The 144179-nt window shown below is 42.6% G+C and overlaps 2 protein-coding genes and 1 long non-coding RNA gene across 4 annotated transcripts in view; 2 read left to right on the top strand and 1 right to left on the bottom strand.

The window, feature by feature from the left end:
- The window catches only part of CLDN11 (claudin 11), a 14926-nt gene extending 10283 nt beyond the window's left edge, over positions 1 to 4643 (top strand). Inside the window, exons 3-4 of one of the 2 annotated variants that reach the window (XM_024975621.2) lie at positions 13 to 114; positions 3357 to 4643. In XM_024975621.2, coding sequence (XP_024831389.1) covers positions 13 to 114; positions 3357 to 3589 — 335 coding nt within the window. In that variant the 3' untranslated portion in view covers positions 3590 to 4643. 2 annotated transcript variants of the gene reach the window in all.
- A 25215-nt stretch (positions 4644 to 29858) lies between these two features.
- Positions 29859 to 139534, bottom strand: SLC7A14 (solute carrier family 7 member 14). Its single transcript, NM_001077992.2, has 8 exons — positions 139381 to 139534; positions 80981 to 81435; positions 60654 to 60890; positions 58888 to 59105; positions 48481 to 48627; positions 46305 to 46513; positions 43641 to 44518; positions 29859 to 30906 (listed from the first exon to the last, which is right to left on the bottom strand). Exons 2-8 carry the CDS (start codon positions 81282 to 81284, stop codon positions 30584 to 30586), a joined length of 2316 nt encoding a protein of 771 aa, NP_001071460.1. The 5' UTR covers positions 81285 to 81435; positions 139381 to 139534; the 3' UTR covers positions 29859 to 30583.
- Positions 30586 to 42520, top strand: LOC132345716 (uncharacterized). Its single transcript, XR_009495202.1, has 3 exons — positions 30586 to 30820; positions 39562 to 39663; positions 40257 to 42520. It is a non-coding gene; the product is annotated as an uncharacterized lncRNA (long non-coding RNA).
- Positions 139535 to 144179: the final 4645 nt, after the last annotated feature.

The following is a 144179-nucleotide window of genomic DNA, read 5'->3' as shown; positions in this document are numbered from 1 at the left end:
TTATAATTTTAGAAGTCAATTTTGGTGTGAATGAAGTGGAGAACAGACTAGAAATGGGTCTACCTCTCATCTATCCATTTGTCCGTCCATCCACCCGCTCACTCATCCAGTCCTGTAAGTCCATATTTAAATCTTTAGACATTTTTCTGATTTTTCCCTTTCCTAGTGAAGTCTTTAGGAATAAAGTCTAACAAAATCTAACACTCAAAATCAAGACTGATGGTTACTTTTGGTATGTTGAGCCTGATTATTTCCCTATATGAAAATGACCTAGTTTTATTACTTTGCTTAGTAAAAGAGGAAGAATTCAGTGAAATTAGAGGCAATATTTAAATCTTACTCTGTAAAATCTAAACCAAACCTGGAAGTTAAGTGAGATTAAAATGAAATGTGAAGAATGCCCGTGTGTGTATGTGTGTGTGAGTGTGTATGTGTGATGTGTGTAAATAATTGGAAAAATATAAAACTTTACTTGAACCATAACCTGTTTTGAATCCAGTTAATTGTTTATAGGAAAGATCAATTGGATTGAGCCACATCAACTGGGAATCAAATCTGTTTTTTTTCCTATGGAGTTCAGCTTTTCCCTCTAATCAAGCATGGGTGTTTGGAAGCCCTTGCTAGATTGCTGTTTTTGCCCATCTCAGAACAAATGCCCCCTTTTGGTATTTAAGTGTGTGTAGCTGGATCATATTTTGATGTGGAGAATCTAGAGCAATTCCTTCTGGCTCAGACACTCCAGATTATAACGATGACAATAGCCAAGCAGTTCTCCAAGAGTGCCAGATTTGGAATCTGTGGCCAGAGAAAGATAAAAAAAATGCATCATAGATCTTTAAAGCCCTGTGCTGGAAAGGGAAGGTTTGGTCAATCAGATCAGCTGGTCTATTTGAGTATACTCTATTCACGGAAGGAAAATACATCTTCTCAATCTCATATAAAAATATTACATGATGGGGCTTTGCTCTTTAAGTAAGGTGAAGTTATTAACATATGGGTAGATTTTAGCATCTTAGGTAATCTACATAAACTCCTTAAATATGTGAGTAGTTCACAACTAATAGAGTGAATTTAGGCTGTTAGAAAGCCAGTTGGAGCAATTCAGAGCCTCCAAATTCACTTCTTTACTCTGACTTCCACTTAGGATCTATACATTTTTAGGACTTGAATCACGTCTGTGTATGTATATCTATACACACCTTGTGGGGATGGACTTAGTGTGTTGTCAGCAAAACCTTATTGTGCAAGCTACACAAATGCAATGAAATAGTCTAAGAGGTCTTTCAAATGGGTAAGACTTAAAAATCTTTTCTTTAGATCTAATGTACAAGGCTGTAAGATTTGAGTGCTATTAAAGAAAAATTACATTTTTTCTCTGTGGGCATAGAGGTCAGTTAGAAAATTACTCAGTATGAGCAGAAATCGGAAAAAGTGTGCTAAGCTGAAGTGACAAGAGTTCCCTGGGTAGCAAACAGTGCAACGACTGCCTTGAATTTATCAAAGTGTTTATGACTAACAATTAGAAACATTTTTATTTTGGTCTGTTAACTTTAATGTGACATCCCAACTTAAAGTTTAAAAAAAATTTATTTTAATATTTGTTTTAAAAAATGTTTATGTATTTGGCTGCCTCGGGTCTTAGTTGCAGCGGGCAGGTGGGCTTCTCTCTAATTGTGCCGGGCAGGCCTTAGTTCCCCCGCAACATGTGAGATCTTAGTTCCCCAACCAGGGATGGAACTTGAGTTCTTTGCCTTGAGGGGTGGATTCTTAACCACTGGACCACCAGGGAAGTCCCCCAACTCAAAGCTTTACCTAAAATTTCTGTCTACTTGTAGTCGTGAGAAATCAGATGATATCAAAGTAAGAATAAAGTTACTTTCTAGAGCTTTGTTGCTTAGTACATTAGCCGCTAGCTATGTGTTCACTTAAATTTAATGAAAACTCAGAATTTGGTTTTCATAAGACGGAGAAGGCAATGGCACCCCACTCCAGTACGCTTGCCTGGAAAATCCCACTGACGGAGGAGCCTGGTAGGTTGCCGTCCATGGGGTCGCTAGGAGTCAGACATGACTGAGCACTTCACTTTCACTTTTCACTTTCATGCACTGGAGAAGGAAATGGCAACCCACTCCAGTGTTCTTGCCTGAAGAATCCTAGGGACGGGGAGCCTGGTGGGCTGCTGTTTATGGGGTCGCACAGAGTTGGACACGACTGAAGTGACTCAGCATAGCCTCATAAGAAATGTTCAATAGCCCATGTAGCTTGTTAGCTACCCTATTTGACAGTGCTCGTGTAGAGGTTTAAAACCTTCTAAAAAATCTTTTTAGGCTCCTGCCTGTTCTGTTTTGTTACTTTGCTTAGGAGGAGGGGAAAAGCTAACTGATGCAGAGGCTATTTCTTATGATGATGACATTTGTCGTGATGGGTCACAGTCCTTGAATGGGTAATTTCTTTTACTCTGGGAACTGTTCATGTGTGTGTGTTTGTGGAGGTTTTGTGACTGTGAGCAGCACAATACAAACTCAGACTCCTAGCTGATACTCCACTGATGTCTGGCAGTATTCTCTACAGCAAGAGAATTTGTATAGCTTCTTCAGGTCTTTGTACTGTGAATTGACCAAATAGAAAACAAGAGTGGACATTGAAGTGGCACCATCTTGTCTCTCATTTCTGAATGGCTCAGGTCATCCAGTCATTCACCTGGTATACATTGAGCACACACTCTGTACTCTGTGCTGAGCTAAACACTGACTTTATAAACATAAGACATGGGCCCTGCCTTCAAGGATCTCAGAACTTGGCATGGGAAATAGAGTTGTAAAGAGATAATTACAATACATTTAAGTAAGTGTAAGAATAGAAATGTAAGTATATAAAGTCAAGATATATAAATAAATACAGATGCATATTTTTTGGGCTTAAATGATTTATTTCTAAGTTTTTACATTGGACTTTTTTTTTTGTTTCTGGGGAAGATCCTCTGGAGAAGGGCATGGAAACCCACTCCAGTATTCTTACCTGGAGGACTCCATGGACAGGAGCCTGGCAGGCTACAGTCCACAGGGTCTCACAGAGTTGAACACAAATGAAGCGACTTAGCCTGAGCAGCCCTCTTTTGTTTCTGCCACCTGTTGAAAAAATAAGGACCTAGCAGTTTGGCACGTGATTTTGATCTGTTTATTCAATAGATGTCAACTGTTAGGTTCAGACTGGGACGTAAAGGGAGCAGAGCTGAGTGTACTGAGTTTTGGAGTTGGTTGGAAGCCAGAGGGGTGCGTGTGTGGACTGAAGGGGAGCCTGGTCTTGTTGGTGTGTGATGGGGCTCCTCAGTCACAGCCCTCTCCTTGTCTCCCCAGCTCTCTGTGCCATGGTCGCCACCATCTGGTTCCCTGTGTGCGCCCACCGTGAGACCACCATCGTGAGCTTTGGCTACTCCCTGTACGCGGGCTGGATTGGTGCCGTGCTGTGCCTCGTGGGGGGCTGTGTCATCGTCTGCTGCGCTGGAGATGCCCAGGCGTTCGGGGAAAATCGTTTCTACTACTCTTCAGGCTCCAGTTCCCCTACTCATGCCAAGAGTGCCCATGTATAAGAGAGCTGCCAGCCTGCCCACGGAGGTGCTGTAGATGCCGGGCCCATGGCCCTAGGTTCGCTTGCCACTGTGAGGGGCTGGGAAGCCCACTCCTCTGCCAGGCTCCAAAGCCAAAGTTCTAGAAGAGCATCCTGTCTGGCACTCTGTAGTCTTAACATCTCCTTCTCCTTCTGTTGCCTTAAAAGAAATGTTTAGCTCAGATAATGCCGCACATTTTTTCCCATGGTTTTGCCCACTACTAGCTCTTTTCTGGGGCGTTCTTTTGTCATACATATATATATGTATATATACACATACACACACATATATATGAAAAAAATTTTCCTCTCTCTTTAAATTTCAAATACCTTGCAAACATTGCCGCGTTGGGTGTGGGGAAAGAAAGAAAAGACACTTTCAAGCTGTTACAGATGACAATGGGAGCCTCATAGAGATGCCTCTCTGTTCCCTCTCTCCTCTCAGCTCCAAGGTCACTTAGTTATAACCAATAGAAAAAGATAGAATAGGGAATGTGGGGTGGGGTAGGGAAGGGCATTGTGGACCTTGCCCTCCAAGGGGAAGTTTCCCTCTTGTAAGGTGAGGGAAAGGGGTGGGGATATTTTTTAGTTTGTGATTTTACATTTATCTGTACATACTTTTTAAGGTTGCTCATTTTTATAACCACGGTTTTCCTGAAATTCTCAATGCATCAGTATGAAGGAAATGAACCAAACAGACTTTAATGTTACCGTAAATAACAGTACAAGTGAGTATAACTAACTGACATGCCACAAAACATTCTTGATTTCCAGGTTTGTAGGATATAGTTTTTAATCCTACACTTTCATATGCTTCAATATAACATATTTTAAAAACTTTCTCCCTTTTCTATTTTCATTCTGTGAGCTGTCTTGAAGTGATACTGTTTAACATAAATTGTACTGTTGAATTTGGCTTTACGGGTGCAAACACTGATGGTGTACTGGTATCCAAGACCCTAAACTCTCCAAACTTGATGGTGCATTTTGTTCTTTAAGTGAAATCTGTGCAATAAAATAACAGACTGTCTGCAAAACTGGCCTGTAATATTCTGTTGTATCCAGAGGTATCATCCATCAATTTAAACTTTTTCGTTGATCTCTACTAGTAATCTACAGGGAATCTGGTCAGGGATTCAAGAGTAAGTCTTTCTGCCCTATGCTGAAAAATTGAAAAGATATTTTATTCACTGTATCGTGATGGTTACATGTGGTCATAAGGGGAACTTAGATGCTCTCTAGGTCTCTTAAGGAGGGACATTATGGCTTCTTTAAGTCATATAAATAGGCAACCATCAGATACCAACTGCCAAGTATCACACAAACTCCTTTATCTATTCTAGGCATAGTAAAGGAATTGGCTCAGTATAAGGGGAACTATAAAGCAATCTCATTTTTATTGGATCTTCAGGTAATAATATCTAAGTGCATTTTGTTTGAACATATGTATGTAGATGTTTAGAAATTTTGAACAAAATTGGATATAGCAAATTGATTTTTGTTTGTTTTCTATTCCAGAAAGTCTGTCAAGTTATGAGTCTGCTGTTAGAAAAAAACAGATTGCAATCTACTTTGGTAGTATTTTTCCAAAAATACTAATTTCATTAGCTGATAGCATAATGGTTGGCAAACATTTCCTCTTTGGAAATATCCACTTGGACTAATCATTTTTGTAGAGATGTGTGTACATTAGGAGATTATAACCTAGTGGAAAGTATTTCCAAATTAACTTGTGGAGAAAAGATAATCTTCATGTTGACCAAAATATTTGCTCAGTTATGACAGCTTTGTAAGAATGCAAGTTTTGTGATTATATTGCCGGACCCTCTCTACCTCATGAAAACTTGCCAGAGTGTAATGACTGTGAACATGAATGGAGCAAGAGGGCCTCAGGGGGTGTGGACACAGAAGACTGTAGGTCTCACACCCCTTGTCTCCTCATAGAATCAAAAGTGTCCTCTTATGGCTGTGCTCACTCACACACCTCTTTCCCTGCTTTCCCTGCTTTCCCTGCTTCCCAAGGCTGCTCCGTGCTTTCTCACATGAGGGGCTGTGCTGCAGGAGCCCCACTTTCCCCTGCAGCAGGAGAAGAGACACCCTCAATGTCTCCTGGATGATCATTGCCTCATTAGGGAATCCCATTTTGTAGGTCATAACTCCAGTGTTGGGTTATATTATCAGTGTGAAGGAGGAGGGGAGGGGTCACTGTTGCCCCTGAACAGCACTGTCCAGTAGAAATATAACCTGAGCCACACATATAATTTAAAATGTCCTAGGAGCCACATTAAAAAGCTAAATGTAAACAAGTGAAATCAATTTTTAATATATTCTATTTTATTCCAGTGCATTCAAAGCATTATCGTTTCAATATGTAATCAATTACATTTTTATGCTCTTCCTTTTGTGCTAAGTCTTTGCACTCCAGTGTGGATTCTACACTTACAGCATCTCTCCATTAGTCCTGGCCACACTGTAAGTGTTCAGTGGCCACATATGGCTGATGGCTCTTGGACTGGAGAGCACAGCTATAGAATAACAGGTTCCACCTTAGTGACAAAACTAAGGGATGTTTAAAGGGATGACTCTTGATCTTAGCTGCCCTCATTAGAGCTCCACGAGAACCTGGCACCTACAGGGGAAGACAACGGCCCCCCAGTCACAGGTGAAATGGCAGACTCAAAGTGCTCTGCCTGAGTAATAGGGAAAAGGGAAGACCTGCTCTTGAGACCTGTTTGTTCCAAGAACTTTGTACACTTAATCCTTCTCACAGTCCCTGTTGTATAGATAAGGAAAAGAAGGTGTAGAGAGTTTAGGTTATTTGTCAAGGTCAGATTGCCCTTATACAGGACTAAAATAGGATTCAAGTCTAACTCTAAAGCCTTTGTTCTCCAAGATAACAGTCAATATAGGAAGTCAGGTAAATTTCAGATTCACTTTGGACACCAACTCAGTGGATGTGGGTTGGTACCCAAGAACCTGCACTTCTATTGTGCACCCCAGTGATTCTGAAGAGGTGATCCCCATGCCACACTTTGATAGAGTGAAGGCAAGAGCCCCTTTCTCATGTCTTTTGGTAGTGCAGCTGATCCCCTCCCTCATCCCTCTTAGATGGTCCTCAGAGACAAGATGACTTTGTTTTACCCAGCTTCCCTCCAACTCCTTGGTCCATTCTGAAGGGACCACATGCAGAGGGTCTTTAGTTTGAAATGAACCAGTTCTGCTCACACTTTCCAAGAATTTGATAGAAACCAAATTAGAGAATGAATGTTTCAAGAAATCTCTGCATCTACAGATGCTAGTTACAACAGCATCTGTAGATTTGAAATTAAAAAAAAAAAAGAGAGAGAGAAGATCGTGTACTTTAACAATACAAGTTACATATTTGTGCTGAACTGGTGGTTAGAGATAACAATAGAACAAAGTTTGGTTGTATCTTGTCCTGTGGTTCTCTCTCTCTCTTTTTTTTTTTAATTTCAAATCTGCATGTCAGTGTTTCTCTATACAATGTACACAATGTGAACTGCAACATCTTAAATGTTTGGCAGGACATTCATGCTCATGACATCACATGCTGGGAAGACAGGGAGGCCACTGTAGGGCTGGCCTCGGGCAGAGGCAGCATCAGTGCGGCCATTGAGATGTCCCCACAAAAGAGTGTGTGACAGCCAGCTGTGCAGCCTAAAGGAGACTGAACCAGAATTGTGGGTGGAACTTTGGCACATGCTGCTTATGGCTTGAATAGCAGCTCTTGAGGAATCTATATTATTCTACCTCACGCAGAATCTCAGCTCAGGCTTTGTGGCTCCGGGACAGCAGGAGGGAGTGGAGATGGAGGAACTTGTCACTGCTCCATGCCCCATTGTTGAAATGAAAAATGTGGACACCATAAGATTGTAGGGTTGTAGAAGGTAAGAACTGCTTATGCTTTACAACAAAATGACCTTCTAAATGGCAAAGAGCACCTAGTTGTCACAGTCTGGTACTTTCTTTAATTAAAATGTTATATTGAGTTATATTCAACTTTGTTTTACAACTTTGTGTGTAAGAGGCACATGGATCATGTGGGGGTCTTGTTAAAATGCAGTCTCTGATCCAGCAGGTCTAGGGTGGGGCCTGGGACCCTGTCATCTAACCAGCTCTCAGGGAATGCTGATTCTGTTGGTCTAGACTCAAACCCGGAGTCACAGACACTCATTAAAAAAAATCTGAACACTGTAGAAAAAGGCAGTTCACAAACTCTTAGAACTTGGGTTATCTTAAAATGGATTTTAAAAGCAACTGCTAAAATTTATTTCTTTATTCATTCGTTGATTCATTTGTTAACTAATTAAACAAGCATTTGATGAGCCCTAGTTATGTGCCAGCCATGCATTAGCCACCAGATATAAAAAAGAATCACAAAGTCAATCCCAGTCCTCAATTAACTTGTAGCCTAGTGATGTAGTTAGGAGCACCATGAATAATGATGCTGTTATCTTCTTATCATTGTCATCTTTAATTGACTTTGGAAACGTACACCCTGACTGAGAGGGGAAAATAAAATGCTGACAGAAGCATATTAGTGCACAGATGGAAGATGAGAGTTTACAGAATATTTGATATATAAAGGCATGTTGACCAGATCTTCTCCCAACTTGATACATTTTTAAAATGGGTGTTGAAAGTCAGCCAACTCCCAAACTCCTTGAAGGCTATTGACTTGATTATATGCAGAAGAATGAGGAATGGGCAGAGAAGGCCTTGTCCAGGCTTCTGCCAAGTCTTGCTGAAACCTTCCACAGAGAAGCTTGCTATTTTTTAGGGCTGGAATTTAGTTGAAGGTGTCAATCTTCTCTAGTTTGAATATTTTACAAACTTCCTCTCCAAGGACTTCCCTGGCAGTCCAGTGGTTAACATTCAATGTTTCCAGTGCAAGGTGTATGGGTTCAATTCCTGGTCTAGGAACTAGGATCCCACATGCTGTGCAGTGCGACCAAATTAAAAAAAAATAGTGAAAAGAAACAAAAACTTCCTGTCCTGGTGACAGAGCTCAGTTTTTATTGTGATAAGTACAACAGGGCAGCAGAATCTGCTGGCACTGATTCGTACTTAAAAGGCTCAATCAGGTACAGTGAGCAAAGTGGAGACCTGAAGCAGAGATCCCCAAGCTGGGCCTTGTAGGTGGTCAGAAGGTGCTGAACTGTTCCCAAGAAAAATATGAAGAATAATATATCTTTTCCTAGTTGACTAAAATCAAACAAAAATAAAAATCTAGCCATTTGTTGAGTGACTAATATAGACATATACTATCACACGAATCATTTCATGAAATCCATTCCACACACTGTAAAAGTTTAGCAAGCCAAGACTGTGGAGTCTTGGCTAACTAGGTGCTTCTTTACAAAGCCCTCAGGGATCCTGGATCCTTCCAACTCACTGCTTCACCAAACCCAGGGGTCCAAGATGGTAGCATCTACATTTCAGGTGGAGAAAGGATCAAAGGAAAAGGGCAAAGGTTCATGCCCACCATCTCCGAAGATAGTTTCCTGAAGCTGCTGCAGGAATCTGCTTGCAATAAGTTACATGGCCACATGTTGCTGCAAGAGACACTGGGAAGTTGTTTTTTTTTTTTTAATCAAGATTGGCTATGTAATTTGTAGAGCCCAGTATAAAATGAAAACAGCTCCTTTTTCAAAAAACCAGGGAAAAAGTGTTGTTACTTAAAACAGATAGTTTTTCCTTTTTTTGTGGTCTCTCTCTTGACTGTCATGGTGGTTTTTTTTTTTTTTTTCCCCTATTTAATGTCCTAAGTGAAAAAAAAATGAAATTTTTCTAAGTAAATTTTCTAAGAAAAACTAAATTACAAGCATGAATTTTACCATTTTTTAAATTGTGCAATCTGTTTTAAGTGCAAATAAAAGACAGTTTCACTTTTTCCTGTGGAAACACCAAAATCCCACAATTTGTATTTGGTAGCATGTACACATTTCAGTATTACTCATTAGAATAGTGGAAACATTGCACAAAACTAATTCACTTATTTTTTTTTTTTACTTCTTGATATGCACCCATTCTGCCAACACACTGCCTTCAGCTTACTGAAGAGTAAGAAGGAATGAAATGAATGGGACCAAAATGAATGGGACCTATCTTTCCCTTTCTATCTATGTCATCATTTTCAGCGTAAAATGGTTGGTGAATACAGGGAATTATTAATACAAGGTTAAGGTCATTCATGTTTCTTAGAACCCACTGCCTTCTTTCTACATTTGAAGAGAGCTGTGGTTTGAATGGTAAGTTTGTCCTCCGGGGACTTTCAGTGCACTTCTTTACTCAGTTTTAGTCTGTTCAGGCTGCTACAACAAAATACCACAGGTTGGGGGCTTATAAACGACAGAAATTTATTTCTCACAGTTCTAGGAAGTCCAAGACCAAGAGACCAACATGGTCGCTTTCTGATGAGGACCTTCTTCCTGGTTCAGAGCTGGTGTCTTTCCCTGCGTCCTCATGTGGCAGAAGGAGTGAGGTGGTTCCGTGGGGCCACCTTTATAAAAGCCCTAATGCTGTTATAAGGGCTTCACCCTCATGAGCTAAACACCTCCCAAAGGCCCCACCTCCTAATACCATCGCTTGTGGTATCATCAGCCACAGGCATAACACACACTCACCTCTGAACTTCTGAGTCCTGCTGAACTTTCACACATGTGGGTCCATGGGAAATCTGTGCTCATGGGGTATCATGGGCACTATGTGCGGATATAGTGGTAAGAAGTGATGGACACATATACTGCATGTATTTTCTCTCCTCACACACATGCTCCATGGTCTCCTTAGACTTCACTTACAAAACACAAGTTCAATGAAAAAGTTATTGAGAATGCCAACAGCACAGAATTAAACCAGGGTTTAATAATCCTTCTGCTTGTGGGGCCTGTGAGGCTATGCAGCTGACCCTGGCCTTTCTTCCATCTGGCCATGTACCTGGTTAAATTTTTTGAGTAAGTCTCCAAAAAGAAAAAGAGTAGATTTTGAGGGAAACTTGTAGCCTGTGTTATACCTTCTGACACTCTTAGGAAGGCATCTGTCTTAGTCAGTTGGGACTGCTACAACAAAATACTATAGACTGTTCTGGAGGCAGGAAAACCCAAGATCAAGGTGTTGGCAGATCTGGTGTCTGCGGAGGACTCTCTTCCTGGCTTGTAGACAGCTGCCTTCTTGCTGTGTCATCGCTTGGTGGGGAGAGAGGAAGGGGGAAGAGAGAGATAGAGAGAGAGGTTCTAGTCTTTTTTCTTCTTACAAAGACCCAAATTCTATCATGGGGACTCCATCCTCCTGACCTCATCTAAACTTATTACTTCCTAAGGGACCCACCTCCAAATATCATACCAGGGATTAGGGCTTCAGCACATGAATTTTGCAGAGCACACATTCAGTCCATTCAGCAATCAGTATCATCCCTCTTATCTACATGATGAAACTGGAGGTTAAGGAGGTGAAGTAATGAGTCCAGGCTACAGAGCTAGTAAGTATCAAGATCAGGATTGAACCCATGTCTTCCAATGCTAAGGCCAGTTCTCATACTGCTACAACATATTTGGAATTTACAAAATGAAACTAAATTATGTTTAATGAAATACAGTAGAATGAAAATGTCAAGAGTATGGGTCTTTCTCATAAGATATTAAAAACAAGCATACCTTTTAGTTAAAATAGTAACTAAGTGCACCATACGTATATTGTTCATTCAATTCTTATAACAATTTCATGAATTGAGGGCTATCATATACCTATTTTATAGATGAGAAAGCAGAGACACAGAGAGGTTAAGTAGATTGCCTAAGGTTCTACAGCCTTGCAAGCCTGATTCTAAAGCCCCAAGTACTGACCACTGCTCCAGCTTCACGTGGAATTTGTTCCTTAAGGGAATGAATTACTATAGAAAGCCGTTTAATGAAAGGACAGATTCAAAATTAGCTTAAGATTCTTTTTTTCTTTTGGCCATGCTGCTCAGCTTGTAGTATCTTAAATCCCTGACCAGGGATCAAACCCTGGGCCCCCTATAATGAAAACAGAGTCCTAACCACTGGATGTCCAGGAAATTCCCTTAAGATTCATTAACATAAATATTCTCCCAATTGAGAATGTTAGTTTAGGAGTAAGGTTAAATTCTGGACCTGTTAGTCTTCAAAACAAATGTTCTTAGAAATGGTTCCTTTAATCTGTGGTAACTGGAAAATTGAGGGAATTCAAGCTTCTCTATAGGGAAGCCCCACACACTCAAGCTTCTCTATAGTATAAGGGCTAGTCAATATTCGTATCTTTGGAAAGAGGAAATGTGGACTCAAATTCTCCACAAACAGATTTTCAGGAAATAAGGGGAATTAGCTACTAAAGGGAGTATACTCTCTTGTAGCCTTTGAAGTTATAATGAATGACAGAGATGATAATCTGTGCATAAAAAGCAAAGTCACAGGGGAGCACATTTTGCTAGCAACAGACCACTGTGTTCTCTGTGTGTTAGCAATTCCAGTGTCAAGGGCGAGGGGTGAGGTGGGGGATGATAAACAGAGTTCAAACCATGGGTTTAGTTTGCAAACAAATGCCAAGATGAGTGAGTACACTTTTTTTTTTTTTTTAGCAAAGAAATCACTGGGCTGGAAAACCCTCAAAATATCAATCACTCCATAAGGTCTCCTTAGGAAAACAATGCTGTGATTTTTGTACAGAGACCTTTGAAGTCAACCAGTTTTGGCTTAGAATTTGAAAATAAAATTAAAAAAAGACCACTATAGGTCAAGAGGTCTTTCTGAACTACTTTCAATTCCAAAAGGCCCCTCAAAGGGAAGTAGGGCCTTGATTTTGTTAAAAAAGTATATTTAGCTTCAGAATGGGAAAGAAAGAGCCAGGATTCTGATTTCTTAGTCACGTACTTTCCTCCCTAGCCCAGGGAGGGTTGGCGGGGCCAAGGCTTGCTGTTCAGTCTCTTGGTTGTGTCCATCTCTTTGCGACCCCTGGACTGCAGCACGCCAGGCTTCCCTGTCCATCACCAGTTCCCAGAGCTTGCTCAAACTCATGTCCCTCAAGACAGTGATGCCATCCAACCATCTCATTCCCTGTCGTCCCCTTCTCCCCTGTCTTCAGTCTTTCCCAGCATCAGGGTCTTTTCCAATGAGTCAGTTCTTCGCATCAGTATTGGCCCAAGTATTGGGGTTTCAGCTTCAGCATCAGTCCTTACAATGAATATTCAGGACTGATTTCCTTTACAATTGACTGGTGTGATATCCTTGCAGTCTAAAGGACTCTCGAATCTTTTACAACACCACAGTTCAAAAGCATCAATTCTTCAGTGCTCAGCCTTCTTTATGGTCCAACTATCACATTCATATATGATTATTGGAAAAGCCATAGCTTTGACTAGACAGACCTTTGTTGACAAAGCAATGCCTCTGCTTTTTAATATGCTGTCTAGGTTGGTCATAGCTTTTCTTCCAAGGAGCAAGTGTCTTTTAATTTCATGGCTGCAGTCACCATCTGCAGTGATTTTGGAGCCCAAGAAAGTAAAGTCTGTCACTGTTTCCATTGTTGCCCCATCTATTTCCCATAAAATGATGGGACCGGATGCCATGATCTTTGTTTTTTGAATGCTGAGTTTTAAGGCAGCTTTTTCGCTCTCCTCTTTCACCTTCATCAAGAGGCTCTTTAGTTCCTCTGCTTTCTGTCATAAGGGTGGTGTCATCTGCATATCTGAGGTTATTGATATTTCTCCCAGCAATCTTGATTCCAGCTTGTGCTTCATCCAGCCCTGCATTTCTCATGTTGTACTCTAAGTTAAATAAGAAGGGTGACAGTATACCGCCTTGATGATATACAGCCAAGACCTGGGAGGCTATCAAAGATGCCGTCTGTGTAATAGGATCTGAAATTTATTTCTGATGTCATGGTAAGAACAAAATAACTTTGCTCTGTGTCAGGCTGGAGTGGCTGCAGTGCTTTTAATGGCTAGAAGAGTGGGATTCAGGTTCTCCTTGAGGGCCATTTCCAGGGCATGGAGTTTTCCCCAACACACCTAACTTCCATTTAATAACCCTTTAGAGAGTTTTTCTCTCTGAATATATCTGAACCTTCCATGAACCCATTTATGCTTCAGTTAGCACCGTCACTCGGATTTAACAAGTTCCATATGTTTGCCACCCATAGTGAAAGTAGTTTTGCCTTTTATTTGTCCTCAGATTGTCTCTGGTGAGCTGGTTGCTTTTGTCTCAATAAGAGTTCATTTGGTTGTCACTTAGGTCCTTTCCTAGGTCAGTAAGCTGATCTCAGCAACTGAGCAGCTTTTCCCCCCCCCCCGCTTTCTCAAGATACTTTATTTATTGGAAAATAGTCATGTCAATGATTACCCTGGATTTTTAAAAATTGGACTATAATTGTTTTACAATGTTGTGTTAATTTCTGCTGTACAACAAAGTGAATCAGCTGTATGTATACATATATCCCCTCCCTTTTGAGCCTCCTTCCCAGCTCCCCGCCTCAATTACCGCGCCCCCTCCCGCCCCACCCCCAGGTTGCCCCAGGGCACCCAACCCAGTCCCTGAGCAGCGTTTGGGATGCAAGTGTGGGGAGGAAGATTGGGTAAATATTCTGTAGCAGTTGAAGATCTGGGCATAGTAACAAGTGAACCAGCTTCAAATGCATCCACCTTCTAACTTGTTAAATGGAAACAATAGCTCCACAGAATTTAAGAGAAGAAAACACAAAACATGTTTGAATCCCGTTTTCAAAGCACTGTATTGCTTTATAATGATAAGTGATAAAAACGCCTCATTTCCCTCTGAACATTTTCTGGAAACAGAATTTCATTATATTCATGAATTCAAATCAGGGTCCTCTTAGGAAAGATACTAGAACGTGCCTTCGTTTGGTCAAGTGAATTTATTTAATGATGAGATCTTGAGACTTTGTCAGGAAATGCCAATAAATTTCAATATTTAATTCCTCTCTGAGAGCTGAATGCGTGGTTTCACTTTTTTATCTTGCACAGTGCTATAATTTACATTCTGATCTTCTATTCAGTGCTATAGTTTAAATCCTAGGACACCAAAACTTTTAGAGAGAGTTTCTCTCCTCTTAATTACTACAGAATGAGCAAACAATAGTGTACCTAAAAGTATTCCCCACCTCCAAGTTTTAAATTTTTTCACATTCTGTGCAGAGGATCCACGGAGGAAATATTTTTATATTTCTGCTATTAAATTTTGTAAGAAGATTTTCATTCTGCAATCTTTTATTATCTCTTCTGTCTCTAGATAAACCTATGTATGTTTATTTTCTTATCTCTATAGATGAACAACTGTATTAACGTATTATGTACTGTACAAAATGTACAGAAAGTTGGGAGAATGGGCAAAAATGGCATAATATTTTAATTTTATTTCATACTATTTATATTAATGACACAAGCTATTTTTCTTTTTACTAGTAATAATATTTTAATGAGAGCAATGCTCTTGAACCTACTTCATTATTTAATACTGAGATAAAAACGTTCAGAAGTCTGATTCTTAGTTCAGTTAATTTTACTGCTTGGTTTTAATAGCTGCTTTAACTGAAAAAAGATACTTCGTGTGTATACACAGAACCAGACAGAAGAAGTACATCATTGACCATATTCCTTAATCGTTATACTCTTGTGTCAACCTCCTCCACCAATTTTGCAAAGATTTGTATTAAAATTTGGCAGTTCTCCATATTCCTTAATGCCTTTCAATTGTTTTTTCAAACGAATCAGGTAAGTTGCATGTTTTTATTTCTAAATAAATTATTTGAAAGCCTATAGATACTCTGTAAAATTTCTTAATCAGGCTATAAAATTTTCTACACGTACAGAACTGTTTTCATAGTTGATACATATTATTTTCAGTAAGAAAATCACATACATGTCCAAACATCTTTTTACATAATGATCTCTCCTTTGCACTAATTTCAAAATGCAACTGCTGTCTCATGAATTGTATAAGATCATTGATTAACAAGGTTTATTTTGTTTTAAATTCTTGTCAGACAGCAAACTTTTGTACTTGTAGCTTCACTGTGCTTGCTGCTATAAATGGGCTATTTTATGGTTTCTTTGCAGGAATCTTTTTAACTGACTAGCTCTTTTTGTGAGGTTAGTTTGGTAAAAAGAGATAATACAATCTATGTACCTGTGTGCTAAGTCACTTCAGTCATGTCCGATTCTCTGTGACCCCCTGGACTGTAGCCTTCCAGGCTCCTCTGCCCATGGGATTCTCCAGGCAAGAATACTGAGGGGGTTACCATTTCCTTCTCCAGGGGATCTTCCTGGTCCGGGGATCAAACCCAAGTATCTTAAGTCTCCTGCACTGGCAGGTCGGTTCTCAACCACTAGTGCCACCTGGGAATGCAATCTATAAATCTACTTAAATGGATATGTGTATTATACAAAACAGCATAACTTGAATGAGATAGTGAAGGTGGTGAGGGTGGTGCTGTATACCCCTCCTCACTGAAGATGAACCTCTGGCATCAGGAGCTTTTCAAGACCCAGATGACCATTAGACCCTCACAGGGATAGTCTGATGAATATGTGCCTCAATAGGATCCACAATAATAATAATACAATACAAATCAAATTATGCCTTATATTTAACACTGAATATATTATTTAACAATATGTTAATATATGTTATAATCAACATATTATATTGTTACTTTAATATATATTGTAATCAATACACTGTAATGTATTGCTATTATTATACTAATTTAAGGCTTAATTTTATTCTTAATTTTTAGATGAAAATTATTTTAGAAAAACAGTTCTAATTTTTTTCATATTTTTTGGAGGCTTATGATCTATAGCAGAAGAGAGACATATAAACAAATAACTGTATTCAACATGTAAAATGCTTTATACATGGAAAAAAAATGCTATGGAATCATGTAATCAGGGAAGGACAAGGTAGGACAGAGGTTAAATTCCAGAAATTCAGAGAGAAGATATATTTGAGAGGAACTTGAAGGATGAATGGGAGATTGCTGAGTGGATAAGGGGGTGAAGGACATTCAAGGAGACACAAGAACACAGGAGAGTATGCCCAGAAAACCTTGAGTGGTCTGCTGGGATCAGAATATAGGATGCCTGGGGGAAGAGTTAGACTTGAGACTGGAGAGATGGATGGGATTCAGGCAGTGAAGGGTTTCATTCTATTGGTAAGTGGGAACTACTGGAGATTTTAAATAAAGGAATGACCTTAGTAAAGGATGTATTTCATTTATAAATCATGAACAAAATGCAGCTTTTGAAAATAATTAAATTTTTGGCAGGTGTGAGTGAAATTCTGTTCAATCTAATTTAACTAATATTATTGACCATATTCTGTGTGACAGGCAATATCCCCAAGGCAACACAAAGGTATATTGGAGCATATTTTACTTGGTAGAAGAATTAAGCTAAGCATTTACAACTGAATACGCACATATCTGCATTTATTCTTTACCATGGTGATGTCTTTTTGATAACCTCAACATCTGGAACAAATTAACACTGGTATTTAATACTTAACAATACACATGTGATCCAAGTATCCAAGCTGATGAACTCCACTTGAGTTTGGATTTCTTCTCCTGAAGGAATATGAGCCTCCTACAAGTGCCAGTATATAGAGAGAAATCTGCCTATGATATGGCTTTGAAAGGATAGCTTCTGTTGTTTGTGTCATTGCTTGGGGGGAGGCACCAAGGTGACTTATTGGTTTGCCATTTAGCACAACAAATACTTGTAAAAGGCCCTTGTGTTACAGGGAATAAACATTAATTACATTGTATCTTTGAAAATGAAAGTGAAATATGCTTTGAAGAAAGTTTGGGAAAAACAGAAAATCATGAAGAAGAAAATGCAAATCCACCCCAAATCAGACTTCTCAGAGGTAACAATGGTCTCCCTCATTGAAGGCAGATTCTTTACCAGCTGAGCCACAGGGAAGCCCACAATGGTTGCTGCTGCTGCTAAGTCGCTTCAGTCGTGTCCAACTCTGTGGGACCCCGTGGACTGCAGCCCACCGGGCTCCTCCGCCCGTGGGATTGTCCAGGCAAGAGTTCTGGAGTGGGGTGCCATTGCCTTCTCTGCCACATTTGTGTGGGCTGCAGTCCATGGGGTCGCCAAGAGTCGGACACGACTGAGCGACTTCACTTTTATTTTCACTTTCATGCATTGGAGAAGGAAATGGCAACCCACTCCAGTGTTCTTGCCTGGAGAATCCCAGGGACGGGGGAGCCTGGTGGGCTGCTGTCCATGGGGTCCCACAGAGTTGGACACGACTGAAGTGAATTAGCAACAAATGTTTTTTATGTGCATATGTAAAATACATGTATTTTCAAAACTAAAAACATTATATATAATCTTTTCATCTTATTACCTTAAAAATATAGTTAGTGAATATTTTTATGTCATGGGATGTTCATTGAAGATATTTTTGTATGACTGTGCCGTATTGAGTTCTAAAATTACACTATAATTTATTTAAACAACTTTCAGTTTGGGACATTAGATTGATTACAATTTTTTCCCTGTACTTATAGAGATATTCTTTGGCATAAACCGTTGATCACATCTCCGAATATTTAATTTTTTAGGATCAATTTCTAAAAGTGCTCAAAGGATCTGGAATTTGTAGGAGAGGTGATCTGTCGAATATTTAAAGAGAGTGATTGAAATTGTTCTCCACTTTGGCAAAAGCATATGGAGGGCCTTTGTATGATAAGAGAATACTTAACTTTGATTCATCCAGCCCTTCAACAAATATTCTCTGAATGCCTCCTCATCCCAGGCTCTGTTCCTGGGTGCTAAGGTGCAGCAGGAAGCAAGAGAGATGTGTTCACCTCCATCATGGCAGTAATCCAGAAAGTTAGAAATCATGGGTCAACTTCCTGTTACAGAAAATAGGGCAAGCAGCTTGTCCGGTTTTACACAGCCATCCACGGAGAGCCAGGAACACAGGTTTCTCTCCTGCAGTTGAAGCCCCTCTGCCCCCAACCAGCCATCTCTTCCCTCAGTGAGATCTTGAGGGCAACAGTTCAGGGCTGGCTTTTGGTGTCTTCTGTACTTAGATCTAACTCTCAGCAAAGTTGTGAAGTGAATGGGGCCAAGCCTGTTGTTGGGGCTCGGGCCTCTCCCTTTTGTGCCATTTCGCCTCCTGGAGTCCCCTAATCCTCTCTCTCAGGCACCCCACGAACTCGTAATCTTTTCTCGTGACTTGTGAAAACTCCCCTTTCTGGGAAGGAACTGATATCAGTCACTTGTATCTCAATGTGAATGAATTAAGACAGTGTTTCTTCTTCCAAGGGGAGTTAACTGTGAAGGCATTTGAAGATCTCTTTCTTATTGAAGAATGCCAGACTTTGTTTCCAATGGAGGCATTTTGGGCATCAGGGAGTAGGTAGGGCAGGGATGCCCTTCTTTCACAGCACATCTTCCCACACCATTTCTACCATAGTTGGTTAGCCCAATCTCCCCCTTAAATACAAGGTTGACAAGGCTGGGTGGGGAAGTTGAGGACATTGTATCCATATCCTGAGTTTATTTCCAGTATATTAAAGGGGCTGCTTTAGTTTGGGGAAGAGTGGATACCTGTATATGTAAGGCTGAGTCCCTTCACTGTTAACGTGAAGCTATCACAACATTGTTCATTGGTTATATTGCAACACCAATTAAAACGTTAAAAAAAAAGAGGCTGCTTTGAACCTAGAGCTTCAGAGAACAGGGAACCCCATTGCTAGGAAACCCCCTGCCCCCTTCCCACCTGCCCTGTGAGGAGTGTCTCCGCTAGGAAGGAAATTCAATTACAGTCTTCCAGTCACCAGAATTGAATTTGGATGGACTATTTCCTCTTTGGATTCTATTCCAAATTGTATTCCTGTTGCTGTGTTTGAAGTTAATTAGAGTCACAAATCATTCATATTTCCCTTCTCTGAAGGCAAGTCTGCCACAGTACTTATCTCATCCAGTTAATTGACTTTCAGAGGGCTCATCCCTTCCTGAAAACACTCTAAATGGCTCTGTAAGCATCAGACTTACACATATATGTAATAAGCAGTTGGAGAATTCAAATTTTAGGTCATAAAAATGGGTGGGGGCACGGTGAGGCTTTTCTCTCTGAGCCTCACAGCTTAGAGTTTTTCTTGATTTGATTGAGGCCAATAGGAGAATGGAAAGAACTTCTCATGGGGTAGAAGCATGTGGGCTGAGGAGAGGAAGGGAACTCGACACAGAAAGGACTCATTGCCAGTCAGTGAGCTCCTAACAGTTGGAAATAACATGTGGGAAAGCTGTCCACTGAATGTTTGAGATATGTGAATCCTTTACATTTCTAATGAGTATTTAATTTTTAAAAATGGTTTTGAGCTACAGACTAAGGAGAAGATGCCTCTAAAACACCTTCAATACTCTGAATAAACCTTTTAATCTTTTTTCCCCAATTTTTAGAATTATGGTAAAATATATATAACATAAAACATACCATAGTAGCCATTTTTAAGAGTACAGTTCAGTGGTATTAAGTACCTTCATATTGTCGTGCAAATGTCAACACCACCCTCTCCCAGTGAGAAGCTCTATATCCACAGTAACTCTGCACTCTTCCCTCCCCCAGCCCCTGGCAACCTCTATTCTTTTTACTGTCTCTATGATTTTGACTACTCTTGGTACCTCAAATTAGTTAATATTTGTCTCTTTGCAATTGGCTTATTTAACTTAGCATAATGTCCTCCATGCTGTAGCATATGTCATAACTGTATTCATTTTTAAGGCTGAATAATTTTCTATCCTATGTATAGACCACATTTTCTTTATTCATTTATTCATTGATGGACATTTGGTTCCCTTCATGTGTTAGCCATGGTGAATAATGCTGCTATGAACAAATACCTTCGAGACTCTACTTTCCTTATTTTTGGATATATGCCTAGAAGTGGAATTGTTGGCTCATATGGTAGTTCTATCTTTAATGCTTTGGGGAATTGCCAAGCTGTTTTCACAGCAGCTGCATCATTTTACATTTTCACTAACAGTGCACAAGGGTTCCATTTTCTCCAAATAGTCATCAGTATTTGTTATTAAATAACCTTTCAACTTTAAGACCCATGTAATCAGGTTGTATTTTGGAATATCAATCCAATTATTTTTGATCCTGATAATCCCTAGTTCCAGGTTGCACTATGACTCTTCTTGTATACTGTTTGTAAACGTGCAAATGGGCATCCTCCCACCAGTAAGACTAAATTATCAGGCTTATTGCCACCTACCCCCTGCCCCGGAAGAAGGATAATATGTAGGGAAGTCCTTTTCAGACTGAAAGAAGAGGGCTAGTCCAGCCCCTACTGGTCCTGCTAGATGATGGGGAGAGGAAGAGAAATGGAGGTAAGACAGAGAGGGAAAAATACATGTCCAGGCTTTCCCCACTCTGTGGGCAGGATGTGATAGGAGTGAGAATGCCTGAAAACATCCAAAGGGTTATCCCCACTCTGTGGGCAGGATGTGATAGGAGTGAGAATGCCTGAAAACATCCAAAGGGTTATGGTACAGTGAGCTGGAAAGATATAAGCTGTGGTGTGCTTGTTGTTGTTGTTCAGTCACTAAGTTGTGTCTGACCCTCCGTGACCCTATGAATGCAGCACACCATCCTTCACAATCTCCTGTGTTTGCTCAGATTCATTCCATTGAGTCAGTGATGTTATCTAACCATCTCATCCTCTGCTGTCCTCTTCTCCTTTTGCCTTCAGTCTTTCCCAGCATCAGGGTCTTTCCCAATGAGTCGGTTCTTCCCATCAGATGGCCAAAGAATTGTAGCTTTAGCTTCAGCATCAGCCTTTCCAATGAATATTCAGGATTCATTTCCTTTAGGATTGACTGGTTTGATCTCCTTGCAGTCCAAGGGACTCTCAGGAATCTTATCCAGAACCACAATTTGAAGGCATCAATTCTTTGGCACTGAGCCTTCTTTATGGCCTAACTCTCACATCCATACATGACTACTGAAAAAACCATAGCTTTGATGATACTGACCTTTGTCAGCAAAGTCTTTGTTTTTTAATACACTGTTTTGGTTTGTGGTGTGCTTATAAAACAGAGAAGGCAATGGCACCCCACTCCAGTACTTTTGCCTAGAAAATCCCATGGATGGAGGAGCCTGGTAGGCTGCAGTCCATGCGGTCACGAAGAGTTGGACACGACTGAGCGACTTCACTTTCACTTTTCCCTTTCATGCATTGGAGAAGGAAATGGCAACCCACTCCAGTGTTCTTGCCTGGAGAATCCCAGGGATGGGGAAGCCTGGTGGGCTGCTGTCTATGGGGTCGCACAGAGTCAGACACGACTGAAGTGACTTAGCAGTGCTTATAAAGATTTAACAGACAGCTCTCTGGGAAAGGAAAAAAAAAAACCCAACCCTGATCTTGCAGCTTGTGCCAATTTGCATGGCGTAAATAACGCTCACCGTGGCTGAGCTGTGTGAATTCACTGAACACAGAGCTGGGAAGAAATGTGTAATAGCTCATCATTACATAGTATTTCCTCCATACAGACGTAACAGTTGTAAATAACCTCAAGAGCATAGATCACAGTTACATGTAATAAAACAGTTTTGAGTATTTATCACCTTTACTTTCAATATAACTAATTGTAAGTTTGTAGAAGTTAAGTGTTAATAATGATTGTTTCTGCAACTGAGTCACCAAAGTCATGGAAAGTTAATCATTCTCATGAGCAGGCTGTCGCACACCATTGGCTATATGCCTCTGTAAGCAGAGGCCAGAAACGATAGTGTATTGTTAGTGACAGGCGTGGCTGCTACTCGAGCCCCAGCTGGTGCCCCAGCTCCTGGTTCTCAGGCCCATCCCGTGGTGGGATGCAGTGAATTCTAATCCAGAAGTGCTGAGGCCTCAGCAGACCAGCAAAGGTCTGGAGTCCAGCTGAAGAGGCGTCAATGTTCAGGAACTTTTCCAGAGTTAACTGCCAGGCCTATGAACTTTGGAAGTGAGTGTCATCATGAGACCCACACGGCCCTTTGTTCTTCAGTGGTCATCTGTCCAGGGAGCTACCCAGGGAGTCACTCTGCAGGAGCATCCATTAGTGATTCAGAGCACCCTAGTCCTCATCTACACCTGAACTCCCCTCTCTTATGAGATCTCATCAGCTCTGTTCCCAGATGCCATTTTGGACAGAAGCAAGGGAGAAGGGAGGAAATCCAGAAGATGGAGAATTTATTACAAAGAGACTAGATCATCTAAAAAGAGACCAAACTGGAAGGCAAATGTGATTCCATAAATTAATATATTTAAAGTTTGTTTTTCTCTTCCCTGCTACCCAGTGGGGTAGATCTTTGCAAGGGAGATTAAGGAGTTGTAGGTAATAAAGACAAGGCAGGTTCTTCACATCTCATGTGGTGTGGACAATATGTGACCCTGATGCTCCTCTCTATCTTTTCTGCAGATGTCACTATCTATGCCATCAAAAAGTAAAATAAATGAATGCTATCATCATTAATTGGGTTTGAGACTCTCAGCAGGTAATGTTCTTGCAATTAGGCCATAAAATGAACGTGGGCAATAACTCTAATGTTCTAAGGGTGGAGGGATGTGTGGCTGTGCCTGGAAATTGGAGCTGGGAAAGCGGTAACTCACAAGGCAGCCTAGTGAGCAGGGTCCTGGGTAAAGCCCTGTATCTTGTTGGAGGAAAATGGTGAGAGGGAGATGGAGTCACTTCATGTTCTCCCAAGTCTGCTAAAGTGGAACTTTCAGTTTCTTTACTGAAGTAAAGTGAATTTTAAAAGGTAGGATGGCACTGACTTTCTTCAAATTTAAATTTTAATAGTCGATTACCTGTAATTTTTAAAAGTTTTTTTATTCTGAAAATGAATTTTCCACAATAATGCAATTAGTTTCAAAAAATGAGCTCATTTATCTCACTTTTCTACAAAGGACAATTGAAACATTTAAGGCAAGATTCACTTATTCATCTCCATTTTAATATGGAAAGAAAGTAGCAGACTTCAGATATTGGTTGAGGTTAACAAAATATGGGAAAGCTCCTTTTCTTTTTTTTCTTTTGGTCGCTTCCTGTATAAGAGCTTTACATTACTATGGATATTTTATAGTAAGACACTTTTGTTTCTGACTTTCTTTATAAGCCCATTTTAAAATTTAAAGGCACACAATAAAGCTTTATCCATTTATTAAAATATACACATTTTGGTAAATTTAGAATTTTTCCCTTAGTATCTTGATAAATCAATATATTGTCAACATCACAGTCATTTGAAAATAAAACACACTTCATAACATATCTGGATATTATTTCTTTCTTCATAACACTACACACCCCATTGTACAGTGCACCAATGGGAATTAGAAACCACAAAACGAACAAACTTTAACAAACACAGAAGTTCATACCAGGAAAAAAAAAAAAGCAGAGAACACCACCAGAAGTTACCATCTGCAGAAAGCAAGTTGTACTTCTTAAGGATCAAACAAAAATGAAACATGTTAGTAAAATTTACAAGCTGTATTTATAACTTTGGATATGAATTAAACAGTAACATTTCTTTTCCACAGTGAGAAAAGCTAGAATGTGAGTCCTGGATAGATGGTGTGCCAACATGGAATGAGGACTGTAGCTGCTCTTTAAAAGACCTGCAGCCCCTTCTATTAGCCCAGACAGATGAGGTATTTATACACCATCATAGCATTAACCGTGCTTTTGCTTTGGAAAGTAGAGGTTTATGATTTCCAGGGTAGATTCTAGCTTTTGTGAGCATGAGTGAGTGAAGCAAAGTATCTGCAACTGCAAAGACCAATCAGTAGGAGATGTACAAGGAACAGCGTCCTCATCCCAGTACCAGAATGAACTCAGTCCTTCATAGTCTGCACTTTCTGGGGGACTCACATGACCCACAGTTCCCTTTAGCCAATGTCACCAATGCCAATGTCAGAAAAATGGGGGGAAAATCACAGAGTCTATATGAAAAAATCCACAGGCTGCCCCTGTTTCCTAGTTCTAATACCAAGCCATTTTCTTTCCTTATTGTATCAAAATGCACTACATGTTCTTATAGAATATGGAATTATAGTTGCCTGGTTTCAGAAGATTTCAAGCCCAAAGCTGTTGTGCATTTTATTAACTCCATTCAGGTAGTATACTGTTTAATGACGTCTAACACTATTTTAGTTGATACTACAGAACATATGTTCACTTTCGATGGCCTTCAAAATGTCCACTAATCCTTTTTGGGCTTTAAGTTCTAAAAAAAGAAGAGAAGGTTTTCCTAGAGAAGGAGTTTTGGCAAAAGGCAAGTGCCTAGGTATTTCAAAAGGATGCGTGAGTTACTCAAACCAAGCAAAAATAGGAAAGCTTTTTAGGAACGAACTTGCTCCTGAGCGGGAAGAAAGTTACAACAGTCTCTCCTCTAAAATCTTTGAGACAATGAAAGTAGATACAGGACTATCGTACACGATAGGGGTTTCTTGCTATCCATCATCATTCCAGCTGAGAAATAAAAATGCCTTGGGAAAACAGCATCCGGATTTCCGGTCGCGGCTGAGGCCTGCTGGCTGGGACGCTGTCCTGCGCGCGCGTTGTTCATTTACACATTTCTGGCTCTTTCACTGCGGCAGCATTGCTGCGTACAGGTTGGCGCCCATCTTTCCGAGGGACTCTAGAGGCCTCTGTAGACAAAGGGGTCCTTAGAGTCTGGGAGGTGCATGCATATGGGAGAAACCGAGGCTCCGTCAAATTTGGGATAGAAAAACGCTCCTGAACAAGTTATATTCTGAAACAGCGAGAAAATGGAGTGCAAATTCCACGTGGCGCATTTGGAGGGTGTGTTTCCTTTGCTCCGTTCTCTCCACTAGCATAAGATACTAAGGCCAGCTTCGGAGTGCTGACTAACCCGAGGGTTTTAGTCCAAGAGTGGACTGCTGATTGCCTCCTGGACTCGGTGAGTTGACCCCCAGCTGTGGCTTCAGACACGTCTTCCGATTTCTGACATCTCCACCCAACAAGGCAGTCTAATCGGAGACGCAAAATCAGTAAACCTGTGGCTGACCCTCGGTTGGCTTTCACTGACATCTCAGCCCTGCTAAAACCTGGTGAAAAAGTGGACAGCAATTTCCTCTAGTCTTTTAGGCTGATTCTCAGACTCTTGTAGTTTCTCTTTATGTTGCCGTGAAGAGTTCTAGTCCCTTGTAAAGTTGATTTCCAACAAGTGGGGTGTAAAGGAGTTCAGGTTCATCAACTCTTTTCAGAATGGGAGAAGACATTTCTTTGAAGGAGTTTGTGTTTTATTTAACCAGTATTACTAGGTTTATATCCTGAACAACCCATAGGTTTTAGAGAAAGAAAGATCATTAAATTCAGTAGTTTTCTCCCCCTGTTTATTAAACAGGCTCATCATAACCATTATGTTGATATTTGATTGCTGTTAGTTTGTTACTAAGAAGTAGAACTGGATTCTTGACCTAATTCTGTCATTCTTTTCCTTTCACTAGTTCAAAGTGGCTTTGTACTCAGGTTTGAGTAAAATCGTGAGCTGCAGTTTTAACGTTTAGGTTAGATAGATATAAAATGTTGTTAGCTTTGTTGTTTAAACGTATTACTGAAAATTTTAATGTGGCTGGAAATAACTGTGTTGTCTGTCTACATGTTAAATGAACAAACTTCTCAGCTAATGATGAAATCAGACAGGATTTCAAAGGAAGTATCATATGTTGTTTTAAGAATGGATATTTTTCTCCTTTAATATGTGAAATCAACTTGGAGTGTGTATGTGATTTATTAGCTCCTTGCCTGGGCAGAGGAAGCCACTGCTCCAGTTTCTTAAAGTCCAGCCTTCACTGATTCATACTTTCATCATTTTCTCAGTGCCTCCCCACCCAAGGAGAGCTGCCGAGCTCAGTTCAACATTCATGTCTCTCTGTGCATGAGCCCTGACCTGCCTTCTCAGCATTATTTCCTACAGTTCAAAATATAAATCATGTCTTCTTGTTAAACTAGCTTCTTGCTTTCCCTTGAAGGAGACACAGTACAAGTTATTAGTCAAGAGATAGTTATCAGCCACAATCTATACCTTACTCATGCTGATCCTGCACTTGGCAGGCATCGCTTTCGTTTCTACCTGGCAAAATTTTGCCCATCCCACAAGGCTCAACACAAGGGCTGCGTTCTCTTTGATCTTTCCATTGGAGGAAGGTCTTTTCCATATTTGAATCTCTACGGCACATAATATGCTCTCCACAAATATTGTTGAATAAGTATTTCATTTTCCTTTCATTCATCTACCCATCCATCAGATTATCAGGTATTTATTGAACATCCACTATAAGCCAGGCACATGTAGTTGGTAAAATCTAGCCCTGAAGCTTTTCTGTGGGTGTCAGTGGTCTCTGCTGTTACAATTCTTCGCCCTCCTGAGGAAAGATTTAGTCTTATCATGCTGAAATACTTCTTGCTGTCATTATCAACAATTTCATCATTTCTTAAGTTGCTCCCTCATTGGCAAATTTAGCAATGCATATCAAGTTTCTCCATTTGTGCACTAAATACACTTCTAGCTTTGTCTTATCCTTTCTTTTCTATTTTTATTTGCCTCACATTCCTCATTTCTTTTTTTTTTTTTTGGTATTATATGTATTTTAATAACCACTTGAAATCCTCTTGAAGTGAAGGAGAGTACTAATAAGTAGCATACATTTAAAAAGCCAAATAATTAGCTCCAAGCCATAAATCCATATTATGAGATCTCACCGAAAGAGCTCTTGCTACAGAGGATTCAGTAACATATAGGTCTTCCTAGGATGTTGTTCAAGGGGCTAAGTGTCTGAGGTAATTATAGGGTGATCTTACTTTTAGTGTGGTCCTACAAATATAGTCTTAAGAAAATGAATTAGGAGATGCTAATATCATTCTAGTGATTAATGATATTTGAAAACTGCACTGTGAAATCTGAGTCTATTTCACAGAGGCTGGGAACCATGAGAGAAAAACATGTCTATTTATCTTGAAAAACTTTCTATTATATTGACTAATTTTTAAAAAAAACCAAGGTCACTGGTGAAATGACTAACCAATTTAGAGCAATAAAGAGAGCAAAGCTTAAAAAAAATATAGAGATACTATTTGAGAGAAATGACTCCTGGAATGAGGGTGATTTTGAGAGGGTCTTTATGAAATCAGTACCAACAGGGTTTACCAAGCACGAGTCCTCTCTTCTCATGCTACAGAAACTCCACACATCTACCAGAAGACAGTTGTTACAATAATACTTACACCTTATTAGTAAAAGGAAGCTCTTTCAGGCATGTTAAGATTTTGTTATTTGCATTCATATTTCTCATATTTCTCTTTGAACACTTTTAATAAATACAGTTCCACCCCATCTGTCTGGATATGTCTCAAGTCTAATAGATTATATTTAAACTAGGCAGATTTGTTCAGTCCTAAGACCAGTTCCCGGAGAAGGCAATGGCACCCCACTCCAGTACTTTTGCCTGGAAAATCCCATGGACGGAGGAGCCTGGCGGGCTGCAGTTCATGGGGTCGCTAGAGTCGGACACGACTGAGCGACTTCACTTTCACTTTTCCCTTTCATGCATTGGAGAAGGAAATGGCAACCCACTCCAGTGTTCTTGCCTGGAGAATCCCCGGGATGGGAAGCCTGGTGGGCTGTCTATGGGGTCGCACAGAGTCGGACACGACTGAAGCGACGCAGCAGCAGCAGCAGCAGCAGCAAGACCAGTTCCAAAGTTTGTTTTCACAAGAAGTACTAATTTAATCTCCAAAGATATATTTCACACACCAGCCACTGTATCTTTATGGTTAATCTTAGGGGAGAGAGAAATGGAATTGCCAAGCATTACATTAAGATGAAAAAATGACCTCAGGAAAACCAGAGTGCTGAATAATTACTATAGAGGAGTGAAAAAAAAAAGATCTGGAGAATAGTAATTATTTGAATTTAAATGGCATACATTGGCTTCGGGTGGGATATCCAATTTATTAAAGAAAAACTAGTTTCAGTTGGCCTTTTTATAAATATTATTATTTTTAAAGCCCAGTTCATCAACCAAGAGGACTTGCCATGTTTGGTTGTTTTATCTACATTTATCAGGTTCCGGTGCTGCCCTTTCCCTGGGCTGTGAACCTCCAAGGGCAGATGTTACATTTCTTTTTATTCCTATTGTTTAGGATTTGGTGCATTTTTGATCATTGTTAGTTTCACATAAAAATGTGCTTTTGTATCCTGTCTATAATCCTGAACCATGCCAAGATGGCACAAATCTCAACCTTTAAGAAAGAACAGACTTAAACATTAGTTGATGTTCTGGAAAACTTTTGGCATAACTCGAGATCCAGGAGACAGAGAGAGCAAAGAATTTACTATTTTGCCCTGCTTTCAGGAAATCCTCACAGATTTTAGCTTGATCCAAATTGTGCCTTCACATACATGTGTACACATCTCAAGGTACTGTATGAATCCCTATAGCCCAAGACTAGAATGCACAGACCATGTGTTTTTTTCTTGTTGCAAATGTCCTCTTCTAGTTTGTTTCTGAGAAAATAATCTTTAAGAGTCCCTCTTAAGTTGCTTCAGTAATGTCTGACTCTTTGTGACCCCATGGACTGTAGCCACTAGCCTTCCCTATTCATGAGGATTCTCCAGGCAAGAATACTGGAGTGGGTTGCCTTGCCCTTCGCCAGGGTTTAGACCTTATCAGGTAGATTTTTTCCTCTGGGTTTTAGTGAAACTACTTTGGGAAATAACAGGAAAAATCCATGTCTGAAAGTGAGCTACTCCAGAGGAGTAGGGTTCAGAATGAAATGTGATCTCATGGAATGTGATTACCTAAGTAGCTATGCTTCAGTATTTTTTGTTTTCAGATTAGCACCCACCAATCAAGTGGCTGCATATCTCAAAAAACTTCAGAATTTATAATTTTAGAAATCTGAAATAGAGTTTGCAATGTGATCTCAGTGGCTGGGTCACTTCTCCTTGTAAAGCTTTTTTATCTGATCATAAAACAAATAGCCTACTTCTTCAAGGCATATTAGTGCCATGAAATCATGCTCCACTTTGCCCTCTTTCATCATGTCAGCAGGAGCTTAGAGTCTGGTATAAAAGAAGGCATGACATGACAGAGAGTTAATTTTTGCCAGTGCCCTTCTGGCTTTCACTGCAAGAGATGGTTATTTAGGTTTTTTTTTTTTCCTCCTGGGCATTTAAGTAGAGTTTTGATGGTGCTTCTTACCTTATTATTGGGTCTGACTGTCTTACAGTGAGTCTGAGATCTTTGGGATCATGGTTTCAGAGTTCCTGACCTTTGCTGCATCCTAAAGTTCTAGTTTGGAGACTGTGAGAACCTTGGCGAAGGAAAAAGAAGTATGCATCACCATGAATTTGTTTTTGTGAGATTTCAGAACAAAATGTTGCTTTCTGAGAAAGTGCCAAGTGCCACGTGGCCTCGAGGAGTGGCTCTCAGCCTAGTGTTCTAACAGGGCTTTGCCCTTGAGATCTCAGGTGGTTGAAATGCTGCCTTCTGCCCAACCCCACCTGCTTTGGCACATTTCCAGGGGTTTCACTCCCTGCATCTTGGGGCCTTGGTAAGAAGCAAAAAGATTCAACCAGCAAAGCAAAGGCCTGGGAGACACTGCCATCAGCTCTGATGGTTGCACCTGATAGAATTTCTCATAGCTTTTAGTTTAGTTTTTTGTTTGTTTTTGCAAGGGGACTAGTTATGGGACCCGGGTGAAGCCCTTCCACAGAACGGTCATGAAGAGCAGAGGTGGCCAATGACAGGCTATGACTGGGGACTGACTTTGGGGAAGGCTGGAGTTTTGAAATGAGAGCCAAAGAAGTTTCCACCTTCTAGCCCACGGGTGAAGTTACTGAAAAGAAATCACCACCACGTCTGCACATTTCTGGTGTGTGTGCTCCTACTCTGGAGAGTAATCTAACTCATCGTTTGCAATCAGGGCCTCTGAGTTCTGTTTGTGTTTGCTTTTGCTCTTCGCCTTGCTACTCGTCCGGGTGTTGGGCTGCGTATCTGACATCTGCTGGTAATAGAAGCCTTTGTCCTCGGCCGGCCCGCCCCAGTTCTCCTGGCTCTCGCCCTCAGTGGCATAGGAGAAGCCCTCCTCCACTGAGAAGGGGTCGTCCACGTCGTAGCGCTGGTAGGTGCTCTGGTGCAGGGCTTCTTCTCGGGCGCTGATTTCCAGGGTGCTATTCCAGATGCCGTACCCAAAATAAATGAGCATACCTGCACGGGGGTGGGGTGAGTGGGAGGAAGCACAGGTGAATAAGCTGTTGTTTGGGGATCCACGCGTCAAGCAGGGGGCTTACTCTCAATGATGAGAGCAGACCTGGTGGTGGATGTGTTTTCTTTGGTCTGCACAGTGTTTTGAAAAGATTTGACTTAGATGCCATTTAAAAATGGTAAATCTTTAAACAACCAGTACTTAGAACTGAAGGACTGACAATGCTGTACCCACATTCCTACATGGAAACTTCTGGCTGGAGGTGAGAACTGGCCATCTCTTTGGTTAGGATATGGCGCACTTGAGGTCCCCTCAGTCCCCACTCCCCTGTTGGACATCTAGCTCACTATACTCGTGTAGGTGCCAGCCAGGAATTTGCCTTTTCTTGTTTAAATAGTTACGGATCTCCCACAGTGTACTCCCAGCCTTCTCATAGCATTTTACTATCCCAGATTTCCACTTATGGGCTCATTCTTTTATTTCACCACATGTGTGGGTACTAAGTTGGTTTGGTTGTGTCTGACTCTTTGCAACTCTTTGGACTATATAGCCCACCAGGTCCCTCTGTCCATGGGATTCTCCAGGCAAGAATACTGGGATAGATTGCCATTTCCTTCTCTGGGTGATCTCCTCAGCCTGGGATTGAACCCACGTCTCTTCTGTCTCCTACGTTGGCGAACGGGTTCTTTACTGCTAGTGCCACCTGGGAAGCCCCATTTTACCATGTAGCAACATGCATGTATGAGCCTATGATTTACTTTGCCCCTTTTCACTCACCAGAGTCATAATACTTTCCTGTCACTCAGCTGTCCACTTTCGTTTGTGGACTCAGTGCCTGTGGACTCTCATGCCACTGTTAGGACCTTAGGATATCTGTTGTGTGATTATCTGTACAGGGGGGCTCTAGTTTATAGACTGTAGAAAACTGCCACGTAATGTTTGTTGAAGGGATGAATGAGAACTCCCAATGAGCATGAAATGTTCGGTGCAACCTCCTTGTTTTGATGTCATTCCAAGCAAAGGAAAGAAGCCTGCCTTCCTAGTTAACCTGTAGCATTATATGGGCTAATGTCTCATTTCTGTAAGAATTTTTAGGAAAAAAATATATGAAAATAGTTTGAGAAAAGCCCATGGAGGCTCAGGGCCTGGAATGCTGAGAAGCATAGCATTGGAGGCCAAGGAGCATGATGGTTAAGAAGGTGAGGTCTGAGTACAAATCCTGCCTCCATTACTGTGTAACCCTGGACCAGTTACTGGGCCTCATTGTGCCTCAGCTTTCTCTTGTATGAAATCTCGAGAGTACTGTACCAATACAGGGAGCTGCTATGAGGAGGGAACGACGTAAGCGGTGATTCTCAACCCTGGCTGCACCCAGCGGGTCACCTGGGGAGTTCCTGCACAATCCTGATACCTCATCCCTTGGCAATTCTGATTTAATTGGTCTTCATCATGACTCAGGTGTAGGTGTTTTTAGAGCTTCACAGGTGATTCCAGTGGTCAGCCAAAGCTGAGAACCCCTGAGATAAGGAACCTTAAAGCTCCTGAGGCAGGAATTCCCTTGCAGTCCAATAGTCAGGATTTACCATTTCATCGCCCTGGGCCCAGTTCAATCCCTGGTTGGGGAACTAAGATCCCGCCAGCTGCACAGCTTGGCGAAAAAAACAATGTTGGGGGTTGGGGCTTCAGCATGAATTTGGGAGGGACACAATTCAGTCTGTAATATTAATATAGACTAACAAAGGAGATAAAATGGACTCATAAAATACCACTGCAAGCCTTGTGATGTGGCAAAAAAAACCCCCAAAAACCTCCTGATGCGTGTGCTCCACTGCCAACTTCGGCCGTTTGGTGACCTGGCTACTGCCGTCCCCTCGGTTTTGCAACTCCTTCCAGGTACCAACACACTCTTCTGGGTGGCACTAGTCTCTCTGACTTTGCTAACCCTGCGGGCATCTGCTGGGCTGTTTGCTTAGAACCACAAGGTGAAGCCTGCTTTCCGCTCTGGTCCCCGAGGTATTCTGCTTCCTTTTGAATTTGAAGTGTGTCTTTTTAAGCTTGGATTTCTCCCTCCTTGTCTCAAATGACTCTCCCTGCCACCACCACTCCTCCCTGCCATTTTCCTGTGAAATCAACTTTCCAGGAGCCAAAGTAAGCAGAGATTTATCGTCCTAATTGGTAATAAATCCTGGAGTTAATCATTGGCAGATGTGGCTGTTCTCAAATAGCAATTTCATTTTTTCTGAGCATGGATCTTACTCTTTCTTGGCTGGGGCTGGGGGTGGGGTGGGCATGGGGGATAGTTCTTATCGTTGTGGAGAACAAGGCACCAAATCGAGGCCTCTTTTAAAAGGGCTAGCAGTTTGCTGCTTGGAGAATACCTCTGTTGGAAGCACATTTGAAATGAGAGTAAATTTCAGGAGACTGAGTTTATTGTCAGGCACACACCTCCTTTTGCCCAGTTTTTCTTTCTTGCTATCTTTTCTCCTAGGCATCCAAGTAGGTGGCAAAGCTTGCCTCCTCTGTCTGCTTGGTATCTGTTATGTCAGTTCTTTCCTTTTTATCCCGTTCTCAGATCCTGTTTGTAAGTGTGTTGTTTCCCTACTAAACTTAATAAAATTTTTTCTTTTCCCCTTGCCCCTGGCTTCTCTTCTCTGTACTGCAGAGGTCATCAAGCACTGGTTTGACATCTATTCTGACAGACCTTCCCCTAACCCCACCAAGTATTGAGATGTTTTGTCTGATAGACTATGAAGTGAGTGTGAAAGTGTTAGTCGTTCAGTTGTGTCCGACTCTTTGTGACTCCATAGACTGTAGCCCGCCAGGCTTCTCTGTCCACGGAATTCTCCAGGCAAGAATACTGGAGTAGGTAGCCAGTCCCTTCTCCAGGGGATCTTCCTGACCCAGGGATTGAACTTCCATCTCCTGCATTGGAGGTGGATTCTTTATTGTCTGAACCCCCAGGGAAGCCCATCAGCTAGATTGGTTTATGGTAATTCTCTAAGAACTTTGGTGTGATTCCTTATAGAATCATAGAGATTTAGAGCTGGAAAAGAGTCTGTGTCATTTATCTGTTTGAACACCTTCATTTTACAGATGGAGAAATGGAGACTGGGAAAGACTGAGTCACTTGCCTGGGCGTTTGATAGGCAGCACCAGCAGTCCATGAGAGAGAGAAGGCTCTAGCTTATCCAGCCCTTCACATCCCCTCCCTTGCTGGGTTAGAGACTGCCTAGTGCAGAAATAGTCAGTACGAGCTTAGGTTTTGTTTTGGGAGTGGTTGGCTTGGAAGGAACATGAGTATGTATACGTGTGTGTGTGTATGTGTGTGTATGTATGTGTCAGTACGCAAATGTGTCAACTATGATTACTTTGGGAAAGCAATCCATGGAAACTTGCCACATAAATATTTATGGGCCTTTTAATGTTTGCTCTGAGCCCCCTACAGTTTCTAAGGCGTGTCACTCTATCTTCAAAAGTACATTTCTTTTTTTTTTTTTAGTTTAGGAAATAGTCTTTTTCCCAGGATGTAACTAAGGTCTGCAGTGATGTGAAAAGCACATTTCAAATATGAGGACTGTGAACCCAGAAGCGACTGGGTGCATTGGCCTGACAGCATGAATAGACAGTTTGGGCAAATGTGTTCTCCTAGGGCTTGGTGTTCTGTCTGCCCTTATCTTACTTGCTGGCCCTAGAGTCCGTTCAGGAAAAGTGGTGTGATGCAGAGAAGGACTGGAGAAAAGAAAGAATGGAGAGGGACAAAGAAACAGAGGGGAGCAAATGAAAGGGGAGCAGAGAGAGAGAGAGAGAGGGCGGGAGGAGAGAAACATGTATTACCATCTGTCACACATAAACAAGGGCTTTGTGTTGGAGGAGTAAACAGAGCTGCTAAAAGCCTCCTGTGTAGAAGCAGGGTGTTTTGTTTCGGCTCCTTTTTTCAGTTGGCTTTGAGAATGAAGCATGAGGTAGTTTCTGAAAAATCTGTGGGGATTCTGGGAATCCTGAACCATCTGAACAACACTTCAACCAGCGCCCCTGGGTGCTGAGGTCCTCCAGTGATGCGGCCTTTCTCCCAAGGAACTAAAAATACTCTTCAAGTGTTATCTTGTTTAGATTCCTCCTGAGAATGGTGTGTGTGTGTGTGTGTGTGTGTGTATAGGTTATGATTATGGCATTTCACAGAAGACTGTGGCACAAGACCAAATACAGGATTTTCTACAGCTGCACAGTCAGTGTTTAGACTGTGCAGATGGCAGTTCCTGCCAGTTCCTTCCATGTCCTGATCCTGGCTGCTTGCAATTGTTATTTCTCCCACCTACCAGGGGGTGGTTGGGAGGTATACGCTAAATTGGAAATGATTTTGCTGAACTTGACTTTTTATGACATTTATTATTTTATTATTTGTTTATTTGGCTGTGCCGGCTCTTAGTTGTGGCATGCAGGATCTTATAGATGCAGCAAGTGCACTCCAGTTCCCTGACCAGGGATTGAACTGGTCCCTTTGCATGGAGAACGCAGAGTCTTAGCCACTGGACTGCGAGGGGAGTCCCTGAACTTTACTTTTGAAGAATTTGAAACATACAGAAGTGGAGAGAACAATATAAAAAGGCTCATATAGTCATCACTAGCTCTGTCTCTCCTGACACCCACTCACCTACCCCTTTCTCTTTAGATTACTTTGAAACAAATTCCTTTCATCCTGTTTCCTCTGTAAATGCTCTAGTAGGTATCTATAAAATAGACTCCTCTAAAAAACTTAGTCCCATTATCACGTCTAAAAACTAATAATTCCTTAAATCATCTGATATCCAGAAGCATCAAAATTTCCCTGAATTATTTGTTTGGATAGACTCTTCACTTTTTAAAGCTATACACTTATTCCAATAATGCTGTCTTTGCTTGAAATAGGTTTTGGGTCCTATTATTCAGGTTGTCAGTGAGATTGGGTTTATTCTTTTGTAAATCCTTGTAGATGGCAAAGTTTTATCTTTTGACAGTGGATTAGCTTTTAGCATAAGCCAGAAGTCATTTGGAATAAAGTCTCAAAAATAAGGTGGCTAATTGATAAGTAATATTATTTATTCTATTTGTGGATTTAATTCTCCAGTTCCATAAAAACGTAGATCCACTGCTTTGTAGTTACCTATCTGATATCTGAATAAATGAAAGGCAGGTAAAAAATCAGAAGGCAGCCAGCTTTTGTGCTGCAGAGGGTCTTGGAGGCCCCCCTGGTAGGCTGGAATTATTTTTTTATGTGATGGATTGTAGATGTGGTATTCAAGGCAGCAACTAGTTAGCAGAAGGCACAGAAGTGTTCCAATATTTTCACAGCAAACATGGCTGTACTGGGCACCCAGTAATGGCAGTGAGTCCCCTGGGAAGCTGTTTATATGGAAGGTAAATATTGAAATGGAGGCTCTGGCTTCTTTTCCAGACAGTTCTGTGCCTGTGAGAGGTTCGGGCTGGACAGGGTGAAGGATCATGCCTTCAGCCTTTGAATGGGCTTTCTTTATGTAACAGGACACCTTGTGATTGGAAAGCCCTTTATACAAATCGACTTTCTCGCACATCACCCCAGAGGAGTTAAGACCTGTGCAACATGCAGGGATTGAAATGGCATCAGAACTCACATCTCTTGAGTCTGCATGGAGGGCTGCCTACTGGGGGCCTACAGGGAGGTTTGGGATGCCACGTTGCTTTTACAAGCCTGGGGCACCTCAGTATCAGCTAGCAAAACACCTATTTATTCCACTTGTTTTGGCCCTGTGCAAAGCCCTGTGTCATTCTGTGCAAACTAAACAAATGACCTCAAATGTACAAATGAGAAGGGTAGGGGGTCCTCTGGATCATGTGGGAGAAATTCTAGGACAAAAACTCAAAAAAATGGGCCAAAGAACTAAATAGACATTTCTCCAAAGAAGACATACAGATGGCTAACAAACACATGAAAAGATGCTCAACATCACTCATTATCAGAGAAATGCAAATCGAAACCACTATGAGGTACCATTTCACACCAGTCAGAATGGCTGCGATCCAAAAGTCTACAAGCAATAAATGCTGGAGAGGGTGTGGAGAAAAGGGAACCCTCTTACACTGTTGGTGGGAATGCAAACTAGTACAGCCACTATGGTGAACAGTGTGGAGATTCCTTAAAAAACTGGAAATAGAACTGCCTTATGATCCAGCAATCCCACTGCTGGGCATACACACTGAGGAAACCAGAAGGGAAAGAGACACGTGTACCCCAATGTTCATCGCAGCACTGTTTATAATAGCCAGGACATGGAAGCAACCTAGATGTCCATCAGCAGATGAATGGATAAGAAAGCAGTGGTACATATACACAATGGAGTATTACTCAGCCATTAAAAAGAATACATTTGAATCAGTTCTAATGAGGTGGATGAAACTGGAGCCTATTATACAGAGTGAAGTAAGCCAGAAAGAAAAACACCAATACAGTATACTAACGCATATATATGGAATTTAGAAAGAGAGACAGCAAAAGAGACACTGATGTATAGAACAGTCTTATGGACTCTGTGGGAGAGGGAGAGGGTGGGATGATTTGGGAGAATGGCATTGAAACATGTATAATATCATGTATGAAATGAGTCGCCAGTCCAAGTTCGATGCACGATACTGGATGCTTGGGGCTGGTGCGCTGGGACGACCCAGAGGGATGGTATGGGGAGGGAGGAGGGAGGAGAGTTCAGGATGGGGAACACATGTATACCTGTTCGGTATTTGGCAAAACTAATACATTATTGTAAAGTTTAAAAATAAAATTAAAAAAAAAAAGAAGGAAGACTGGCAATTTAAATAAAAAGTGATATTTAAATAAATAAAAAAAACCCTCAGCTCTGAAAAGAGGCTAGGTGACCCGGAGCTAGACAGATTCCCAGCCTCGCAGGTTCTAGCTCAGGTCACGAAGCAGGTTCCTGCTCTCTAGAGCCCCCAGGAGCTTCCTGTGCCCCGCACATGGCTCCACACTCAGTGCCAGGGGGGTGGGCCACCTGACCGCAGGCTGGGTGGAGCTGTCTCTTTCTGGGGCGCCCGTTCAGGCAGGAAGCCCTGCCCGCTGCAGATAACTGAGGCACTTTGTTATGCCCAGAGTCTTTTTTATTTTTTCTAGTCTGGGATCAACTTTCCAAAACAGACACTTGCTGGTGCAGAAATGAAGATAGTAATGAGAAGGTGCCCTCCCATCCAGCACAGTCCCCACCAGCTCCCACTTTGCTGGTTATTTTTTAAATACCCACAAGCCCTGTTGATTGTAACAACAGTTAGGTTTGTTTAATATGGTGTGGCCAGGAAGAGCAAGGCTCAGGATGAAGAGGGGACCAGAGGAGCTTCTCTTCTGGGCCTGCAGTTGATCTAACATAATGTCAGGTTCTTTATGCTTCAGTTTCCCAGCTGCAGAATGGAGCTGGGGGCCCTTATTTTATTCGAGGAATATAATGGCTATGAGACCAAAGGCAGCCTTCTTAAAGAACATGAAAAACTCCAGCAGTTCCACCTCTAACTCAGCAGAAACCCAACCAAAACACAAACCCTGTGTATCCATCGAAATCATGTATAAGAATGTTCGTAGCAGCTGCCATGCTGAATGCCCATGGATACAAGAATGGATAAATACATTGTCGTATATCAACACTGTGGGATGCTAGACAGCAAGGAGAATGAACAAACTAAAACTGCAAGCACAAGGTTGGGATGACCTCGCACCTGTACTGCTGAGGGAAAGAGCCCATCACTCACAGCACTGCCTGTTCCAGGGCCTTCCACTGCGTGGTCTCCTGGCCCTTCAGTCTCAGCTGCCCCCTCCTCCCGAGGCATCTCCCTGGCCAGCCCAGCGCCTCCACCAGCAGGCAGCCTCAGGGTTTACCTGCCCCCTCCTTCCCTCTTGGAATCAGCTTGGCTTTGTTGCCATCCTCATCCTGGCCTCTGTGATTTTTCTTGCTCTTCTGAGCATAATTTTGATGTTGAAGCTGCCAATTGTTTTCTCACTTCCTACAAGGAGAATTTCGAACTGATTTATGGGACATATCATCAGGAATTTGTTTATCTTGGTGCCCTCTCAGGTCGAATTCATGGCCCCCTTCTCTCCCTTCTCTTCCCTTCATCACAGTGGCTGCTTTGAGTCAGTTTCCAGTAGGGTTTCAGATGAGAGCTCAGGCGAAAACCGTGAAGTGTGTCTTCTCTTTGGGATGTTGATGGTTTAGTCCAGGATTTATGAGGTCCGTTGCCCAAATCACACGTCCCGTTTGTTCTCTACAGCTGTGTGTGTGCTAAGTTGCTTCAGTTGTGGCCAACTCTCTGCAACCTGACGGACTGTAGCCTGCCAGGATCCTCTGTGGGATTCTCTAGGCAAGAATACTGGAGGGTTGCTGGGCCCTCCTCCAGGGGAGCTTCCCAACCCAGGGATGCAACCTGCATTTCTTTAGTCTCCTGTATTGGCCAGCAGGTTCTTTACTACTAGAGCCACCTGGTTTTCCTCAGAGGGACTGAAAAAATTCCAAATGAAATCTTGACAACACCTAGAGTAAGGTTTATGGTCCATGGGGTCACAAAGAGTCAGACACGACTGGAGCAACTTGGCATGCAGGGTAAGGGTACCCGTGAGCTGGTCTAACGATGATTAATTTACAATAAAGGCCCACAGGGACAAGTTGACCTGACGCATGCCTGGAGAATACCATCATACAGTGTTCTTACTGGTCTCTGCTGGTTTCTGGGACTCTGCCCAACTCCTTGAGGTATTCTTTTACAAAACTGCATCATTTAAGAGAAAGGGTAAATGAAGGCTGGCTTTGTGTTCATTTTGTTGGGAATTATGAAACTTTTGCTATGTGTGTTATTTCTCTTGTCAGAAGGAAAAGAAACAAGTGCTGGGTATCTATTAAGAACTGCTTCGTTTCTCGCTATGAGTTGGGCTCTTCCGAAGGACAAAAGCTTAGCTAAATATTGTTACAAAAATGCTGTAATTAAGATTCATTTAGAGAAATTTGGGTAAAAAATGTGTTTGAGAAGATTATCAAGTTATGACTCAGCCCAACCATGTAAATCTTTTTAAAGAGTAGAGGATGTTTCATAATAAGCTCCATTTAGAAATCTCTCTACTGTTCTCCTTGGGAAACTTATATTATGAATAGAGAGATGAAGAAGAAAAATCTGACATTTTGGAGACTCAGATGTTTAGAGATGGGAAATTTATTCTATAAGATCGTTAAAGATTTTATAAGCCAATTTGTGGTTGTGGGATGGATATATTTTATATAGCAAAAAACAGGGAGTTTTGTAATTAAATTATCTGCCTGCCTGCTAATTATTGTCTTATTCTTCTCTCTAGATCAGTGGATCTCATATTTGAGCACACATCAGAATTACCTGGTGGACTTGTTAAAATCTATATTGCCCTCAGAGATTCTTATTCTTCTGTAGGTCTGGGCTGGGGTGTGAAATTGCATTTTTCACTAGTTTCCACGTAATACTGATGTGGCAGGTCTGGGATCTTACTTTGAGAACCACTGTTCTAGATCATTGTAAACCTGGTTATACAACAGAATCACCCAGGGAAGCTTTAAGAATACCGTGGTTGGTTGTACCAGATCAATTGAATCAGAACATCTCTGTGGGGGGATTCTGGGCATAGAGTGTTTCAGAAGCAACTCACATGATTCTGTTGTGTAGTCTGAGTTGAGAATCTTTGTTCTGGGCGGAACTTACTTATCTATGAGCCTTCAGAGATAATGATACCAAAGCAGTTAGTAGCCAGCAGCTGGGTGCTTCTTAAACTACAGACTCCAGTGCCCTCTGTCTGGCCCACTCAGGCTGCAGGGTGGCACCCTCCCATGCCAGGGAGTATCAGTTTCTGGAGCCAGCTTGAAGTTTGTGTTATCAGCAAGATTACAAAAGGTTCTCTGGGAACTTTCTTCTGCCTGATAATTGGGAAGGCAGCCTGAGTCAGAACAGGTTCACGTTGTACTCTTGCATGTGACAGCTAGTCTGGGAGACAATGAATCATTTCAGCTTTTTACAAGAAAGACAGGAAAGAAATAGTTCTTACTGCTTTCCCTGCTGTTTTCTTGTTTAAGCCCCAAACTGCAACTAGATCAAGTCTAGTAGAATCATCTGCATTTTTACAGATGAGTAAACTGAGGCCCAAAGGAATTAAATGAATTTCCCGAGGTCACAAGGAAATGGCAGAGTTTTGATTTGGACTTGGGGCTGTCTGACTCCAAAGGCAATAGGCCATTGCATCATTTTTGCAAAATTCCTCTGGTGTTCCAGAAACATAGATATTAGGTAGGACTGACTACATAATTTATAGGTCCCAGTGCAAAATGAAACCATGGAGCCTCTTGTTAAAACATTGTTAAGAATTCAAGAAGACAGCACCAGAGCATTAAGCCAAGCACGAGGCCCTGTGTGACTATACAGATCATCCACCCATGAAGCCAGCCCTCTGTTAATCTGCACAGACTACATCTCAAACATTCTGGGCAGATACGAAGGTCTGCTCAGAAGCACTGTGGTGGGGAGGTAGGAGGCCCCCATTGAACATGGAGATTCTGGATTGTGGTAATAGCTCTGTGAATAATTTCCTGTTATTCTTGCTGACCTTGAGCATGTTATTGAACCTTTTGGAGGTTCAGTTTACTTAACTGTATAGTTGAGATAGGGAGAAATGGGGAGTGTTTCAATGTTTCTCAAAATTTATTTACATTTTATTTATATACTACATTTTTAATGTAGTGACTATGATTGTGGACTCTGGAATTATACCACCTGAGTTCTAATTTGGCTTTGGTATATCCCTAGTGGCTCAGAGGTTAAAGCGTCTGCCTGCAATGCGGGAGACCTAGGTTTGATCCCTGGGTCGGGATCCAGGGAAGATCCTGGAAGACCTGGGGAAGATCCCCTGGAGAACGAAATGGCAACCCACTCCAGTATTCTTGCCTGGAGAATCCCATGGACGGAGGAGCCTGGTGGGCTACAGTCCACGGGGTCGCAAAGAGTCGGACACGACTGAGCAACTTCACTTTATCACTTTATATTGTATGTGACCTCAGTCAAGTGCCTTAGTTTCCTCATCTGTAAAATGGATCTGGTTGTGTGGATTAAATAAGTTAATAGAAGTGAAGCCTTTGGAATGATGGCTGATATGTGGTAAGTGCCATATAAGTGTTATTTATCGCTTTGAATCATATGGCACATGTACTAACATTTTTTCTTCTGTTTAACTCACTTTTGAAATTTAAAAATAATTGGGCTTTCCTGGTGGTACCATGGATGAGAGTCTGCCTGCCAGTGCAGGGGACATGGGTTTGATCCCTGATCTGGGAAGATCCTACATGCCTTGGAGCAACCAGGCCTGTGTGCCACATCTACTGAGTCCTCGTGCTGCAAGTATTGAACCCTCGTGCCACAACTGCTGAAGCCTGTGCGCCTGGAGGCTGTGCTCCACAGCAAAAGACACCACCGCAATGAGAAGCCCAAGCAGTGAAATGAGAGCGTAGCTTCTGCTCGCAGCAACTAGAGAAAGCCTGGGAAAGCTTGAGTGCAGCAATGAAGACCCAGTACAGTCAAAATTAAAATAAATAAATTATTAAAAAAGCAATGATTTGAATATGTCTGTTTTTGTAGTGTTTGTGAAAGTAACAACCATACGATATTTTGAAAAGTTCATATACTCTCTAAAATCAGTCCAAATATCTATAGTGGAATGGTTACCACACTGTGGGTAACATTGCACTAGATATTGGAGACTATATCTAGCTTGGATAGTCCAGGAAAAGATGAATACATTCTTGGGTATTTGTGTCTGTGCCTTTATAAATTTGACGAATACAGACTCTAATATTTCTACACACTTCAGTCATTTCTACCCATAGTATCATCTTTCCATTGGTTTGCTTCTTGTTCCAGTGGCAAAATGTTTAAACAGAAGCAAGAGATTGTGAATAAATCATGTGAGTGCTGAGAACTTTGACAAGTCAGTGGGGTCCTTTCCAGAGATCCCTTAAAGTCTAACAAGGGATGAGGCTTAGGTAGTGGAAAATTGGTACGAAATCCTTACAGGAAGGTGCAGGATGACCTTCAGAGGTGAGGAATCTTCTGGAATATATATACTCTTGCCTTTGATTACTGTGTTCCCCCCTGCCAACTTCCCTCTCTCTAAAACCTATCTTGTCGTCCAGTTCAAATTCTGCCTCCTTAAAGTCCTTCCCAACTATTCTGACTGAAAGTTTCCTTTTTCTTATTTGAAGAGTGCTTTATAATCACAGATAAGTATTTATTAAGCATGAACAACAATATGGTTTGGGAACAGAGGTCACCACGTTGAACATGCATATTCCTCATCTCAAGGAGTGGTTGGGCTACAACTCCACGAGTCTTTTTGTTGCCTTGCCCAGGCTGATTGATTCACACGTATTTATTTTGCCTCCCTTATTCTTTACTTTCCTATTCCTCAAAGCACCTAAGGACCCTCCTTAGCTAAGTATTTGTTGCCAGAGACCCCAGGGGTACCAAATTATATAGGAAATATAAAAATAATAAATAAGGAACCTTAAAATAAGCATTCACTTAAACATCTCTCTTAAGTTATCATGAGCACCTATCCCAAGCCATTTCATCAGGAATGGTCAAATATGTTAAACAGGTAAACTGATTCCAAAGGAAAATTAGAAATCTTGGGGAAGATACAGGATTGTCTGGGGCAGTTGCTTACCCACAAAGCACCAGACTGCAAACCGGATCCACGTGATGGTGGAGAGCTTTAGCATGAGATAGATGTTCACCAGCATGGCAAAGGCAGGCACAAAGGGGAGGCAGGGAGCCATGTAGGGCAGCTTCTTGGGGTTCTCTGGTTGCTGCAGGATCACAAACACCAGGGCGCTGATCAGCAGCACCATCAGAACGACTAGAAGGATGGCCCACCAGCTCTGCTCTGAGATGTAGTCAGAACCAAAGATGATGAAGGAGCAGAAGACGAACATGAGAATGAAGAGCAGGAGCACGCAGATGGTCACCGTGTGCCCTGTAGCGGCTGTGGGCCGGTCCATTTTGCCCGGAAGGCCCAGCTGGATCCTCATGGTGTAGTAACGGGGCCCAATCAGCTTCTTCAACTTGATGAGATAGATGTTTTCAGATTCATCGGCTTCTATGCCTGTGGTCATGTCCACGGTGCCGTAGTTTGGGTGGTTGACGTTGTAGGTTGACTTGTCTGATTTCCCTATGAGCATCTCATTGTCTCCCAAGGATGGCAGGTTCTTGGCCCCACATGTGTTGGTGGCTGGGCCGGAGAACTCTTCCCCTTCACTCACAGGAGAGCAGACTTCCTTCTCGCAGTCAGCCAGAATGCCCTCCTTCTTCTTCGTGTGCTCCTCAGACAGGAATTTGACAAAGCCGTCAATGTCACTCTCGGGCTGGTATCGAAGGAGCAAGACACAGACGGAGACCAGGGTGTAGGCGAGGAGGGTGCCGATGGACATCATCTCAATCAGGTCTCTCAAGCTGACTAATAGGGAGAGGAGAGCTGCCAGGAACCCCGAAACAATGCAGGCCACCACGGGGGTCTCTGTGTAGGAGCTCACGTGAGCCAGGAATCTGGAGGAGGGGCAAGCAGAGGGTTAACGGTGATTGACTCAACATGGTTTAACACCTCCTGGTCACTGCTTTAAATACTGTTGCTGTTCCTACTCCAGGATTTAGTTTCTGAAATATAATTTAAACAGAATCTATTTTAATTCCTTGGGTATGAGGCAAACTGCTCTATTAAAGTGCCTACTTCATTATGTGATGTGGTGGGTTGATTGAATCTAGGAGGTCCTCAGGAATCTAAATGGAAGCCCAGACTTTGCTATGAAGAGGGGATAGTTGAAGTCACATACCTGCCTGGTGGTCCTCTCCACCTGTGTTACCCAAAGTATGGTCCATGGATCAGCAGCGTTAGCAACACCTTGGAACTTGTTCGAAATACGTATTTTCAGGTTTCACCTACTATGTCAGATTCTCTGGGAGTGGGGCCCAACAAACTATACACTTTAAAAAACCTCCAGAGGATTCTGATTTATGCCAAAGCCTGAGAAGCTTGCTCCACAATGAAAGTACAGGGATTTGGTTGCAAAATAGCACAGTCATTAAGAACATGTGCTCGTGGATGAAAGCTAAATCTGGCCAGTTACTCACTGGAGAAGATAGAGAAGACCATCAAGGGTGATTGAATGACGGGGGCTTGTTTAGCAGTTCCTTAGACTTAGGTAGGCTCCCACCTTCCACCTTCCTCTCCTCCTGGCCCTCATGCTTGCTGCTCTTCCAGTCCTCTCTTATTTCCGTGATTCACACAAGACTATAAACTGCTCAGAGGCCTAGCATCTCTTGGTTTTCTTTGACAGCAGAAAGACCTTTTGGATGTGTGAAGTTGTCACATCTCCACCGCAGTCAGCCTCCAGCTCCCCCACGGTCTCAGCTCTGACCCAGTGGTGACCTCAGAGGGTATGCACAGGAACTGCTGCAGAAGGTGACAGCTAATGGCGGAGGTAAGGTTTCTGAACTGGGCCCCTCTGAATGCCTGAGACCTCCTTGGAAGTTTGCTCCTTGTTCGGTGCACTTGAAGAATGCTTTACCTGCAAGTTCCTCACACAGGAGGCATGAGGCATCAAGAGATGGGGCCACATGCCCTGTGTACCGTGGGCAGATAGGCTACTTCCTGGCCAGATTAGGCGACTGGAAGTGTCAGTGTCTTGATGTAGTTAAAAAAATCTGGTCATTGTGGTCAAACAGTCCTGGGTTCAAATCCTGACCGCCCCCCCCCCCCCAGCAACTGGGGGATTCGGGGCAAGTTTTTGCTTTTTTACCTCTCTGAGTTTTCATCTAGTACACTGTTCTGTTAAATAGAGTTATTGTGATGACTAATGGGATACCATATACCTGGGATACACAGATGGTCAATAAATGGTGGTAGTCATTGCTACTATTACTAGGTTCTGCTCAGAGGGTCTTATCCTCTCTTTGATTGTAACTTTGAACTTTTTTCAACTTCAGAGGGGCAGTTGTCAGGGCTCAATGTGAGGGCAAGCCTAAGATGCCCCTGGGATGGGTCCTTCCTTCCAGAGGCCACCCATGTAGCATTTTGGCACCCACCATCTTTACGAAGGAGCCGACAGTGTCAAATAAAAGGGGAGGGGCAGTTGGGGGAACAAACCAGTTTGTGGCTAGATTGAGGGACCCAGAGTCAAACTGAGGGGCTGTTTTAGGATCTAAATTATTTTCACTCAAACTCTTTGCCAAGATATATGACAAGTTCCATGGTCCATGTGACAGGGAAGATGGGTGACAGTCTCCCTGGACAGGCATGGAAGAGTAAAATAAATGCCACGAGCATAGCCCTTACCTGAAGAGGAGCCCATCGCCGGCCATGGCATAGATGACCCTCGGCATTGGGAAGAGGGAGCCCAGCAAGCTGACCGTCAGTCCTGCAACCGACCCAATGGCCACGACGAACTTTGCCGCATAGAACCCACGAGCCACAAACATCTCCATGAGTGGGGACTCCGTGTCAATGGTGTCATATGGCACCATCAGAGTTAGGATCATGCTCACCTGTTAAAACAAGATGAAACGTGGTTGGAGGTAGAGGGATCAGTCTGATGCATGGGTGGGTGTCCCATAGCAGAGGAAAGAGACCTGGTCCTGCATGGGAGCCTGCATCTGCCACTTCCTGGTGTGTGCTTTACTTTAGACAAGTCATCTGGCCTCTGGAGCTCTTGGTCTCAGGATTTCCTCTGAAAATCTCTCTCTGGTCCTTTCATATCTGAGGAATAAGTCTGCTGGTATTTCAGCTCCTGAAAGTGGAGCTACCTGGATAGTTCAATGAAGAGCAGGTATTATCTGATGGCAGGACCTGTAGCCAGAGGCCCTGGAGCCAGGGCACTGTGCCCTCATGGACAAGACTCATTTCTTTTGTACTTAAGACCACTATGGCTTTGCTTAACCAGGACCTGTTTCTCCTCACATGTCATAGATCTACCAAGACATCCCTCCCCTATAATTGGCCCCAGGCAATGGAGACGCCAGTCATAAGGCCAGGAGACCCCTGGGCTGTGAAGGCCAATCCTGGCATCATTGAGGGAGTTCAGAGCCTGAAAAGGAGAGAGTGGTTCATTTCTAGATCACTTTTTCGCCTTATGTCTCAGGAGCCAAGATCCCCCAGTGAAACAAAGTGGCCACCGGGGAGGCTGGCAAGATGTGTAACCACAGCCCAGCAGTGTGGCTCTTCTCCTGGCGGTAGAGTGCGCCTGGTGACCAACACAAGACCAAACAACTCTTGAGGCGTGGTTAGGGCCCACACATTCTAAAAGGGAATCTGTCCCAGTAACATCATCACTTGCAACATCCTCTTTGGGGATGTGGTGGGGTAGACTGGAGGAGAGTGGGGTGGATTCTTACAGCAATTCTCGGTGGGTCTCCTGCCCATGTTCGATTAGGGCAATATGTGGTAGACTTACTCTGTAGCCTATAAAGCACTATCCTAAGGAAGGAACTGTGATTAACTTTATTGTGTGTGCTGCAAGGGTTGACTCCTGGAGGAGGGGAAGGTATGAGGTGGTACAGGAGGGGGAATACACAGCAGAGTGTCTCTGTTGCTCCCCCTGCTGCCCCTCCCCCCACACTGTTCCTGAACATTCTGTCTACAGGGATAATCAGGGCTGGGTAAGGTAAGTTGCATGCATGTTGCATAAGCTCTGTGCTCAGTTGTGTCTGACTCTTTGTGACCCCATGGACTGTAGCCCTTCAGGCTCCTCTGTCTGTGGGATTTTCCCTGCAAGAATACTGGAGTGGGTTGACATGCCCTTTTCCAGGGAATCTTCTGCATCCAGGGATCCAACCCATGTCTCCTGTATTGGCAGGTGGGTTCTTTACCACTAACACCGCCTGAGAAGCCATGTGCATAGGGGAAATGATAATTGACTATCCATGAAGAGAAACGTTTTGGTGGGCAAACCATATCCAGTGCTGCTCCCATGTTTTCCTTTGGCTTCCAGGACGATCCTGTTTTCTCCTTCCCCACTCTAGGGGAGCCTTGCCTCTTTGCTGCTGGGAAGCTCCCAGAAGACAGAAGAGCATTGAGGAGGGTGCACAGAGGCCTACAATGCCTCTGCTTGCTCGCACACCCACCCGTTACTGCCAGCCTATGATCTGAACTCCTTGGACGGCAGCCCACTCCCTGCATGCTCCCCCCACCACCCCCACTCCCCGGCACCGGATGCCGGGATGCCGAGAGCCTGTGCATGGGGCGGAGCAGGGATGTGAGCCACGGCCCAAGTGAGGGCCTGGGGCTTCTCCTGTGTCCAGCTTGGAACCCTGATTTTCTCCCTGTCATCAGTGGGTGGGGTGAGCTTGAGCCCGTGTTAAAAGAGGGAGCAACATGAACATCTGCGTACAAACACCATGAATGCACAAGTGAAGGATTACTTCCTGACAGAAGGAAACCCAGTCTCAGAGCCACGTTTAAGGTCAAATATGAAAAGTCCATGTGGAAGGTGCCATAATAAGCCTTTGTTACTTACAGATACATATGCTGTCAGGCAGATGACTAGGGAGGCGGTGATAGCATAAGGGATGGATGTGTTAGGATTCTTGGCTTCCTCTCCAGTGGTGGCGATGATGTCAAAGCCAATGAAAGCATAGAAACATGTGGCTGCTCCTTGCAGCACCTATAGAGATGAAAACATTTGAAATATTTAGAGTGTCAGTGGATCACCAGCGCCTGACACGTGGGCCCCTTAATTGCCCGATGGTCAGCAGATTACTGACTATGGGGTCGCTCAGAGTCGGACACGACTGAAGTGACTTAGCAGCAGCAGAGAGGGTAACATGGTGGAACTTGTGCTAAAGGCTTGAGTTCTGACTTCTACTAGCTGTGTGACACTGGGAAATTTCTTCATGTATAAGATGAAGATAAGAAGAATTATGCCCAAATAAAAATTAGGTTCATTCAACACATTGAAATCATTTTTGGAAGTAAGTGGGCTTATAAGTAAATCAGTAAGTTGGCTGCCCCTATGTCTTGGGGGAACTCATTAATTTCTTTGTTCTTTATTTTCATTTAGTGGTTCTCAACCATAACCAGGGGCTGTGTGATAACCGCTAGGAAATGTTTGGAAATGTGGGGAGGTACTTGTGACTGACACAGAGACATGGAGTGTGCGCTTCTGGCATTTAGTAGGGGTCTCAGATGCAGTTGCACAAATTCTCCTGCTCAAATCACTGCTAGTGATCCTGGTAGATCATTTTCAGGGTATCTTCCAGATGTTAAATGATATAAAGGATTTATAGATTTTTCAGGTAGACTCTTGTCTTCCATGGAAAGAAAGGGAGAACTGATTTTGGGGGTTTGAGCAGCCTAGTTGGGCTACATGGCTGGGGAAGGGATGAAGAGTGAGGCAGAGTGAAGCTGGGGAGGTGGTATCCAGTGACATCTGCTGGATGTCTGTCTGATAGGAGCCTATGTGATTCCAAAGATGGTTGTAATTTGATGGGTCAAGATGTCAGTGAAAATCCTCCATTGAGGAGCATGTAACTTTCTTCCAAAGAATTTTTCAAAGTTTAAATTCTGTTTTCCCAGCTTAGCATTCTCATTACCAGCTGAAAGTAAGAAATGTTTGGGGATATCCTTTCAGGGGAAGATGAAAGAGATTTTTCTGGATTTTCTGTGTATGGGGTGAAGGCTTTTGACACCATGCAAAATGGCAACCCACTCGAGTGTTCTTGCCTGGAGAATCCCAGGGACGGGGGAGCCTGGTGGGCTGCTGTCTATGGGGTCGCACAGAGTCGGACACGACTGAAGCGACTTAGCAGCAGCAGCAGCAGCAAACTCTAGCTAGGAGTCCAGGAGTGTGGCTCATTGTAGACTGGGCCAGTTTTTCCTTTTTGTCCATATTTGGTTTATAAAGGATGAAATTCTAAAAATGTGCCAAGCAGATACCTGTCCCTAAATTTTCACTCTTACCTTTCTGACTGACTTCTCAATAAGTAAAAGGCATAATACAAAGAACTAGAACCTACAAAGTACATCACAAAATGGAAGATCGTCTCAAACTTTCAAAAGCAACATTTGCTCATCTGTAAAAGGAGTTAGTCTCTTCTCTAGTCTCTCCCATTCGGGCTCTAATGCTTCAGTTCTCTAATTGGGGGCTCTTATTCTGGGGTCCATGCAATTCAGGAGAGTCTGAGAATTTTGATGAGAAAAATAAATCTTTATTTTCCTTACCCTTCTATTGAATGTTATCATTTCTTTTGATTATGAGCATAGATGACTAACAGTATTGTGATATTTGTCACCAGTCAGATATTTTCCCAATCATATTAGTTGTTGCAGAGATCTTGAAATACCATTTGTGCTCATTGCTACTTCCAATTTATGTTAGTTGTTAGACAGATATTAATATTTAAAACACTAATAAAGAAGCCCACGGTTATATCACAATTTAAAAATATTTTTGTAACTGTATTTCAATTTACAGTTGACTCTTGAACAATGTGGGGGTTAGGGATGCTGACCCCAGCACAGTTGAAAATTCGAGTATACTTATCCTGGCCCTCTGTGTCCGTGGTTCCTTGTGTACTTGATTCCTCCATATCTGTGGTTCCATGTCCACAGATTCAGCCAACCACTCACTGATGTAGTACCATAGTATTTACTTTTGAAAAAAAAATGTAACAGCCTGATTCAAACTGCTGCTGTTCATAGGTTAACTGTAATTGGTTTCTTTCGAACTTCTATGTAATTAGGTTATTCATTTATAAACACAGTTTATATACAATATAAATACAATCCCAAAGGAGTTCATCTGCTTCACCAGACTGCCAAGGAGTCTACTACACACACAAAAGTCTAAGAACTCCTGATCTATTCTAGTAGAAAGAACTTCCATACAAGCAGTTGTCACCAGGGGGCTACTATCTGGGAGAGGAGATAACTCCCACTTTCACTCCAGCAGAGTCCTGCATTTCAGGGTGTGGAAAGTGTCTTGCCTCCAGACAAGGAGATCAAAGAGATCTCACCTCATGGTACACGGAGGTTCACAGGTTTGGAAAGGTACTTGTTTTCACTTGTCTAAAAAATGTTTCTGGTGTTCAAGGATGGATGGATGCTGGAATTTCAGGCTCACCAAGCTGCCCCAATCCAGGAAGGCCTTGCTTTAAGACAGCTTCCAGAAAAACAGGTCCTGCTTTCTCTTCCTTTAACATCTTTCTTTCCATACATACACACACACACACACACACACCTCTTAAAAATCATACAGTGACATTTTATGACAATCAGTCTGATGATGCAATCAATTCCAATTAGGATGTCCCAGGGCTACAGTGCCATACCACTTGGAGTGATCAGTGCTGGATGGTCTTAGATACTGGAAGAGCTCCCTGCTGAGGACAGGAGGGTGGGAAGGTCCTAAGTAAGAATTCAGGGCCAAGCTACCCTGGAAAAAGTTAAAAGAGACATGTGTACCCCAGTGTTCATTGCAGCACTGTTTACAATAGCTAGGACATGGAAGCAACCTAGATGTCCATTGGCAGATGAATGGATAAGAAAGCTATTGTGTTCATATACACAATAGAATATTACTCAGCTATTAAAAAGAATGCATTTGAATCAGTCCTAATGAGGTGGATGAAACTGGAACCTATTATACAGAGTGAAGTAAGTCAGAAAGAAAAACACCAATACAGTATAATAACGCACACATGTGGAATTTAGCAAGATGGTAACGATGACCCTATATGCGAGACAGCAAAAGAGACACAGATGTAAAGAACAGACTTTTGGACTCTGTGGGAGAAGACGAGGGTGGGATGATTTGAGAGATTAGCATTGAAACATGTATATTACCATATGTGAAATAGATCACCAGCCAGGTTTGATGCATGAGACAGGGTGCTCAGGGCTGGTGCACTGGGACAACCCTGAGGGATGGGATGGGGAGGGAGGTGGGAGAGGGGTTCAGGATGGGGGACACACGTACACCCATGGTCGATTCATGTGATATATGGCAAAACCGCTACAATATTGTAAAGTAATTAGCCTCCAATTAAAATAAATAAATTTACCAAAAAAAAATAAAATAAAATAAGGTGAGAGGTCTAAACCATGCCGTAAGATTAACTGAGGACACAGGGAGGACACAGGGAGGCCCAACTGAAAGAGAAGGCTCAGTGGGAGATGCCTCCAAGACACAGGTATCTTGGAGCAACACCTTCCAATTTTGAAGTATGACTCATAGTTGTTGGAGGAGAGGTGCACTGTAGGCTCCAGGGGGAATCTCAGAGCTGTGTGTATGGGTGGATAGGACTTTGTTAGGAGTGCAGATTCTATAGCCTGTCAGACCTTGATTGGTTCTGCCAAGAACTAGCTTGGTGACATAGAACAAGTTCCTAACCCCATGGGGCTTCATTTTCTTTATCACTTAAATGGAAGTAAAAATAGTATTTAGCTCATTGGATTGTTACAAGGATTAAATGAGATAGTCCACCACGGTTGTAGAATATATGCTCAGTTACTCAGTCATGTCTGACTCTCTGTGTGGCCTCATGGAGTGTAGCCCGCCAGGCTCCTCTGTCCATGAGATTCTCCAGGCAAGAATGCTGGAGTGGGTTGCCACTTCCTTCTCCAGGGGATCTTCCCAACCCAGGGGTCAAACCCGAGTCTTTTGTATTTCCTGCTTTGGCAGGAGGATTCTTTACCACTAGCACCACCTGGGTAGGTGCTTAATAAATACTGCTTTTATCAGTAATATTTTTATTACTATTGTAAGTTTTTCTAGAACAGATGAAACCAAGGACACAAACAAATTCCTCCTCTTCTTCCTCCTTCTTTTTCTTTTAGAACTTGATGCCTATTTTATTAACTGCTCCCATGAACCAGGAACTGTGCTTAGTGATATGGATACAGTCATGTGCAAAAAGTACTCTGAGCATGACCTCCTGGGGTTAGGACCCTAGAGGACACTGCAAGACCAGAAATGCTACCTTGATTGTGATGACAAATTGATCAAGATTAGCAAATACCTACATTATTACAAAGCAGAGACATCATTTTACCAACAAGGGTCCATATAGTCAAAGCTATGGTTTTTCCAGTAGTCATGTATGTATGTGAGAGTTGGACTATAAAGAAAGCTGAGTGCTGAAGAATTGATGCTTTTCAACTGTGGTGTTGGAGATGACTCTTGAGAGTCCCTTGGACAGCAAGGAGATACAACCAGTCCATCCTAAAGAAAAGCAGTCCTGAATATTCACTGGAAGGACGGATGCTAAAGCTGAAGCTCCAATAATTTGTTCACCTGATGTGAAGAAGTGACTCATTGGAAAAGACCCTAATGCTGGGAAAGATTGAAGGCAGGAGAAGAAGGGGATGAACAGAGGATGAAATGGTTGGATGGCATCACCAACTTGATGGACATGAGTTTGAGCAAGCTCCGGGAGTTGGTATGAACAGGGAAGCCTGGTGTGCTGCAGTCCATGGGGTCACTGAGTTGGACACAACTGAGCAACTGAACTGAACATTATTTGTAAAACACAGATGCTATTTCCCAAATGAGTGAAAGCACGAATGGCAATTACTGATAATGATTAGATACCAGAAAATTAACTATGGGAACTAGGTTAGTTGGGAAGAGAGAGAATAAGTTTGCAAAGAGAATGTCTGTTAGCCCCAATTTGCACATAGATGCAAATTGCAAATGCATGTTAGCCCCAATTTGTAGAACTAGAAAGCAGTTATGATTGAAGAAAGACTAAACAGATCAAAAGTAGACCATCTGGAGGTTCTACTGTGATGGGAAGGCCATGAAATTTAACTCAAATGGTTCAAATGGAATGATTTCGATGAAGGGACTCTAGGGGTCAAGGCTGAGAGGAAGTGAGGAAGAAGTACCCTGGCCTGTTCTCTTCTCCCCTTCTGATCTCCTGATTGATATCTCCCATTGGCTAACCCTAACAGGAAGCCACCAGCAGGGGGTCTTCTGGAGCACAGACCAGAGCAGGAGGAGTAGAGAGGTGATCTGAGGGAGTGTGGGCAAATGGAAGAAAAGCAGCACACCTGCCAGGATGGAACAGACTCTGGCCTAGAAGATAGAGATTAAATAAACAGATTATTTAAGAAAAGATAATACCTTAACAAATTGGGTCACCTTTTTACATGAGTTAATTTCATTGAGTTTTTTTTTTTTTTGTGTGTGTGTGTCCTTCAAGCAAATAATCCCTGGTTGGTAAATACAATAAAGCCATGAAATGAAACCGCATGGGTGTGTCTCTACCCCCAAACCGCTAAATCTGCTCTCTACTTCACTCTACCCAGATTTCAGATCGAGCCTCTGGTATTTATAATTAGGATACACTTCCATGCTTGAAAGAATGTATTTAGTACCCAGGGGTGAGCATCTGTGAATTAAATTAGTGGGTGAAGCGTGTGTGTGTGTATACATGTTTCTGCCTTCATCAGTATTTATCCTAACTTTGCTTTAATGTCTTACATAAATAAAAACCAGTATTGACTTTTCACTTTGATGACATCACTGGAAATTATTTTCCAAGGTCAACCTGGTAAAGCTGCCCAGCCAGACGATGCAGGTCAGTCTTTCCCTCTACAGAGCTTTGTGGGGCAGCAGTACCTGCCTCAGTTGCTGGAGGACTGTTGCTTAATTCGTTGACAAAAGAATGTCATTGCCAGCCTGCCACTCAACTTCAGGGATCCCTAAAAGCTGGGATCCCTGTGCCTTGCTGATATTTGAGAGGCATTAGGATGAGGTGGCTCTCCACATTCTACCTTAGATATGCCCACGAGATAATTAGGCACCTTTGTGTAATTCACTCTCAAGGTAACAAGACAAAACTCCAACTTCAGCAGCATTTCCTACCACCCTCTTGCTCCAGACCTGTTAGCGGCCTGTCCACAGCGACAGTGGAATGTGCTAATAGGTTCCAGCAAGTGGATTCAAATGTGGAGACATGGAAAACAGCTTTTCCTCTTTTTGGAGACTGTCAGCATTCCCCACAAATACTTGCTCTGAACCATTTTCCTGGGAGCTATTTGTGCTGATAGAATGTTTTATTTGGTCAAAGAGAAACCATAAGATAGCATCAAGAACAAATAACATACAGTGAATACGCATCCAACAATGTTCAGGGGCTGAGGAATTGCAGATGGAAGTGGGGTTCAGCTGAGGGCCAGCAGTTACTTGATATAGGGAAAAAATGTTTGTTGTTCTTAAGCTCTTCAAGACCAAAGAAGCATTTGACCCAGAACCCGTAAGTGAGTAAACCATTCGTTATGCTATTTTCTTTGGAAGGAAGTGTTTGGAACAGGAAAGACTAGGCTTCTGATGGGTCCGTGGCCAGAGGATGGATTGCTCATTAACCCTTTAGAAGTCCTTGAGAGTTGTGTTTTAAGTCACGTAACAGTATCCGTATAAACCATTCCCTCCACAATGGTGTCCTCCATCCTGTCTTACCTATCGGGACTGAAGAAGAAAGTGGGTTGGTACTCTGAACTTGTCAGTCCCCTTGTCAGAGGTGGGCTTCCCTTGTGGCTCAGATGGTAAAGAATCTGCCTGCTGTGCAGGAGACTCAGGTTCAATCCCTGGGTTGGGAAGATCCCCTGGAGAAGGAAATAGCAACCCATTCCAGTAAACTTGCCTGGAAAATTCCATGGACAGAGGAGCCTGGCCAGGCTACAGTCCATGGAGTTGCAAAGAGTTGGATATGCCTGAGTGACTAACAAATTTCATCAGATTTTTTTTTTTTTTTGGTCGGAGTTGGGGGTCAGATTTTCCCTAAGGAGTGAGGAAGTTCATGCAGTTGGCAAGTAGGCAACTTGATTTTGCTGACAGTTGTTAGAGAACAGAGTAGGGAGTGTGTTTATTCACTTGGTGGATGATATGCTCATGAGAAAGTGTGAGATCTCAAAAAATACCATGTATATTCAGAGTGGCCTTGCTGGACTGGAAAAGTGACCTAAAACCAAAGTCAAGAAAGAACAGGTCCAGGCAGAGGGCTGGGGAGGAGATGTGCGATGCAGAAATCCGAGGCCAGGCAGAGAGGATGAGTCAGCACCGTCTTCATGCTGGGCTGTCCTTTGTGCTCAGATGATGTTTTTAGGGACAGCCACTAGGACACAGATTTGAATTTCCTGCAGGGAAAGAGGACTCACAGGGAAAAATCCAAAATCCCAGCCAGGTTTATATGGTACCAACGACCAGCCTACTCCAGGTAGTAGGTTTGGGTTGGAGTGAGGTCAGTGGCCAAAGGTGCAAAAAAAAGACAGTTGGTCCCATGCGTGAGGTCCTGGGACCCGTGGAGTAAATAAGGACTTTGACTCCTCCAGGACCGGAGTTGAATTTCATTCTATTATGGTCTAAACCTGTGATCTTAACTTTTCTTGTGCTCAGTTGCTCAGTCAGGTCTGACTCTTTGTGACCCCACAGACTGTAGCCTGCCAGGTTCCTCTGTCCATTGGATTCTCCAGACAAGAATACTGGAGTGGGTTACATGCCCCTCTCGAGGGGATCTTCCTGACCCAGGGATCGAACTCATGTCTCCTATGTCTCCTGCCTTGGCAGGAGGGTTCTTTACCACTAGCACCACCTGGGAAACCCAGACTTAACTATCCTCCCATCTTAATGCTCCTCCCAGCTCCAAGACTCCAAGTCTTTGTGAAGCTTAAAGGCAGTGTTGCTGCTAAGTCGCTTCAGTCGTGTCCGACTCTGTGCGACCCCATAGACAGCAGCCTACCAGGCTCTCCGCCCATGGGATTTTCCAGGCAAGAGTACTGGAGTGGGGTGCCATTGTCTTCCCCGAAAGGAAGTGTTAAGAAGACTCAGAAGGCAGGGGTCATCATACACAAGGTACTCGAGATAGTGGAGGGGGCTTTGGAGCCATACACCTGAGCGGGGATTTCAGTCCTGGCACTGACTAGCTAAGTGACTTCCGGCAAGTTACCAGCTTCTCCGAGCCTTGAGTTCTCCATCTGTAAGTTGCGGATAGCGGCACCTACTTCAAAGTTTTGTTGTAAGAGTGAGATAATATCCATAGAGCATGTGCCCACCCAGAAGGTAGTGGGTAAATTCTAGCTCCTTCCTCCATCATGATCATTGTTGCTAATTATACAATGTGGACTTAAAAATGTCTAAGGTTTTATTATCTTTTTGGAAACATTTGGTGCAATTAGTTTAACCACCTGATAGATGAGAAAACTGGAAAGCAGAGAAGTTGATTATTGGCCAAAGCCTTACAGTAAGTCCCTGACCCAGTAATTTCTTACATTGTTAAGAAAAGGGTGAGAACATTTTCATGGGCTCTGATGAAAATGCAGTGGAGTTCTGGGAAAACATTCTTTCTTTGTCACGATTATCATTTGTTGTTTTCTTATATGATAGGAAGGGAGCAATTTGTATCATAAGAAAACATAGACTTGGGGATCCAGAATGGGGTCAACAGTGTTTCTTTGTCTCTTCTTCTGGTTTTAACCAGTTTGAGGATTTATTCACCTCAAGGAGGAGGGATGAACTCTGTGATTCTGCAGAATTCTTACTGATAAGCAGAAGACTAGAAACGTTGGTTTAAACTGTTTCTTGCTTATTTCTCTTCACTGAACAGAATGGCATGGTTTAGAATACACAGAAGTTATTTTGAGTGTTCTCCAAGAGCAATTTCTGGTCCCTGGAAAGCCAGTGTAAGCAAAGACTGCAAAAGCAAATCTGGTGGAATCCTGGCTGTCTGTCACTGATGCTGGGTGGGCTTGTCTTCTGGCCTCAGCTTCTTTATCTGTTAAGTGAGGGGGTGGGACCAGGGGGCCTCTAAGATCCCTTCTAGCTCGAACTTCTCTGATTTCTGTTCTACAGTTTGAGAAAAAGAAGAATGGGCGAGCGAATTTTACCAGTAAATCCGTAAAGGTGGCATTTTTAGTCATATAGAGGAAGAATTCAGGTGTGACTTAGAACTAGCACTTGTCAGTATAAAGAATTTGCTGCTTGGACCTTTCCACCTTTCTTTAGCATAAACCACACCATCAGATCACCGGGATGAGATCTGAAGATTTTGGTCCAGCCCACTCTTTTGTCAATCCCCAGACCACACCAGTGGGCTTCTCTGCTCTCAGACCCCAACAGGACTCTCCACCTTGGATCAAACATTGAGTTTAGATTTGAGAACTGTTCCTTTCTTAGTTCCATACTGAAGCAATGCTCACCCCTTCCTTGCCTGCTCACTGTTTGGGCCTCTTTTACTGCTTGTCTATTTACCAGCTGTCTGAACTGAGCAGTCCTATAGAGAGATTCTATAGGGCTGAGCTGTTCATGTGCAGGCTTTGGAATCAGACAGTCCTGTCTTTGGCTCCTAACTTGGGCACTTATGCTATGTGCTTAGTAGCAAGTCATTTGACCCCTCTGAGTATTGAGTTTTTTCATCTGTAAGACTAGAATGTAAATATCCTCCTTGCAAGGTTATTGAATGAATGTTAGTCTCTTAGTCATGTGACTCTTTGTGACCCCATGGACTGTTGCCAGGCTCCTCTGTCCCTGGAATTCTCCAGGAAAGAATACTGGAGTGGGTAACCATTTCCTTCTCCAGGGAATCTTCCCGACCCAGGGATAGAATCCCAGTCTCCTGAATTGCAGGAAGATTAAATGAGATATTATATTGCAGAATTAGGCATAATTGCAAGTGATCAAAACTTCAAATCTATTATCATTTTCCATATAATATAGGAGCTCAAGAAATGTTTGTGAAACAGCTAAATAAAAAAGAACCATTTCTTCAGAACATTCTGATGAAATTTGGATAAAAGGTGATGAAGAGAGTGCCATGAAGGTTATGGGACAAGCAGCATTTCCTTTAACTCATGTCTCAAACAGGTCATAGGGTAGTAGGCAGAGCGTGCAGCAGGTACACCCACAGGGATTTAGGAATGAACTTACCCCTGACCAGCCATAGGGCAAGAATTGGCCCTCAGCCCAGTATTTCCCATTGATGAAGAAGAAGCCTGCAATCATGATGAACACCCACACGGCCAGGTTCAGCACATTGAGTACATTGTTGAAGCCCACAGAATTCTTCACCCCCAGCGCGACGATGATGGTGACGATGATTGCGATCACCAAAGCCAGAAGGTCTGGGTATGATTGTTCTCCTTTCCCTAGAGGGATAAGATGTGAATTAATAATATTGTCCAGGCCCACCTAGTGCATCTGCACTCAGCTTAGAGAAGGGTGGTCAGTGTGTCGTGGAAGGAGAAGGGACTGTGTGTGTGTGGTCCACAGGTGTCTAGTTGCAAATGGGAAGGTTTTGGTATATAGGTGAGATGACCTGATATCCCGGACCAAAAATTGGGATTCATAATATGACAACTACAGCAGTTCCTCTGGAGCCATAGCATGGGACATCCGAAGTCAGGGCTATCCAAGGACATTCAAATGTATACACGGATCTACCATGTTATTTGAACGATTTTATCTTCATTGTCGTTTACTTTATAGCCCATAAATATTCCATTTCATTCCAGCAATCTCTTTATTAGGAAAATTTAAAATGTGTGTCTTTGACGATTACTGGAAGAAGGGTGTACTTTCCACTTGTGTGATTGCAAAGAAGATGGCTGGGGAACTCTCTCGCCTGTTTGGTCTTGTCTGTTGGCCAGTGGACTCCTGCCCTCTATAGAGGGAAAGTGGCACTGCTTCAGCAGGCAGGCTCCTGGATTTCAGCTCAACTCTGACCTGTAACCAGCTGTGTGGTCGTGGGCAAATGTCTCCTTTCTCTGAACCTCATCTGTAAAGTGAAAAACTGGGGCTACCTGATTTTGGAGGACCCTTCTGGGCCTAAACTTTATGAAATCAGTATCCTGAGAAGATGTTTTCTTCATATTTTTAAATTTTCTCATGGTATCTAGGTGCTCAGCATTTTGGTCAGCTCTTCTGAGACAGGGGCACCAATGACTTGTATGCAGCCACTGAGTTAGTCCCTGGATGTTTTGGGGCAAGACTTCCAAAGTCTCCTCCACTACAGTTTAGCTTCCCTTGATTGTGAAGGGATAGTCAGATGACAGAATGGAAGGTGGGGCTCAGAAGCTGAAACCTCAAGGTATTTGTTACATGAGCTTCTGGTTATTTAGTATTCACTCATTTTGTTATACCCATTCATTTTGTTTCTTTTAAATATATTCCCTTATTTAAAAATTAATGCATGCTGATTTAGGAAAAATTTTTAAAAATCTTCTAAAGAATCCATCAGAGAAGTTCCTCATAGTTTTCTATTTCTTTTTCCAAATTACTCATATTTTTATATAGTTATTAACGTGATACATATACAGTTTGTGTCCTTTGTCATACAGAATTACATTAAAAACATTCCATGCTCTTACAACAGACTTCCTGGTCATCCTTTTAATTGCTAGCTATGTTATACACTGCCATAGTTTACTTAATCAGTTGCTCCGATGTAGAATCCTTAAACAGTTTCTAATTGTTTTGTTATTATAAACAAGGCTGTGATGAACATTTTTTCATATAAAACTTTTATGGAAATTAGAATAGTTTCCTTAGGACAGATTCATTCATCCATTACTTGGCAAAAAAAAAGACATATTAAGGCCCTTGGTACTTTTTGCCAAATTGCATCCTGAAAGAGGAGCCCCTTTATTTGGCTTAGTGAGTTTGCATGTTGGAGTTAGAGGCTGTGGCAGTCTCACCCAGGCCGTTGAGGGTTCCCACGCTGTCCACCATCCAGCGGCTGATGGTGTGGTTGGCCAGCGAGTCAAACATGCTGCTCAGAGCGCTGGCGCCGGCCGCGGTGCCAATCAAGTACTCCAGGATCAGGTTCCAGCCAATGAAAAATGCCACAAACTCCCCGACAGTGACGTAGCTATAGGTGTAGGCTGACCCTGTGGTCTTCGGGACACGAACTCCAAACTCTGCATAGCAGACACCTGCATGGGACACACACATGAAAGGTGGATTTCAGGAGATGAGCTAATAACCTTTTGGTGGCTAACCATCTGGGATAGATAATCCTGGACATCTCTGGGGTCTTAGAACAAGTACGCAAAGTTTTATGTAAATGAATCAATTCAAAGCCAGTTCTGATGTCTTCCAACTTTACTTCTGTAAAAAGTCTAAACCCGAATGCCAGACCAAATTCTAAGGAACGATTAGAAACTGATCTTATTAGAAAAACTCCCATTTATAGTATGTGTCTCTGTTGTTGTTCCTTAAGTGTCAGATATCCTGAGTGAACTTGGGTCTAATTCATTATGACTATACAATTGATGTCACCAAGGTTAGATTATGTTAGCATTCTTCTCTTTTCATTTTTATTTGTTACAAAATGTGTTCCTCATTTAAGGGTGATACCTGGAGCAATCTTTGAAAATCCTGTACTATATGGGATGGGGGGTTAATTAACAATGCAAATATAAATAAATGACTAGTTATTAACTAGGAAATTTGCACATGCAAAAGATAATCTAATGAACACCTTTAGAGTATCTCCTATGTGCTTGGCAAGATACCAAATGCTGGGAATAGAAAAAAGACAAATGAGGCAGGGCCTTGCCTTCAAGTGGAACTATGCCAGGAAATCCCCACACTTTGTAGGCTGTAGGAGCTCAGTAATGCAGAAACGTATAGGAACACAGAGAGCAGAGATGAGACGTGTGCATCAGCTGGTTTTGAGGTATATGGAGGAATTAATTGGACTCAGAAGGTGGACTATGAGGCAAAGGCATGGTGGGGAGAGACTGTATGAAGTTTTGGGTGGAAGGGGATGTGCATTGGGGGACTGGGAGGAGACGAGGCTGGAGAGGCAGGCAGAAGTCACATGTTTTCCAAAGTGGGTCTGCTGGGACACTTCTACCAGAGTCATCTATTACACTTGATCTTAGCCAGAAGGCCAAGAAGTGATCAGAGTCATCTATTGAGTTGTGATTTCAGGAGATGGGGACCAGGAATATGCATTTTAATAAGCTTGCCACTTATATTTGAGAAACACTGGTGTATAGCTCATTTTTTGTTTTATAGCATTAGAAATTAAATTAGAAAGGGGCTGGGAGTATATAAAACTTCTGGAAGTTGGGAGAATATTCTACATTGTACTAAAAACTCTAGATTTTGGGCCAGTGGGTGGGGTACTGAGTGGGAGGACAGAGCAACAGCTTGGAGGAGACACACCAGGATGGGAGATAGAGGTAGAGGGGAACGCGAAGTAAACATTACTGTCCGTGCCAGTTTTGTTCAGGGCCAGCCCTGCGGTTCGCATCACAAATCAGGGAAATATCGTTCATTCTTTTGTGACTGAAGAGAGCAAGTTTCTTCTCCTTTGGAAGAGAGTAAAAATCAATGCACGGATGCAAAAGCAGAGATGTCAGAAGCTGTGACACAATGCGTGACTACAAGTGAGGCGGCCTCTCTTCCTTCCCCTCGGGCGTCAGTGTCGGCGCCTCCATATGGAAGGAGCCCTGGACAGCTGGGTTGCCGTCTTGTCTCAACTCTGCCTCGAACCTGTGCACCGCGTTATGTGTTTCTTTCCTTGTAAGGTTGGAGAAGGAAATGGCAACCCACTCCAGTATTCTTGCCTGGAAAATCCCATGGACGGCGGAGCCTGGTGGGCTGCAGTCCATGGGGTCGCTGAGAGTTGGACACGACTGAGCGACTTCACTTTCACTTTCCTTGTAAGGTAAAGGAATTAGGCCGGGATGCTCTCTTTAGGATCTTCCTACTCTTTCAACCTGGGATTCTATTGTTATATGGAATTCTGCTACAAAATATATTAAGCATCGTTTCCTTTCACATTAGTTACTCAAGGCCAGCAAAGCTGTTTGTCCGTACCTTGAATGGCCTAAGCTGTTATTATTTTGAGTTTCGGTGTCAGCCTCCTTCCCTCCACTTTGTAAAATCGTTTTCCATCTCCTTGGAGGTCAGACTGTCAGTCATTTCTTCTTGTTACTGTTGTGGGGCTTATCTGGAGTGGTCTGACCTCCTCCTGTTCTAAATTGCTGCTTCTAACACCTGATGTTTAAATTGTTGGAGTGAGTCTAAAATTAAGAGGAAGTGGTCTCAGAAGGAAAGCCTGAGGAACTCTAGGAGGAAAGTATACAGTGTGAGGGCCTGATGATATTTCCTTGGTTGCTGGGGGAATTGGTATAAATTATGTATTCTCATCTCCTGAAGGGAATTGAGTTTGCATGTTGAGTAGGTGTCTCTTTAAGTGCAGTGTAAGGATTTGGGAGGTAAATGATTTATTCCTATACTCTGTGAGCTTCTTTTCTTCATCCTTCTTCACCACCTAATAATGTACAAGGCTTATAAGTAGGATTTTTTCCAAGTGGCACTTTTGAAATGGACGTCAGTTTGATTGCAGATTTAACTTGGAGAGCCAATATTGTGCAGTTTGACCAATCAAACATTTTCTCCTTAATATTTGATCTGCCAAATTAAGTTAGAAAACACTCAAGTCACTGGCCAAGGGTGATTAGCAAAGAGTCAAGTCAAGTCTTCCTTAGGTCTTGTGAAGGGACCTGCCCGTCCCTTGCTCTCTTGGGTCAGAGGAATGGGCCCTGTGCTGTGCGCGGTGTAGGAGCATATAGACTCTTACTTATTTCCCCCAAACATGCTTGGATCTTGATGACTGGGGTTTGGGGAGAACAGTGGGAAAATCAATTAGCCACTAATCACGTGGGATAGTTTCTGCTCGCGGAAATCATTCTTTGGGACACACTCTCATTTTGAACATGTTGTAAAGGATTTTATTTTTGAAACCTTCTGATTTATTTGCATGCAGGAATCCAAGCTTTTAGTGGGTGCTAGAGGGCTTCACTGGTGGCTCAGTGGTAAAGAACCCACCTACCAATGCAAGAGATGTGGATTCTATCCCTGGGTCAGGAAGATTCCCCTGGAGGAGGGCATGGAAACCCACTCTAGTATTCTTGCCTGGAGAATTCCATGGACAGAGGAGCCTGGTGGGCTATAGTCTATAGGGTCGCAGAGTCAGACATGATTGAGCACACATTGTATATAGAGTGTATCTAGGGCAACTCAGTGATGAGGAGTGAATGATTTCAACTCCAGTATCCTGGGAAAAAAACTGGAAAATGTTGTCAATCATTCTACTACCTCCACACCCCCGCCCCAACTATCTCATGTGTAAGAGACACATTCAAGGATGTCTTTCTAATTTCAATAAGAAATAAAAACCATGAAAAAGGATGCCATTTCTTAAAAAAATTTTTTATCCTAGATTAGGTGGTCACTGAGTATTCAAAGGCAAGTTACTTATCTCACGTGGGTAAAACTAGAGGGCCAGTTAGAGGAGCTTCATGCTCCCTTCTAGTACTTTCGTTCTTTGGTTTTAGACCTAGAATCAACTCTTAATCATTTGTGTTAATGGGGGAAGCCCTGTAGGAAATACTGCAAGCCAGTACTCTTGCAAGTTTGTACTGCCTCCTAGGAGGAGTTTTGGTATGCTATGAGGGTGTCTATGGTGCACACGATTATTGTGGGCCCTTGTGGCATTAAATGGGCAAAAGCCTGGGCTGTTAGACATTTTGTAGTGTGTGGGACCATCCCACAGGATGATGCATTGTTCTCTTACTTGATTCCAAAGGTCTCAGTGGACATTCATGTAAGACACAACGTGTTTGTAATTTCTGAGCTTAAATCTATCTTCATTGCACAAAGCATTTTTTTTTGCATGGTCTTACATACTCTGAATTATTCAGGGATGTAACAATTGGGTAAATTAAGGGCCAGTTGTAATTTGTTTGGTTTGAAATTTACCAGGAGCTGGTTGTCATTTGGGAAAGCCACATCAGCAGCAGCTCAAGACTCACGGTCTTTGAGCGCCAGACGGCACATGTATGTGAGCGTGCGTTTGTGGCAGCTGCATTCACAGTGGTTATGCCCCAGCATCCGTATGCTGAAATATTATTTTTATGAGAAATTGATTTTCTTTCCTTTGTCTTCCATACAGAGGTGATTTTTTTTTAAGTTAGTGCGTAGGAAGGTAACATTATCTCTAGTTTGCATTGCAGAATAGTAGAAAAAGAATTGCAGAATATTTATCACCTAAAATTGATTTGGTGAACCAAGATGCAGACTCACTATTCTAAATGAGAGATAAGTTTATAAATAATCTCTACTCAATTTAGCAACTCATTTCAAAAATTTATTGCCCCAGAGTTACCCTCCTAATCATATTTGCCTTATGCTGTTATCAAAGTGACTTTGCATTCCTCGGCTATTCATCAAGTGGCTGGAGAGGGAGAGGCATATTGATTCCGAAAGTATAACCGTGTAGCTGGAGAAAATCAATATGGAGTACAATGTCAGGGTGCAGATGGCCATCGAGTGAGTGTGTGCTGCAGACATGCTGGAAGTGTTCCCTTCAGAGCTGTTCAGAGAGGCAAGTCCTTGAGCAATACAGTGGCTTCATTTCAGTGGGACTAAAGAGAAGAGGAGTGATTTATTCCTCACACCCTGCAACTCTGATACCCTTTTTGGTTATCTGCCTTTTAAGTATATTGTAAACATTCGTTGTTGTCATTTAGTTTCTTAGTTGTATCTGACTCTTGGCGACCGCATGGACTGTAGCCCTCTAGGCTCCTCTGTCTATGGGATTTTCCAGGCAAGAATACTGGAGTGGGTTGCCATTTCCTTCTCCAGGAGAACTTCCTGACCCAGGGATAGAACCTGTGTCTCCTGCATTGCAGGCAGATTCTTTACCACTACGCCTCCTGGGAAGCCCCTCCTCCTGTTCTTATTTTGTAGTATCCCTAGTGTTCTGATTTATTTCTATATCTAGAACTATATTTGGTTAAATTGACTAACTACCAGCCTGAAACCCAGGGAAAATTAGGACTTACACACTGAAAAGAGGCTTGGGACAAGATACCAGAAGCTTTCATTTTTGAAACATTCACTGTCAATCCTTTTGTGTATACCTCAAGTCATATGTGATTTGAGGTTCAGAAAAATTTGGTTCCTTTCAATGTGAATTTCTTTTGAGCTCTTGCCTGGAAAATCCCATGGACGGAGGAGCCTGGTAGCTGCAGTCCATGGGGTCATGAAGAGTCAGACATGACTGAGCGACTTCACTTTCACTTTTCACTTTCATGCATTGGAGAAGGAAATGGCAACCCACTCCAGTGTTCTTGCCTGGAGAATCCCAGGGATGGGGGAGCCTAATGGGCTGCCGTCCATGGGGTTGCACAGAGTCTGACACGACTGAAGCGACTTAGCAGCAGACTTAGCAGCATGACATATATAGGTGTAACAGACCAACCTTCAATTAGGTGCTCCCAGAGAGTCTACAAACAATATTGAACTTTTAAACTTGTGCCGAAGACAGCACTACCAAGACAATCACTACATGTTCCTCCCCATATAGTGTCATCCTGTCACTTAAAACCTGTACTGGTTCTCTAGTTCCAGGAGGCATAGAGCCAGGAGGCAAAGATTCTCCACCCTAGGAGGGTGTAAAGGAGAGAGATCCAACTGACAGTAGGTAAAAGTTAGAGAACACGTTCTCCACTCAAGAAATATGTTTCCCTCTTCCTTTCACCAAAGAGAGCCATCAGACAAATAAGTCCTTTTTAAAAGTGTACTTGCTCCTAGAAAGATTAAATCTAGTGATTATTTACACTTAAATGCCAATTACTCTACTCAGATAAACAGAGGTTTTCCCATTACTGTGTAGTTAAACTTATTGACTAATTCACTAACCTACTTATCAGTGAACTTACTAATTTCCTGAATAACTTCAGACTTCCTAATTTCCTTCCTTAGTGCCTACTAAATCAGGCACTGTGGTGATATCATATCAGAGACTTAAATGGTAAGGCAGCTCTCCTGACCTTGAAGTGTCTATATTCTAGTCAGGAAAGGGTTTAATAAACAGATGATTCCACACAGCTGGTGTTTAATGCTGTAGAGTATATATGAGGTGCTCTGGGAGCTCAGTGGGGGGAGTGTGGTTCTTGGGGAGCATGGTTCTTTGGTGGCTGGGGAAGTGGAGACAAAGTGAGGAGGCTTTTGAACTGCATCTTGAAGGGTGAACTGGGCTTTCTCAGGCAGAAGAAAATGGGAAAGGATGGTCTCAGGCAGATGAAAGGGCACAGCTGGAATGATCTATGGGCAACTCTGGGGACTGAGGGTGATGAGTCTGCAGAGGGGGACTGGGACCAAGTGTTGAGGGAAAGAACCTGGTTATTAGGTTGGAGGAATCTAGCAGAAAAGGGCTGTACCGTTATCTACTATAGTTGTAAAGTTTTGTCTTGGTTGTAAAACCCACTCTGCACACAAAGTCTTATTTGAGAGCCTAATTCATAAGTAAGTGAAAGCAGGGTGGCTCTGTCTGAGGAGGGAGTGGGAGGCCTGCTCAGGACCTCCCTCATCCCACGCCTCCCCAAAGCCTGTGAGTAAACCCTGTGGACCCACAGGCTGTAATGAACATGGCGTGGGAGGGGTATTGGCTTCTCATCCGGGTGGTTTTCTTACTTGACAGACGATGCAGCTGAACCCCAGACATGAAGCTGAGTATTCAGTTAACGACAGAGCTGGGATCCAAACGGAAGTTCCCAGATACCCAGTTCTAGGCACTTTCCAATTCATTCTTTCATCATCTGAAATATTTATACGGCACCATCTTGATGCATCTATGTGAGATTTTAGGAACTTAAAGGTGAATAGGAAGAATATAGTTCTTCTTTTTGTGGGTCTGACAGTCTAGTGGAGAATACAGACCAGAAAAGCAACAAGTTTAAGAAAACAAGAAAGGAGATATTAGTTGCAGGGGCTGGGGGAACACATGGGCTGATTTAAAGAGATGCAACATTGAGTTCTGAAGTGAGGTCTTCAGAGAGCTGGAAGATCTACCCATAGGGAAAGAGGGTGTCAGGAGATATGAGAAGGAGTGGAGAGAAGTGTTCATGGAAACAGTTAACCAGCCCTGCAGTTTCACTGAGGTCTCTGGGATTGGTCCCGGCCTGCGTGTTGATCAGAGCTTCTGCCTGGGGTAACTGGCCATAGGTTGCAGATACCCAGCCTGGTTGGTTGTTTTGAACATGTTTTATCTGTCACCAGTCCTCCTGAGTGCCACTTATCCTCTGTCTTCCAGACTCAGGGAGGAATCAGTTGTTGGGCGACACCATAGCAACTCACCACTTAAACCCAAACATGTCTTTAAGGACATCCTCACCAAAGATGGCATTTTGCTGAGATAATTGTTACCCATTTCCTTCCCATTTTCTTAGTCTTCTTAAAACGTCTCTGTTCCATTTATAAATTCACAGCAAGGCTATAGATGTTGTATATACAGTGAGTCCCCTACATATGAACTTTCAGGTTGCAAACTTTCAAAGATGTAAACATGCATTCACATGTCCAATCACGTAAGTTAGTGCCTGTGTCCAGCGTACGTTATCACGTGCGTAAACCCTCTATGAGTGGTTGTGATTTTGTGTACTTTACTGTACATTACTGTGTAGAGTACAGTATCTATATTTCAAGCCCAGGATGTCTAGAAGCAGCATAAAAGCAGTAGTAATGTAGCTGGTTCTACTGTACTTTTCAAGGTACTGAACTGTAAGATTAAAAATGTTTTCTTTATTTTTTGTGTTTGTTTTTTATGTATTATTTGTGTGAAAAGTATTATAAACTTATTACAGTACAGTACTGTATAGCCGAATGTGTTAGGTACCTAGGCTAACTCTGTTGGATTTTCGAATGAATTGGACTTGCAGGCTCTTGGAATGGAACTTACCCGTATGTAGGGGACTTCCTGTTTTACTGTGGATGCTAGTACTGCTTACATGTGGCTTTGGAGTGGGGTGTAAGGAGAAATCATAGGACCCTAGAGAGAAATAATGTGTGAATTCTCTGGGAAACATTTGTTTTCTCAGCAGTACTGAATTCCAGGAGGTGGTACTGAAGTATCCCCATCATTTGGTCCCTTGAGAAGCATATTGTTGGGATCTAAGAAACATCTATTCAGCCCCCTGTCAAGTGTGGTGAACCCCTACGACCCTGCCCCAACGTCCTGTTCCTATGCTCTTCGTCAGCCAAGAAACTGTGGGGTTTCTTTTTCAGGGGGTAATCCATCAGGCACTCTCTCCTTCTCACCTCAGCTGTCTCTTCTACCTGAGTAACCTTGGTTACTTCATCACTTGTCAGTGAAGCTTGGGCCAATTTTTACAAATGTGTCTGGAAGAAAAATAATTTGTCTTGGAACTCCTGTTTCTTTGTGTCTGAGAAGAGACCATAACTTTTCTGCCAAAGTGGGCCTCAGGTGGACAATAAGAGCTTGTGTTTAGGGGATGGGTAGCACCTTCAATCAGAGGGGTGCGACACTATTACTTACGGAAACTGACAGGACTCCAATTACAGTTGGGAGGAAACAGAACTGGAAAGTTCCCAGCCCACAGCACCAGCATATCAACATACAGACAGGAAGGAAAGAAGCTGACCTCAAGGTCAGAGAAGTGACCCCCAAAATAGGTCAAGGAAGTTTAATAATTTACTGATTAAGTGTGATCAGACTGTTTACTCTCTTGCCTTGATCTCCCCTTTGAAAATATTTTAAAGGTTATTAGAGGTATAGTTTTCATAATATGATGAATTCCAGTAATATTATTCCATAATATGATGAATTTTACAGTCTAGTCATTCTGTTGTTAATATCATCATTAGTGTACATTGGTTAATTTTTAGTACATTATCAAGCTATGAGGATGGTAATAATAATAATGATCATGTGGCTGCTTTCAACTAAAGAATCCACAGGGTTAGTTGTTTCTGAGTCTGTCTTCTGGCCCAGATTGATCCCTCTTCATTGCTAAGGTGGCAGGTGGTCTCAAACTGCCTTTTTCTGCTCCCAACAATTTCATGTTGGTGACCTTGGGTAAACAACAAAGGCAGCCTCAGAGGGCAAAAGATGTTACAAAAGGGTAAGACATGTTTGGGGGCATCTACCTCTGTTAGGCCCATTGTATGCAGTTACCCATCAGGTATGCAGTACCCATACAGGTGAGCTGTGAGGTAATGCTAGAGTCTCCATCAACAGCCCCTCTTTGCTTTAGGAGAAGCTGTGTGGTATCATAGGAGTCACACAGCCTCTGGAGGGAGACAGAGAGTACTTATGACAGTTAAATAAGATAACGCACACAGATCACGTTGCCTAGTGTCTAGCACACTACAGTGCTTGATAAATGGCAACTAGAAGTTTTGCTAACTGTGGCCTTGAATAAGTCACCCAATTCACTGAGCCTTAGTTCCTCCATCTGGAAATTGGCAATGGTGATGCCTACCAGGCAAGCTGTCATGGGTCTTGGCATTTAGCAGGCACCCCTCCAGTGGCATCTATGGCTGTAATTATAGTTGAGGAAAAGGAACCTGAGAACTTTACTTAGAAGTAGCTTCTGGAGTGTTTATGTGGGAGCCTTGGCCTCGTAGGTGGAATAAAAGAGATTAGAAGCGAGTATTGTTGGCTGATAGTGTTAGAGAGTCAGCATTGGCAGAGGTATCAGAAGTAATGTAGCATTCAGATCAAGCCCTGTGTGTGCTTGGTTCACTTCTAAATCTGAACCTGGAAAAATTTCTTTCTGGTTCCTAATCTTTAGTATAGTAATAACTGTTCTGTTCCACAAATTCAGTTAGAAATTGTGAGGATGAAAAGAGAGTTCCCATTTTCTTGTTCAGCCTTTCTTTATGTGGAGAAGGCAATGGCAACCCACTCCAGTACTCTTGCCTGGAAAATCCCATGGATGGAGGAGCCTGGTAGGCTGCAGTCCATGGGGTCGCGCTGCCCCTCATCCAGATGACTCTGATGACTGGACCAAAATGGCTTTGTGCAGAAAGGCAAGGAGAGCAGGCATAGAAGTAACAGCTTGTTGAAGATTTTCCAGCTCATTTCTCTCCAAAATTGGGCAATCCCCCTATTCCTGAAGCATAGGAATGTGGCACCGACAGAGAAGACTTCTAACAAGTGAGGGGACCAGACCACCACCCCCTTGTCCTGAGAATTTAATGGGCAGGATTAAAAGTGAGTGCTAAGAGAACACACTTGAGCACTTGTGTGGCCTCCTCAGCCCACCTGATGAGCAGGTAGGACCAGGTTCTGCTGGGACAGGCTGTGTTCTCAGCAGATGCCTGGGTGGGTGAGTCTTTCGCGGGCCTGGGTCTGCTCTCAGTGGAGGATATTCCTGGAGAAACCCCCTGAAGAGACAGACACCATCTTGACTTTTTTCCAAAGTGGCCACATGCAGGGAGGGCAGAGCAGAGCCAGAGAGAGGCTCAAGATTTGGAGGCGGTTAGAGAGAACTTTCTGGGTGTGGGGACCTGGTGGCAGCTCCTGCTTCTCTAATTGTCCCCCCTCCCAGGATATGAACGCCTAACACTTTCAACCTCCCTTCCTTTCCAGCCCTGTTTCTGCTCTCTAGCCCACAAACTCTAGAAGAGTTTGGTCTTCCATAGGGCATAAGTCTGAAGTTTGTATTTTAGGAGTGAGTGTTGCTGCCTACTGGTCCATGAGGTAGGAAGGATAGTGTGTGTATCAAACAGTACTGGGCACAGCTGACCAGGATCCAGGGGTTACTGCTCTTGCCAGATTCTCATCTAAGTGGTCCTGATGGGTTTTTTTCCAACTAGACAGCCCCTACTGAATGCAGTAACAGTGGTGGAATTTTAGCTGACTCTTCTGTAAGACCACTCCAGTGAATGGAGCAGTGAATCCCTTGGATATGTCGGTGGCTTCTTGACAGAGGCATTCCCGCCAAGGGGAACGTGGAGTGCTTTTGGCCTGATGTATCATGTCAAGTGCTCTCATAATTAAAACATGCTTAGATGTGTTTGCAAAGGAGCAGGCATTTGTATCCATGTTTTATACATAAGAGAAACTTACTGCATTGTTTATTTTTTTTAAAATGGGTAGGAAATTATAAACTGGGGTATTTATAAATAAAATCTCAAGATAAATAGCAAGGAGTGGGAGGCAGGTTCAAGAGGGAGGCAATATATGCTTACTTATGGCTGATTCACGTTGTTGTATGGCAGAAACCAACACAACATTGTAAGGCGATTATTCTCTGATTAAAAAAAAGATGAATAGCAAAGGACTATAATTTTTTTTAAGCTTTTTATTTTGTATTGGGGTAGAGCCAATTAACAATGTTGTGGTAGTTTCAAGTGAACAGTGAAGGGATTCAGCCATACATATACAAGTATCCTTTCTCCTCCAAACCCCCTCCCATCCAGCCAGGCTGGCATAGAACACTGAGCAGTGTTCCCTGTACTACACAGTAGGTTGCGAAGGGCTATTATTGAATTCATTCCAGAATAGGAAATTCCTGAAGCACTGATAGGATATAAAGATATATTTATGTGTGTATGTGTATACATACATAATTATGTAAATGTATATTTCTATATACATTTTTCTATATACAAAATATTTCTATATTTTCAACTACTTTGCATGGAATTTTGGGACCCAAGTCTATGTCTCGTAGTTGCGTATGGATGTGAGAGTTGGACTATAAAGAAAGCTGAGCACTGAAGAATTGATGCTTTTGAACTGTGGTGTTGGAGACGACTCTTGAGAGTCCCTTGGACTGCAAGGAGATCCAACTGGTCCATCCTAAAGGAGATCAGTCCTGGGTATTCACTGGAAGGACTGATGTTGAAGCTGAAACTCCAATACTTTGGCCACCTGATGTGAAGAACTGACTCATTTGAAAAGACTCTGATACTGAGAGGGATTGGGGGCAGGAGGAGAAGGGGACGACAGAGGATGAGATGGCTGGATGGCATCACTGACTCGATGGACATGAGTTTGAGTTGGTGATGGACAGGGAGGCCTGGCATGCTGTGGTCCATGGAGTCGCAAAGAGTCAGACACGACTGAGCGACTGAACTGAACTGAAGTCTATGTCAACAGCCATGGTGAAGTAGAGCATGAAACATGTGTGATGCTTGCTTTTCACACACATACAGTCACCCACGGACATGCAGTAAAGCCCAGGCCCAGGCTGTGTCCAGGATGAATGCATTCCCTGGGTTGTTAAATCAAAGGTTCACTTTATTGCTTGCTGTTCTCTTCTTCATGCCACCTCTACCCTTTGTCTTACAGCGTTTGTCTACGCTGTACCCCAGAAGCGGCCCGCTCCAGTGTGTAGGCAGTCCACTGGAAAGGCCGTTCATCAGTGTCCCTGTGGCTTGGGATGTCAGCACTTATGCATTCTTCACTTCCTTGTGTAAGAATCTATTCTTCCTTCAGTTTCCTTCCTACTCCTCTGCCTACATTTTTCTTTCTCCACTGTTGCTTCCTATTTCTCCATCTCCATCTGACTGTGGCCATTTAACAAAGTCCTGCCCTTAGTTCTTTTCTCTTCATACCCCCTCTGCTTTGGTGACCTCACCTCTTTGCCAGGGCTTGGGGAGTTTGCAGGGCCCTCCCTGATTCACTTGGGTGGCCCTGGCCCCTTAATCCAGCCTTTGTGACCAGGCAGCATGAGGAGGGACACTTGAGTGGGACAGGGTGTTTAGAGCAGGTGCCTGGCACGAGCAACCCCTGAGCTGCTGTGGTTGGCCACAGTGTCTGCCTTTACCAGGCCTCCAAGGGTGAGAGCTGGTGCCTGGCACAACTGCTCTTCATGGTTTCCGTCTGCACTCCTGCATCAGGTGGTCATCCTTGGTTGCTGTGCCTGACTCATCTCTAGCCCCTATTTCAGTGCACAGAATGGAGGCTGCTTAAATACCATTTGTTCCGAGAGAGAGAGTACTTTGCCATGGTACCCTGCTTAATTTCCACGGAGCATTTACTACAGTTTGGAATTTTTCTATATATTTATTTACTTGTCTTCTGAGGAACAGTCTTCTTGTATGTTTTGAAGCACAGCTTGTTTGAAGGGACTGTCCCTGTAGAGATAGAGTTCCTCTTTGGCAAATACCTTCAGAAGCAAAAGCAAGCTCTTCGCCCAAGGTTTATCTGGAGAAAGGGTGGGTAGGAGGTGGGTCTGAGTCTTCTGCTAGGTGTGTGTGGAGGGACTTCCGAATCTGAACCACAGATGGCTCATTTGCACCAGGAACGAGCCTAGCCTTGGTAGGTTGGAGACCTGGTAAGCAGTAGTGATAGTCATAAAAATAATAGCGAACATTACTAAACATTGACTACACGCACAGCTCTGGTTAGTGCTTTCCATACATGATCTGAACCTCACAAGGTCATAATGGTGCTGAGGCTATCATTATCCCATTTATAGAAATTGAGGTCAAGATCTAGGTAGGTTCTCCAGACTCCCTGATCTTTTCCGCTTGACAGAATACACCTAGACAATGACGCTTGTATGAATGTGGTCAGGAGGTCCTGTGTAAAGGCACGAGGCTGTTCACAGGTACAAGTGACAAGCCTGGTCACCTCCTGTGGCCCTGAGGGCTAAGGGAGCAATACCTTGGCACATCTGTCATTTCTGGCAACCTGCTTGGGGAGCCCTAGGTTAAGTGCATTCTTTAAGTCTCACAAGTAGTAAATGGCTGGGCAGGGCTTGAAGTGAGGTATGTCAGCTCTGGGACTGATCCCTCCCATGCTATGTGGTGCTGGGGTGTGTGTAGGGGGTGGAATTGAGGCACTGGACCTTTCTTTACAAATCTTTCCCCTCCCTGGGTTCTCTTTTTCACCCTAACTCATATGGGCAAGCCTCTCTGGTAGCTCAGATGGTAAAGAATCCACCTGTAATGCAGGAGACCCAGGTTTGATCCCTGGGTCCAGAAGATCCCCTGGAGAAAGGAAAGGCAACCCACTCTAGTATTCTTGCCTGGCAAATTCCATGGACAGAGGAGCCTGGTGGGATATAGTCCATGGGGTCACAAAGAGTTGGACGTGACTGAAGCGACTAACACTTTCGCTTTCAATCTAAACTCTTCATTTTGCAGAGAAGGAAACTGAGGGCACAAGATGTAAATGACTTGTTCCAGGGTCCCAAGCTGCTGGGGGACAGGGCTGGACCAGATCCCGGGTGTCCCAGGCCCTTTGTCTCCTGCAGTGCCCACGACTATTTCATGTGTGCCTGTCTTGTTTCTTTGCGTCCATGCCAAGCCCCTTGTCTCGGAGTTCTTTCCTGTCTTCTGCAACATCTCTGTGGTGCCAAGCTGGTGGCCAGTCCCTCCCACAGCCACGCTGGGTGCTCTCAGTATGCCCTGTCCACCCCAGCCAGTGCTGGAAAGATGTAAAAGAAGCCCAGCCTCTCCTGGATTTGCTGGAGGAAGCTCATTTTCACATTAAGTGATCTGAGAAACTTGCATATTTCTATTAGATTGTGCTCACCTTTCCTGAACTGGTAACTGACAGCCTTCCTACAGGGCTGTCAATCCAGCCCCCTGTGGAAGAGCTGTCTGCACTTCAGAGCACCCTTCTCACTGCCGACAGGTGACGGAAAGACACTGAACTTTGATGTCACTTTCATGACCCAGGTTACAGAAGTTTTGATCTAGAAAAGTACTCATTTAATCAATAGAACAGAGTGAGCTACAGGCTCTTCTAAAACCCCAATAAGAATGAAGCTTTAGTTCAAAAAAAAAAGAATGAGGGTTTCCTTGATTCACTCAGTTTTCTCTGGTGAGTTTTTAAATTTTGGGGGTGTGTGTCTGCATGAAGCAATATGGGGGTAACAGCCTCTGGAGAAGGCAGAATCAAATGTAGACTTGCCTTTTTTGCCTCTGACTACTTTGTTGTTCTGGACAAGTCACCCAACCTCCCTGAGCCTCAGTTTTGTCATCTGCAAGGTGAATCTGACAGTGGTACTTATTTTGTAGGATTTGTTGGGAGGATTGTGCAGCTGGTGTTCAGCTGGTGCCAGGCATGTTATCAGTGCCCAGTGGTTTAGCTATTATGGTGAGCTATACAACAGGAAAGTATTCTCGCCCAGCAGGGAGGCCGAGAGGATTAAATGAAGTAGTATATGTGTGGTGCCTAAAGCACAGTATTCACTTAAGAATAATAATAACAACAGTAATAATAGTAGTGGCTAACATTTATCAAGTGTTTACTAACTGATGTCTTACAGACTTTACAAACATCAGGGGCAGCTGCTATCATTATTAAGATTTCCAACTTACAGCTGTGTATTTGGACAGTATGTTGGAGAGCTAGTCTTCAAGAAGCTTGAAGGCTGCCCCGCATCTGTTCATCTTTGCATTTCTTCTCTATCCTCTCAATGTTTCTGCCTCTCCCACTCCCCCTAGTGATTAAGAGCAGTTCTCAAGTATGTTTGGAGGAACTAGTAAATGCAAGTTTGTGGAATGAATGAGCGATCTACGTCACTGAAAACAGGTTGCAGAAGGGGCAACCCTTCTGGTGGTCACCTCTCACCTGTGCTTCAGTTTGAGGAGGAGAAGCTCACCAGACTATCTAAATAGACCCTAAGTCTTTAGAGATCTCTTTGGCCATGAAAATCAACCGGAGATGAACACCGGAACGAGGAGGCCCAGCTTAAACTTTGTGAAGATCTGCAGAACCGGCGCAGGGAGGAGATTGGGAGCCTCGTCTGTGGGAAAGAGTTCTGCTCCCCTTTCCACCTCCCCGGGGATTCAGTTACCAGGGCTCACCTGATGATGGATGAGAAGATGCGAAAGAGCGAGTGAGAGTCTTTCACATGATCAACACAAAATAATCAACCCTAGTGCTGAACCGTAAACTGAGTGCCAAGTGGTCACTGGAGTCAGACTGTTCATGCTGTTCCTTGTTCTGTCACCTCTTAAGCAAGAACCTTAAACCAATTGCCAAACTGTTCAGAAGCCTCCTTTTTTTCTCATCTGTAATATGAGGACAGTAACACCACTTACCACATAGGGTTGTTTTGAAGACTGAGTACAATAGTGTGTAAATCACTTAGAACTCTTTTGGTTCACAGGAAGTGCTCAAATCAGCTGCTTCTGCTGCCAATAATATTATTATTGCTGTAATTACTTATCAGGTTTAGTGTTTATCTCCAACAGTGGAGATGAACCCAATAAGTGATTGGCCCTTTAGGGTAGAGACAATTTCTTATTTATTTCTGCTGCCCTAAGACTGGCATATAGTGGGTACCCAATACAGCTTTCCCAAACTGTATCTTATTAGATTTTTGCTACTGTTTTTCATGAGCAGATAAAAATTATCAGTATTATGTACCAGCCAGGGGACTGAGGTTGTGAATGCTTACTGTCATTTAATCCTTACAACGCCCCCCGACCCCGAGATGTGGGCTCAAAGAGTTATTATAGACAGTGCATGATCTTAGGAGTCATTCAGACCTATATTCTGTTTGAGGTTCAATTTTATTAATATTAAAAGGACTGAAAATAAACAAGTTTGATTTCCCAACTCACGTCCACAGGAGCCTCTTGGGGCAGGTTGCATTGAATGGCCAGGTGTCGCTGGCATGGAGACCTTGCTTTGTGTTTCATCCCAAGCCAGCTGAACTAGAGAAACTCTGAAAACTATCCTGCTTTCATCCCTCATCTCTTCATAAAGCTGTCAGTGGCAACCAGAGAGAAAACTACTTCCCCTATCTGGTTTATACAATCTGGTATACACAAAGGGTTTCTAAGGTTTGGCACAGGCATGGGGTCTGGATGTGCACTGCTGAGCTATTCGAGAGTAGATAAGACCTTTTGGATGAAGGGTAAAGGTTACAGCACAAGCTGCTTCCTCTGATAAATTTTCTCCTACCTGTGATAGGCTGTGGGCAGCTCTGGTGTTGGGGCAGGAACGGTAGGAGGAGCCTGGGAAGTTATTGTAGCTTTGAATCTTGTCCAGTTATAGAGAAAGTGGCTCCCTCTCTTAGTTGAATTTGTTCCGTATCATAAACTGGTTTGCATGGCATGGAGGATGATGCCACAGGGGCAAAATTCTCTTAAGAATCTGCTGGCCAAAGAGTTTCTATCTTAGTATATGTTTCCTTTTCTTGTAGGTCATGGCTATTCCATAGGTAAGTCCCGGTTCCTATAATGGAGTAGTTCTTAACCTGGACTGCACATTAGAATTCCCCAGGGAATTAAAAAAAAAGCCATTGATCCTTGGGCTGTACCCTGATCCAACTGAATTGGATTAGAATCTCTAGGGGGTAGAGCCTGGGCAGCAGTATCTTAAAAAAGAAAACAAAATGAAAAGAAAATTTAAAAATGAGCCACAAGCTGAGAGAAAATGTTTGTAAAACCACACATCTAATAAAAGCCTTGTATACAAACTATATGAAGGAGTTTAAAAAGTTGATTTAAAAAAACCTTGAAGACTCCAATTAAATAATGGGAAAAAGATTTGAACAAATACTTTACCAAAGAGTATATATCATGGCAAATAAATGCAAAAAGATGTTCAAATATTCATAATTAGGGAAATGCGAATTGAAACCATTCTGCTTAAGGCCAGAGTAGAAAGGGACCATGTATTAAAAAGCCTGAGGGTAGACAGGAGCTTGATTACTGTGATACGGAGAAGTGGTGGGGAACTGGGTCCAGCGGGAGGTACTACTGAGGTCACGATGCGGGAATGGAAGGAACGCGGTGGAGGGGGGCTTTCCTTGGTTTAGTGACCGAGGATCATAGAGTGAGAGGCCTGCATGAAGAAACCTAATGTAAAACTGCCAACTTTGGCACAGTTAGTTTGGTCCTGGCCCTGGCTGGGAGCTCAGGGAAGGTTCTGGTTGGCCTCAGTGAGGAGGTGTCTGTTACGAAGGGTAGAGCAGGATTATGGCTGAGACCAGGTGCAGAGAGGAGTGTCCCTAATGGGGGAGAAGCAGGACTTTCTCTTGGTGCCTGGTGGAGTTACTGGATAGTACTGGGGCCTTCTGAGAAGCTAGGCCAGTGATGTGCTGGTTAATGGATAACAACTCACTCTCTGAAAACAACAAACAAACAAATGCTGATTTGTAGTGTTTGCCAATATCTGTGGTGTCAATTCTCCCTCCAGAGCCCTGGGCTAGGTTACACATGAGCATGGTGAGAGGGGGAGAGGCTCCCAGAATGTGACTGGGCCTGGTTCTAATTTCTAAATGCAAGCTGGCACCATGAAGGATAAGCTGTGGGGATTCACTTGTGGGAACTATTGTGGGTTTGGGGGACTGGGTCACAATAGCATGGGACATAGAGGAGACTGTGGGGCTTCCACGATGGCTCAGCAGGTAAAGAATCTACCTGCCAATGCAGGGGATGGGGGTTGGATCCCTAGGTTGGGAAGATCCATTGGAGAAGGAAATGGTAACTCACTCCAGCATTCTTGCCTGAAAAATTCCATGGACAGAGTGGCTGGAGGGTTACAGTCCATAGGGCCACAAAGAGTTGGACACAAATGAGCGACTGAGCAGAGAGCAAGTGGTCTGCATTGACCAGGCAGGACCTTAGCCATCTCCCCTATGCCCTCTGTAGGACCTGTGGTTACATGCCTGCCTTTTGTCTTACCATTGCTATTCTGTTCTGTATGCTGACATTTTCAGATTTATAAATTTATGGTGAGTAAGAATCTGGCATCTCCCCCAGATAATTTCTTTGCCAAACAAGTTTGAAAATGATTGCAATCAGGTTAATAGAATTTCAAGCATCCACAGGATTCATTCATGTGAATAAAATTTATTTTCATCTATAAGGAAAAAAATCCTCTTTTCTGCAGGAATCTCAGTTATTAGGATATTCATGCATATTAGAGAATGACTTAAGGAAAAGATAGTGGTAAAACCAACAAGGATATAAGCCATGGCAGGAGGTAAATTTTCAGATCAGTCTGGAATTACTTTTCTCATCACAATAAAAAGATGACAAATGTAAACCAGTGTACTTTGTGGTTGCATGTCCCTGGTCTGTGCATCCCATATGTGTGCATGTGTGGATGTATGCTCAGTTGTGTCTGTTTGTGACCCCATGGACTGTGTAGCCCATCAGGCTCTTCTGTCCATGGAATTTTCCAGGCAAGATTACTGGAGTGGGTTGCCATTTCCTACTCCAAGGGAACCTTCCCAACCTAGTGGGAAGATGTCTCTTGCTTCTTCTGCATTGGCAGGTGGGTTCTTTACCACTAATGCCACCCGGGAAGCCCGTGCATCCCATAAAGATGAAGACTATTTAGCCTGGATGTGTGATACTAGTGTGGAACTCTCCTTGTGGTCGTATGCATTAGTACACAGAACTCCCAGTATAAGTAAGCACCTTTACTGCTCCAGAAACAGTTGAAGAGGCCACAGCATTCATTGCCAAGACATGAGTTGACCCACGTGATTTGCCACCCTCAAGTCCACCTTGAGCTTTTGGAGTATAAGCATCAAGAGCAAGACGTTTCCCTTCTTTTTCAGAGTTTCCACTGACCCATCCCTGGCATTCTGGGAAAATACTGTGGACCCCAACTCAAGAGGAAGAAAGAGGAAAAAGAAATAGCGCTGTTTCATAAACTATCAGTATGTAAGCCCTGGTGCCTTATTTAAACAAACAAATGAGCTTTATGATTTTTTCTCAAGGAGAGAGAAGGTGCTTGCTGGGCTACCACTGCAGAATATCAAGCTGTTGAAACGCTTGCAGCAGGTGGTGCTTTGTGGTTCTCACAATGGCTTTATATTTCCTAGCTTGGTTTCCTCCTCCTTGGTGATCACAATGCCAGTTTGAGGCTCATCAAGTCCCAATCACATCAGGTTTACTGACGTGTCATTTTGCTATCTGCCTATCCATTATTTATTATTTATATCTTGGCTATATCCCGCCCCCACCCCCACCACACACACAAAGGGAACTGACCTACCTTCCCATGAAAGGAGACTTAGAATAAAAATAGAGCCACTGGGACATGACAGGGAATGAGACATTGCGCAGTAGCTAGGCACCAGGTAATTATTTGGATGGAGAAACCAAAGGAAAAGGAAGCTACTCCAATGAGCCAAACCTAGTGAACTCCCTGTTAGTCAAAGCAAAAAGGTCTACCATTTCACTCCTCTCACTACTGAATACTCCAGAAGAGTGGGAGGAATGGTAACAGGCTGGCGAGTGCGGCCTTCGCCTTCACCGAGATGCTTACCTGACAATATGGACGCAACGGCTGCAATGATGAAGGACACAATGACACCGGGTCCTGCCATCTCCTTGGCCACCAGCCCAGACACCACGTACATCCCCGTGCCCACGCAGCTGCCAACGCCAAGCGAGATGAGGTCCATGGTGGTGAGCACTTGGGCTAGCTTGGTGCCATGTGCCGTGGTGGCCCCAGTTCCCTCTAGCATGGACTCCACCGGTTTGGTGCGCAGGATCCGAGAGTGCATGGCATACCAGGCGGCCCCCCACTGCACCCGCCGGGGGTCGAGGGAGGTGAGGAAGCCACTCATCCTGAGAGACAGGCAGTGGTGAAGGTACGCTGACAGAGGTGGGCTGCAGAAACCTCAGTGGATGCTTCTGGAACTCATCTAGTGAATGGGGATCTCCCTTTCAGGAAAGGTCCAGAGGGACCTGCAGCAGCCTTCTCCTGGGCATGAATGTCTGCAGGAAACACACAAGAAGGAGGAAGGTGAGACCAAGGGGGGAACAAACCATGACTTGGAGACATAGCTAGAGGTCAGTGCGCTGAACTGGTGGAACTGATCTGTTGGGTGTATTCATAATGCAGAGGGTTGCTTTTCCCGCTTTGTGTCCCTTCCAGTCCTAAATGAGTAGTTTGCCCTATGTCGCATGGTCATTCTGAAGAGGGTGGTCTGAGTTAGGGCTCTGCCACTGGACCTGCAGTAAGTTATGTCATGTCTTTGTATTTCAGTTTCAACTGTACCGTGGGGATGGTCAAGCCTCCTGCCTTGTGTTGATGTGAGAATTAAATAAGTGTTTGTCTAAAAAGATCTTAGGGGTTTCCCTGGTAGCTCAGATGGTAAAGAATCTGCCTGTAATACGGGAGACCCAGGTTTTATCCCTAGGTCAGGAAGATCCCCTGGAGAAGGAAATGGCAACCCACTTAAGTATTCTTGCCTGGAGAATTCTGTGGACAGAGATGCCTGGCAGGCTACAGTCCATGGGTTCACAAAGAGTTGGATACACATACACAGAAGGATCTTAAGACAATGCCTGGCAGGTGGAAGGTGCTCTTCTGTCAACCCGCAAGTGCTTCTTACCTGGCTTTGCTAAGACTTGGTCTGTGATTCTTGAGCATATTCTTTGGGGACACAAATCCTCATTTTTTAATATAAAGATGTAAAGTCAGATCTCAAGAGGGGCAGAGCCACCCCATGGGATTATCTTGGAATTTTGTTCTCTAATGAAATGGAAAGTTTTGAGAATTTTTTCTCTCAGAGATTGGGGTAGGGGCAGTGCCCATGGCATTTGGTGGGGCCCAAAGATGCTAAATGTGTTGGGTGGTGTCATACTATCTTCAGATGTCTCATTGGATATTCTTGTAGGTGAAGAATCTGGTTATGATTCTTCACCTACAAGAACTGAAACCTATCCCTGTTTAACATATAAGCACATGAGACTATTTTGGATGTTTTTAGTAGACCAGTCTCTTGGCTTTTCCAGGAAGGCAATTATAGAATGTATTGAGGGAAGATTGTAAATTCTTTAATTTGGAACTTGAAAGGAGTTCATCACCATTTTGGAAAACCAAGACCCCCTTTCAGTGCAACCCATGGTACTGCATCGCCCATTCAGTACACCTATAACAGTCTGCAAAGGTGCCATTTGAAACTGGCATGTTGACAGTGATTTTTCATACAGTGCCATCATCTTACGACAATATTTGTACTTGCCTGAGTGTTTATATACTGAAATATGTTATATACAGGCAGGTTACTCATGAATTTTGCTTTAGGACATTAAAGAAGGGTGTGTCAAAACATTTATTATAAAAAAGAGATGCTTGGTCTGATAGATTTGAGAATTGTTGTAATAGATGATTTATAAAATTTTGTCAAGTAGTTATAGAAAATGCAAAGATTTTATGAAGCTACTTTCTTTGGAAGTCAGTGTTAAAGTGTCAGTCACTAAGTCATGTCCGACTCTTTGTGACTCCATGGACTGTAGCCCACCTGGCTCCTCTGTCCATGGAATTCTCCAGGCAAGAATACTGGAGTGGGTTGCCATTCCCTTCTCCAGGGGCTCTTCCTGACCCAGGGATTCAACCCGGGTCTCCTGCCTTGCAGGCTGATTCTTTACCATCTGAGTTACCAAGGAAGACTTGGAAGTCAGAGGCTTTATAAAATTCTATGAAGAATTTTTAAAGTACAGCTAGAACATTGATCCCAGGTACTATACTGATAGGCTTAGAACATTTACATTTACAGCAAGTACCAACTGGTGTAATCTACCAATATTATTAATTAATACTACTTAGCACTTGATGTAACACTTGTCTGCTTCTAAAGACATTGCAAACACAACCTAATTAGAAGAATTAGGTGAAATGTCGCAGTTTAGTTCACAGGGATTGGGTGATGGACCTACTGGTTTAATTTCCTCCTAGATTTGACAGCATTGCTTCATGCTGTGTGTTAATTCTTGACAACATCTAAGATATCAGAATAGTTGAATTGTGCCACTGTATATGGCAGCGTCATTCAAAAGCTTAGAGTGCTAACATTATTAAGATTTCCAGATTTTTGAGAAAAGGTATATCTGGAAGGCTGCAAGAACAGGGCTCTACTTGAGCTCCTGTGGGGAAATCAGTGTACATATCTGTTTAATCCAACCCAGCCAGTATGTACTGAGCATCTGTTATGAGCAGGCATGGTGTTAAGCTCAGGGATGCAAAGACACTGTCCCTGTTCTCATGGAGTTTCCAGTCTAGAACTGGAGATGATAGTCACCCAAATCACAGTGCAAGGGAGAAGGTTCATTTTTGTTTTTTTTTCTGAAAGGCTTATATTTTATTATTTTTTGTGTGTGACAAAGGCATAGCATGGCCATTGCAGAACAATCAGGCAATATAAGCAATGACATTCAGTGAGGAGAGACAAGATAATTCAATACACAGATAGAAAAATAAAACCAGATCATTCTAGAGAGGGATGAGGGTATGTTATGGGTTGAACAGCATCCCCTCCCCCAAAATTTATATGTTGAAGCCTTAACCCTCAGTGCCTGAGAAAGTGACCTCAATTGGAAACACAGTTTCTGCAGCGGTAACTAAGATGAAGCCATACTGGAGTAGGATGGGACCCTAATCCAACGTGACTGGTGTTCTTATAAAAAGAGGCAATTTAGACACAGAGCCACACACACAGGGAGCATGGGATGTGAAGACGTAGGCAGACGTCATGGTGATGCATCTACCATCCAGAGGACACCAGGGGCTGCCAGCCAGCCACCAGAACTTAGAAGAGAGCCCTGCAACAGAGTTTTACTCAAAGCCCTCAGAAGAAACCCATACTTCTGAACCTTGATCTCAGACTTGCAGCCTCCAGAACTGTGAGACAATGAATTTCTGTTGTTTAAGTCATGCGGTTTGTGATACTTTGTTATAGCAGCCCTGGTGAATGAATACAGGCTATAAAGAAAATAAAACAGGGCAGGGAAGGGGTGAGAGGGTCTCTGTAGTCATAGCATTGGCTCCCGAGTGGTGGGAAGTTATGCCAGGTGTCAGGGAGAGTGTCCTGCAGAGCCGGGTCAGAGGGGAGACAGGATGACTGCTTTGGGGACTGAGTGACACTGGGTCAGGGTGACGAGGAGGAATCTGGTGCCATGTTAGAGTGTTATGCGTGTCAACTAATCAAATCCTAGGCAAACCTGCATTGACACATGAGGCAGAGAAGGCTGGGGGTCCAGTAACTCCTCTGAAGTCATGAAGCACATTAGGGCAGAGCTGGCCCTTGGCCCTGCTTTCAGAGTGTTAGTCTCAGCTCTCCTGCCTGAGGGTTTTCCTGGTGGCTCAGTCGGTAAAGAATCCACTTGCAATGAGGGAGAACCGGGTTCCATCCCTGGGTCGGAAAGATCGCCTGCAGAAGGAAATGGCAACCACTCCAGTATTCTTGCCTGGGAAATTCCTGGACATTCCTTGAAATTCCTTGCCTGGACAGAGGAGCTGGGTGGGCTGCAGTCCAGTTCAGCTCAGTTGCTCAGTCATGACCCCATGGACTGCAGCATGTCAGGCTTCCCTGTCCATCATCAACTCCCGGAGCTTGCTCAAACTTATGTCCATTGAATCAGTGATGCCATCCAACCATCTCATCCTCTGTTGTCCCCTTCTCCTCCTACCTTCAATCTTTCCCAGCAACAGGATCTTTTCTAGTGAGTCAGTTCTTCACATCAGGAGGCCAAAGTATTGGAGTTTCAGCTTCAGCATCAGTCCTTCCAATGAATATTCAGGACTGATTTCCTTTAGGATGGACTGGTTTGATCTCTTTGCAGTCCAAGGGACTCTCAAGAGTCTTCTCCAACACCACAATTCAAAAGCATCATTTCTTTGGCACTCAGCTTTCTTTATGGTCCAACTCTCACATCCATACATGACTACTGGAAAAACCATAGCTTAGACTAGGACTTTTGTTGGCAAAGTAATGTCTCTGCTTTTCAATATGCTATCTAAGTTGGTCATAGCTTTTCTTCCAAGGAGCAAGTATCTTTTAATTTCATGGCTGCAGCCACCATTTGCAGTAATTTTTCAGCCCTCCAAAATAAAGTCTCTTACTGTTTCCATTGTTTCCCCCATCTATTTGCCATGAAGTGATGGGACCGGATGCCATAATCTTCTTTTTTTGAATGTTGAGCTTTAAGCCAACTTTTTCACTCTCCTCTTTCACTTTCATCATGAGGCTCTTTCGTTCTTCTTCACTTTCTGCCATAAAGGTGGTGTCATTTGCATATCTGAGGTTATTGATATTTCTCCCTGCAATCTTGATTCCAGCTTGTGCTTTATACTCTGGAGAAGGGAATGGCAAGCCACTTCAGTATTCTTGCCTTGAAAACCCCATAAACGGTATGAAAAGGGCTACAGCCCATGGGTGGCAAAGAGTCAGACATGACTGAGCAACTAACACTTTTCCCTTCTCCCGCCTGAGGTGTGCAAGCTCGTACTGCTGAGCGTCTCTCAAGCCAAGATGAGGGGCTTGCATTGACTCTAAGAGCCTTGAGAAGCCACGGGAGGATTTTATTAAGGTGAGCAACACAATGTGATTTACATTATTAAAAAGATCATTGTTGGTGCAGTGAGGTTCAGTGAAGGCTCGTGCTGTCTGATGTGTCAATCCCAGGACCAGTGTACAAAGGGGAGTGAGGTGTGGGCCTGCTGCCGATGGCCACCCTGGTTCTCCAACTTGGCTACACTGGGGAATTACCTGGGGATCTTTCAGGAACACTGGTGCTTGGCCTCAACCCCAGGGACCCCAGTTTAATTGGTCTGAGCTGTGGCATCAACATAGAGATTCCTTAGAGTTCCCTTGCTCATCCTTGCATTGCAGGGTGGGGGTCCACTGCCCTGTTAATAATGACTGCAGTGCTGGTGTAGAAAACCAGATACTGCCTGGGATGGTTAATTTTATGTGTCAAGCTGACTGGTAACTATTAATACTTCTGGATATGTCTGTGAGGGTGTTTCTGGAAGAGATTAGGACGAAACAGCATAGGTGGACATCGTCTGATCCATTGAGGGCCTGATAGAACAAAAAGGCAGAAGAGGGGTGAATTCACTGATTCCGCTTGAGCCAAGACATTCATCTTCTCCTTTTCTTGTACATTGGTGATCTTGGTTCTTTTAAAAAGTCATTTATTTATTGGCTGCTCCATGTAACATGTGGGATCTTAGTTTCCTGACCAGGGACCGATCCTGTGCCCCTGGCATTGGAAACACAGAGTCTTAATCATTGGACCACTAGGGAAGTCTTGTGGTTCCTGAGCTTTCAGACTTAGACCAAGACTCACACCACTGGCCCCTCCCAAATTTTCAGGCCTTTGGTATCAGACTGACTGACACCACCAGCTTTCTTGGTTCTCCAGCCTGCAGATAGCTGATCATGGGACTTCTTAGCCTCTATAATATGTGAGCCAATTCCTGTAAGGAACCCTCCTCATATACATCAGATCAGATCAGATCAGATCAGTCGCTCAGTTGTGTCCGACTCTTTGCAACCCCATGAATCGCAGCACGCCAGGCCTCCCTGTCCATCACCAACTCCCGAAGTTCACCCAGACTCACGTCCATCGAGTCAGTGATGCCATCCAGCCGTCTCATCCTCTGTCGTCCCCTTCTCCTCTTGCCCCCCAATCCCTCCCAGCATCAGAGTCTTTTCCAATGAGTCAACTCTTTGCATGAGGTGGGCAAAGTACTGGAGTTTCAGCTTTAGCATCATTCCTTCCAAAGAAATCCCAGGGCTGATCTCCTTCAGAATGGACTGGTTGGATCTCCTTGCAGTCCAAGGCACTCTCAAGAGTCTTCTCCAACACCACAGTTCAAAAGCATCAATTCTTCGGCGCTCAGCCTTCTTCACAGTCCAACTCTTACATCCATACCTGACCACAGGAAAAACCATAGCCTTGACTAGATGGACCTTTGTTGGCAAAGTAATATCTCTGCTTTTGAATATGTTATCTAGGTTGGTCATAACTTTCCTTCCAAGGAATAAGCGTCTTTTAATTTCATGGCTGCAGTCACCATCTGCAGTGATTTTGGAGCCCAGAAAAATAAAGTCTGACACTGTTTCCACTGTTTCCCCATCTATTTCTCATGAAGTGATGTCCTCATATACATAGTCTCTCTATAAGTACTCTTGGTTCTCTTTCTCTGGAGAAACCCTGACTGACCCATTGCCATTTTCCACATGAGCTCCCAAGGCCCACAGGTACTTCCTCTTTCTCTTCCTAGGCAGGTACCTGTGCCTCTCAGCAGCTGTCTTTTTCAGGTGGTGACTATGGATGCTGTGCTATCTGGAGATACCATTCGGGATATTTGTTCTGATCAGCCCTTCATCAGAAACTGTCATAAGGACACTGAAAAAAGAACCAGATGGGTTAGGGAACTGAGAGTTTCTATTTGATAATCAGAAATCATGGTGAAAACACTGAAAATCAACTAGAAGAAAGGTTGAAGGTGGTGAGAGTTCCTTCCTGGCTCTATTCTCCCCATGTAATTCCTCTGAGTGCTAGCTTTATTGATGCAGGCAAGGACTTGGGGCATTTCCTTCCTTGGTTGGAAATTTACAGGAGAGAACAAAATGTGCAAAAGAAAACATGCTTCTAAGTGACTATTGACAATATCCATATTCATTACCCCCAGATTATGCTAATCAAAAGGAGTTTTGGAAGCTTATTGCTGTTGTCTTTCCAAGATGAGCAATAAATGTGTGTTGTGCTTTCTCTAGCACTTTAATTCAGGTTTCTCAAAATACTTCACAGCTATAACTAAGGAAGGCTTGCGGGGCCCTTGGGAGGAGGGAGGCATCCTTGTGGTGCTGGCCTGCATGCTTGAGGGTTCAGTGGGTTCCAAGGATAATGATGGTAAGAGCAGGTTTGTGTGAGGATGAGAATAATTATGGCTTGGAAGTTTACCGGCTAGGTAGGATTATCGAATTAGGTTGGAGCCTGCCTTTGGAGGTGAGGAGAGGGAGTAAATGAAGGCAAACAAAACAGTAACCAGCTTCAAATCTTTCCTGACTGATTTTGCAAATACACGAAGGGATTACAGAAATCCCTTCCTGACTCTCCCCAGGAGCAGGCCTTTGTTGGAACATCTGGAGCAGCAGGAAGCGGTGGCTGATGGGAGCTGCCCCTCATGTGGCTGGACAGTTAGGATTGCAGCAAAATCCTTCTCATCTTTTTTTTTTTTTCCATTCTGTACCTTGCTTGCATGCAGGCCTGCTCAGTTGCGTCCTACTCTTTATGACCCCACGGACTGTAGCCCTCCAGGCTTCTCTGTCCAAGGGATTTTTCAGGCAAGAATACTGGAGTGAGTTGCCATTTCCTTCTCCAGGGGATCTCCCTGACCCAGAGATTGAACCTGCGTCTCCTGTGTCTCCTGTATTGCAGGCGGATTCTTTACCCAGGCAAATGGAAGTTGCAGTTGAAGGTGCCAGGTTTGAAGAGCCCCTCCTTGGAACCGCAGGATGTGAAGAAGCCGTCGGAGACCCCTCCCTACTCCTGTACCCAGGTCATGTGCTAGCCCCTCCACCCTTGCCCCCAGCTTCACTGCTTATCCTCTGCCCTGAGCTCCTGGCTTCCGGTTCAGGACCTAATTCAGAAGCCATATTTCCTGGGTTCAAAGTCTGACTCTGCCTTTCCTAGCTATGAGCCTCTCTCTGCCTGGCTGGTGCTGTCTATAAAATGGGATAAGAAGCTCACTAACTAGCTCATGAAAAAGCAAGAGAGTTCCAGAAAAACATCTATTTCTGCTTTATTGACTATGCCAAAGCCTTTGACCATGTGGATCACAACAAACTGTGGGAAATTCTGAAAGAGATGGGAATACCAGACCACCTGACCTGCCTCTTGAGAAACCTGTATGCAGGTCAGGAAGCAAAAGTTAGAACTGGACATGGAACAACAGACCAGTTCCAAATAGGAAAAGGAGTACATCAAGGCTGTATATTGCCACCTTGCTTATTTAACTTCTATGCAGAGTACATCATGAGAAATGCTGGGCTGGAGGAAGCACAAGCTGGAATCAAGATTGCTGGGAGAAATATCAATAACCTCAGATATGCAGATGACACCACCCTTATGGCAGAATGTGAAGAGGAACTAAAAAGCCCCTTGATGAAAGTGAAAGTGGAGAGTGAAAAAGTTGGCTTAAAGTTCAACATTCAGAAAACTAAGATCGTGGCATCTGTTCCCATCAATTCATGGGAAATAGATGGGGAAACAATGGAAACAGTGTCAGACTTTATTTTTTTGGGCTCCAAAATCACTGCAGATGGTGATTGTGCAGCCATGAAATTAAAAGACGCTTACTCTTTGGAAGGAAAGTTATGACCAACCTAGACAGCATATTAAAAAGCAGAGACATCACTTTGCCAACAAAGGTCCATCTAGTCAAGGCTATGGTTTTTCCAGTGGTCATGTATGGATCTGAGAGTTGGACTATAAGGAAAGCTGAGTGCTGAAGAATTGATGCTTTTGAACTGTGGTGTTGGAGAAGACTCTTGAGAGTCCCTTGGACTGCAAGGAGATCCAACCAGTCCATCCTAAAGGAGATCAGTCCTGGGTGTTCATTGGAAGGACTGATGCTGAAGCTGAAACTCCAATACTTTGGCCACCTCATGTGAAGAGTTGACTCATTGGAAAAGACTCTGATGCTGGGAGGGATTGGGGGCAGGAGGAGAAGGGGGCAACAGAGGATGAGATGGCTGGATGGCATCACCAACTGAATGGACCTGAGTTTGGGTAAACTCTGGGAGTTGGTGATGGATAGGAAGGCCTGGCGTGCTGCGATTCATGGGCTTGCAAAGAGTTGGCCACGACTGAGCAACTGAACTGAACTGAACTAGCTCACAGGGCTGTGGGGAGGATCAGAGTTAACGTGTATGGAGCTTTTAGCACAGGGCCTGGCGTGCACGGAAGCCAGGGAACAGCCACCTGCTAGCATCACCCAGCTCTGGTGGATGACCAGGTCTTTCTGTCCCCTACTGCTGACATGCCCTCCCACCCCCTAGGCAGCTCTCAGAGGGCCCTTGGCCTGCTGCCCAGCCCTCACCCACAACTCTTCTCTACTGAAACCTCCTGGATCCTCTGGCTGCAGATTGTACACCTTGGTATTGCAATCCTAGGTGCTCATGTTTGCCTTTCTCAAGCTTTTAGAGAAAGGCTTTCTCCTTTCCTGTCTTTTATTATCTAAAGACAGTCCTTGGCAGATTTGCCTGGAGCTTTGAATGTTACATCTGCTCTCATACTCTTACACCCTTGACTTTTCTGCCCCAGACGCATACACATGCTGGTGGTTAGGGCATGGTGGGTTCATCTATAGTCACCACCCTATCTCTGAAAGCCTGACCTCCTTCTGACCTTCATGCCTGCATGCGTGCTAAGTCATTTCAGTCTTGTCCAACTCTTTGTGACCCTATGGACTGCAGTCCTCCAGGCTCCTCTGTCCATGGGATTTTTCAGGCAAGAATACTGGAGTGGGTTGCCATGCCCTCCTTCAGGGGATCTTCCAGACCCAGGGATTGAACCCATGTCTCTTATGTCTCCTGATTGTCAGGAGAATTCTTTACCATTAGCGTCATCTGGGAAGCCCTGGACCATCATATGTGTGGCTTACTGTGGCTTACTTGGCCAGAGTCTTTGGTGGCAGATTCTCTGCTGAGGTCCTGGCTTCTGTTGCTCTTCTGTTTCTTCCAAGCTTGTCAATTACAGCTCTGTGTTTGTATCTCAACTGTGGAGTCACTTGTCTGTCAGTCACTGTGGTTTTACAGGGTTGGCCAGATACAGGTCAGATATATGTGAATCCCAGGGTCTGTGCCATCTGAACAGAACACCTAGTAAATTGAATTGAGATGGATGTCCTGGTAGATTTCTCTTGTTGTCCCCTGTTTTGCTGTCTCTATCTGTTCAGATTAGGGCTAATCTGTTTATGGGAACATCTTCAAGTCTTTGAAGGCAGCTAACATGTCTCTTGGAGTCTTATCTTCCCTAGACTAAACATCTTCAGTTTCTTCAGTGATCAGCAATGTCTCATGTGGTACAGCTTCCAGATCTTTCACTTTCTGATTTGTACTTCCTGGGCAGGCTGCAGTTTATCATGGTGACAGTTTTGGACCAGAGTGTTAGGGGAGATGTTTTTGATCTGTCTGGCTGTGTTTGTGTATACATGTATCTCCTAAATCATGCAATGCTAGTGCCTGACAGACTCACTCAGATGTACAATTGGCTTTAAAACCAGGGTTCCTGATTTTCAGATTGCTAATCTTCCCAACAATGTCTTTGCTAAGTGTTTGATTGATCAAGCCTACCTCTGTTATTTCTTGATCACCTACCATGTTACTTACCAATTTCTAGCCCATTTATGTTGTATATGAGATCTCAGACACAGCTGACTTTGTTTTGCTTGGAAGATTTTTAAAGGAGAGTTTCAATCTATGACATCTGAATAGCTATGCAAAAGAGGTGGTATCATTTCAGCTTCCTTTACAAAGTGTGCTATTTCTTTTTCTGTTTCTAAAAAGTTATTGACTCCATTAATAAGCTTTTGCTGCAGTAACAAGCAATATGTTAAATTTCAATATGTTAAAACAATCACATCTATCTTTTTTCTTTTTTCTGATAAATTTTTAAAAAAATACTAATTTTTATTGACTTATAATATGTTAGTTTTGGTGTACAGCAAAGTGATTCAGTTACACACACACATATTTGTTGTTGTTTTAGTTGCTCAGTCGTGTCTGACTCTTTGGAGACCCCATGGACTGTAATCCACCAGGCTCCTCTGTCCATGAGGTTCTTCAGGTAAGGATACTGGAACGGGTTGCCATTTCCTGGGATTTCTGACCCAGGGGTTGAACCCGTACCTCCTGCAGGGAAGCCGTTTCTCCTCCAGTACCAGGTCAAGGAGGATATCCCCACCTGACATCATCTTCCTCTCCTTCCTCCCCCTCCCCTCTTCCTACCGCTCCATATTTAAGACAGTGGACAGAGCTGCCTATATTTTTTCTGTATGAAATTATTGTCGTGCCAGGCTTGGAATGATCCCTGCCTAGGTGGTAATGTTCCTTTAGAGGAGCTGAGGGTGTTTAATGTTCCTCAGGAGTTTTCCTAGTGACTCAGCCTCAGTGGGAATTTCTTCATCTAATTTGGAGAAGCACGAGTCTTTCAGGGATTTAATAAATGCTTTTCCTTATTAACCGGCTGGTTTCCTCAGCACTGCTCAGGAGAATCCTTCAGTGGATACATCTGTGCAGCTTCTCTCCCTGGAAATGCTGAACAGAACTGCCGATGTGAGAAGCTCCCTCACGCACTCGTGACTGCAGTTAGTATGATGTTGTGCCTTGGGTTTGGAGCTTATGTCTGAACTTGTTTTGTGTTCCCTCGTCACTGTGTCAACACATACCCAGACCCCTTTGTACTTTGATCCAGTTATTCTGGATATTCCTGGCTCTGTGTTTCCTTCCAAGGCCCCCAAAGGAAATTTCTACTCTTCTAAAGAGTCTATATTTTAAGTCAGATAATTTCAAGCAGGTCCTTCACATTTTGAAAATGGCCATTTCTATGTGATACAATAATCAACAGACAAGTGGATGGAATATAAATTTGACGGATGTAGGTTATTATACATGCTTCATGAACTTTCAGTTCTCAATAAAGCCTGATGCCACATTCCCCTCCCCTCTCTCTTCTGGGTGTGTACTGTTTTCAGTACACACCATCTGCTTTAACGGGTTCAGAGCATCGTGTGTGCAAGATGCAGAAACAGAAAGAAGAAGATGGCTTCCTTGCTCTCGGAGCCCCCACACTGGCCGGGAAGACAGGCGTGATGACGATGTAACCATCCGGTGTGACAGAGCAGGTCTCCCTGATGGTTACAGTGATTTTACTTTTTAGCTGTTCTTCTTGCTATTTTCCTCCACCTTCGCCTCCCCAAAGCTATCCACATTTTCATGTTCTTTTGGCACATAGCTCATAGCCCACCTGTCATTAAGTGTGTGCTAATGACTTGGGCCACTTCTTCTCTGATTCCCCCCAACTCAGCATATATTAATTTGTGCCTTGACACAGATTGATATACACCTGAAGGCTTGTATCTCCTTAAAACCCTGCAAATGGTTGTATCTTGGAAAGAGTAAAATCCAAGTTCCTTATAATGGTCTGGGTGTGTGCTCAGTCGCGTTAGTCACGTCCGACTCTTTGCAACGCTATGGACTGTAGCCCACCAGGCTCCTCTGTCCATGGGGTTCTCCAGGCAAGAATACTGGAGTGGGTTGCCATGACCTTCTCCAGGGAATCTTCCTGACCTAGGGATTGAACCCACATCTCTTATGTCTCCTGCACAGATGGATTCTTGACCACAAGCACCACCTGAGAAGCCCTATACAATGGCCTGAAGAGCCCTAAGTGGCCTGGCATCTGCTTCATCTCAGAGGTCATTGCCTGCCACCCTCCCTTTTGGTCCAGCCACACTGATCTCTCTGTTCTTGGAACACAGACTCTTTAGACTATAAACTCCCTGAAGGTATGGATTTGTCTGTCTCATTTTTTGCTGAATCTTCAGGGACCACATTAGGGACTGGCAAGCCATAGGTAATCAACAAATGTTTGTAGAATGAAGGTTTTTCCACAGTGCTAAAAAGAATATTCTGCATAAATATTTCTTTATGAAAGGTGTCTTTGACAATAGCAGTTTGTAATAATCCCTGTTCTCTGTTACAACGTAGGAGGAGTTCCTTTGTTGAGTACCCTGTGTGCATAAAATCAAAGAACACAAAACCTCAGAAATCATTTAATCCAAGTCTCAGATTTTACAAATGATTGAACTCTATTTTCCTTGGCTGCCTTCACAAATCCCTTTGGGAAACCAAATTATCTATATTACATAGTTATAAATAAATGATCTTTCTATGTTTTTGATCCTTTAATATTCAGTCAAGGGAAGACAGTTAAAAATTCACACTATTATAATATTAAAAATATTTAACATTAAAATATTAACATCCAGTTAGGGTTAGAGTTGTATTTTTTGATGTTGATGATTCATGTAGCTCCTTGAAGACCTCAAAAAGTATTTCACCTCATCGGAGCAGTAAACGTCTCATAAATCATAGAGTATCCACCATAGCAGAGAGGGTTTGAGTTTTAGTTTGCGTCATTTTTTTTTTTCAATCTGTGTAGAATATAGTTGAGAACTTTGACAACCTGGAATTCAATGTTTTTTTTGAAAAATGGAGATCACTTTGCCCTGTAGGTACATGTTCATTTCAGCTTCTGGGCTTCCTTGGAAGATAGCACCCATTCAGGATTCATGGGTCTGAGGCCCTTGGGGTGCACTCTGGATACATAGCCAGAGAACTCCCTGGAGGCAGGTTCCTTTCCTGACAATCAGCATGTCTTTTCATTAGGAAATCTGAAAATTCAGAGAGCGTATTTCAATGTCAATGGTGAGAAATGCCAGATTTCATTTGGGGACTTTTAAATGAACTTCCAGACTGCAAGCTATTTGACTGAAAAGTGCTTGCTTCCATGCTGTTGAGTTAATATTTTTGCAAACTGCAAGTTCTTGAGTTTGAATGTATTCCTCATAGAGCCCTTTAAGGAGCAATTGTTAATGCAAACAAATATTAAATAATATGGATCAAAGAAATGATACTTTCATACTTTGATGGTGGGAGAGTGGGCTGACATAAGTGTGTTTGGAATATAAATCTATCACGTGAAAATAATCAGGTACAAAAAAAAGGTTTTTTTCCCCCAATGGTTGTTGCAATATCATTTATAGTGGTGAAAATTGGGGACAATCTGAATGTCCAAAAATAAGGGCAGAGTTAAATGGATTTAAGGGATTCAAAATATAAAAATTTAAGCAACCAACAAAATATTGTTCAGAAATAATATTTAATAACATAGTAACAAATTATTCAGAATATATTAAATTTAAAAACTAACAATAAAAGATATAAACTGTATAGCATATGATCCAATTGCATTCTCTTCTGGAAGCAGAGGACTAAAATGTTAAAGGGGCTCCCCTGGTGCCTCAGATGGTTAAGAATCTGCCTGAAATGCTGGAGACCTGGGCTCAGTCCCTAGGTCGGGAAGATCCCCTGGAGAAGAGAATGGCAACCCACTCCAGTAATCTTGGCTGGAGAATTTCATAGACAGAGGAGACTGGTGGGCTACAGTCCACGGAGTTGCAAAGAGCAGACACGACAAGCAACTAACACAAAAAATGTTAAAAGGAGGGATCAATGGGTGATTGACTTAGAAATTATTTCTGTTTTCTTCTTTTCTGTGGTCGGCATGTATTTTTTAAAAATCAGGGGAAAATATTTAGTTGAAAATCAGAAAAAAACATAGAAGATCCCAGAATAATGAGCCTGTTCCTGTTCCTGGTCATGAAGACTTATCCTTGGGTTTTGTAGTTATGCTTCTATACGTCTCTGTTACAGGGAACTGTTTTAGCATCTGTTTCCCCCATGGAATTAGATTAGCCAATGTTATCACTGTCACTCTCTTCACTTTGGAGATAGAATTTTCAGGGAATTTCCAGGGAATGCTCTGACTTGGTTAACGAATCAGCCTTACACAGCAGATACGAGTTACCTGGAACCTGGAGGCAGGATTCTCCCAGATGCTACACAAAGCTCAGGCCAATATAGGAAGATAGAATCTGCCCCTGAAGCAAGTATCTAGTCCTGTGACCTTGGCTTCTCTTAATATTTAATTTATTTATTTGGCTGCACCTGGTCTTAGTTGTGGCATGTGGGATCTAGCCTTCTAACCAGGGATCGAGCTCAGGCCCCCAGAATTTGGAGGGCAGAGTCCCAGCCACTGGACCACCAGGGAAGTCCCCTTGGCTTCTCTTAGATTGGCTTTCTTTCATTCCATATTGATTATCCTCCATCCCCCAAAGGCAACTAATTCTGATGATTTCTTGGACTTTTCTAAGAATTTGAATTATTCTCAACAGGTTTATTTTACAAGGCTTTCCCTGGTGGCTCAGACGGTAAAGCGTCTGTTTGTAATGCAGGAGACCTGGGTTCGACCCCTGGGTTGGGAAGATCCCCTGGAGAAGGAAATGGCAGCCCATTCTGGTATTCTTGCCTGGAAAATCCCATGGACCTCGGAGCCTGGTGGGTTACTGTCCATGGGGTCGCAAAGTCCATGGGGTTGCAAAGAGTCGGACACGACTGAGCGACTTCACTTTCACTTTAACTTTATTTTACAAAACAAACAATTAAAAACAGCCCCCCTCCCCCAAACTGCCATGCCCTCTTTAGGTATTGCCACACTTTAGCTATTGTCATCCTGGCTGTCTCCACTTCTTCGTATATTGTCAGTCATTGGCCTTCTTTATTCTGCCTTCTGTATTTTGCTTGCCACCAAAACTGCATTGCTGAAGTTATCAGTGACTTCTGTGTTGCTAAATCCAATGGACATATCTTAGTTCTCATCTCCCTCCCTTCACCCATCAGAGGCATTCAACTTAGCTGTTCACACCCTCCTTCTCAGACACTCTTAATTTCATCTGACAGCAGTGAGAGCTAGAAATTGTGTGTATGTAATGCACAAGCTTGACGGTGACCTCCTATTAGGAATAAGCTATTGTGATTTTCTTCCTCAGTGTAATGCAATTTTGAAAGGAAGAATGCATCCTCTAGATGATCCTCACTCCTGGTACATTTTTAGTCCTTGATATGGTGTCTACTATTAAATGGAATCATAGGATGATATTTACAAGTAACCAGTATTAGTCAGTGTGAGTCAACATCAAGAAACCGTCATGCCGTGATACTGGAATGTCTGCCAAATGATCTGGAAAGGGAAAGGACACCCTTTCATTCAACATGAAAAAGAAATGGAAGAACTTACTTACACAATTAAAGCTAGAATAAAAGTATTCCTTGAGGTAAAGAATTAGATGGTTTACAAACTTTCAAGTCCATCTGGACTGTGGGTCACCTGTGCACACTGATGCATACTTGGAGCTGACCTTTCTGAGGCTGTTGCCGTCTCTGAGATCTGAAGCTTGGTAGAAAGTGTAAAGTCCCTTTGCCAGGCTAGGCTGGTGGACCTGCTGCCCTGGAGCCTTTGACCTCCTCTTTCTCCCCAGAAGACACCAGCCCAGATGTGACCTAGTGTTCTCTGTCTCCCCTAGAAGAGAAGGCTGGGGTGTCTGGTACTTAGAACCAGCCCCAGAAGACTCATTTCACTATGTTCTGCATCAATGGGATACATAAGAAGTATAATCTCTAGTACCAAGCGGGCTGGGCTGGGAAAAGTGAAGTGAAGTCGCTCAGTCAGGTCCAACTCTGTGACCCCATGGATGGACGCTCCTCCATCCATGAGATTTTCCAGGCAAGAGTACTGGAGTGGGTTGCCATGAAAAGGGTGGGTCAAACTGTGTCATATTTTTGACAACCGATGAGTATCCCAACAAGTGAGCATCTGTGTTCAGAACCTGGCATTGAGAACACTTAATTGGCTCCACCTGCCATAGGCAGATGCTGAGAGTGTAATTCTTTCCTGTCTGTGGTTTAGATGTGACTAGGACCCCAATTCGGAGAAGGCAATGGCAACCCACTCCAGTACTCTTGCCTGGAAAATCCCATGGGTAGAGGAGCCTGGTAGGCTGCAGTACACGAGATTGCTAGGAGTCGGACATGACTGAGCAACTTCACTTTCTCTTTTCACTTTCATGCATTGGAGAAGGAAATGGCAACCCACTCCAGTGTTCTTGCCTGGAGAATCCCAGGGACGGGAAGCCTGGTGGGCTGCCGTCTATGGGGTCGGACACAACTGAAGCGACTTAGCAGCAGCAGCAGCAGGACCCCAATTCCACTTAGTGAACATCCCTAAGTGTATAAAGGGGTGTGCACCCCTTGGGACAAATAAAAGGATTAAAACTGCCCCCTTCTTATTTTGAGCTCTGAGTCTCATTCTGTTGCAAGTGGATGAGGATAAAATAGACAAAAAAGAGAGTCCCTTATTGTGAGGCTAAAAAAATGGGGAGGTTACATGGTTATATATCTAAAATGTAAGTCATAGTGCTTAAAAAAAGGTCCTCCCTCTCTGTGTTTTTTGTCCACGCACCTCAGGTAGAAATATTCGCTCATCTCATTCTATGTGCCAGACGCGGCCTTGTCCTCTCCTGGGTGACCTTCACTTCTAGAATGGCTTATAACCACTTATATGAGGCTTACTATGTATCAGGCACAACTTTAACTGATTTATATATATATATGTATGTATATATATATATATATATAATAAATATAATATATAAATATATATATATATATTATTCTTTTGGAGAAGGAAATGGCAACCCACTCCAGTATTCTTGTCTAGGAAATCCCATGGACAAAGTCTGAGCTTGGTGGGCGACAGTCCATGGGGTCGCAAAGAGTCAGACATGACTTAGCAACTGAGCATATATTGTTCTTACAACAGCCCTATGAGGGAGATTTATTTTTAACCATCTCCAAACTGAGGTACAGAAGAGTTAAGGCATTTTTTCAAAGTGACATAGCTATGAAGTGGCAGAGCTGGGATTTGAACCTAGGAAGTGAATCTCCAGAGCAGCGGCCCATCTAGAGCAGCAGTGTCCAGCTGAGTCCTGTGATGATGAAGTGTTCTTTGTGAAGTCTATTGGGCACTTGAAATGTGGCTAGTGTAGCTGAAAAACTGGATTTAAAATTTTATTTAATTTTAAATGGCCACATGTGGTTAGTCGCTATGATACTGGACCACATAGCTGTAGAGTCTAATAACTTTCAAAATAGCATCAGAAAGGTGGTGATATCCTTTAGAGAAGAGGACAGTGAGTGTCAGTGAAACTGGGGGGATTTATTCAAGGTTCTGAAGCTGGACTGTGGAAGAGCCAGGATGCCACATGCTGAAATCACAAGCTCTGGTCACCAGAGATGCACCCCCCAGCCCCCATCCACTCTCCTGGCTCTTCATCTCTTTCCAAACAGGATCGGAAAGCATCTTTCTTCCTTCACCCTTATCAAAGAGTCTCTTTTTCCCCTCCTCCATTATTAACGCCGTAACAGTAGAACAGTGCTTTGTGACAGGACATCACGCTCTATGTTCGGGGGATGTGGCATGGTCCTGTATCGTTTAATTGAGTAGACTGGAACAGCTTAACTTGGTAGTGAGCAGTGTGCTCACTCTTAACATTCTTAAGGGCTTATCTCAAACATTATTCTGTTGTCTCTTTCTTCTTGGTTATTCTTCCTTCCAATCCACTCCAATTCTTTTACCATTGGTAACAAAATGTATGGGCTTCCCAAGTGGCTCAGTGGTAAAGAATCCACCTGCCAATGCAGGAGACATGGGTTTGATCCTTGGGTCAGAAAGATCCAGTGGAGAAGGAAATGGCAACCCACTCCAGTATTCTTGCCTGGAGAATCCCATGGACAGAGGAGCCTGGTGGGCTGCAGTCCACGGGGGAGTGGAAGAGTTGGACACACGTTGGCGACTAAACAACAACAAAACAATAACAAAATATATGCTCCCAAATCAAAACAGCCTTTAGTTAAAAGTACTAAATTTATGTCTACCTCAAGCTTTGTTCTTTAATTTGAACCCACCTCCCACCAAAACACCCAGAAACTAACAAAACAAAACCTTTTGTTCAATTAGGTTCCCCTTAGCTAGTAGTATTATTAAAGAAAAGATACACAATCATGTATGGTTTGGGAGACCGTCAGTTTTCTTAAGCATAGTTTTGAATAAGCCAACCTCATGTTACCCACTGTGAACCACGCTCAGTATCTTGTACCCAGTAACCTCTCAACAACTATTAATATTAACATTTCATTGATTTGCCTGCCTCTACATCCCTTTAGAGACTTAGGACTTATGTGAATAGGAAACCCTACTTTAACTCTTGGGCATGGACAGAGAAAACAGAACTCTATTAAGCAAAGAAAGCCCTGATTCTTACTGGTGTACCCAGGCTTTGGGTACTGGGTACTGCTGCCTGGGAGGCCAGTCCTTTCTGGCATCACAAGAAAAGAAATGCTGTGACTTCTTCAGGTAGCGGTTCTGCCCATCTGATCACCAAACGCGATTGCTATCTTGTCTGGAGACAAGACTCATCCAACTCACAGTCAGGAGGGAGAATCTAATGTTTCCTGTTGAGGAGGAGCACACAAGTATTTCCAGTGACCTGGAAAGTAGTTCATTGGAAAGCAGCTTGAGAGACTGACGAGGACTCTTCTAGGCCATTGAATGGTGGGGAGGAAAGGCATCTGTGTTTGAATCTCCTTGATGCTTCCAATTCCCCTGTGACAAACCCTGGACTTAGTGGCTCTCAAATGATGACTGAGTTATGCAACTACAGCCAACCTGATGGTACTTAAAAATTCAGAGCACTGACGTAGATTAGTGTTCTCATTTCCACTGACTCATTTAGAGGGAACAAATTCACGTGGTAGTACAAATAGAGAAGGAGAAAGGGGTAAGAAGGCACTTTATAATTTCTCAAGGGATGAAGTCTAGCATTGTACTTTTAAACAGAAGCTCTTTCTATTCCCAGTCAGGCCTCCAAGCCACCTCCTGGAGCAATTCTACTGTTTCCTGATGTGCCCACCAATAAAGCAGTTGGGTGGACCCTCACACTGATGCTCAGCTGATCTAGAAGCTGATTTGGTTGAGCCTTTCACTTGTCAAATCCTTTTTCTCTCCCTGAAAACTGGACTTGAACTAGTGTCATTGGTGAAAGTTGTAGCACCATGAATATTGGATGAGACATAGATGTCCTCGGTCTTTCATATTAGATCCCCAGGGATTCTCAGCCTTTGAACTTTTTAGAACAATTTGAGTCATTTGGGGAGCTTCTAAAAGTAACAGGGACCAGTCCCACTCCCAAAAGACTTATATTTAATTGGTCTGAGCTGGGAACCTAGCATCAGTGATGTGTGGGAACCCCAGGTGATTCCACTGTGGTGAGACCCTGGATGGAGCAACTAGCAACCTCAGGACATCAGAACCTCGTCCTGCTCCTCCTCCTCCCCTTCCTCCTCCCTGTCTCCTGCAGCGACTCAAAAAGCCAAATAGAGTCTGTTCTACTTTCTGAAGTACGGGGTTTTCTTTTCTTTTATGAGCATGACAATGTTTTCCATTGCCTGTAAACAAAACAATATATGAGCTGTCTGTGTGTGCTGTGCTAAGTTGCTTCAATCGTGTCTGATTCTTTGCGACCCTATAGACGATAGTCTCCCAGGCTCCTCTGTCCATGGCATTCTCCAAGCAAGAATACTGGAATGCGTTGCTATACTCTTCTCCAGGGGATCTTCCTGACCCAAGGATTGAACCCGTGTCTCTCAATTCTCCTGCGTTGGCAGATAGTTCTTTACCACTAGCGCCACCTAGGAAGCCTAAAACAATATATACCTCTTGCAAATAATTTCAGACGATTTAGAGGTATCTAAAAAAAAATGTTAAACTACTACTATTTCTTTTTAACCACACACACATATGCACACACACACTATACATATATTTACAGAATTGAAACACTATTTTATGATCTTCTTTCACTTACTGTATCAGAGATATTGAGACCATACACATGGATGTACATCATTTTAAAGAGTTACCATATTTGGTCTTTTTATGTATATAGACCTTCCCCAACGTACAGTGGCTTGCCTTACGATGGTGTGAAAGCAATCCATGTTCAGTAGAAACTGTATTTCAAATTTTGATCTTTTTTCAGGTTAGCGATATATGGTACGATATTGTCTTGTGATGCTGGGCAATCAGCTGCTGTGTAAATGACTGATACAATTACAACCATTCTGAACCCACACAACTATTTTATTTTTCACTTTTGAAGAAGGGAGTGACAGAGGATGAGATGGTTGATTGTATCACTAATTCAATGGACATGAGTTTAAGCAAACTCTGGGAGATAGTGAAGGACAGGGAAGCCTGGCATGCTGCAGTCCATGGGGTCACAAAGAGTTTGACATGACTGAACAATAACAATGAGATTCAATACATTACATGATATATTCAACACTTTATTACAAAAGAGGCTTTGTGTTAGATGATTTTTGCCCAACTGTAGGCTAATGTAAATGTTCTGAGCACATTTAAGGTACCCTAGGCTGAGCTGTTGTTTCTTTTGACTTCTGATGGGTTTCTTGGGATGTAATTCCATCACAAGTAGAGGAAGATCAGTATACAACAGTTAATCTTCTTTTAATGAAAATTGAAGCTCTTCTCATTATTTTCCTCTCACAAACAATGCCATGGTGGAGGTATTTTTTGCAGACATTTCCATATCTTACCCCAGGTTCCTAGAAGTGGAGCTCCCAAGTGAACAGGTAGACACCTTTCATGTTTAGGTGTCTTTTCCAGATTGGCCTTTCAAAAGATTGTGCCACTTTACACACTCCTCAGTATAATGTGCCTGTATCCATTTCCTTTCAGTCTCAACAGCTTCTGAAATGGACAGTTCCCATAAAATAAAAATTTTCACCTGTAAAACTTGATTCAGGCTGCATTTACAGAGTGCCTGATATGTGTTGGGTGCTAAGAATATCAAGACATATAAGCCAGAGTTCTTGCCTTTTTCTACCCAGTACTCCTGGGTGCTTTCATATACATACATATATCCTGGGCATTTTATTAAAATGTAGTTTCTGCTATAAAACTCCTAGAGGAGAACATAGGCAAAACACTCTCTGACGTATATCACAGCAGGATCCTCTATGACCCACCTCCCAGAATATTGGAAATAAAAGCAAAAATAAACAAATGGGACCTAACTAAACTTAAAAGCTTCTGCACAACAGAGGAAACTATAAGCAAGGTGAAAAGACAGCCTTCAGAATGGGAGAAAATAATAGCAAATGAAGCAACTGACAAACAACTAATCTCAAAAATATACGAGCAACTCCTACAGCTCAATTCCAGAAAAATAAATGACCCAATCAAAAAATGGGCCAAAGAACTAAATAGACATTTCTCCAAAGAAGACATACAGATGGCTAACAAACACATGAAAAGATGCTCAACATCACTCATTATCAGAGAAATGCAAATCAAAACCACTATGAGGTACCATTTCACGCCAGTCAGAATGGCTGCGATCCAAAAGTCTGCAAGCAATAAACGCTGGAGAGGGTGTGGAGAAAAGGGAACCCTCTTACACTGTTGGTGGGAATGCAAACTAGTACAGCCACTATGGAGAACAGTGTGGAGATTCCTTAAAAAACTGGGAATAGAACTGCCTTATGATTCAGCAATCCCACTGCTGGGCATACACACGGAGGAAACCAGAATTGAAAGAGATACGTGTACCCCAATGTTCATTGCAGCACTGTTTATAATAGCCAGGACATGGAAGCAACCTAGATGTCCATCAGCAGATGAATGGATAAGAAAGCAGTGGTACATATACACAATGGAGTATTACTCAGCCATTAAAAAGAATACATTTGAATCAGTTCTAATGAGGTGGACGAAACTGGAGCCTATTATACAGAGTGAAGTAAGCCAGAAAGAAAAACACCAATACAGTATACTAACGCATATATATGGAATTTAGAAAGATGGTAACAATAACCCTGTATACGAGGCAGCAAAAGAGACACAGATGTATAGAACAGTCTTTTGGACTCTGTGGGAGAGGGCGAGGGTGGGATGATTTGGGAGAATGGCACTGCAACATGTATAATATCATATATGAAACGAGTCGCCAGTCCAGGTTTGATGCATGATACTGGATGCTTGGGGCTGGTGCACTGGGACGACCCAGAGGGATGGTATGGGGAAGGAGGTGGGAGAAGGGTTCAGGTATACCTGTGGCGGATTCATTTTGATATATGGCAAAACCAATACAATATTGTAAAGTTAAAAAATAAATTAAATTAATATTGACAAAAAAAATAAAAGCAAACTAGAAAATGTAAAAAAAAAATAAAAAATAAAATGTAGTTTCTGCCTCGGTGAGTCTGAGATGGGATCTCAGATTCTGCATTCCTAAGAACCTTCGAGAAGATGCAGTGCCTGTGCAGTTGTTCTGCATCTGGCAGCAAGACTCAGTCCCACCTCTGGGCCTTCACAGTGGCTTGCTCTCTTTAACCTGCTTAATCTTCCCTACTCTTAGTTCAGGTCAGTTGTTCCCACTTCTGGCTGCACATGAGATATCACCCAGGAAACTCAAAAAACCAAAAGCACAAACTCAGCTCTTCAGGCTTTTCCACATCTCTGGGAGTGAGGTATAAGAATCTGTGTTTTAAACAAAATCACAGATCAGACTCTTGGAATTGCTGGTTAGGTTGCTCTTAGCAACCCCAGGCTTCACCCGAGCATCACTTCTGATATATGAACGAGTTTGGCCCTATCCCGCCTCTGTAAGCTGTTAAAGCACCCCATACTTCTCCTTTGGAGCCCTCCATGGAATCAGTGAACTAATTTTGTCATTATTGATTAGAGTCTGTGTCCCTTTTAGTCCCTGAATTCCCATGAAGGCAGAGCTGTGTCTGTCTTGGGCATTGTAGTGTCCCCAGCACCAAGCAAGGGCCTTCTGGCAGGAAGGTGATACTCAGAACATAGGAATGAATAAATGAGTCTATACTTTATAAAACACTTTGTAAATATTTTCACATTAAATTGTCATAACTCTGTAAGGCAGGAAGCATAGGCATTAATATCCATAACCTACAAATGAAGAAGAGAAGTTTGGAGACAGAAAGTGACTCATTAATGATGACACAGCTTAGGTCTAGACTTGGACATTGGATTTCTGTCCCTTCTCTGCCTCTCCTGGCAGTTCCTCTATATCTTTTTATACTCAGCCAGAGATGAGGAAATTTGTTTAAATGTCCTCAATGTGACACTTTGTTATGATCTCAGATATTAAGAATGCTAAGTTATCCCCACCTGACATCCTACAGAGAGGCACTTGGCTTGAACACTGACATGAAGATTGCATCCTTTGAGAATAAATAATGGTTCCTGTAGTCCCTTCCACATTATACTTTAAAACATAGCAGGGGAGAAAACATACATAGATCAATCAGCAAAATCGCCTTGCCCCCAAACCATGGAGATGTGGGGAGTCTGAACATTCCCAAAGACAGAAAAGCAATTTAAGCTTTTTACAGGAAATTTTTGTAATTGCAGAGGCAGAGACCTAATTTGTGCAGGCTTCCGTGTAAGGAAATACTGAAGCTGGGCTGCTATGGTTTCACCTGTCTGGGGTTTTACGTGCAGAGAAGAAACGAGGAAGATCTTGGGCTATAATTAAATGATGTGATTCGGCACGTGTGTAATGAGGGGTTGATCTGAAAATAGATCAAGAGCCCTCAATTCTATTAGCCTCAGTGCCAGCTTTTTTATAGCACATAATACATTATTAATGTGATGGGGAATCACACTCATTCCTAAACTGACATGAAATTTATAGATAATATACTTGACCCACAGACATTATTTAAGAAAAATCAATACAGTGCACTCATAATATGAAGAACTAGAAGGCAATTAATTTATAATAAAAATACTTTCAAACTGTAAATGCTCAAGCACAATATAATGAAGTATTCAAACTTGCATCTTTGCCCAGAGTGATCTCAACAGCCACAAGTAATAAAGTTGTGGGGTGTTGGTAATGCAAATACTGCTGATGAGGGCTTGTGGGTGAAGTGATTTTCCAGAAACTTTCAAATTAAACCTAATATCACTTTTCCTTGATTTATGTATTAGTTGCCTTCCTGAAAATTAGGTACATGTAAATTTTAAAAATTGAAGCGTAACTCATCTGCCATAAAATTCGTTTCTTAAATGCATGATTCAATTGTTTTTAATTGCATATCCATCACAGTTACCCAATTTCAGGACATTTTATGACCCCCAAAGAAACCCATACCCATGAGCAGCCCTTCCCCTAAACTTCTGGAAACCACTAATCTACCTTCTGTCTCCATGGATTTGCCTTTTTCAAGTATTTCATATAAATGTAATAGTATTTGTGGCCTTTTGTGTCTGGCTTCTTGCATTTATAATGTTTTCAAAGTTGACCCCTGTTGTTTCACGTATCAGAGCTTCATTTCTTTTTATAGTTGAATAATATTCTGTGGTGTGGATACAGCACGTTTTGTTTATCCTTTCATTGGTTGATGTCATTTTGGGTGTTTACACTATTTGGCTATTATGAATAATGTTGCTGTGAACATTTATGCACAAATTTTTGTCTGGACCTATGCTTTCAAGTCCATTGTGCATATATGAGGGGTGAAATTGCTGTATATGTCAACTCTATGTTTAACATTTTAAGGAAATGCTAGGCTGTGTTCCAAGGCAACAGCAGTATTTTACTTTCCCACCAGCACATGTAAAGTCACCGATTTCTCCACATCTTCATCAACACTTGTTACTGTCCATTTTTTTTTTTTACTATCACTGTCCTAGTGAGTATCATTTAGTGTCTCATTGTGGTTTTGATTTGAATTTCTTTAATAACTAGTGAACATCTTTTCATGTGCTCATTATCCATTTGTATATCTCCTTGAGAGAAATGTCTATTGAAATCCCTTGTGTGTGTGTTAGTTGCTCAGTCGTGTCTGACTCTTTGTGACCCTGGGACTGTAGCTCACCAGGCTCCTCTGTCCATGGGATTTCCCAGGCAAGAATACTGGAGTGGGTTGCCGTTCCCTTCTCCAGAGGATCTTCCCTACCCAGGGATTGAACCTGGGTCTCCTGCATTGCAGGCAGATTCTTTACCATCTGAGCCACCAGGGAAGCCCTTGAAATCCTTTGCCCATCTTTAAATTGAATATTCATCTTTTTATAATTGACCCCTAAGAGTTCTTTATATATTCTGGATACTAGATCTTTATCAGATACATAATTTGCTAACACTTTCTCCCATCCTGTGGACTGTCTTTTTACTTTCTTGATGGAGTCATTTGCATGCAAAAGTTTTTGGTTTTGATTTAGTCTAATTTATGTTTTCTTTTATTGCTTGCTTTTGGTGTCATATCTAAGAAACTTGCTTACTCCAAGGTCATGAAGACTTATGCTTATGTTTTCTTTTAAGACTTTCATGGTTTTAACTCTTACACTTAGGTCTTTGATCACTATGAGTTAATTTTTGTGTATGGTTTGAGATAAGAGTCTTTCGTGTATGGATATCCAGCTGCCCTGGCACCATTTGTTGAAAAGACTGTACTTTCCTCATTGAATTATCTTGATACCCTTGTCAAAATCAATTGCCCATAAGTGTAAGGATTTTATTTGGAGCTCTCAATTCTATTTCATTGATCTATATGCCTGTCTTTATGGCATATATAAAATGTATGCACACTATTTACATATAAAATGGAATTATGTTCTGGGCTCAGACAATTGTCAACAGGTTTTTCACCTGTGTAACTGTCTAGTGGGACATTTGAACATCATGTGAGCGGCAAGGCCATTCTTCCTCCTGTGAGACTATGCTACCCATTGCAGTATAACTAGCATCATTAGTCCCTGCCAATTAAATGCCAGTGTGCCCTCCAGTCACTGTGACAGTTAAGATGTCTCATAAATCTTTAGAATATCCCTCAAGAAGCAGTATTCCCATTAAGAACCACTTCTGTAAAGGTACCTTCTGCACCCTTCAACTTACTTCCTTCTCTGCCTTTCCAGTACATCTCTCATGGCTAAACTATGAGTATTTCCAGGTTATTCCTTTTGCTGAAAGGCTTGTAATAGTTCCCTATGCTCTGTGAAATGAAGGACAAGCTTTCCTACATCGCCCATCAGCTTGATTACCCTTCAAATCGAGGGTACCCTGCACACCACCTGGCCTAGGAACTGGCCTTGTTGCCCCTCCATTGGGTACACTGACAGCTCTTTGGAAATCACATTCGTTTTTCAGAACCAGGTCCATCAGCCCCTCTGGAAGCCTTGGGGTTCTCCTCTCCAACCGGTGATGCCCTTCCTTTAGTTCCCTGTGTGCTGGGACTTTGTTCATCTTGTCATCTGTAGTTTCACCTCAGTCCCAAACACACTGTCTGGCACTGTTAGGATCAATGAATTTTGTTGAAAGGATGAATCCTCAGGACTCCTTTAAGTTCTTATTCCTTCAGGAAACTAACTACTCTCTTTCTCCTGATGCATTGATTTACCTTGCAACACATAAAGATTTATTATCACTTATTTATATAACACATACACATTTATTTGAGAAGATAGACAAGGGACTGTATGTTTAATTCCAGAGAGTAAGGAAAGGAAGCTTCCAGGTCAAAACATCAACTTTGATATTTGGCAGAAAAACAACAAAATCCTGTAAAGCGATTATCCTTCAACTAAAAAATAAATTAATTAAACCCCTCAACTTCATCATCATCAACGTCATTGAGAACAATGATAGAAAGTCTTCCAAATGTTAGAAGTTCTCTGATGGGACAAAGCCTTTTTGTTCCATGAGGAAAGAGGTGATTTAAAACCCAAATGCCCCAAGTGAGATATTCAGGAAAGTGGAAATGTCTGGTGGAAAATAAGCAGAGGTTATGGAGAGATTCGGAGAAGGCAATGGCACCGCACTCCAGTACTCTTGCTTGGAAAATCCCATGGACAGAGGAGCCTGGTAGGCTGCAGTCCATGGGGTCGCTAAGAGTCGGACACGACTGAGCGATTTCACTTTCACTTTTCACTTTCATGCATTGTAGAAGGCAATGGCAACTCACTCCAGTGTTCTTGCCTGGAGAATCCCAGGGACAGGGGAGCCTGGTGGGCTGCCATCTATGGGGTCGCACAGAGTCGGACATGACTGAAGCGACTTAGCAGCAGTAGCAGCAGCATGGAGAGATTAGGGAGCCTGAGGGACCTAAAAGCATCAAGAATATAGGGAACAGTTGGAAGAATACATTTGTCTGAGGTGGCAGGTGCTGTGTTTAAATTACTTGTTTGCAAACATTGACACTGGAGTTGACCTTGGACACCAATCCTTCTGCTAGGACTCTGATGTCCAAGCCATTGTTAAAATTTTTTATTTTCATGATTTGACATTTTAATATGACTTTTTTCATTCCAAAATTACTACATGTTAGTTAGAAAAATATGAAGAAATATGATTAAATAAAAAGAGACAACATCCATCGCCATGAATTCCACTGCCTACAGATGGCACTGTGAATATTCTGGTGCACATGTTTCCAGTCACTTTCTCTCCATATTTTTAACCCCTCCTCGGTTTGTTTTTGATAGTTAGTCATTGGGTAAAACTGCCAGTTTCAGGGTTACAAAAGAAAAAATGGGACAAGAGCAAAAAGAGGGTAAACAAGAAGTGGTGAGGAGTTTGCCGGCTCTTCTCCTCTGTCCAAGGACTGTGCTGGGCATGGCTCTGAGTGATTAGGGTATTGATTCTATTATATCTTGCACTGCACAGCTGTGACGTCAGTAACACAATTCAGAATGAAATTAACCATGAGTCAGATGGCAGCTCCTGGCTTTTTAAGCCAAGGAAGAATGATTTTGGTCAGGGTTTTTTGATTCAATATTTTCTCTCCTATGGCTTTTGTTTCATTTTTTGTGTTTCCTTTTGGACTTCACGTCAAGTCCAAAGGGTGATGTTGAAACTGCATTCTAACTGATGTTCAGCATTTTCTTCTCCCCAAATGGCCAACACTAAGCCTATGCAGTGTCTCTGGCAAGTCTCCCCTCCTTCTTCCCACAGTCCGCATGCACTTCATCCTTCATGAACTAGGACTGCCCTGACTGCTTCTGACAGCCCATAAGATTCTGCTTTCAATTCCTTCCTCCTCATCCTCTGCCCCACAGCAGACGCAGCTTCTAAAGCCCAGCCCTAGTTAGTACCTTTTTGCTCAGAAACCTTTAACAGGTCCCTGATGTAAAAGGAATTAAGTTCAGCCCTTAGTAGGTTGTTTGCCCCAGTCTGCCTCTCCTGTCTACTATTCTGTTATTCTCAAATGGCTCCAGTGGAAAGGAATCTTGGAAGAGACTGCCAAGCACTTTGAAAAATATTTGCTTGTTTAGCTAATTATGAAAGTTACACACGTCCATCGTAGACAACTTTGAAAACACAGAGAATGTAAAGAAGAAATTAATAATCGCTCATATCCCACTGCCTAGAGTTAGCCACTGTTAATATTTTGGGTCCAAATGTTTCAAATTACATTCAAACTATACATAAAATATTGTATTCTGATGTTTTCAGTTATTATGTTATGGACGTTTGCTCAGATCATTAAATATTCTCATAAAATGTGATTTGGGTGGTTGTTCAATGTTTCATGACATAGTTGGGCCATAATTAGTGTAATCATTCAACTATTGTTGGGACTGTTAGACATTTAGGTTTCTTTTTCCCTTTTTTGGCCATGTCATGCTGCATGCAGAATCTCAGTTCCTCAACCAGGGATGGAAGCAGTGTCCCTTGAAGTGGAAGTGTGTCCTTAACGACTGGACCTCCAGGGAATGCCCCAGACATTTAGGGTTCTATCAAGGTTTTACTATTATAAATAATGCAAAATGAACTTGCTTGCATATACTTTTTTACAACATTTTTTATATTTGGTTAGAAGAGATTTCTAGAGGATGGCACTTTATAATACTTCTGCCTACTATATTTTAATAAATGGTGTATTTGTTTTATTTCCATTACTAAGCAAGTAACATACACTGTGTACACTGAACTGGCAGAAGGTTTTGCCTGAAGTAGGTGTACTCTGAATGTTGGTTGAGTTAGAAGACAATTCACCTCCCCAGATCTCAGATTCTTTCTTTGCAAAACGGAAGCATTGAATTATAATACCTTTTAAGCCATGACATTTCAAATTTTTTGTACCTTCAGACTTTAGCTAACACTGCATATTTAAGATACGATATTCATAAATAGTTGGAACCACAGCCCATTTCTCATATAGATAGCTAATGTCCGTGAGGCTCAGGATGGCCTGCAGCCTGTGTAAGGACTGGCGGTAGATGCTGGGAGGTGGGATGGCAAGTTGGGCAGTCCACAGGATTGCATTCCCTTAGCCCTGGCTTCCATTTCCCCTCTTTGTGACCTTGGATAAAGCACCTTTGCCTCTCTGGATTTCAGATCTTTTGTAAACACTATCAATCATGCCTACTTTAATGGGAGGACTACAAGAAATAATCTATGTAGGGCTCCTTGTAAGGGTGGGTTTTAATTGTCATGCTATTTTTATAATGCACATTTTAGTCAATCACTTAGGCATCCTGTGCCCTGAATGATGACACACAAGTTTGATTTAACAGGGTTGCTCTTCAAGGAAGGCATTAATTCTCTTTTTCAACATCAGCACATTAAATGGTGAGTCACCACATAAGCCTATTTTCTGTATAGGCCTTTAATATTTTTAATATTGTGTTTTTAATAGCAGAATCTAGACACAGGGGCTGTTTAAACATTCCTCATGAAATCTAGAGAAACTAGGTATTGATTTTGTCCTACCATAGGCATACACAGACCCAGAAAATGAAATCAATTCATTGATTTTTCAGGTAAATTATTAAATATTTCGAGATCAGCATTTCGCGTGTGTGTGCTAAGTCACTTCAGTTGTGTCCGACTCTTTGCGACCCTACAGACTGTAGCCTGCCAGGCTCCTGTGTCCATGGGATTCTTGACACAAGAATACTGGAGTGGGTTGCCATGCCCTCCTCTGGGGAGTCTTCCCTACCCAGGGGTCGAACCCATGTCTCTTACATTTCCTACACTGGCAGGCAGTTTCTTTACCACTAGCGCCAAGGTCTACATTATCCTTGCTAAAATATAGCCTACCAGGCTCTCCCCCACTCCCATCACAACCTTGTAACAAAAGTAATTTTAAGGCCACTAAGGTACTAAGGCCGGAAAACAAGAGGAGGGTCCTAGAAGAGGCCAGAGGAATAAATAAATTTTTTAAAAAAGTGATAAAAACAAAATTAAAAAAATAGTGTTTATGAGGCCTCTCTGGTGCCTCAAGGAATTTGTCTTTTTTTACCTGTCTCTCAGTCCTGATGAGAGAGTAGATCAGGCTTCAAGTGCATTCTCACCCCCTGCTTTTCCAGTGGTTTCCAGGTGGGTTATGGAACACAGTTCTCCTGTTTAGTGTATTTCTGTGCTAGCTTCTGCCTTTAGGGAATGAACTGGCTGGTCTTCTTACTGGGTGAAGGCTGTCTAGGACTTTATCATGAGATGTGCTCTGGGGTTCACTGGAAGCTCATCCTTTGAAATTTGGAGCCCACTTTCACAGAAGCCACATAATGATGGGTGGTTCTATTGCCCAGTTGAGCCTGAATCCACAGAATGGGGAGATGTAGAAACCTCATCAGAGACAGACTAGTTGAACTGGGTCCTGTAAAGGAAAGAGGTGTGGCTAAGGAGGGATGGGCAGGTAATAAACAAGATAAGTGCTTGCTGCCTGGGCACTGCCCAGATCCTTGCTGTCTGTGTCTCAGAGAAAGGGGCAGAACTCTGTTCTCTAGAGGGTGATTGGCCTGGCCTCCCTGCTGAGTTGGCACTACCCTCCTGCCTTTCTCCTTCTAGCTGCTGGGGCCCAAGAATATTCTGTACAGCTGAAGTGGGTGGTGGGGGTGGGGAGTCTTCAACATGAATATTTATGTTAACAAGCTGATGAAAAGATTTTGGGAAAAATAGTATAAATGGCTGGGTTAACACTCATTTCATATTTATAGTAGAAAAGTGCAGAGTTTGGAATGAAACATTTCTGTATGAAAAGTCTGTCTCCACCCCGTACTGGTGCATGGCCTTGGGCAAGCTACTCCACCAGGGTAAACGGGATAATCACAGACATATGTTACAGGATTTCTGCGAGCAGTTCTATACAGTGATGTATGTGAAGTGCTTAGTACAGTCTAGGCTCATTGAAAGTGCTAAGGAAACAAACCCAACAAACCCTCAAGCCAAACTTTTTATGATTTAAAATGTCTTGGCTTCAGGCCAGGAAGTTTTCAATCAGCCTTAGTTTGTCACTATCCTTGAGTTATGTAATTCAATATTGATTTTAAGAACAGTGCATCTGGAGTTGCCTATATGTGTTACATGGAGAAGTTCAACCCCTTTTATCAAACTAAGTGACGAGTCTGTGTCAGACACTGCTGGGTGCTAAGGCCAGAGATGAAGGAATGCAACCCCTTGAGCCTGTGTAGTGGAAATGGCACTGGAGTGGGAGACAGATGGGAAGGAAGAAGGAAGACATAGTGGATGAGAGTGGAGGTCTGGCATCCGACTACCTCTTTCAAATCTCAGCTCTATCAGTGATGGCCTTGTGACCTTGTAACTTGAGCTCTCCACATCTCAGTTTTTCCTTTTGTAAAGTGAAAGTGTTAGTTGCTCAGTCGTGTCCAACTCTTTGAGACCCCATGGACTGTAGCCCGCCAGGCTCCTCTGTCCTTGGGATTCTCCAGGCAAGAATACTGGAGTCGGGTGCCATTCCCTTCTCCTGGGGATCTTCCCGACCCAGGGATTTGAACCCATGTCTCATGCATTGCAGGCAAGCTCTTTACCATCTGAGCCACCAGTGAAGCCCTTCCTTTTGTAAAATGGGGGTAATAATAGCATATTTCCTAAAAGTGCTATTGCAGGGATTTTTTTTCTAATTTTAACCACATTAAAAACATTTTTTAAATTGGAGTATACTTGCTTTACAATGTTGTGTTAGTTTCTGCTGTACAGCAAAGTGAATCAGCTATGCATATACATATATCTCCTCTTTTTTAGATTCCCTTACCATTTAGGTCACCACGGATCCCTGAATAGAGTTCTCTGTTCTATACAGTAGGTTCTCATTAGTTATCTGTTTTAAACATAGTAGTATATACGTCAATGCCAATCTCCCAATTCACCACTCCCCCACCCCCACCTTCTCCCCTTGGTAACCATAAGTTTGTTCTTTACCTCTGTGACTCTATTTCTGCTCTGCTAATAAGTTCATCTGTACCAGTTTTCTAGGTTCCACATATAAGCAATATTATGCAGTATTTGTTTTTCTTATTGTAGGGATTAAATGAGATGCTCCATGCATCTTGCTTAAGAAAATGCAGGGCTGAAGGTAAGCACCAGTAAATGTTGTTTAATTACTGTCTTGTGAGAACAAGAGTGAATTCTAAATTCTAGTCTTCTCTTTCCCACTGAATAGTTTTGTAATCTTGGGCAAGGCTCATGTCTCTGAATCAAAAAGGAAGGAAGGAAGGAAGGGGGTTACTGTGTGGGCCAGTTGGTTCTAACTGTCAAGGAAGGCTCAGACGGTAAAGCGTCTGTCTACAATGCGGGAGACCTGGGTTCGATCCCTGGGTCGGGAAGATCCCCTGGAGAAGGAAATGGCAATCCACTCCAGAACTGTTGCCTGGAAAATCCCAAGGACAGAGGAGCCTGGTAGGCTACAGTCCATGGGGTCGCAAAGAGTGGGACATGACTGAGTGACTTCACTTTCCTTTCCTTACACAGTGGGGGCAGGCTTCCCAGGTGGCTCAGTGGATAAAGAATCTGCCTGCAATGCAGGAAATGCAGGTTCGATGCCTGGGTCAGGAAGATCCCCAGGAGGAGGGCATAGCAACCCACTCCAGTATTCTTGTCTGGAGAATCCCATGGACAGAGGAGCCTTGTGGGCTACAGTCCATAGTGTCTCAAGGAATCAGGCACAGACTGAAGAGGCTGAGCACACATGCACACACTGGGGGCAAGAAGGATTAGTCTGGAATATAGCATCTTATACTGCTTGTCCTGTGTTCAAGTCACCGGGAAACGGCACCAAGCCAATTCAGACAAGACTGCTTGGAGGCTTGGTATTCTCAATTTAGAAAATAAAAAGGCAGGGTTGGGGGAATTAACTACTTACATTACCTTTCAGATTTATAATTCTCAAGTTCTAAATCCCCATTCTACTTCTAACTTACTGTGTTTTGTACACTGAGGTATCTGGACAAATAGCCAGTTTTATTTTCCGATCACAGTGGTAGATGTGAGTAGCTCAGTAATAAGACTGTGGCTGAAATTCAAATAGGAAACACACCCACGTGGTATGAAAAATGTCAAATGACAGAGTTAAACATGATGTTTTCCCTACAGTGGCATTCTGAATGGAGAATTACAAAGTTGGATTTCAATGACTGGCCTTTTTCACTGGCTATAAATACAAGGTTATAGGATAAGAATGGCTTGTTTAAGTTTCTCCTTACACCTAAGCAGAAGGGGTGGCAATTCCTTCCTGTTATAACAGTGCTTAGCCTGGTATAAATAGTTCTCCCTGAGTGTGACCCTGTTCAGATAAAGGATGTGACCTGCTGATTTTCATGCTAGTAACTGCCTGGCTGAATGACTGTCCTGGGAGGTTTATATAGGAGTCCAATTCCATGAAAGTCTATTTCGTAAAACCCACAAATGGCATACAGTGCTTTCAAAACCTGGACCTCACAAAATTACTAATTAATGTGTTCCTGCCAGTTGCTAGTATTAATGCTGATAAAGGGCCTATTCAAATAGAACATTAGTGATTTCAAAGGGTTGTTTCAATTTTTAAATTTGTTCAGGGGGAGAAGATAGAATATAGTTCTTTTCTCTTTTAGAAAGGTGGAATATCATTAATTAAAACTTATTTCTTAACCAACTGTAAGATTCTCTTCTAGGCACCAGAAAAGATCTATTTCTCTCAATCAGTAGAACTAATTGATTTCAGAAATACAGTGTTACTCCTTTTTCTTAAAAATTCTGTTACTATAAAAAAGTGATAACTAACTTATAAAAAATTTAGGCAGGAGGAAGAAGACTATAGTCTCTCACTTTAACATGCCTACTGTTATATCAGTTTACAAATTATTTTCATGTAAGAGATGTAGCATTCAGAGCATATTTTTGTTCCTTTCTTTTTCTCTAGAAAAAATTTTTTCACCCATGAACACTCATTAGTTTGCTTGAATCAAGAATGGGATATTTATTAAGTCCTGTTTTAAGTGAATGCCATAGATTAAAAAAAAAATACTAATTCTAATACCTAGGTTATAAAACAAGCAAATAGATTCAACTAATAACATGCAGAGTTCCTCTCCACCCACCCCTCTTTCAAATTTGGGAGGCCACACTATGGTTGGCTTTATTAGGTGGGACTTCAGTCTCGCACAGTGTATAATTAACAACCAAATCAAACTGGCATTGCAGAGGTAAGAAGCACCAGCTCAGTCTTTGCCAACCCTCTGGCCAGGCTGAATTGTCCACTGGGACTAGGAACTTCCTTCCAAGACAAAGCGCCTGTGGCTATAGCTGCTGAGGTCTCCAGTCTCTGAATAAACAAGCCCTGATCCAACTGGGCTGGTAGGGGTGTGCGAGAGCCCTGCCTGGTGTACCTTCTGGTCTCATTCCTTGTCTCTCTCCGTGGGACCATGACCTCTAAATTCTACTCTCTCTCAGTAATGGTTAGGAAAACTTTTCTCAGTCCCTGCCAACCTCACTGAGGCCATCTTGCTCTCTGATATGGGGCTAGGCACAGTGCGTCAACTTTTAAAATAAAACATTAAAAAATTTACATTATGAAATATTTCAGACATAGGCAAAATGTAGAGAGCAGAGGCTTCCCTAGTGGCTCTGGGGTAAAGAATCAGCCTGCCAGTGATCCCTGATCTGGGAAGATCCTACATGTCAGTGGAGCAACGAAGCCCCATGTGCCACAACTGTTGAGCCTGTGCTCTAGAGCCCAGGAGCCACAAGAAAAGCCACCACAATGGGAAGCCCATGCACCGCAATTAGAGAGTAGCCCCCACTCACCACAGCTACAGAAAAGCCCGTGCAGCAATGAAGAACCGGCACAGCCAGAAATAAATAAATAAAACTACTTTTAAAAAAAAGTTTAGAAAGCAAAATGATAACTGCTCCTATTTAACAGATTTTTACCAATTTTGCTATAGATCTTTCTTTCTGGAAATCAATAAAAGGTACCAATCAATAGCTAAGACTCTTCTATTTCCTTGCTTCCTTCTTTCTCTGTAGAGGTAACTACTATCCTGGAGATGATATTCATCATCCCCACAGATGTTTTAAACATTTTTTAAATCACATAAGTTGTATCCTTATAGATTGTTTTGTATGTGTTTAAAATGTTTAAAAATAGTATCAACTAACGTTTTCACTCAGAGTTTTAATTTTGAAGTTAATCTGTCTCTAGGTCTAGATAATCTATTATAACTCAGGTGTAATCTCTTACTGAACTGTTGCTGTTCAACTGCTAAGCTGTGTCCAACTTTGTGACCCCATGTACTACAGCACACCAGGCTTTCCTGTCCTTCACCATCTCCCAGAATTTGCTCAAACTCATGTCCATTGAGTCAGTGATCTATCCAACCATCTCATCCTCTGTCACTCCCTTCTTCTCTGGCTCTCAATCTTTCCCAGCATCAGAGTCTTTTCCAATGAGTCTGCTCTTTGCACCAGGTGGCCGAAGTATTGGAGGTTCAGCTTCAGCATCAAGTCCTTCCAGTGAGTATTCAGGGTTTATTTCCTTCAGGATCTCCTTGCAGTCCAAGGGACTCTTAAGGGTCTCCTCTAGCACCACAGTTTGAAAGTATCAATTCTTTGGCACTCAGCCTTCTTTTTAGTCCAACTCTCACATCCATACATGACCACTGGAAAAACCATAGCTTTCACTATATGAACCTTTGTTGGCAAAGTACGTCTCCTTACACATGTGTGCTTGGAGTTACTGGGGTGTAAAGTAACTATAACTTACAATATATTGCCAAATTTCTTTCTGAAGTGGTTGCAGAAATTTGTTCTTCTATCAGACATATGTAAGACTTCTTGTTTCTGCACATCATCACCAACACCTGGTGTTATGAGACTTTAAAATTGTTGCTTAAACGAAAGGTTTAGAAAGACTTCAGTGGGTTTACTTTGTTAAGTATTTCTCTGATTATTCAATTTGTTAAGTAGGTCTTTTTTTTCTTTACCTTTTCTGTGAATTGCTTGTTTCTAATCTTTGCCCGTTTTCTATTGTGTTGTTTCTTTTTTTTATTCATCTGTAGGAATTTTAAAATACATGTGATTTATACTAATCCTTTGTTAGTTAGATACAGTGAATGTATCTTTTCTAGATCTGTGGCTTTTCTTTCTTTCTTTTCTTTTTTAAAGTTCATTTTATCATGGTGTCATGGAGACTTACAGCTATCGAACTTATTTGGCCAACAGAATCTTCAAAATAAAGAGGGATGGTTTTCAGAACCTGAAATGGAAAACGCTAAAATATCATGGCAAATGTAGACCTCCCATGCTGTTTCTCTCCACTTCTGATAGCTAATGTAAAATTTGCTTCAAAAGAGAATTTAATTGGAGTAATGCTCAGGTTCTTGGGATAATCTCCAGTTCTTTGTGTTACCCATTCTGACTCGTTGGAGAATATTTCTTTATATGTTTTTAAATTTTTGGTTGTGAGCAAACTTCAGTGGAGTTTCTTTTGTCTGGGATATCCCATCTGGCCTGGGTGGTCAGAGTATCCTTTCAGAGTGTTTTGCATTTTTCTTCTGCAAGGTTCTCATTGTTTACTTGCTTAGTTGTGTCTGACTCTTTGTGACCCCATGGACTGTAGCCCAACAGAGTCCTCTGTCCATGGGATTCTCCAGACAAGAATACTGGAGTGGGTTGACATTTCCTCCTCCAAGGGATCTTCCTGACCCAAAGGTCAAATCCATGTCTCCTTTGTCTCCAGCGTTGGCAGGCAGATTCTTTACCACTGGGCCACCTGGGAAGCCTTTGTGAAAGGTGCCTTATGGGTATTTGTGGCCCAGTCTTTATGTTAAATTCTTAGCCTTGGAATTCTCATACTGAGTGAATACTGTGAATCTAGACTCCACCCTTTTGTGGAAAGGCTAAGGTTTTGGTTTCTCATGCAAGCCTTTTTTGTTTTGTATTCAGAACTCTGGGCAGAGACCAGCTCCCTTGATGATCACTGATGGGTGAGTAGGATTTTTCTTGTGTTTCCTTTCACTGACGATGAGGTCCTTTGAAAGTCCTAGATCTGTGTGGGTATCTCAGTTCCAACTCCCCTCTTCCAGGGGGCCTAAATCTACTGTCCCTCCTGTGTGGGCCTTCATGTCCTTAAGCAGTAGTGCCCTGTCCTGGGTACTAACCCTTCTTCCCCTCTTTCTCCCATTTCCCCTTCTGATTCACCTCTTCATTCTCTGAGGCTTAACTGATGCTAATACTACTTTTGATAATACATCTTGTGGTTTCAAGTCCCTTCACAGTCTAGGCCTCACAGCTATCAGCTCCCTGAGGACATGGCCCATGTTTTAGTCTTCTTCAGTGTTAATATACGATCGAGCAGACTTCTTGCAACAAATATTTGTTTACTGATTCACAAACTTCCCAGTGTGGGAAATTGCTGTGTCCGTATCTTCACACAAAACATATGAGCTGCCTTCCACGTAAGCCTATGAAAGAGAGTACTCCAAGCCTCAGATCCTACTGGGGTATTGTGGAGAGAGCATTGGACTAAGAGTCAGAACTCCAGGGTTTTAGATTAACCTGTTACAGAAAAAGTGTGTGTCTTTAAACAAATCTGTCTACCTTTCTGAACCTGTTTCTTTGTCTTCAAAACAAAGATAATATATTGGCTCTGCTTACCCTGAAGAGTTGTGAAGAGGATTAAATAAGAAATGCCACATGAAAAGGGGGTATAAACTTTAAAAGGCGATCCACAGTGTGTTGTTGGTAATGTTTGGTTGTTTGTGGGTCAGGACATGGTAAACCACAAAGGCAGTAATGAGATTTCCGATTCCTCCTGGGGGACGTTGTTTATGCTAGCATTGTCTGATTGCCGGCCTTGCTACAAGAAATATTGCTTTTGCTTGTCAAACTCTCTTTAATGGTTAACATACTGACCGAAGAAGCCCTATTGATATTCTAGATGGCTTAGACAAAGGTTCATTTTTGGTTGTTTAACTCAAAGAATTGCACCATATATCATCCTCTTTTCTAGCAACATCCATTTTTATTTTAAGTCAATACAAATTTTTACTGCCATGATGCCTTTCTAAGCAGAAATGAGGCTCCCTCACATCTCTCCTCCACCTCTCTTTCTCCCTCCCTCACCTGTGTGCATCCAGCCCCTCTGTGTAGATTTGTACCTAGAGGGCTCCTGCCATACCAAAGGGACACTCACATCCATTCAGCAAACACTGGTTCCTAACACTTTTGTGTAAAGCAAACCTTTGTAAACAGGATATCTTATTTTCAATTAAAATAACACATGTTCTCACTTTGGTTTTGATCTGCATTCAGTCACCATTGGTTTAGTGTCTATCTCTCCATCAAGTTCAGTCTCTGCAGACTATAAACATACGCTATTTAGGAATCCTGGTGACTCCTTTTATTAAATGAAGACTCCTTGCTGGTAAATAACCCCAGCCCTCCCTGCCATTAACATGTTCTTGTCATGGGTTCTCACATAAGAGGAATGTGTGGGTTGTAATATTGATTTTTTTACCCTGTTTCATTTTTGAGTCACTATCTGCTTTAAACACATGTATTTAAAAAAACTGAGCACAGCTCCTGTCTCCAGTGTTGTCAGAGTGCCATGGAATGGAATGCTGAATGTTACCTAGGCCCTGACCAGTGGGATAATCACAGTCGTATAAATTATAGGTTCTCTTTGGAGAACAGAATGATTTTCTGAGTCATTTCCAGAGCCTCTGAAGTGGCACTTCCTGTTGTTAGAGATCTGTGGTGCTGAGCTAAGATTTTAGCTGTTGGCTCCTGTGGCTGAGACATGCAGGGACTATAAAGCTCACTCCCAGGTGCTGGGTTGGAAGAAATGATTGGATCCTAAACTTGTATTTCATAGACAAGAAAGTGTGACCTAAAGGATGTGCCCAGGGTCACACTGCTGTTCCCTGGACCCAAAAGGTCTGCCTCCAGTACACTGGCTTTGGTTTTATTTTACCAAGTTTAAGTTTCAGCAGTTTATTTTTTGCAGAAGTAATCATCTCTAGTCTCTGAAGTTAGACAGATCTGTGTTAGAGTTATGGTCTTTCTAAGCCTGGTTTCTTTATCTAAAGTATTAGTCTGCTCAGTTTTGTCTGACTCTCTGGGAACCCATGGACTATATCCCTCCAGGCTTCTCTGTCAATGGGATTCTCCAGGCAAGAATACTGGAATTTGTTGCCATTCCCTTCTCCAGGGGATCTTCCTGACTGAGGGATCAAACCCGGGTCTCCTGCATTGCAGGCAGATTCTTTACCATCTGAGCCACCAGGGAAGAGCTTTTCTTTAAAAAAAAAAAAAAGAGCATAAAAATGCCCACCTTAGTAGGATTTTTGTGCTAATTCATGTTAATGTATATGAAGTGTGTGGTATGTACTAGATTAAAATACAGATATTATTGTTATTGCTCTAGGAGATGGGGCTGGATCAACTGCTCCCTCTAATTTTAATAATAATTTACATTTTCTATAATACTTTTTTGGTAGTCTTTCCTAAAGTCTTTTCTCATCTCTCCAGCTTTGGGCTCCATGTACATCCACGTAGGCCTCTCTTGGGTGTTGAGTGTTTTATTTTTGAAGTATTTCTAGCTACCCAATAACCTGGTTCTCATCGCAGAATCCTGGATTGTTAGGAGAAAATCTCTAGCCTCCTTAGGCTGTGAGCACTGGAAGAAATAGATTCTCGCTTCCTCTGCTGGCCTGTTTCTCTTTCTTTAGAAGTTGTGCTTAGAATATTAACCAGGCTGGTGTAGGAAGTGAGATACTGAGTTGGGGGTTGAAAGCCTTAGGCTGGGGTTGGGGGTTGGGTGGGGCAGTAAAATAGGGGAGACCCTAGCTGAGCTCAGCTTCAACTGAGATGAGCAAGACAAGTATTTGATAGTTCTCAAATGGAATAGTAGCTCAGGGGACTAAAAGACAGGTGACTAATTCAGGGTTCAGTTGTTTCCTTGGGAGTGAGGCCTCCATGGCCCTGCTCTCTGGTTAGAGTTGAGTAGGCCAAGGTTAAACAGATGCAGTTGCATTCAAGAGGCTGGGCTGTGTGTGTACATATGCACATGCGTATTAATTATTGTCAAGTTAAACTACAGCAAGACAGTATAAATAGCCTCCTTCTTAATTTGTTTTCCTAGGGAAAAGTGGGTAACAGCAATCATCTTGCTTGACCTGTAGGCAGTGAGGGAGAGTTGCCTAGAACATCTGGAAGCCTGCAGTTTGGTGGAGAAAGCAGTGATTAAAAAATAAAAGTCAGAAGGGAGGTTGAGTTCAACTTCCTCTTCCTGCTGGTACAGGACTACGGGACATCAGCAGAATGATGTGCAAAAGAGCTGGCGGGCTAGTCCCTTGTCCTGTCAATAAACAGATGATCCCAGTGTCTTGTCTTATGGAAACAGCCCCCTCCCTGCTACCACTGGAAAATGGAGGAAAAAAAAAAAAAGGAACGGGGGAAAAATACTGTATCTGAGAAATAATGGAAAAATACAAGAAATGGAGTGGTGGGGAATAAAAGGAGGAAATCAAACCCTTTGGCATTTTGCACAGTGTCCGCCCTGGAATTGAACTGAATTGAATGTGGTCCATGAAATGCATCTTTAAATTAATAACGCACTGCTGATTTTATAAATTCTCAAGCTGGAAAGAACCATGGCAAGCATCCACAGTAGCCTTTCTGTTCGAAGGTTGGGGCATCTCAGGCCCAGAAAAGCAAAGTAACCTGTGCGAGGTGAGGCACACACTGCTAGAGAGGCTGGCCTGAAACCACCACCCCTGCTTTGCTTCCCTGTGGTGCCTTCTTGGCACCGTCTTGGTTCCAGGCAGGCAAAGCTCCTCTGGTTTACCTCTCTCTGCACTCCAGCCCATCCCCACCAACCCTTTCACCATGAGTGGAGAGGGGTTCCAGTCAGCTGACAGAAAGGAGAGGGAGGGCGTGGGTCAGGTGTGAAGTCAAGGAGAGGGCGCTCTTGAGCCCTAGTCCTGGGAGCTGTGCTCATCTCCAGATCCAGGCAACATGATTTAACACCAGCCAAGAAATAACAATGGCCCCTGATTCTGCAGCTATGAAATGCTCTTTCTTTTGAATGTTTTTGACAATCTCCTGACTTGACTTTTCTGTTCCCCTCCTCTCTCTGTCTCCCTCAGCTATCCCACTCACTGTTGCCAGAACCTTCTCTTACTCTTCTGGTCATAACTTTCACCATACTAAAACCTTTGGTGGCTCCCAGCGCTTGTGGCTTAAAGCTTAATCCCCTTAGCTCAGCATTCAAGGTCCAGGAGAGATGAGTTTTACTAATCTTATAGCCATCGAGCTTGTAATGAAACACTTCTCCAAAAAACTGCAAGCAGCTGAGCAGCAAATAAATTCCAATAAGGACCTCCTTATAGTTCATTAAAAAACAAACAAAAAAAGCCAACACTGAGAACTTTGCTTTGATATTTAAAGCTAAGTTAAAATGGATCACCTTGAGTGATATGACACAGTCCAGTCATAAATCACATTTTAACATTCTGTTTACAACTCTTATTATCCTACTTTTTGACTAGAAACTGGCCTTGCAAACAAGCTAAGCTGCGAGATTAGGCTGGCAAATTTCCTTCATTTTCTAATGCCAGTGCTTCCCCCTTGATTTTTTGAGTCTGTGTTTGTTTTGTTTTTATGCCAAGAAAGGCTTGATGCCCCTTTTCTTAACAGGAGAAAATTACTTTAAAAGTCCAAATAGTTTCCTGTGTATAAATTAGGCTTCTAGGCTTGGTGAATTTGCAATCATTAGTTAATGGCTTCATGATGATGCCTTTTGCCAAGTGACTTCTGAAAACTGGGGACAAATTGGATGATTCAGAACTGAAGAAAGAACCATCTGCTTATTTATGTGTGCGATGTCTCTTACTCTCAAGCCTGGGACACGGTAAAGTCTTTGATTGAGGGGAAGGAAACACATCTCACTTCTCACCGCCCAGCAAACGCCTCTGCACCTCCCACTTCAACTCTTCCTTTCTAGGGAAAGTGCTTTAGGAAGAATGCCATCTCTTCCCCCTCCTTTTTGTGGGTTGATTTCAGCTGAAGCTCCAGTACTTGGACCACCTGATGTGAAGAGTCATCAGAAAAGACCCTGATGCTGGGAAGGATCGAGGGCAGGAGGAGAAAAGGGGCGGCAGAGGATGAGATGGTTGGATGGCATCACTGACTCAATGGATATGAGTTTGAGCAAACTCTGGGAGATAGTGAAGGACAGGGAAGCCTGAAGCGCTGCAATCAATGGGGTCACAAATAGTCAGACACGACTTAGCAACTGAACAGCAAGTTTTCTTTTTTACTCTCTCATTCAATGTTTTCTTAACATTCTCTAGTTCCAGCAAGATTAAACTTAAGAATTTTCTTAAACTGAACAAAATGGCCTTTCAAAATGGCCTTACTTCCCTTCATTTCAAATTGCCCATTCTGTTTGCTTAATAGATATCTCTTTTGCCATTATAGATTATTAGTCTTCCTGTACTGTGTTCTTGCTTTGGGTAATCACATGATCTCAGCCTTCACTGAAAGAAATGAGTTCCTTAGGCAAATGAAAAGGCACTTTGAAGTTCTGTAATAATTTAAGTCTAAAGATGTATTGTTCATCGCTTAGGACAAATTTGTCTTCAGAAACCATTCACAGGAACCTTGAGGATCCAGGCTATTGTTTTTCATAAGTAACAACTTGCATTATGTTGGTCAGTTGGGCCTGTAGTTTTATTTGACAGATACATGAGAAGATTTCAAACTGCTTTGCTGATTAAGAAACTAACCCAAAACAATCTTGAATGCAGTCTTCCACATACCCTAGGCCATTGGCACTTAGTATTATCTTTATTTTAGCAACAATAATCTGAACAGGGGTTCCTATTTTTATTAACAACTCTTAACCTGTGTTTTTTTCCACTGTCACTTCAGTTTTTAGAATATTTGTTGAATGAGTGAATAACTAAAGAGCCACTATTATTTATCTTTCTTAGATGGAAAGACTGAGGCCTAGAAAAAGTATGACTTTTTCACGGTTCCACGTGAAAGCTTTGGACCTCTGGGTCTAACTCCTCTGATAAGGCCACGAAGGTAAGTGCACTTGCAGAGCCATTCTTGTCATCCGTGTACTCATGTAAGATATATTAGGATCAGTCTGTCTCAGAGAGACTTTTAAAATTGTGGATAAGTTACACAAAAATAAACTGAAAATGGATTAAAGATCTAAATGTGAGACCAGAAACTATTAAACTCTGAGAGGAAAAGAGAGGCAGAACACTCTCTGACATAAATCACAGCAAGATCCTCTATGACCCACCTCCCAGAGTAATGGAAAAAAAAACAAAACACAAAAGTAAACAAATGGGATCTAATTAAACTTTAAAACTTTTGCACAATGAAGGAAACTATTAGCAAAGTGAAAAGACAGCCTTCAGAATGGGAGAGAATAGCAAACAAAACAACTGACAAAGAATTAATCTCCAAAATATATAAGCAGCTCATGCAGCTCAATACCAGAAAAATAAATGACCCAATCAAAAAGTGGGCCAAAGAACTAAACAGACATTTCTCCAAAGAAGACATTCAGATGGCTGACAAATACATGAAATGTTGCTCAACATCACTCATTATTAGAGAAATGCAAATCAAAACCACAATGAGGTTTCATCTCACACTGGTCAGAATGGCTGCCATCAAAAAGTCTACAAACCGTAAATGCTGGAGAGGGTGTGGGGAAAGGGGAACACTTTTATACTGCTGGAGGGAATGCAGACTGGTATAGCCACTATGGAGAACAGTGTGGAGATTCCTTAAAAAACTGGAAATAGAACTGCCATATGATTCAGCAATTCCACTGCTGGGCATACACACCAAAGAAAGCAGAATTGAAAGAGACACATGTACCCCAATGTTCACTGTAGCACTGTTTACAATAGCTAGGACATAGAAGCAACCTAGATGTCTATCAGTACATGAATGGATAAGGAAGTTTTGGTACATATACACAATGGAATACTACTTAGCTATAAAAAAGAACGCATTTGAGTCAGTTCTGAAGAGGTAGATGAAACTGAAGCCTATTATACAGAGTGAAGTAAGTCAGAATGGGAAATACCAATACAGTATATTAATGTATATATATGGAATTTAGAAAGACAATAATGATGACCCTATATGCAAGACAGCAAAAGAGACGCAAATGTAAAGAACAGACTTTTGGACTATGTGGGAGAAGACGAGGGTGGGATGATTTGAGAGAATAGCATTGAAACATGTATGTTACCATATTTAAAATAGATGACCAGTGCAGGTTCAATGTGTGAAGCAGGGTACTCAAAGTCGGTGTTCTGGGAGAACCCAGAGGGATGGGGTGGGGAGTGGGGTGGGAGGAGGGTTCAGGATTGGGGGACACGTGTGCACCTGTGGCTAATTCATGTTGATGTATGGCAAAACCCATCACAATATTGTAAAGTAATTATCCTCCAATTAAAATAAATAAACTAATTAAGAAAACTGTGGATGAGTAGTATGAATGGGGAGGATTTTGGTGTCAGGTAGCACAGATCTGAATCTGGCTCTGAGACCTTGGGCATGTCATTTAAAATTGATAATTCTCATATGAAGAATTGGGATAAATATACCTACTCCTCGGATTAAATGAGTACATGTGAAAATCACTGCAGATGGTGACTGCAGCCATGAAATTAAAAGACGCTTACTCTTTGGAAGGAAAGTTATGACCAACCTAGATAACATATTAAAAAGCAGAGACGTTACTTTGCCAACAAAGGTCCGTCTAGTCAAGGCTATGGTTTTTCCAGTGGTCATGTATGGATGTGAGAGTTGGACTGTGAAGAAGGCTGAGCGCCGAAGAATTGATGCTTTTGAACTGTGGTGTTGGAGAAGACTCTTGAGAGTCCCTTGGACTGCAAGGACATCCAACCAGTCCATCCTGAAGGAGATCAGCCCTGGGATTTATTTGGAAGGAATGATGCTAAAGCAGAAACTCCAGTACTTTGCCCACCTCATGTGAAGAGTTGACTCATTGGAAAAGACTGATGCTGGGAGGGATTGGGGGCAGGAGGAGAAGGGGACAACAGAGGATGAGATGGCTGGATGGCATCACCGACTCAATGGACATGAGTCTGAGTGAACTCCGGGAGTTGGTGATGGACAGGGAGGCTTGGTGTGCTGTGATTCACGGGTTTGCAAAGAGTCGGACACGACTGAGTGACTGAACTGAACTGAACTGAGCTGTTTTGACTATTGTCAGAAGTATTATGATGTAGCTATGTAATTATCCCTGACTTCAGTAACTTGCCATATTGGAATCACGTGTGTAAAGAGACGACATCACAAAGCTCAACTGAAGGTTCTCCCCAGATACCTAGTATTACTGTGTTGGCACCATAATATTTATTTACAACTGGTTTGGAATAGACTTGGGGGCAGAAAAGAAGAACACAGGCTAGTCACTAAGACAGTATTGAAATGGAGAAGTCTTGTTTCTGTTTTGACAGTTAAGTTCTATGGTGGCATGTTTTAGTTGTCTATATTAGGAACTTATTTCTGGCACAACAGTCTATACTCATTCAGATATTTTCCTCCTCTATGTTCTGATGCTGGAATAGAAAGTGTGTCAAAAGTCTGTGTGACTAGGAAAGAACTTAAGATGAATCCCAGACCGTCTGTTGCAGTTTATGCTTGCTTGGAACTAGGATAACTAGCCTGCTCAAGGGGAGAATAAAAATAGTTAAATGATTGTTTGACCTCTGTCAGAGGTAACAATGGTGTCTGATTTTTTTTAAAAAAACCTTCTGAGAGTTGATTCCTTTGGCATTTTTGTGGATGAGTCATAGTCACCCCATGAATGTTTTCTGTGTTGAGAGTGACTAATGAATACAGTTTCAAATGTCAGGGTCCACACATGAAGATTACTGACAAGTATACACCAGACCCAGTGCTCTCAGAGCGAGGTCAGATCATGGCACCCTCTGAGAAGTGGAATAAATAGAATATGCGCAAAATACAAGAGATTTGCCCCTTAGAAATAACCCAGCCACTAGGGTGACTTATTCATGACTGGTGGTTAAACTGGGGCATCTACCAAAACTCCCTAAAGGAGACTAGAATGTAACTAAATATAAGACAAGCTATGAGTTAAGAAGTTATAACATGTATGAAATAATATCCTAACAGAAGATGAGGGATGCACAGAAGCTAAAGTCTACCTTCTACTGAAATAATTTTCCAAAGTTTCTCTAACACTAGAGAAAGGGGAAACAAGATCCTCCACTTGGAGGGCCCAATATTCCAGTAATCTGAAAGGTGTTCTTGGTGGAATTTGGAAGAATTCTCTAGTCCCTGTTTCAGGGTGGATGGTAGATTTCCTGAGACTGCTTCTCCAACTCCACTGATCCTGATCTTGTGCTCTCAAGTCATCTTCTATGACTTGTTCGGTTTTCTTACTATCCTAATACCAGGATGGGAATGACCTGGGCAATACTTGAAAGCATCCTACATTAGAAGTGACTGTGTTGGCATCTAGTTATCAGGTCATTCTCTTGGGATTTGGGGAACATGGCTTGGCTCTGCAGAGCTAGAAGACTTTTGATAGAACTGATAAAATCAGGTTTCTAAACCTAATAAGCCTGGTCAGACGATGAGACAATCATGACGGTGTGAAGCCCTGCCTGAGAAGCTGGTTCTTAGATTTCTTCACCAATTCTCTTTTCAGTGCAATTTTTACTGAAACACCACCTGTTTTTGTTTTTAAATGATTCTTCAGAATGAATTTAAATAGAAAATGTTTCATTGATTTTCTAAAAAAAAGAAAAACCCTATTATTGGAAGCCTTGTGTACATTAAATTAAATGTACCATGCTAATCAATTCCCTGGAGAAGGAAATGGCAACCCACTCCAGTATTCTTGCCTGGAGAATCCCATGGACAGCAGCCTGGTGGGCTACAGTACATTGGGTCGCAAAGAGTTGGACACGACTAAAGCAACTTAGCATGAACACATGCTGATCAATTCAGGAAAAACACCTTGCTCCTAAAGCAGACATGGTTTAGGAGTTGTCCTTTTTAACTTTCTTACTCTTTTCAGCCTACCCATTTACCCGGTTATCTGCTTTCTGGGATTATGAATCCAATGACCTGCCATTTACAGTGAATGCAGGATGAACTTTGCTCCATTATCAAGTGATGGGAGCCATGGATCATGCCCTCTTTTTTCTCGAGCACAGTTTTCTGTGGTGATCTCTGCCTTGATGATATTGATTATATATACCCTCTGGACTAGAAAGTGTTCTCTATAACCAGCTTCTTAATATGATAGATGGATCAATACAAAGTGAGAGATACTAAGTTGTGGATATTCTAAATAAGGTCCTGGAATAAGCATCAGAGCACAGTGCAGTTAGTCATTTCCATCCATCCTTATGGGGTTGGTCAATGAATGGGAGGTGTGTGGGGAGTGGGAAGATGCTCTTTTACCTACCCTTGGAAAGTCGCAGCTTGGTGTGGAGGGAAAAGCATGGGGGTGGGAGTCAGAGAATCTAGCCTTGAACTGGCAGCTTTGCCTCTCTGGCTTTCAGAGATAGAGTTTCATCTCTTGTAAATTGAGTGGATTGGTTTAGATGATCTCTATTGGATGTATATTGGATGAGAGGTAGAAGAACGGTGGCCAGAGAATGAAAAGTAGGAAATAAGCAATTTGAGAATCTAAATATGCACAAACTAACTTGACTGTGAGGTGAAATTTAAGACCATAAGCCTGGATAAATAATTAGGAATGTGCAGATGGGTGAAAAATTTAACCCTGCTACAATGAGAGCTGGTGCTTGGAATCTGAAAATCCTCTCTCTGACATGCTCTGTGTGCAGGCACCTTCATCTTTCTGAAGTCTCCCTCATCTGGAAAGTAGAGAGGCTGTGATCATTTATATGCAAGCATGAACAGCATATTATTTACAGAATCACCGGAGATTAAGATGCCTTCTGTTCAGGCTGTGCCTCTATAATCTCTGGCAGTTTGAAACGAGGAGGCAGGGGAGGGTGTGTGAGGCGGGGGAAGAATGGCTGTGCCCATGTGTTGGGTATGCTGCTTATCTGTATTTCTAAGAAGAATGCTCTTGTATAGAAGTAGCCCAGGATCTGATCTCTTACCTGGTTGTTATGAAGGAACCATATCTCAATAGTGAGCAGTGGAAAACTTGGAGCTTCATAAATACTTAATAATCACACTGTGTGTTACACTGGATTGTGCTCCAAGGATGAATAAAATTCCTGAAGGCAGTACAGAGCAGGGCAAAATGCTATCAACAAAGAGGATGGACCGCACTCTAGTCTTGGTCCTGTCACTAATTTGCTGGCTGACCTTAGGCAAGTCACTTAACATTTCTGGGTTTCAATTACTTCATCTTTAAAACATAGGGAAGGGAGAAGGCTGGTTGGGGTGATTTCTGAGGTTTCTTGTAGCTGTGACAATAGACTTCATGATTCAGGGCATGAACCAGCCCTGAATTCAATAAAATTACTGAAATCCCAGTAATGCATCTAAGCTGCTGTAGACTTCACATTGGTTGCATTCCATCTGGGGAAGGATACTAAAGTAAATTCTCTGTATCAATTGGGGAATTAGGAAGCTGGAACAGCATCTCACTTTGAGCATGATTTCTCAGTGCAGGAGGAGTGCTATTGGCATTTCAGGTGGGATTTTTTTTTTTTTTTTAATTGTGCAGGGTTGTCCTGCTGATGCAGGATATTTAGCATCCCTGATCCCAGGCTGCCAAAGCCAGTGATAATACCTCCCCCTACCCCCAGTGTTTGTAAGAATAAAAAAAAAAAAAAAAAAAAAAAATACCCTTTAGTGAGATAGCACCTGAGTTTGAGAACTATTGATTTTAGAAGGAACCAGGAAGCCTCCCTTATTGTTAATAAGCATTTTCTAGATGTGCAAGCTTAGGTCTAAGATCTTAACCCTAAAGACTTTGATATAGCTGTGAAGTCAGGTTCAGGACTGGAGCTATTTTTTGAAGAGAAGAGCTATTTTTGAAAAGAACAGAAAGGACAGAAAATCCATCCTTTCCTTTGTAAAGACTTTATGGTTCACAAGGAGTATCTCATTGGCCCTTTTTGTGATATGAAGAGCAGATTTAATATACGTTAAAACCCACAGTGAGGTAGATAGATACTGTCATGTATTCTATTTGACTAATTTGGTATTAAGATAGGGTTAATGAGAAGAATGGAGAAGGCAATGGCACCCCACTCCAGTACTCTTGCCTGGAAAATCCCATGGACAGAGAAGCCTGGTAGGCTGCAGTCCATGGGGTCGCTAAGAGCTGGACACGACTGAGCGACTTCACTTTTACTTTTCACTTTCATGCATTGGAGAAGGAAATGGCAACCCACTCCAGTGTTCTTGTCTGGAGAATCCCAGGGACGGGGGAGCCTGGTGGGCTGCCGTCTATGGGGTCGCACAGAGTCAGACACGACTGAAGTGACTTAGCAGCAATGAGAAGAAAATGAATTCTACACATGATTTTGAAAATTTGAGTCTTATTTTTGATAGAAGCCCATCACTAGGAAATGACACTCTGGAAGCTCTCCTTCTCTTCCTTAAAAGCTGTCTAGATTGTCACTCTGAGTAAAAAACCTGGAGGTAAATGCCAGAAAACTCTACTGAACAGTGAAGATGTGGTAGGCTGACATTTGTAGCGTTAAAAGGTGATGGATCCTGCACCAGCATTCATTCATTTCTGGCAGTACAGGCAGTTCATGTACTCTGGGAAAAGCAGCATGGTGCAAAGCAACAACATTCAGTACTGAACTACCGAAACAATTGATCAGTGGTGTAACTTACAGAAGGACAAGAGCCATCTTGCAGAAAGACAATACAGATCCCTATGTAACTTCATCCGAACCAGAAACCTGGAATTCTATTCACCTTGTGATTGCTATTCTAGCCAGAAAATGTAGGTAAAGTGAAAATTCCCCAGAGAAGGGGCTTGTATGTTGTGGCCTAAAAATGATTCATATCAGTTATCTGAGAGACTAGTGGTTTTCAAAGAGGAAGTGTCAGACTTCCCTGGTGGCCCAGTGGTTAAGAATCCGCCTGCCAACACAGGGGACATGGGTTCTATCCCTGGTCTGGGAAGATTCCACATGCCACAAGGCAACTAAATCCGTGCACCACAATTACTGGAGCCTGCACGCCCTAGAACCCATGCTCCACAACAAAAGAAGCCACAGCAATGAGAAGTCTGAGTATTGCAGCTAGAGAGCAGCCCCCAATCTCCACAACTAGAGAAAGCCCATGTGTAGCAGTGAAGATCCAGCATAGCCATGAAGAAATAAGAATTGGGGCAGGTTATTTAAGTACTCTAGGATCCAGTTCTTCATCTGTAAAAAAGGGATAATAACATTACCAACATTTAGGGTCAGAGTAAGGGTATTCGCTATCATGATCATTATCATTATCATTATTGCTGTAACTAGGTGAAATACTAGCATGACATGTCATGACATGTCAGAGCTTCCAATAAATAATGATGTAAAAATAGGAATCCTTCATTTATTTTTGATTCTTTGGGCTCAGTGAGACAGCATATTCAAGTCTTTAGCCTCATTTCATAGAACCATGGAATATTACAGCTTGTGGGACCTGAAACACTATTTAATCCAAATTTCTTGGTTTAAAGATGAAGGTAATGAAGGTGAGAGAAGTAAAATCCTTGTTCAAATTCTTGGCAACAAAGATTCTGAAGTTTTGAATGCTTTTCTTCTGCCTTATAATACCAGCCATGAAATTTCTACCTGTTGACTATCCTTGACTAGTAGTTCACACCAGGGTACAAGGGAAATAATCTGAAATCCAGATACATTCATTTTCCTACTCTTAGCATCTCTGGTAAAGTTTTGGTGGCTAAAGTCATTGATAAAAATTTTAATGACTAATGAAAAGATGCATGATGTTAAAAGATGCAAGGAGCAGTGAATTGTGAAAGAAGACTCAGGTCTTGCTTCTGCCTCTGTTATTAACTTGAGTGACCACTCTCAGCCTCAGTTTTTCTGTTTGCAAAGTAAGAGAGTTAGGTTATGCAACTGTTACAAAATATTGGCACAATAATATATTGTATAAAGATTTTCTCTAATGAACAATTAAATCTTTACAATTATGAGAAACATTTTGTCATCAAAATGTTCAAACACCTGGATGCAATTGTTTTTTTAAATTTGCTGATTATTTTTAAAACAAACAAAGGAAAACAATTTTTCAAATGAACAGATGATGGAGATCAGCTTGCTCATTTGTAGGACAGTTTATTGGGTTGGAATATTTTGCCTTTGGCAAGTGAGAATCAGCTAATTCCAGGCATTTGCTTAATGACTTGCTAGAATAGAAAGATGTTTTTCTTTCACTTTTGTCAGTAATCACCAGTTAAAACTTGTAAAGGAAAGCCCAATTATTCCTGGAAAAGGATAATATTATATGACCAATCAAACTGTGATGTTGTCAGCTCTCCTTTTATTATTATATGTGTTTTCATTTTGAGCTAAGCCCCTTCTGAACTTAGGAATAATAGTAGTTGCCTGCAACAATCATGAAGGCCAATCATTTATTTCTTAAGGAAATAAATGTCTCTTTAAGGTAAAAGTGAAAAGTATCATACAATTCCATTTAAGTATTGTTTGTGAAATTGCCTCATCATAAAGAAATGAAACACTCTTGGACTGATGTGTTCCTTGTTCCCTGGAGGAGAACAGCGAGACACAGTTCTCAGTGGCAGTCTGTCTTGGCCATCACTACCTATGCCCCCAGAGGGGTTAGGAAGGTGGTTATCAGGGTAAGATTTGATGTTCTGTGTCTGTCTCCTGTTTTATTTGATAAGGGAAAATGCCACGGGCAGTACTCATTTCTTGGCTAGATGAGTTTGTGGCATGAAGTGACCTGGAACAATGGTATGAATTCAGCAAATATCTTTTGAGCACCCATGTGCTAGGCTATAGGCATTCCAAACACCTGTGACCACAGCCTTTCTGTGCAAATATATGACACTCCTCAACTACTTTATTGATTAAGTGAATGATTGTATGCTACCAGCATGAGTTTCAAAGCTACACGGTCAGTTCTATTTATTTCTTGAGATACAAAATCAGTTAAATCCCTCAAGCTGAAGACAGTGAAAATTAAACTCTTTTCAGCTCCAAGGCAATGTATTTCTCTCTTCCAAAATCCAGGCCTCTCTAAGAGATAAAGAGTTCCCATGAAATGAATAAACCATGATTCCCCCCAAAGTGGTATTTATTATTAAAGCCAGCATGATCTGCCGGAGACCGGAGTAGACAGTTTCTCTAAGCTCTCCTTTAGTAATAAGATTCCGTATGTAACAATTGCCTGAGAATGGCATCCTTGACCAACATCAGGCTGAGAGTATATCTCAGCTCTTTTTCTGAAAGAGTATCTTTCAAGTTACCATCCATTCTTTTGTTAAGATCTATTTATCTATCTTAAGATAAATATATATATATATATTTATATAAAGTATATATAAATTTTAAATCTGAATAAGAACAGCTATGTTATTTCTAAGTTGGAACTCAGGAAACCAGTAAGACAGTAAAATAGAGCATTTGACTTTATGGTAAAAAGGAATCTATGTGTAATTAAACTCCAGAAGGCATCGGCTCCTTCAGTGAGATACATGTTTTTCCTTCCTAGCCTTATTGTCTTGAGCATCTTTGGGCTTTGGGGGATGTTCTCAGCACAGGTGGATTTTTCTCTTCTCTTGGAAAAAGTTTCAAAGCAGAGTCCCAAGTCCTTATTCCCAATTTCATATTCTCAGTTGCTGTGATGTTTTTAGCACTTCCTATAGAAATGTTGTCCAATAGAACTTTCTGCAATGCTGGAAATTTTCTGTATCTGCATTGTCCAATAAGGCAGTCAGTGGCCACATATGGTTTTATTAAGCAGCTGAAATATGGCTAGTGTAATTAAGGAGCTGAATTTTTAACATTTAAATTTTTAGCTAATTAAAATGGTAAATAACTACATATGGCTAGTGACTACCATATTGGATAGAGTGGTTCTAGACAGTGTAAGCTTATGGTACCTGGGACTGAGTAACCCAGCAACATCATCCTTGCAGAATCACGCAGTGATGATATAATAGAAGTTATGTATTTAATTATGAGTTATGCCTTAATTGCTTCTGGAGCAGGTTTGAAGCAGAATGTCAGTAATAGCATTAGGAAGGCATAAGGGGATCTTTAAGTAAAGAATAATAAATGGGAGGAATATGTTATGGTAAATATTAAGAGATGAAACAGTGGAATGGTGCCATTTGAACTGAATTTGAATCTCTAAATTCTACATTTTGGAGCAGGATAGAACTGTCCAATTTAATATAAAAATTTCATCTTGCCAAGTGTGATTACTAGGGCTACAAAAATCTAATTAATGAAAGTGAGATTTTACTATGGGCTAGAAGAGAAGCAAGCAAAAATGAATAGAGTATCAAGTCTGTTGTATGTTAGAGTGGACTAGAACTCTAGGACCATGTCTAATGAAATTGTCTATTTGACAGAATTGTGAAAATTCAATGACTTATGAAAGGACTTAGCATACTGCCTAGCATTGATAAATATCAGGACTTAGGATGATCACTTATTTCTGCCTAAATCTTTTTGAGGCCTCTGCCAAGTAAGTACCTGTGAGAACACAGGAAGATGCTAAGGGTAATTGATTTTGGAAAAATTATTTTGTTGAGAATAGATCATAGAAGAGGAAATATAGACAGCATAAAGGCAAGTAAAGAAATGCCATACCACCATCCCGATTTGCAAATTGTTGGTATAGGGAAAACAGTTGTTGAGGAATGTGGGTCAGGTATCTCAGTTATATTCGGTCAGCCAACACTGGAACAGTGAGACCAGAGAGGGAAGAACAGGAAGAAAAATTAGGTAGGAGGACTACTTGTATTTTGAGTGTTTGTGCCTCTCAGGTGGCTCAGTGGTAAAAGAATCTGCCTGCCAAGGAGGTGATGCAGGTTCAACCCATGAATTGGGAGGATCCTCTGAAGAAGGAGATGGCAACCCACTCCAGTATTCTTGCCTGGAGAATTCCATGGACAGAGGAGCCTGGTGAACTACTGTTCATAGGGTGGCAAAGAGTCGAATACAACTCAGCAACTAAATGACAACAACAAAAACAACAAATTACTGAATATAGTTCAGTCCTGCTGATATTCTTGTCAAAGATAATCAGAGAAGGCATGGAAGAATATTTGAGGCATCATGGGAGTAGTGGAAAGGGCACTGGCCTTGGAGTCAGGTCAACTGGATTCCAGTCCTAACTTTTCAGTCATGTGGGTTAGACTAATAAGCATCTTTTGGTTCCCAAATTCTCTTTTTTGTAAAACAATGATGCTTAATGATCTTGAAGGTTTTTCCAGCCCTATAACTCAAGGGTGTAATTCTAAATATGAAAGCATGAGTGAAATCTAGTTCTCCAGACTCCCCGAAGCCTTGCTGTTCTTCAGGAAAGCCTGCCATTTATTCCTCTGTCATGTTTCTGTTATCCTGAAGCTCAAGTGTGTGAACAGTGGTATCTCAAGCAGCATGCACAAAAGCAGTTGGTATGGTGGGAGTTAGTGACAGTGGGTGGGTGAACAGATTAAAGAGGAAAGGGTTGGAAGAGAGAGTAGTGTCTGTGAAAAGCAAAGCTGGTCCTCTACCTTTGACAGATTCTTGCTATAGTCTCCAGTAACCACTGCCCAAAGTCAATGCCAAAATAAGGGCATGGAAATAGCTTGAACTTCAGAGTTAAGCAGACTTGAATTTGAATCCAAGTTCTGGATTCGAGATACATAACTTCAGTTTTCTAAACTTTGTGATACATTTGGTTAGCAGCTATTGTGAAGCTTAAATGAGATGATATGGCCCAGCATATAGTAGTTTTTTTTTTTTTTTTAAATAAATAGTCTCTTAACTTGGCCTCCTGAAATTGGCTTAGTTCATTCCTCATCTAGCCCATAATGTAAAAGACTCTCAAACATACAAGACTGCTTAGAGATCTATATCTAGAGGATGCAAAATTTACATTGTAGATAACGCGTGGTGGAGAGAGAAGGGTACTGAAGAGAGGAAAAACCTCAGCCAGGAATAGAAAGCCTAGTTAGTCTCTCCGTTAATGAAGCCTCTTCCTTTGTGCAGCCTCACAGTTCTCTGGTTCTTGAAAGCCACAGTAGCGTTTATCAGAACAACACCATGTTTCCAACACTTCACCAACAGGAAGATTCACAGCGCAGGCAGAGAAAACAGAATGAGGCACCACGTTCGTTCCCATTCAAGTAAGCAAAGCTGGATCCTAGAGTGACACCCGCTCCTTGCTCCTCAACCCAGCATTGGGGAAAACCTGCTTCCAAGTGGAATCCAGGGGTGGGGGAGGGGGAGGGGAAGGGGAAGGCAGAGAAACGGGGAATGCATAGCACCTTTACCCCTCTCTTTAGGTCACTTGATCCACTTGACTTCCTTTACGAGGGTTCTAACACAGTTTCTGCTTTGGAGAAAAATGTTGGCAAGCAGTGAGCCTCCAGTCCCTTGGCGGTGTTATCTCGCCGCCTTGGAGAACTTTCAGCACCGCGGACAGCTCCCGCCGTCCTCTCTGTGGCCCACTCTCTGGACTGGCATTCTCCCGAACCCCTTCCTGGAGGGGGCTCCGGTCGGAGTGGGGTTGGGAGAGGGGAGGGTGGGTTATCATTCTGTGTTTCTCGGTCAACTTTGGCCAGTGACCGGCCCTGCCACTACGGTGAGAATACCTCCCAAGAGCCGGTTCCTTTTCTCCTCTCGGTTGAAGACCCCCAAGAACCGAAGTCAGCATAGGTGGTGGGGTGGGGAGTGCTAAAATATAGCCCGGTGAGGGCTCTATTTTTCCAGCATTCCTGCACCTTTTCTCCACCTTTCACTTTACTTCTAGCCATTCGGCGACTTCTGTCTTACTTTTCAATCACAATACAAAATACATGTGTGTGTGTAGGTGCGGCGGGGGGGGGGGGGGGGGGGGGGGGCGGCGCGCGGAGAGGAGGGTGCTGACTCAAGAGCTAGAAGGAGGTTGTGGCTGCGTCCGGCGAGGCTACACTGCCCTACTCTGGCCCTTTGGATTCTTAGGACACTGATGTGCTTTGGGATGGGGAAGTGGGGCGGGCTCTGACTTAGGTGTAAGTGTGAGAGTCCTCTCCCCGGGGTTGCCCCCTCTGTTCAGGGAGCTTCCCTGACACCTCACCCATCACGTCCTCCTCGTCGCCCCCGGTGTGTCACCGGTCTCTGGGGACAGATGCTCCTGCGAGCGCATGGCCTTGTCAGGTCACCTGGCTCAGATAGTCCCTTTGAAGAGTTTGCTCTCATGTAAAAGGGCAGACATTGTTCCCGCCCGTCCTTCGGGCTTCGGCTGGAAAAGCATCTCTCTCGTTGGACTCTTTCAGACGCCGAGAAAACCGAGCGGCGCGAGCCAAGGTGCGTGCCAAGGCACTGGGGGGACAGGACGGGCCCGGCGTCTGTGGAGACCTGGGCGGCCCGAACGCTGCTGGCGGCTCTCTCCTCCGCCTCTAGCTCCCGCGGGCCAGACCTGCCTGGCAGCCCCGCAGCTGGAGCCCGGCGTCCCCCAACTCTGGATGCTATCCAGGCCCCATTCCGGGCCAGAGCCGGAGAGACCCCGACCCGGCTCCATCCTTCCTTCTAGGAGACCCCTTCCCGGAGGGCGCCCTCAGCCTCCGCGCCATGTTCCTGCTTACCCGCTCCGGGTGGCTCCGGCTCCCTGGTTCATTCAACAAGAGGTGATCATCCCATTTTCCAGCTGGGATGCAGGGGCCACGGAGGGGGACAGACTACAGCGTCAGGGGGACGTTCACTCACCGGAGGGCTGGAGGTGATGAACTGGCTACCGGGGCTGATGGCTGGCGGTCCTCACTTACAGCTCGGGGTTTGTCTCTTCTCCCGTGATGCGGGGTGCTGGCGGCAAAGGAAAGCAGGAGGCAGCCGCCGCTGCCGAACGGCTCCTCAATTATTCAGATTGCCCCTCTATCTGCACCCTCCCCGAGGCCTCTCAGCCCTCCCTCCAGCTAGCCTGTCTCCGCCTTCCTGGAGTCACGTGGGCTGCCCAACCCCTTACATTACCGAGCAGAAGCCTCTCACCAGACGCCCCCCCCCCCGCCCCCAGTACACACACACACACACACACACACACACACACACACTGCTATCTGCCGCTCTCAACTCCTCCCCGGCCTATTAAGCCTCCAGGTGCTGCTTCCAGTACCTCATGGTATGTGAGGCTGAGGGAAAGAGATGCGGGCAGCTCTCCGTCCTGGGAGAGTACCAGGCAGGACTCTGCAGTGTTGATGTGTTGCGAATGCACACCCTCTGCGAGAAGCTCCACCTATGCTGGACTTGACATTGGACAAAGCTGGCTACCCAGACCTGGTTCCTGCCCTCTGGAAGCTTCCCCCTTCTTCACCGAGCTCTTGCTGCTCTTAAATTTCTTCCACCTCCCTCAGCATTGCTGAAAGGAAAGGATGGGGGAGATTGATTTCCCCTCCCCTCCTAAAAAAGACAAGATCTTCCTCTTTCTCCAATAGACCAAGTTTATCTTTTGATAAACATCTTATTAGTAGAAAAGATTGAGGCTTTGAGATTTGAAGATTGAGGAGGAATTTTGGTCCATACCAAAAATAGATACCCTTGGGAGTATTTAACTTCTGTTAGCCTTTCTTCTCTCATCTGTGAAATGACCCCTTCACAGAACTATTATGAGAATTAAAAATGGTAATATTCTTAAAGTTGCCTAACATATTTAGAACTCAATAAATGGGAATCCTTCCCCCGTCTCTGTTAAAATAAATCTCAGAAACAAGGAGACTGTGATTTGCACCAGTAGAATGGAAGTATTTTTTGTAAACTTAGAAAGGGGTGTCTGTGCATTCAGACTTGACAGATAATATATGAAAGGAGAAAAGCAATTTACTGGGCTTATATTTTTTCATTGGTTTTGTTGAGAACTATGTTATGTCTCAAAAGGATGAGGACTATGTAGTACAAACCGAGGCATGTTTGGCCTCATCAGAGAATTAAGTATTTAATATTCATTGAAAAGACTGCTTTAGATGGACAGTACCTACATAATCTTGTATCTTTGGCCCAGGCCTTCAAAATCTATGGGAGCTAATGAGATGTAACTCCCCATCCTTGGAAACACATTCACTGGACTTCTGATTGAGAAGAATGTTGGCTGTCTGACACTTCTTTCCTAGCATGGAGCAGTCAAATGTACCTTTAGATTGTGAGTTCTAGCTAGAGGACCTGGGTGACAGTCTGGGAAAGTCTACCTAGCTTAAATTTATTACTGCCTTGGACCAGCATCCAGGTCTTAAGTATCGAGATATCTCCTTCATTTGAGCTTATGGAGGGTATATCAGATCTTCTAGGATACCCAAGAAGCTGTGGAACTTTGCAGGAAAGGCATAGAGTTAAAGAATCAGAAGTTTGGCATCTTAATACAGGCTCTGGTGGTGGTGGTTTAGTCACTAAGTCATGTCTGACTCTTGCGACCCCAGAGGACAGTAGGCTCCTCTGACTATGGGATTCTCCAGGCAAGAATACTGGAGTGGGTTGCTGTTTCCTTCTCCAAATACAGGCTCTGCCAGTTACTTATTATATGATCTTTGGCAAATCACTCAAGCTCTTCGAGTTTCAGCTTTTCAATGGGAATAGAATGTTTGTCTGCCTTTTCCATGAGCTGGTTCAAATGGAGGATAATGTATGACAAGCCATACCATTAAATGTCCAGAGTGAATAAATGTGAATTATTGACATTACAGACTGAAGAAAACCCTGAATTTAGCCTGGTCCAGATGCATTATGGGCATGAAAGGGTAGGAAGTTGGGATTTATCATGGAATGTGCAACAACTAAACTGTCAGTATTTTTCTGTAAGTCTGTGTGTGTGCATGTAATTTAAGGGGTGTAGTGTTTTGAGCATTATATTTTCATTTTCAGTGTCTTCTGTGATGAATTTCTGGAGTAAATTTAATTTTTTTCCTGCCTTTTAATTTTTAGAACAACACCAGCCACAGTCACAGTGGTTATGAGTATTTCATAACTGAGATAAGTTTGCACTTATATTTCAGGACAGCAGCTTTACACTCTTTTGCCTTTCCCAGGTAAAACTGATTTGGGTTAGAAATTCAAAATGAGTTTGATTTCAAAGCAAGAATATTCAGCATCCAGGAGCAATTTCTGGTTAGCCATCAGCTCCTTGAGTGATATGAGTCTCCAGTTCACTGCCTATGAACCCAATGACATCTTTACACAAACCAGGAACTCCTGAGGAGTTTTCCCATTTGTAAGCAAATTCTAGTCCACTTTGCTGATTTTCTTTTTAAAAATATTCTTCAGGAAGCGTCAGTTTGGCCCTCTTTATGTTTAGGGACACCAAAAGACCAGAAGGTGCCAACTCATGCTCCTATATATATATATCATTAAAAAAAAAAATTGTCCAGGCTAGGTAAAATGCTACCTCTGTCTCCTACCTACTTCTGGGTTGTTATGAGGAAGCATAAGAAATGGAAGAATTAGCATGAAATAATATAATTTTGCCTCAAAAATGGTACCATTATGAACAGTTACTTGGATGAGTATAAATTTCAGAAAAATTTGGACAGTTTTACCAGAAATTGCTCTGGGACTCTGAATAATTTTTCCAAACAACTTTTCAATGTTCAAGTCACCTTTCACAGCATAGGACAGAAAAAGGAAGCTTGGGGGACAAATCTTGCATTGATTGTAATTGAAAGTTACACCTTAACAATGATTTCCTGATAAGGTTTCCCTTGGGTCCTACTCCTTTACTTACAAGGTCTTATCTTTTACCTGTTGATTGTTGCCTTTATGAGTCACTGCAGACACTTTCCAGCTGTAGACCAAGCATTAATGAATCAATGAATAGAAATGCGGTAGATAAAAGTGTAGCAGAGCATTTAGAGCCACACACAGCAGGAACAATTGATGCATATCTTAGTTCCAGGGTTAAGCAATGATACTGCAAATTGACTGCTAATTACATCTTGAAAGTACACATTCTATTTTTCTTTTTCTAACAATTGGAATATGGGACTGTTGATTGATTTATTCAGTGTGTTCTAGACACTTGAGATATAGCCATGAACTGCACAGAAATGGCTCCTGTTCTCCTTGAGCTTACAGTCTAGTAGAGGGAGTCAGACCCTAATCAAGTAAACAAAGAGGTGAAGATAAGAACCATGATTAAAAAAAAATAAAATAGAGTGATATACAAGGAGTGAGGACACCACTTTAGTTGAGTGGTGGAGAACTGACAAAAGCAAATGCAGGGGCCTAGACATACAACTTACTACTTTCCAAGGAAAGGGCAGTGCCCTCTTTGTTGTTCAGTTGCTCAGTCATGTCTGACTCTTTGCAGCCCCATGGACTGCAGCACATCAGGCTTCCCTGTCCTTCACCATCTCCCAGAGCTTGCTCAAGCTCATGTCCATTGAGTTGGTGATGCCATCCAACAATCTCATCCTCTGTCGTCCCCTTCTCCTCCTGCCTCAGTCTTTCCCAGCATTAAGGTCTCTTCCAATAAGTTGACTCTTTGCATCAGGTGGCCAAAGTATTGGAGTTTCAGCTTCAGCATCAGTCATTCTAGTGAATATTCAGGATTGATTTCCTTTAGGATTGACTGGTTTAATCTCCTTGCAGTCCAAGGGACTCTCACTCTCAAATGAGTCTTCTTCAACACCACAGTTCAAAAGCATCAATTCTTTGGCATTCAGCCTTATTTGTGGCCCACTTCTCGTACACTTACATGACTACTGGCAAAACCATAGCTTTGACTATATGAACCTTTGTTGGCAAAGTAATGTCTCTGCTTTTTAATATGCTGTCTAAGTTTGTCATAGCTTTTCTTCCAAGGAGCAAGTGTCTTTTAATTTCATGGTTGCAGTCACCATCTGCAGTGATTTTGGAGCCCAAGAAAATAGTCTGTCATGTTTCCATTGTTTCCCCATCTATTTGCCATGAAGTGATGGGACCAGATGCCATGATCTTCATTTTTTCAATGCTGAGTCTTAAGCCAGCTTTTTCACTCTCCTCTTTCATCTTCATCAAAAGGCTCTTTAGTTCCTCTTCACTTTCTGCCATAAGGGTGGTGTCACCTGCATGTCTGAGCTTGCTGATACTTCTTCCAGCAATCTTGATTCCATCTTGTGCTTCATCCAGCCTGACATTTTGGATGATGTACTCTGCATATAAGTTAAATAAGCAGGGTGACAATATACAGCCTTGACTACTCCTTTCCCAATTTTGACCTAGTCTGTTGTTCCATGTCTGGTTCTAAATGTTGCTTCTTGACCTGCATACAGGTTTCTCAGGAGGCAGGTGGGGTGGCCTGGTATTCCCATCTCTTGAAGAATTTTCCACAATTTGTTGTGATCCACATAGTCAAAGACCTTAACATAGTCAATGATGCAGAAGTAGATGCTTTTCTGGAAATCTCTTGTTTTTTCAATGATCCAACAGATGTTGACAATTTAATCTCTGATTCCTTTGCCTTTTCTAAATCCATCTTGTACATCTGGAAGTCTTTGGTTCATGTACTGTTAAAGCCTAGCTTTGAGGATTTTGAGCATTACTTTGCT

Source organism: Bos taurus, chromosome 1, assembly GCF_002263795.3.
Source record: "Bos taurus isolate L1 Dominette 01449 registration number 42190680 breed Hereford chromosome 1, ARS-UCD2.0, whole genome shotgun sequence".
NCBI classification, from domain to species: Eukaryota; Metazoa; Chordata; class Mammalia; order Artiodactyla; family Bovidae; genus Bos; species Bos taurus.
This window is presented reverse-complemented; position numbering and strand designations above follow the sequence as displayed.

Coding starts and splice junctions, on each gene's coding strand:
- SLC7A14 (NM_001077992.2), bottom strand. CDS start 81,284: ATGAGTGGCTTCCTCACCTCCCTCGACCCCCGGCGGGTGCAGTGGGGG. Junction 46,514..48,480: donor GCCTGACAGCATATGTATCT/GTAAGTAACAAA, acceptor TTGTTTTAACAG/GTGAGCATGATCCTAACTCT. Junction 44,519..46,304: donor GGCGATGGGCTCCTCTTCAG/GTAAGGGCTATG, acceptor CCCCTCCTCCAG/ATTCCTGGCTCACGTGAGCT.